At 44.5% G+C, this 137,049-nt stretch overlaps 1 protein-coding gene and 1 long non-coding RNA gene across 2 annotated transcripts; one reads left to right on the top strand and one right to left on the bottom strand.

Annotated features, from left to right (window-relative positions):
• Nucleotides 1-34,091: 34,091 nt before the first annotated feature.
• LOC135374324 (atlastin-2-like) lies at nt 34,092-112,634 on the top strand. Its single transcript, XM_064607306.1, has 14 exons — nt 34,092-34,209; nt 45,965-46,020; nt 52,043-52,233; nt 60,635-60,953; nt 64,096-64,387; nt 77,554-77,681; nt 77,936-77,992; nt 78,183-78,254; nt 94,581-94,724; nt 107,177-107,239; nt 107,310-107,378; nt 107,656-107,733; nt 107,819-107,933; nt 112,458-112,634. Coding segments are annotated over exons 2-14 (1,566 nt in total). The 5' UTR covers nt 34,092-34,209; nt 45,965-45,984; the 3' UTR covers nt 112,460-112,634.
• Nucleotides 42,728-44,161, bottom strand: LOC135374316 (uncharacterized). Its single transcript, XR_010416842.1, has 3 exons — nt 43,900-44,161; nt 43,601-43,684; nt 42,728-42,909 (listed from the first exon to the last, which is right to left on the bottom strand). It is a non-coding gene; the product is annotated as an uncharacterized LOC135374316 (long non-coding RNA).
• Nucleotides 112,635-137,049: the final 24,415 nt, after the last annotated feature.

Raw genomic sequence — 137,049 nt, 5'->3', positions numbered from 1 at the left:
TTCTCAACATATGGTTCTGATACAGTTCCTATTAATCGTTACATTCATTACCTCTCATACTCTATGTTATTGTGGAATACGTGGACTAACAACAAGTGATGCAAAACTAGTCGTATGTGATAGTCGTATAAGAATCCAACTATCGATAGTTGACTGCCAATAGTTTCCTCCCCCACTTTCCTATGCCGTCCTGGGCCGTGAGTAATAGCGAAGCGCGTTTGACCAGTATATGGAAGAGGCCTTAGCAGGTTTCGGGGCCCCGCAAGAAAAAGAATATGAAGAAGAAGAACAAGACTGGGGCTAAGTATGGCGAACTACCCGTGACGTTTTTGACGTTTTTAACTGCACGAGGTAATTGCAAGAACCCCTTTTCCTTTATTTATTTATTTCTTGTTCTTTCTTCTTTCTTGATTTAATTATTTTCTTTTTATTTCTTAATTTTATTTATTTCTTTATTTATTTCCGGAATGGCAAGCCCACGTCCCGTTTGGTTGAGCTTTCCCCCGTTTTTTTTTTCCTTTTCGTCTAATAAATATATCCCCCCCTTACTTGGACGCAACCAAATGGATTACAGTAACAGAACTCACCCACAACGTAACATCGGAAGGCTGCTTCCGCCCGCGTGAACGCACTGAGCTGTACCGTTTGCTTCCATGGTATACCAAAACACCAGTCTCGCGTATCGTGATATCGTTTCCAGTCATCGTATCGCGTACGGTACCGGGACGTAGCGAATTGGTTTGCTAAAAACACTTTTAATTTACCGTTCTGGCAAATTGCAGGTGATTGTGCTAGTCACTTGGTAGTTGTATCCTCTCTTCGAGAGGTTGGGTCTGTCTGACGTATACTTGTAGAGCTCTCATTGCTTTTTTATAATGAAAACACCTATGACCGATAAAAAAAAGCACGCTGAACCTACAGGGGTGTACCTTTATGTGCGTCCGATTTCTCAAGTAGCTGTGAGAACGGCGTCGATCCCGTTATTGCTGGTAAGTTATCCGACCACTCGGACTCCGGGCTACGCCGCAGAGGAATGAAAGGTTGTCTTTTCAGACGAGGGAGCAAGGAAACTGCATACCATATGTTTTCGCTTTCTGATCACCAAGCAACAATGCAAGTTAAACTGTATCCTCAGCACCACTTTCGTGGAGGCTGCTGTAAGAGTCTAGCTGAACGGTGTAGATTTCAGCATGTTTGCTGCTGACATTGTTTCACTTATTTCAAGTGCACACACTAGAAACACAGTTTGCGTTACGTCGCATACTGTACACGTTCGTTCGCAGGCTTCAGGAACGTGATGCACATAGTGATATTTTTTTCCTCCCAATAATGGGGGATGTGTATCTCAAAAACAACAGGGCAAAGGGCAGCCAATACTATTGTATGACGCAAAAGTACGATGCTGCACTTGATTTCGTTACCCCTATCGTTTCACCAAAAGTCACAATAGTATTCTGGCTAAGTACCACAATACGCAATGACATCATTGTGCCATTTTGTCTTTTCTCTCTTTTTTTCTTATCATATCTTGTCATTCCGCTCCGGTTATAACTGATATACTGCACAAATAATTGCCACTACACGTGACAAAAGACAATGGGCCTATGCTTCGAATACAACAATATTCGCACTTGGAAGTTACAAACATGATATCGCAGAAGAATGATCTGCTATGTCCAGACAATATGTTGTAACCACTCCATCTGATTCACGAACAATGTCTGCAATTTTCTGACAGTTCGCCAGTTGTTTGTTTCCTCTTTTTTTAATTTTCTGACATGTCGTTAACGGGACCATAAATGCAAACTTCTCAGATTGCGGTATGAAAGATCCCGTCGTCGTGATAATAATGGAAAAAGGAACAAGACTCGGCAGTTGCGCCGCTTGCAATTAACTCGCGAAGAAATGTGTCATGGTCTTTCATTGCTCAGAATGGGCTAAAAACATAGAGGGCGCGTCGAGATGCGGGAATCGTGGGGTTCCAACCCGTAAATTTTATAGTGGATTTCAGATATAGAAGCAACGCGGAATCCTCATCAGCCCGTGTAAAAACCCGGTACAACCCTCCTCCCACACAGACACAAATAGACACACACTCCCGAACTATTTTCAGGCTGCCGCCATTACAGCGAATATATTGCAGAGGACGTCCCCAATCCCGCCTTTATTTGTCCCTGACGTTATCGCTCACGTTGCAGATGTGTGCGGACAAAAAGCTAGAGCAGTGTTTGGACTGTTATAATGGCGCTGTTGCGTGGTTGGGAAGTCCATCTTTCCTGTATTGTATGTTCTGCAGGGCTGTTACTGACAAAAAATACGGTCTCAAATGGACGAAATGTTCTTATAACTGCATGCGATCTCTTCATTGGCGGATGACACATTTCGTCATTCTGACGTATCCATTCGTCATTTTGGCGCAAAACTTGTCATTCAAAATTGCGCAAAATACTTATCCTTACTTCTCCCTGCGTTGCAGTACGTGTGTTCCAACCAGGGTTGCGGAGTTGCCACTCCGGAGTTGGAATGATTCCAGAATCATTCCAGATGTTTTCTTTTTAGCAGAGCCGGAATTGTAATCGAATGGCGGAAACTGTCCTAGTAATGGGAATGGAATGGTCTGGGTGCCCCGGTGGCAGTGTTGGTTTCAGCGTGCTGGTTTCTGCCATCGCACCCTTTGCACCGCACCTGCACACGGTCAAGAGTGAAATAACCTTGTATTTGTTCTTTCTTCGTGCTTGGTAATGCCAATCTCCTCTAGCACTGCTGGACTTGCCAGTATGGTTACCGACCCTTTTCTTTTATTGAGGGAATTAACGGAATGGAATTGGGTTGCCAAGCCATACCAAGAGTTGGAACTGACCATGCCTTTTCATTCCAAGGAATTGAAAGGAATGGAGTTATAGGAAATCTCCTTTCCTCGGAATGGGATGGAAGATCCCATTCCGCAACCCTGAATCCAACTAATGAGCATTGAGGACATAAGATAGCATCGTCATACATAGAAATCCCAGGAATTCCGCTTTTTTTTTTTCTGGGATAGACGTGTTCCCAAGCAGCAAATTGTACTGAAAATCGAGTGCAATAGGGGTGGACGGGTAGGTGGAAGGCCTTGAACAAACTCGTGAAACTAAAGAACACTGATAAGACACATACCAGAGGAGGTACAGTAAGCGGGTTTCGCCGCCGCGACAATAGTGTCGCCGCTGGCATTTCCCGCCAAATTCCGGCTATTTACTCTCCATTGGCTCCGGTCCCCCACGTGACCTTTCTCAATCATGATTGGCTGAGGCTCATTTAACCGGTGGATTCGCCCGCGTTCGTTTCTCCGAGGCGCCGACCCGTCTGACCGTTGTGTAGCTGGCGTCTACGTATGTGAGCAGACGGTGATTTCGTTTCGTGGATTTCGAAGATGTTCGAGCCATGGACGAACGCCTGAATGAAAGGTAAGCAGACAAACGTATGATGCGTGTCAGTGATCAGACTTTTAATGCTGTCGCTTAACTGTGTGCATGGAGGTACGCCTTGTCCCGTATTACATCACTTTCTGCCGGTTATCAATCATGATCTGGTTGATGATTCTGCGTGGCGTTACTTGTTGCGTTTTGTTCCGCTATTTGAATGTGTCTGATGTTTAATACACTGGTGTGCATGAAAAGGAAAACAGCGTGCATCGCGTACGCAGGGCTCCTCGAATTTTCTCATTAGTCGACATTAGGCGCGTGACGATAGCATGTCTTACATAGCGTATTCAGCCAAGTAACGTTGCCTGTGCTCGGGTTTACCATATCGTTAACAGGTTCCTTTTTTTTTTCATTCAGACACCGACAGCTGTTCGTGGCCCTGCGATCCGCGAGCATGTGCCCCTGTCACCAGAAAATTCGACAGTTGTGCTGGGATGAAGCGGATGGCTTCTGCGACTCATCACGTGCTATATATGCGTATAATAATATCTACTTTCTCCAAACCGAATAGGTTCCCTCAAGGACACGCTTTGTGTTGCTCGGCACTATTTATTCTGCAGTATTCTGTAATAATCGTGTAGTTTTACTTGCATTCAAATGTTGCTTCTTGTTTATATGTTTACCGTGTCAATAAATTTGTACATGTGAATTCCTTCGTCTTCTGGATTTTCATTTTCTGCTTCCCGATAATATTAGCAGATGGCCTGGCGAAGCGCTCGGAACTGGGGGGGGGGGGGGAGATAATTCGAGTGAGAGGGTGTGGAGAGGGCACGCAGCGCACATTCGCAGTTCAATCAGCCAGCGCGCGCTTTTTGGCGCCGTTTTCCGGCTACTTTGTCGTGATTCGTTACTGATGATCACGTGGTCAAGGGGGCGGTGGTTTTCGTGGCGAAACTGTGGAAGCTACAGCTGCACTCCACTGCACATACCGTCCACCCCTGTTGCACCCGACTTTCAGTACATTGTGCTGCTTGGGAATTGTTACAGGTGAGCGAGATATCTGCTGCGCTTCAAGTGCCGTCGCCTCTGCTGCAGATATCGCGGTCATTATCGCCTTCCTTTCCTATGAATGCACGAGCACGTCTGATAATAGTGCGGTTCAACGCAGGACAAACAAGTCCTGAACATGTGGCTTTCTAATTCACGGAGAACTGAATTAGCGCAAATGCGGTCTCTGGGGGTTTAGTATTACCGTTCTCATGAAAAAGCTTCGCTGCAAGCAACAAAACTTCAACATGGGGAGTCAGGAAATTCGCAAAAAAAAGTGGCTTTGCGTATATGTATGGGTTCGCAACGGGCGCATATACTTTAGGCAAGCGGACGGGAAAACCGCTCAAACCATAAAGCACATAGAAGACTTCACATCGCAGGGATATTGAGGTGTCTAGTCTAAATCTTTTAGTCTTTTTTTCCCCTTCGCTACGTTATTTTTATTTCGCTCTGTTCTTCCTGTTATTCAGTAGCACTAGATAATTGTACTTATTCTACGACTGATTTGTGTGTGATTGATTTAGCTAATATTGTGACTGAAGCTAGTCTATCTGCTGTTCATTTGAATATTCGGAGCTTAAGCAAGCATTTTCATGACTTAAAATTTATTGTTTGCGCTGTTGAATCTCCTTTTCTCTCCTCTGAGCCTCTTGCTCTCCCTGAAACTTGGTTGTATAGTAAACTCTAAAACCAGAACTTCACCGCATAGCACGTAGTGCGCCAATCATTGCCACGAATGATAGGGTTATGGCTTTTGATTCGAGGAGCGAGGGAGGCGTACGCCTTTTTGTGGCAATTACCTTATACCTAAATTGCCACAAAAAGGCGTACGCCCCCTTCTCTCCTCGAATCGGGACCGATAACGCGTGTTTTCGCAAGCAACAAATTATTTAAATGTCCACTTTTGCACTGTTGTTGCGCACAACGGTCGGGACTACCAGACTAGATTGTTGCACGAAGCATGATCGTCAATGAAAAAATGGCTAGGAAGCAAGCGAGCTGGTGAAGATGGGGGGTTTTACATCATGCATCATGATCGTCAAATTTAATAGGAGCCTTTCTTCATCGCACCTGTGGAGAGCTGTCCTCCTTTTGCGAATCTGATTCTACGGCCGAACAGAAGATACCTAGAAGATGCAGTCTTTGAGAGACTTCTAATAGTAAAGTCGCCACGAAAACTTACAAATAAATGCCATCCTTCCTTACTGATTTGTTGCTGCCATTATTATTTCTGCAATTCCAGATGACATCTTGCTCGCAGTATTTATGGTAATATTTATGGTACTTAAGGCGGACTCACTTCTTAAGAAGTTTATGGGGAATTTTTGTTCTCGTAAACCCAGCTAGGTTTCTACACGAAACAGGTGGGTGATTCCACCGAAAATCAGACAAGCATGGAACCTCTACATCGCCGACCTCACCTTAAAAAAAAGATATGTGTTACCACATCGCAAATGATGAAAGCGGTTGATGACCGAACGCGGTTGATATCTGTAAAAGAATTTTAGAAGGCAACGTGAACAATTTCCCGTTGCGCCTCGTATTGGTGCCTGTATGAACAGGGCTCATGTACAAAGTAAATAGGCGGTGCCGTGCTAAAACCGCCTACGTATGAATTGCGCGGAACGGTAGCTTCACAAAGGCCGCAACTACTCAGGAAGCCGCACTCAAGCACAGTCAACCGCGTTCCTATGCGTCGCCATGACCACTGCTAATCTCACTTGTGTCTCCGAAAAAGCGTTTGGACACTTCCTCGGGTGGCCTTGCACTTCGACAGCAGTCGACGTTAAGGCTGTGGGAGCCTGCACACTTCCTTCAACGCACGCCTCTGAAGCCCTGTATCACGTACATGTTCACATGACTGAAATGATAATTTTGACTCAAAAAGTGTATGTGTACTTCCAATTAGTTCCCCCTTACCTGCACCGCTCGGACAACAGCACAACCTCGTCACCTACGCTCCGCGTCTTTAGGTTCAATCTGTGTGTAAGTGTTGTTTCCATCGCCTGTGATGTCGTGATTCGTCGTGCCTTCTTCTGAGAAGAATGAGTTCGATGCACAGTAGTAAACGTGTTTACTGTGCAGACTATTGCCGTCGACACAAGAAGAAAGTTCTACGTACAAAGGACTTCTGATATGTGTCTAGCATTGGTATGTAAGCCCTGAAATCTGCTCTTGGTGCCGAGAGGACAGCGAATGCACGCGAATGGGACATGATCTGCAGGAACTGTTTTGTTCACCTAACGACTTCGATGCAGTCAGAGGAAGTGACAACGGAAGCAACGGCGATTATGTGCCTTTCGCAGCGCCCGGCGAAACTATTGGAGAAATTAACAAACTCATACAAACACAGCGAGAAAGAGCTGACGTTACAGGAGATCATCAATATGTGCATGTGAAGCATGCCTCTCGGGAGACTGTGACCAGTGTCCCGGTTCGGAAGCTCTGACACCAGAAAGTTTAGGTATCCCCGACGATGAATGAGGAGATCCTGTTTGCTACATGGGAGAACGGAGGACGGCTAAGACGGACAGCATCGGTGAGCGAATTCCTCGCTGTTTTGCAGCGCTGGGTCGGTACTTTCGTGAATCACGGTTATGTGAGGAAGATGCAGCGGGAAGCCATACACCGGGAGAAGTGTGCTGTGAGGCATGGCCATGTCGTGCTTCATTTTGACTTTTCCGAGACTGGACGATCATTCTGCCGAATGACATTCGAAGTTACCACTGGCATAAAAACGAAATTTCACTCTTCACGTGCGTAGTGACTGCATCCTGTGGAGCTCGCTGCTACGCCTCATATCCGACGACACCAGACATGATAGCGCTGCAGCCCTCCTTTGTTTGTCGACCATTGAACAGCACATGGAACACCACGGCCCTCTGTATGGAAGCACAGTATAGGTCTCCGATGGGGCAACCGCTCATTTTAAAAACAGGTTCCAGTACTTTGAGATGAGTCGTAATGCCACCGCCAAGAGATGGATTTTTTCGGCTCCGGGTCACGGCAAAAATGCGTGCGATGGAGTTGGAGGCGTCGTCAAGCACGCAGCAACAATGTACAACTTGCACTCTTCAGCAACTCAGGCAATACAGAACGCAGCAGAGTTCACAGCAGCACTGTCAAAGAGGATCCATAATATGACACTCCTGCATCTTCCAGCTGAAGATGTGCACAGGTAGAGATAAATAAAACTAGAGGAGTGGAAAGGGTGTTCGGTCAGTTGTGGGACTTCGTTGCTATTACCTGTGAGAGAAGGAAACCGCATCCGCAACAGATGTCAAGCTAAAGAAAATACAGAAATTCATGTCACCAGTGTAAATATGTATGTAGTTATCGTTTATCTTGCTGTTGTTGTTGAATATTCAGGATTCTATCTGTGCTGCCCTACGAAGTTAATCAAGTAAAATGTCTGCACGTGTACGTGTATATGCAGTTACTTTTAAGTATCCTCCGCTTTCGGCGCGCGCACGACTTCGGCGCTGGGGGTTCCCGGCAGGCGACCCCGTAGGGTGCGTATCCTGCATTGATTTAAAAAATCGCTGCGTGAAGCAGGATCAAGAACGAATCACGATTTTTTGTGTGTGCGCGCGGAAAGGATTTCTGCGTCACATATAAAAAAATCGAGGGATGTTTTTGGTGGGTTGTTTGGGTCAGAAGCGTGCTAAATCTGCCAATTTTATGAAACCGCTTCTGTGCTCAGGGCAATATGGACGTGATGCGCTGATGAAATTATGATGATTTCGGTACCAACAGAAAGAGCTTTTAACGGCGAACACAACGGTTTGTGTTATATGTCTGTGCGATAAATGTGCAGCCCGGCAGAAGGCTTTGAATTGCAGCCAGTTTAACGCTGTCACCCAAGTTTGGCAATTTTTGGAATAGTGGTTCTTTGCGCCAAACCAGTAATAAGCCGTCAATCTATTGCCCGCCTGCCAGAGGATAAGCAGAAAAAAAATAACTGCCGTGCGGGCCACCGCTACCGCTTGGAAAGCGCTCAAAGTAGGCCGAAACGACCACGCGCCAATACCTCCTCTCCCTCGAAAACGGTTATAATATGGAAGTTCCTTTTATGGTCTTTTTTCATCATTTGCGATGTGGTAACACATTTTTTCTCTTTTTTTTTACGGTGAGACCGGCGATGTCGAGGTTCCATGCTTGGCTGATTTTCGATGGAATCACCCAGGTACAGGCGAGTTCGCGTCGCGTTTATCTAGGGAAGGACATATTTTTGAAGGCCTGACGCGATCCACTGATTTTTGGCAAATTACACTTTGTCAAATTTTCAATATATGGGAGTCTATGAGAGATGCAACAAAATCGCTTCTCTCGGCACGCACTCTCGCGATATTTGGGCCAAAACTGTGTCATTCCCTACGGTAGCAGTCGGGGAATTGACTGCAATCAACAAATTCGACAAGCTTACTGCAGTTTTACAGATTCCTGCGAATGAAAATAATGGCTTTGTCGTTCGCTATCATGTTCTGCACGCTGGCGCCGACTACATTACTTCCTTAAAGCTCGGGAGGAAAGCAAAGCGAATAAAACAATTTTGGGTCGGTGCAGCCAGCTCCCTCCGGAAGCGAACGTTAACTAGACCGCATGAGTCCGCCTTAAATACTGGATCTATATATACAGGGTGTCCCAGAAAACGTGTCATTGAATTATAATAAAAAAAACTACGCCACCTAGAATCATGCGGTCAACAGCATTTGTTCTTATTATGTTTTTGCCACCTCCTAATGTGAATGTCATGTACTCGAAGTTGAAATTATGTAAATATTTGCGAACTGAACTCGGAAATTTGCCAAGTAAAGGTCACGTTTTTAACCCACCAATATGAAGAGCGCGCCGAATTCACTCAAATTCATGATAATTCACAGTGATATTGACGAGCTATGCAATCGAAAAAAATAGCCGAATATCATGCTTTTCGGAGCACCGGACCATAGCGCGCGATGACTTTTTGAGCGCAATCACTCTCATTGCGACGAAAGGAGGTTCCAAAGCGAGCCCACCGAGTGATAGTAGAAAAAGTAACAGTTCCTAAGATTGGGAGAGGGAAATCATTATTCCAGCGAAAGTCGGACGTGATAAGCCGTGCCTGTTTTATCTTTTTTTTTTTGCGATGTCGAGGAGGCCTGGGTTTCCAACCTCCTTTCGTCGGACTGACAAAGATTGCGCTGAAAAATTCATTGTGAGCTGAAAAATTCATTGTGCGCTATTCTGTGCGACCTCTGTAGAGCATGATGTTCGGCTATTTTTTCCGATGGGATAGCTCCTGAATATCTCTCTCAATTATCATTAATTTGACTAAATTAGGCACGCTCTTCACATTGGTGGAGTAAAAAAGTGACCGTTACTGGGCAAATTTCCGACTTAAGCTCGCAAAAATTTACATAATTAAACTTACGTTACACGACATTCACATGAGGAAGTGGCAAAAACCCAGTCATAACAAATGCCATTGACCGCATGACTCTAGGTGGTGTAGTTTTTTTATTATAAAATAATGACACGTTTTCTGGGACACCCTGTATATTGTATTTAAATACTCATATTGAAAACTATTTATGCACAGTATTTAAGTACCTCTTTTAACAAATAATTTTGTATTGATATTTAAGTACTCAGAAACTGTATTTATGTCCACCAATCAGAGCCTCCTCACATTACTTATCGGCGTGCAAGGTACCTCCAAGAGCGGCTAGTCAATAAGGTACCAGCATAGGCTGTCACCCATTCAATGGACGGAGATGCCAAATTTGTTAGTCTGGTGCACAGCGCAAACAATGTACGAAGCACGAAGAGCAATTGCCAAGTAAAACTACAGGCGATTTTGACTGCAGCGCGCCGAACGTAGCATATCTATTAGAATAAAATTCCTGTAAAGCGCAATAGGTAGGCCACACCTTTAGGGTACACCTGAATAACCATAGATCTGATATTACAAAGAAACCAAGTCTCCCAGTTTCCTGTCATTTCAGTCAAGCTGGCCAATCACTCAAGGAGATTAGCGTGTTTCTCTTGCTATCCGGGTTTTCTTCAAATCACACTCAGATAACGGCGTGGATCATCCCTGATCCACAAATTCCAGTGTAGAATTAAAGAAGGTCCCGGTATATTGTCTACAGTCTGCAGTATTGGTTTTGCAGCCAATGGGTTCTTAACGACCCCCTTCCGTTCTTTCTGCCTTGTCTCTTCTTACCTTTAGAGGTTCATTGACGACCAGGCAGGACACTCCTTGAATGCTACAAACGCCCGACCATGTGTTCTCTCCCTTCCCCCAATTGTCTTTATAAGCCCCAGTCACCCATTGTTCATGTTTAGCGAAACGTTGACCCGCAATTTTAAATGAGAATTTTCCTGGCCCCAGAAAATTCCCTTACTATAATTAAATGCACTCAATTTTCTCGTTCTAACCCTTTTATACGGCTTCAGAGTCTGTTCAACATTTTGAGCATAATTTGATCGTTTCCATTCGTATCAACCACAATGTCAATTTCTCTCTCTCTCTGAGTGAATCAGACAGAGAGAGATTATATTGTATGTGGGTCAGCATATGGGTCAGACGAAAACATCCTTTATACTCCAACAAATAATACTGATTTTAGGTGTATTTGGGGTGTATCAGTTGCTCTACTCCCCTATTGCAACCCCAAGGATAAGAATACGCCATGTTTTGTTGTACAGAAGCCAATGAGCATTCCATTTTGTTTCTCTGTATACTAAAGCATTCCAGTTGAAAATTGTTCAAAGAGCGAAAATATTCCATACACGGCGGTTGCTATGACCAGCCGACGAGGCGCACTGCCCGTGACGTCATACACAGCGGATGTTACCGACTCGTGGACGGTCACTTGCGAGCAAATTGCAAAATTTCCGTGAAATACGTTTTAATTTGACCTATGGCTAAGATTGTATCTAACTGTTGACACAGGTTGGATTGGATTGGAAAAAGAAAGATAAATGTGGAGCGGTTAGTCTCGACCCAGTCAGCAATGGCTATTTCAAAACGAGTTTGTGGGTGAAAAAAAAAAACATAGAAGAAAGAGAAGAACAAAAAACAAACAAAAAAAACAGGAAATGGGTAGAGTGGGTGAAGTGGGATAAAGCATGGATGTAGTTCCGTATCGGGACCACTGCCTTTTTCAAAAGAAAACAAAATAAAAACGAAAATCAAACGTTTTTACGTGAACGAGGAGCTAATTAGTAACGAATTTGAACAGGTATGATGCTCGTATATTGCGTGAAACGTATAAAAATTAAATTTTATCGCCGGTTTCTTGATGGCGAAGCGCCATCTTGGCTCAGGACCTTCTGACCTACCCCAAGGCACAGTCTCGAAGCCCGCACCGCCTAGTGCGTGCCGGGGGGGGGGGGGGGGGGGGGGCTCCCCCAGATCCCCTCAATCGCCCCAATCTGTAGAACCTAACTTAACCTAACCTCACTAAAGTGAGGTTGTTTAGCCCATTTCAACGACCCTACCTTTCGCAAGCCGGCAAGTTTCGAATCCGTTAGGCTTAGCATTCCCGTGTTTCTCCTGCGCTAAAAATGAGTCAGATGGGGTTGTTTAAATGCATATAAAAAAAACTTCTAGTCCACAGAAATTTTATCATTCTTATATTTTTAGATTCAGTATATGAACCTCTTACACTTCTATGCAATATTTACCTTCCTAACCCTTTCACTAATTTTTAAAAGCCAGTGGTCCCGATACGGAACTATACACCCCAATTCGGTGGAGAAACCTTCCCAAGTTTAGAGAATCCTACCAGAAGTGTAATGTAGCCAAGCCGATTGCCACGTTCGTTACCAGGGCGCGTTTTCCTCTCTGAGCTTCTTCTTCGTCAGAAAATATCTGTGTCGGTGGCCATTTGGGAGATGCTGCGTATATGCAACGGTTTCTAGACGCGGTGTGCATCGCCTAATCACTTCCTCCATCGCTGACAATTTGAGTTTCGCAATATTTCTACGGATTTCGACCGCAGATATTCGACGTCGTCGTTGTCCAAACCCAAACCATGCCCCCACGAGGTCCCGCGGCGTGTGTGCTCCCGGTCGTGCACAATTGGCTGACAGGACAGGATGCTGATGACCTAAGCCCGGTTCGAAGAGGTCTATCAGGCTGGGAGGTACCCGGGTTCGAATCCCGGTGCCGGCTGTGCTGTCTGGGGTTTTTCCTGGGTTTTCCTCAGACGCTTTCAGACGTATGTCGGCACAGTTCCCTTAGAAGTCGGCCCAGGACGCACATTCCCCCAGGGCGTCAGTCGTGACGTTGCCCACCTACGTGAGGCCGACAACGGCAAGCCCTTTCACCACCCACCACCATCTATCAGGCAGTCACGCGCAGCTATTTTAGCGTGGTAACTGCTTCCCCGGTGCACTTAATGCGGTTAAAAGTCTGTGTGTGTATGATGGTCGGGGCTCACGGGAACCGTTTCCGTGAAACGACAGCATTATTTGCCGCTCACACTATTTCAGGTATTAGTTTTCTAGGTAAGCTGCCTTTTCCGGGGTCACGCACACGACGAGCACGCGCGTGCCTTGAATAGCGCCGCTTTTTCAAGCAGTCTGGCGTTTGTCTTTTCATGGTTTCGTGTTTACCGCACAAGCAGGGAGAACCCTAACGGAAGACCGTCAACGCCCCTGCATGTCTCCAATAGTTGATCAACAACGACCCTCCTGCATAGCTCGGCGCGATCATGATCGCGGCAGCCTTGCCAGTGCTTCGTGATCGCACTCATGATCGCGATCATCAGGCTTTGATAAGGCATTGCGATCATGATTGCGCCGAGCTATGCCCTCCTGGAGGATTACCAATCCAGCACCACGTGTACACCTGTCTTCCTTTCCTTGTATATACAGGGTGTCCCAGAAAACGTGTAATTGAATTATAATAAAAAAAGCTACGCCACCTAGAATCATGCGGTCAACAGCATTTGTTCTTATTCGGTTTTTGCCACATCCTAATGTGAATGTCATGTACACCAAGTTTAATTATGTAAATATTTGAGAACTGAATTCGGAAATTTGACAAGTAAAGGTCACTTTTTTACCCCACCAATATGAAGAGCGTGCCGAATGCACTCAAATTCATGATAATTCAGAGTGATATTCACGAGCTATCCCAGACGACCCGTCAGACGACTTTCGTGATCAACTGTGTGTCCGCGGTTTTACCTTACTATTAATTTTAGGAATACAGAACAAGGAACCAGCATTTCTTTGACTCGCCGACGTAAACAATGCCAGCCACTGCCAAAGTCCACAATACTACCGTACTAATTCGGCGTAGAAAAAGCATCCGCTCTGTGGGTGTTCTCTGGGAGAGAAAGCTTCTGCCTGGTGCGGCACACGTATCAACGAATGACTCGCAAAGATAAAAATATCAACCAAGTTGTACGTGAATGTCAAGAACAGTGCAGAAAAAAAAGAAAAGAAGAAGAACTTCAGTGTGCCAGAGCATGTATGCAGCGCTCAAATTTTCGCCGCTCAGCATATGTCATGTGAAACAATAGCACATGTACGGCGTTAAGTGAACACAAAACGTGAGATATACGTGTGTGCGCCAAGGGTTTTAAAAATATGTATCGTTCACGTGGGCCTCTGACATGCAGTCGCACAGTTCTGCAAACGTAACGCCATATGAGCACGTGTCGTCGTCACTGAACCAAACAAAGACGTGTTCTCTCTTGAGTTCCTACAAACGTCCAAGTGAACGTTAACTTGTGTATCACAAATTTTTATATTGCCTCACAGTTAAAAAAAAAAAGAACTTCCTAATTCGTAGAGACACTGCAGTTGCAACAGAGCTGTTGTTCCCTTGCAGCACTGATAATCGGAGCAGAAACTCAAAAATGGCATTGCCTTGCACACTAGTAATCCACATTCCATAAAACGTGCTAAGTCACTCTTCTTAAGCAACTAATCCCTGTTTTACCCTCTTAGATTCCAAAATGCACGATTCCTTCGCTCGACTCACCACGTTTGAAAACAAACTCCGACGACGGAAACTTTTTCCCGACTACTCTGAGTTGAACAGCACAGTATGAGATGACAAAAATACAGAATTAATTAAATTAATTAATAATTAAACGTGTAATAATTAAATAAATAATTAACACGTGAATTTCTGTATATTAAAAACTGAAACAGATTTACATATTACGGTCGACACCGCAGTCCCTACCCTCCCATTGCTCGGGAGACCTGCACTAGTCCGCAATCTTGGACTTTTGGGGCGCCAACTATAGTTCATTGGAGTCGCGAGTATTCGGCAGTTGGCCACGGAAGACGTGGGAGCAACACGCGCAAGTGGCCAATCAGGGATCAGCTTCGGTCCATCCGATCGAGCGACTTTTCGGAAGACACCATAGATGGCGGCACGTGAAATTGTTCATGTTGCTCGAGGCGATTGGATCGTGTTCGGCAGGAGGTCAGAAGGTGGTTGCGGATGGTAGGAACGCATTTCTTGTGTGAGCGTCCAGCATGCATAGCGCAAAGGGATGTACAGCAGTCCTGTTGAAGATGCCAACTGAAATACTGTGTTCGCTTCGTGTATTTGGACATCCTTGTGAATAGCGGGACGGCAACCATCACAATATGGTTCCGTGGGTACGCATTGCTGCAGTATCTTATGAAGCAGTACAAGGATTTAAAACACTTGTTATTTTTACTAGAGTTGAAAAAGAAAGTTCAATGGGGATGTGCTAGAAATGGATTTAGTTAGATCTAGGGGTCGATGTTTCGGACAGTCAGCGCTCCCTTCAACCGAATTAAACTTGGAAATAGGTGTCAGGGGCTTATATACTAGGAAAAGGGCGAATGGGAGAGGTGTACAACACACGTGCAGCGGCGTTGGTAATCTTCCAGGAGCGTTGTCGCTGGTCGTCCATTGAACACTTGTAGGGGCGTTGCTGTCTTCCAGGAGAGCTATCCGTGTTCGACTGATAAACCTGAATGATAAAGAGACTGAACAAAGAATGTAACGAGGCTCTGGAGTATTTGATCTATGAGCTAAGGCTGCGAACTGCAGATAATACGCCGGGGTATTCATTTATCGTGGAGTGGAATTTGTGTATTTGGAATGACTCCCGCTACTGTCTGCTGCGGTCTGAGAGAAAACCAGATTGTATTATGTGTGCGCTAACTTACGTGAATGAGGGGCCGGCTTTATTCGAACGACGCAACATAGGGACCTTTATTTTTCCGCTGTTATTGCATTATACGATCTGAATTGTATTGTATTGAACCTTTCTTTCACATAGTAACAAAATACAATGCGGGAGGCCCAGTACAGTCCTGAACGGGCCGTCTTTTCCGGGCACGATCCGGCCCGCTCGCATCGCAAAATTGCCCCTGCCTGAGTTTATGCGTAATGGTACAAATGGAGTAGAAATTAATATAATGGACAAACAAGGAACATCTGCGATCATTCAAACCGATTCGGGATGTTGTGGATTTGGCCAACATATGGTGCTTTGCATGAATCGTGCTTATTACGTTGTACGTTGTTGCAATCGGAAGGACTTTTGGTTTTTACTTGGAAATTGTTGTTCGTGCTTCACACAGTTTCTGCGGTGTGCGTTGCAGTGCACATTTAACATATTCATCCGTTGCGTTGGTGGCAGTCCATGGTTGTAGGTGGTGACTTATTGAGTTTTGCGCTGACTAAGTGGTTTTGTAGGTTCCTTGCACGACGATGCGAGATGTGAGGCAGTCCTGAGAACACTTCTCCAAGGCGCTCCAATTGTTTTAAGGTTGAGTGATGACGGTTCGGTATCTTTTTAAGGTTGGGGATCGCGCCGTTGAAGGTGGCTGTAAGATCAACCCGTTTGGAGCGCACGGGCTGTACCGAGTTTTGTAGACATTCTGCAAGATTAGTACGGCGGGCTCTATGTATCCCGCATTGCACAAGCTCTTGGGGATGTGTTCGATTGACCAGCGTGTTTTGAAGATCGTTCAGGATTGCGTACAGTCGTTCATCTTGGGCACAAATGCACCTCGCACAGCATATCATCGTATAAGGGGCCTACGACACCACTTAGCGCAAAACTCAATAAGCTACCAGCTACACCTGAAGGCTGTCACCCATGTAACGGACGAAGATGCCACATTTGTATTCTAGTGCAGACCGCAGACAATATAGCACGAACAGCACCTTCCATGTAAAAATCAAAAATGCTTACGACTGTAACTCATTCAACGCAATATATCTCTTGGAATGTAATTCATGCAAATATATTGGCCACACTACAACATTCTGAATTCGTTTTAATAATCAAAGATCTGATATTACACAAAAAATCCCTTCGTCGCGTCATTTTAGTCAAGCCGGCCACTCAATGAAGGACATTAGCGTGTACGTCTTACAGTCTGGTTTGTTCTCAGACCGTAGCACACTACAGCGTGAGACAATCCAAATCCAGAAATTCCTATCCACGATAAATGAAGACCACGGTGTATTGTCTACAGTTCGGAGCCTTAGCTCATAGAATAGATCCCCCGGCCCTCTCCTGTTCTGTCTGCCGTCTTTTTTTATTGTGTCAGGTTTATCGGACGACCACTGGGGGAACTCTCACGGAAGACAGCAAACGGCCCTGCAAGTGTTCAATGTACGGCCAGCGTCAACGCTCCTGAAAGAATACCAGCGCCTCCCCACGTGTACCACTGTACCTCTCTCTCCTCCCCCATTTCCCTGGTATATAAGGATGACAGGTATATACATCCACGGATGCCGAGCTGCTCGGACTGTTTGCCGCTCTGCGGCATATCTCTGAATCTGTGCCTGATGCGTGGGTCGTCCTCATAGATAGCAAGGTGTCTTTGGCACTCCTGTCAGCATACCACCCGAGCGTCGTGAGTGATCTGCGTACCATGGTACTTCAGGAGTACGCCCACCCCTCGTCGATCGGCCACCGTATCTGCCTCCAGTGGGTACCCGGGCGTACAGGCTACACGGAAACACCTGTGCCGACGCGGCTCTGATGCGGCCACGCCGGTGCCCCTACTGCCCCTCCTGGTGTCTGCGTGTCGCCTGCTAATATGAGTTTCCTGGGGCGACGGCACCCGCCAGTTTCTTGTAGACGCTATCCGACCTCATGCATTCCTGCAGTTCATCAGTGCAGCTACTCAAACAAGTTTTTTTTCTGCCAATAACTCCCCCCCGCCCCCGTCGGTATATAAGCCACTGACATCTCTTTTACAAATTACTACTCGGCTGACAAGTTACAAATGTCTTGGGGTGACTCTGTGCAGGGATTTTAGGTGGAACGACCACATGAAAAAAAAAATCGTTGTAAGAAAGGCTGCGGGAAAGCTATATTATTTAAAGCTCCGCCTTAAAGGTCAGCTATGCCGATATCCCAAACAGTCGAAACGGTTGTGGTATTCTGAAAGCCCACATCCAGCTCTCCCCAAAATGCACCTTCATTCCCTCAGTTCGTTACAGTACCATGTCAAAAAAATAGATAATTCATTCCGAAACACACATGGGCGCAGCCATTTTTATGACGTAGATGCACCCGAACGGGCATTATGACGTGTACGCGCCTTCGTACTTGTCAGTGGATTTCAGCTACGGCTTCTCGCGGCTTCACGTATCTGTGCTTGAAGATGGCGGACAGCCGGGTTCCACCGTTCTGCGCTAAGTAAACAGTGCAGCAGCTGCGAACCAACCTCTGTGCGATGTTGTGACTGGAATTCGTCGTTTGTGTTTTGTGAGCACGTACAATTTCTATCAAGTCGCGTCTGCGTTAGCCCCTTTACAGCACTTGCCCATTGCAGTGACTGACGTTTCGACAGCCGTGTTAGCAAGAAAATGCCGACAGCGTTTTATTCCTGCAGGAAAAAAAAATGTGCTATGTATTTCAGAAACCGCATACAGCTATGGGACAAGTTTTACGTACGATTTATCAATGTGCAACAGCGTCGACGATGGTATGTAACGACGAGAGACGTAAAACGAAATGCAAATCACATTTTAAACTTTTTGTGGGATTCTGTGCATTTTCCAGAAGCTTTCTTTGAATCACACACATGTCACGCTGCGTTGTGTGGCACGCTACAAACTACTGCATTTTAGGTCTAACATCTGGATATTGTTTGTAATGAGCACCGTCGCACAAAAACATGCACACGAAAGCTCCAGTAGCCATGTGGTTGCACACTATGCAGACGCAAACGAAGTACCCGAGCACATATTGCCACTTACAAATGGTGTTTTTAGAAATGTGGTGTCTGAAGAGTTAGGGCATAGCATAGATCCTAGAAATCAGGTGCACCTCATCCTTCTGTAGAGTGCTCTTTCAATTCACAACTCAGCCCATGGGGTGTAAGAGTGTTAGAGGCAATTATGTGACTCGTCGTCCTGGGTGACATCACTGGCCAGCCTCGGAATTAATTCCGTCCTCAGGAATTATTGTACAAATCACCTTGTATGTATGACATGATATGCAATATGTAAGTTGCAACCTTGTCTGCAGTATTCTCGATTGCCTCTTACCTTTAGAGTTAGAGACACGTTACCAAACCATCTGCAAAGGGCACTCTTACAGGGGCCGTGTAACTTGAGTTTTTAATTTATAAAATTTATAAAAATATAAGTATACAATATGTAATATGAGATTTATATAAAATAAAAAATAAATAAAAAGGCTTCATGGAAGCAATCTATTAGCATACCTATTGCACATGAAGCACAATTATATATGCTTGGACATCATCTAATGAATCTTCTGAACCATATGTGTGGCTGCATACGAAATTTTCTATGCGCATCCTCTACCTTCCTATTCCTACATGTGCACACGAATAACAGTGCATATATGTGAAGTGGCTTAAAGCAACGCTAGACTCTACCATCATTGTGTCCCTTTAACTTTTCCACATTTATGTGTGGTGAACAGGGAATATCTCACTAGAAAAAAAAGACATTTGTGCATTGTTTGGCAAGCAAATAAATATATTTATTTACATTTTCCATCAATCAACAATGTTGTGACCTGGTGCAAATATTAATGTCAACAAGAAAGTACTTACAAATTATTCCTATGTGCTCAAATGCAGATATGACAATTCTCTTTTTGTACCTCAGCACAGTACAGTTTCAAAATTAACAAACTGCGCAGCATCAGCAATCTTAAGGTATCTCAAGAGGGGAATCACATAAAGCTCCAATAATAGACTGTGCAAACAAAGCTCCAAAAAACAAGGTACTTCAAGAAAAATCTGAATAATCGGTTGCCGTTGTGATATGTACTACTATGCACAGTTCATGAATGGAACATGTTACCTAATTGCATTGCCTCCATGTGAGCACTAGAACAGGCAGCTTTTTAGGTCGCCCTTTTCGTGTTTTTCTATTGTCTTTTTTTTTGTTTTCTGTTTTTGCAATAGCAAGCATGGCCATAGTGAAACACGAGCAGCCAAGGACAGGATGAGACATCTACAATGCGACTGCTAGCTCTAAACTGATATATTTATTAGCAGACTTTGGAATATACACATATATGCTGCTAAGCAAATGATAATTTAACCAATAGAATAACAGACAAGAAAAAGGGTTATATATCTTCCCCTCTCCTCATTCTATTTCATAGGCAGCCCTAGTATCATTCTGAGTGTGTCCGTGCGTTCCCTTTCAGATAACGTGTCTCGGACAGAACCAAATCCAACAGCGGACTGCTTACACATGCAACTGTCTTGGATTTCTCTAACCACTTGTTATTTAACCGCTGCCTTGAGCTGTGTGTTCTGGAAATTTAGGCAGCATCCAGAGTCCCTGCAATGTGTTGCCATGTTTCTCGAGGGCATCAAAAGTCTGTCATTGGCTGCCTGTGTTTCACTATGGCTCTCAGATACAAACTACCCCATTTCAACACAGTAGAAAAGACAGATTTGTAAATAGCATCTGTTGATTGCACTGTACATACCCCCCATATAAAGGATCATAGTGGATACTACATCTTGTGCGATAATGTCAGGAACACAAAAAAGCTAGATTTGAAACCACTCTTACGTCGTAGTAGTAGTATTTGTGTGAAGCTACGCAATTCCTGTCCTGCAAATAATTTAAACCATATGTTTCATCTGCCAGCGTGATGATCCCCTGAAAAGCATTTCACACTTGGCCGGACCTGCCGGTTCTGAAACCTATCCTTGACATGTGCAGCCATCAGGGAGGAAACCCAAGGGCTGCGGTGGAAAAGACAAACACACACGGGCTATGTTCTCACAGTGTATCAGCTGCTCTGGCTACTAAGAAGAACATGTTCCAAATTAATATATCATGGCTTGACATGATACGCCGGCGAAAGCTTAGTTAAATGTACAATACGTAAACACTTGCTATAACATGACAGTTTCCTTCCTGCATTCATGCGCTACCATTCAACCCACATAAACAGTGTACTGATTTTTTTTAAATAGCATTACATGTCGTTTGACAGAACTTGAACAAGATTATATAGCACACGATTTAATGTAGAGTGAACATAATGTGCAGAAAAAATGGCTAGGAAGCAAGCGAGCTGGTGAAGATGATGCATATGTAAAACCCCGAGCCTAGGGAACACAAAGGGACGTGTTTGTGTCTGTCCCTTCGTGTTCCCTAGTTTTGAAGTTTTACATCATGCATAATGTGCAGCTTTCCATTCGTCGCTTAATGGCCGTAGCAGTAATGCATGAAGGCCACTGCTAAGTTGTTTTGAGAAACACCACTTTATGTTTCCCATGTCTAAATGAAACGTACCTGACCTGATCCAAATTAACCGTTCTGAGTCTGGAACACACAAAGAGAAAAACGCAATACACGACATAACATTAACAGATAGGCAAATGAGCTGTGGCGAGCTCCACCTTGGGAAAAAGTCAACAAGTAATTCACCAAAAGTCAATGAGCGCCTGAAATGTAACATCTCTGACTGGTAGCAGGACGGTCCACGTTCAATTCCTGGTGCTAGCACTGACTGGCTTTTTCATAAATTATTTCTTGAAGTTTCGATGTGCTTCAGAACCATTCGTCAACCATTGTATCCTCATGAGGTGATGAGGGTATGTCATCCCAAAGAGACTCCCTTTCTGGCATGTGTCCTTATGGATGCTCATCACTGCAGAAAAAAAAGAAAAAAGCATTTAATGACAAGAAATGGATAGTCTTATTTACTGTGTAATGATTGTGCACAACAGAAAAAAGACTTTCGCACAGAAGGCTGTACTTCTTGAGGTCTAACATCAAGTTACAAAATTCCAGAATATATGACATGTTGTAAGGTAGAGAACAAGTAGAGTTATTGAGTTGTCGAGTTGAGTTGAGTGGGGAGTTTGAGTGAGGGGGGGGGGGAGACCCCCTTTTTATTTTATTATAAATGATTGTATAATTATTTTTATGTCTGTACCAACCCTCGCTCTCTACATTACAACATGTTTTATATATTCTGGGATTTTGTAACTTCATGTTAGACATTAACAAGAGCAGCCTCGTGCACGAAAGTCTCGTCTCCTTAAAATTTAGATGCTCTCAACAGTCTTCTTTCTGTTGTGAATCTCTATCGCAGCATACCTGCACATTGCTGTTCTACGTACGGTGTCTTTGCAGTAAGAGTATGGACTTTGGGTAAAAACACTACACAGCACTGCTCAGGTAGTTTTGCCTATCGAACAGTATGCATGTATGCAGTATGCACACAGTATTTGTGCACCGGACCCACTAAAAATGTAATGAATGTGGCATTGCCCACGGTAATGCACCAAGTTCAACACAATTATTGTAGAATCCAGGTATTTTCCAGTGTGAATATTCCAGTGTATTTTCCAGAGGTATAGAATCCAGTGTGAAGTTGTGACAAATAAATAGTTTCCATTTTTCTTAGCTCTCAGAACACAGACAGTGAATTAATAAGAGTAGACAATGTTAACATGAATTCTGGGCTATTCTTCAAATAAAGATTCACAGATAGTAAAGGCACCTTCCTCAATGGACGTTGATGACACTGAAAATTCTAAAACGATATCAGAGGCGACATCAGCTTCTGTGTGTCAAAGGATTGTATGTCCAACAGTAATCCAGCTAACAGTAACAAAAATGTGCAAAAGACAAATTAACTGAACTAATGTAACATACCTTCTATATCAGACAGTGAAGCTTGTAACACCCCATCCACAGGAACCAGTGTCCAGACAGCAAAAGTGCTTGAGAGATAGCAGCTAATCGGAATAGCGACCTTTGTTTTCCACTCTGAAAGCACACGTTGTAACTTTGAGGGCAGATTGAAAAGTGGTGTCAAGATGTCTGCATGCGAGTGCACATGAAAAGTTGAACATTGGTGAATACTCAAATTATAACATCACATTGTCATACCTGTTGGTGGAGGTAGACTGCAACTAACGTGTCAGCAATTTCTTCATGCACCAGATGCAAGCCAGATCATGCTTCATTTCCGCCTTCAGCGTGCACCTGTGATAATTCAGAAGTTAGATTATCAATACTATTGTGTTGTTAATCGTCGTTATATCAGAGTAAGCGCAGTAGGACAGCTGCACAATCGATTCATTAAGCTTGCTATTTTTTATATCTGAACCTCGACTTACCTTTTTTGCTCTCGTTTTTTGCCTTGATCCTCCGTGGCACGTTCAAAATGTTGTGCGTCGGGCACCTCAGATTTTCATGAGACGATTTCGTGCCAAGATTCCAAATTGCCTCTGGAGTCGCGCTAACCTATGATAACATTCGTGGACGAAATCCTTGCAGTGGAAATTAGCAGGCACCACTGTCAGCCAAGAGCTTCGCACTGCTTGGTCTTTTGGTAGCTTATAATAGGTAACACTTGAATGCTCCGATGAATTGTTCTGACAGCGTAGCACCGTCGCATCTTCGACAACTTCGCCGTGGCATATCACGTATCATATCGCTCCAGCCCATAAAAGGCAAGGTCAGAACAAGGAAGTGCACTTTCCAAACGACGCCGTGCCAAAAGAAAAATATTCACATGCTTTGTTTCCGGCTTAGCAACAACATAACAGCTGTTCGCTTATGTACGATGCACAGAGGACGAAACGAAAGAAGCCAAGCGGCCAAGCCAAGAGTCCATGCCAAGCCAAAGACAGATAAACCGAGAGCAGCGACGTCGGTGCGCCCGTGCGCAGGGTTTGCCGACGGTCTGACGGCCGGGCGTGGGAACTAAAAAAACTGTTTTCTAAAAAACTACGAACAGTTGCAGCAAGATATTTCGCACACATATTCAGTGTTCGGTAATGAACACACAGCGCGAGTATCGCTCAGTTCTGCGGCACTTCAAAGTCGGCATATCTGACCTTTAAAGATGCGAATCCAGGCACTAAAGTAACGAAATTCGAATACGCAAATGTAGGTTGGGGCCCTCACACATTAACGAATATTGCAAAACTAGAAGCTACTCGGAGGAGCGCCCTTAGCGTCATTTACAATTCTTGCAAACGAACAGATTCAGTCACTAGACTGTATCAAAGCGCTGAGTTACTTCAAAATCGCCGAAAGAAAAATCGTGTTAAGGTGTTGTATCTTGCTGCTTACTAAAAATTAAAAGTAGAAACGTCGGCTTTCCTGCGACCTTTCAGGGCGAAGGACATACGATGGTCATGAGAGAGACTCTTTTTGTTCTCGTTTTTCTCGCATGTGCGTTTCTCCCCGTTGAAGCATCTGTGTTAACGATTCTTCAATCCGTTCTTGTAATAGGAGTTCGGATGATTATTGCTGATATGTTGAGGCAGGAGCTCGCAAAGGCTATCGGGCTGCTCAACAGAGCACGAATGATACTCCCCATGCATGTTAAATTGATTCTTTACTACTCATTGGTGTTCTCGCGGTTATCGTACTGTATTTTGGTTTGGGGTTCGACGTCCCCAACCAATTTTTCAGTTATTCAACGCTCCCAAAACAAGGCTGTTCGGGCCGTTGGTAATCTGCCGTTTCTTTCGCCTGTAAGTGACATCATGAAAAAACATCGCATTTTAAGTGTACAGGCTATGTATCAGCATAACTTGGTGTTAAAATTTTTCAAGGAATTTAAAAAGAACCCGGACATTTTTTGTAGTAAATATGGTATTAATACTCTCGTTGTTCCTTATCTCTTACGTACTGCTCCACTGGTTTGTATCCCTAGATGCAGGACGAAATATGGGGAAGAAAGATTGTCTTTCTTAGCTGCTAAGTATTTTAACAGCTTTTATGATTTAATGGTGAAATGCGACTCTGTTCGAACTATACCGCAGCATGATGTGTGTACATGAAGCAAGTCGATTTTCTGACGGTCACGATTTTCGATAACGTGGTGCAGGTGGTGGTTGTGGTGGTGCTGCAAAACACGTGTGGAACGCCACTTCTTAGACAGCTGAAATGAGTTCGGCGCCTAACATTATTCGGTTAACTGTTATCTTAAAGGACTAGAGTGTTTCCAGTTATAGTAAGTGGTTTTTGAAGTCCATGTTACGTTTATGACTATTTCATGTAAGCGGCCTCTGCGGGGATGTACTCAGGTCTGGCAAAGAGCACCTTATCGGCATGATTTATTTCGGCGTTACCATATTTACGAGATTAGCTTTCCCATTTAAACGCTAGAAACAGTATCAGTTCCGCGATATATACTGCTGCACGGACACGTGCACCCATTTGACAGTACCACAGATCACATCAATGACATCATAAAATGATTTACGGGTCTGACAAAATTCAGTTGAATGCTACTTAAAGGACGAGAAAGATTTCAGAATCCTATGTTTGGCAGCCTGTGACCATTTCATGTGGGAGGTCTCTGGAGATGACCCAGGTCTGGCGAAGAAGACCTTATCTGCATCACGTATTATGACGCTAGCACATTTTGGAGATTAGCTTTCTCATTGAAATGCAATACCGTATCTTTGGAATCTACTGTTGAACGGACATGCGTAGCCATTTGACAATATCAGCAAGTACATTATTTTGCGCTCATGACAATAAACTTCTATGTCCAGCACCCCAAGCAACAGGACACGACACGCTCTTCGTAGCCATGCTGGACTGCATAATACCACGCATGCACCCTCAGCTGCGTTAGGTGGTGCTCCTAAAATTTCTACTGTGCGACACATTCTGGGAAGAAGTACACAAGACTCTACTCCCTCACGCATGTATAGCAAGTACAACTCACCTGTAAAGATGACTTTACTGCTTCATGAGTAATGATGTGTTGCTCGATAAATGCAACGTCTGCAATACACTGAACTATATACTTCAGTTAGTATACGGTGATTTCACGCCGGATCATGCATGGTGGTGAATTTTTTTCTTTCAAACACATATTAAAACCTCGTCCTTAGGAGGCATATTGGCGCTGAAAGTAGCTGAAATTAATCGGTCGTTCTATTTTAATGAATTATCATTCTGATGTGGACATTTCGACCATTGCGTTTCCTACGCAGTTTGACGCCACGTATCTTCATAACTATTTCACACTTTTTTTTTTACATATTGTCTGGGGTGGGTAGCATTGCATCGTAAGTTGTGAACATCCTAAGGTTTGCCTTTGAGCCGATAAAAAATCGCAAATTTGCCTCATTTGTAAAATATGGTACCGTTTTGGGAACCTCACAACTCGGCTCCCAGTTGAGATACCCGGATCTGATACCCGATATCTAAAGGACATAATTAACATTAATGTCAATTGTGAATTTATTTCGTATGCGGACGATGCAAGCGTGTTTTCCAGTGGCTCTGATAAGGATGTAATAGCCACTACTGCTAACGAGATGGTTTGCACCTTGGAAAAATGGGTTAATTTAAAGTCTTAACGCATTAATAGTAGTAAAACTGAAGCAATGATATTTCGACCAAAAACAGGAGTGTTAGTCTAAATAAAGAGATAGTATATCTTAATAGTCCTGTTGATATTGTAAAATGCATCAAATGTTTGAGTGCCATCTTTAACGAACAGTTGCTATGGGATGAACGCATTGAGTACGTTCGTTACTAGATGGGCAGGTTGATACATGATCCTTCGATGCATCGAAACAGGAACGAGGACAAACGCGAGAGACACGCTACGTTCACATTGAATACGTTCAGAATAAACTGTGTAAAATATAAGCATGACCGCTAGGCATAGACACATGTTTCCTTTTCGAGTTAAGCTACTGCTATACCGTTCACTGTTCATGTCTCACCTAAACTATTGCTATTTACTCTGGGGTACGACAACTAAGAATAGCCATGATGAACGCTTGTGAGCAAAATGAACGACGTTACGAGTAGGAATATATGAGATGCGCGGTGCCGAATTTACGCAATTTGCGTAGATATCCCTGACAAAAAGCCTATTGGGAGCGTTGTCCCAATTCACAATACGATGTACCCGCTATGCGAAGAAAGGGCATTTCGAGACGACCACAATGATGTAGATTACTTTCGGGTATCACAACTGAGAGAGGAGTTATGAGGTTCCCAAAACGCATATTTTACAAATGAGGCAAATTTGCGATTTTTCGTCTCCTGGAAGGCAAATTTTAGGATCTTCACAAATTAGGATGCAATCCTACCCACCCCAAAAAATACGTGAAAAAAAAAGAAAGAAAAAGTAACAAGCTGAATATATATATAAATGGCTATGAAGATGCGTGGTGTCAAGCTGCGTAGGAAGCTCACATCTGAATGATAAAAAATAACAACCAATTATTTTCAGCGCCAATATGCCTGCTAGGGAAAAGGCTTTAACATATGTTTGAAAGAAAAAAAATTGAGGAGGTTGACCGGACCACCCTGCCTTATCCGGCGTGGAATCGCCCTATAGATAATTAGTTTATGACCTGTCTGCTATGGATTTCTTTTTGTATATCTCTGATATTCTGTGTACCTCGATGCCTCATCCTGTGATACAACGCTCATTAAATGTTTATCCATTATAAACGTAATTTAATCAAATTACTGGCTCATATAACTAGTCTACAATTTATATTTTGTTGTGTTGAAGTGTTGTGAAGATGCACAAATGTCATTTCATAATTCTCTAAAACATTGCAGGTGTTGTAATCTGTTGGTTTATGGCTAGTATGCTGTTCTCATTTTTAAATGTTTGGTCACGTGCGCCTTGTGCCACATCATTTTCAGGCCATAGGTGCAATATTCTATAAACACATGCATGTATCTATTATTCTGGGCTCTTTCCTGTAATAAAGTGGAATTATTTGGCGAATTTTTGTTCATTACGGTTTAGATGCGTGCTAGTAACGCTGTGGGAAATACTTCCATGTATTCAGATGTTCCGATTTAAATTAGATAGCGGCGTACGCGGGCTATAGTGAGACGATGAACGCGGTTCAAGTGATGCACTCGTGCTTCTTATTTTTCTTTTGACTGTCGCGGGAACTCTTGTATATTGCTTGCCTTGCGCAAGAACGTGTCTTTTATATCTGTTATTCACGTAATGGATGCGTTTGTCTGTGTCATACGATTTTGCAGTGCAGTGGGCCTGGCTATTGTGGCGTACTGTCAATTGCCAAGTCTTTTGGATGAGCAACAAGCTATGCCTATACCATGGATATCTTTTAAGCGATAGCATATAAAAGTGAACGGGCTTTCGTCCGTATACATGCTTCGTCCACCTATGTGGTACTGCTGACGAGTCTCGGATGATACGAACTGTTTTTTCCTGCCCTGTGAGATTCGTATAATCGAGCTGTTTCTTCCTATGAAACAATTTCGCATGGTATGCGGTCTTTGCACAGAGAATTGCACCGCCAGAATGCCGCACAGTACGCATCATATCTGGGAACTTTAGGCGCCGCGTGATGTCAGCGTCCCTTGGGCAGGCAATAGCTGCAATGCAAAATTGACAGGCAATCCGATTTTCCGTCTACTGCTCTGGAAACTTCTTTCTGATGTGGATGTGCTCGTATAACACGCAGCAAATGTGTGTGTGTTTTGTCTTTTTTCAGCTACCTCCTCCTTCTTTAAATAACTGGATGGTTTCTGGAGCTATGTAGTCTCCCTAGTGGGCACCTGCAGCTCCATTTCTTTGAAACTTCTGCGTAACTACGAAGATGTGACTTGAACGTGCGACGCTCTGACATGAGCGTCACGATTTCCTTCGGTCTCTCATGTGTGGTTTGTGCTCACTGTTTATATTCAAAGCAACGGGAGAGCACAAGAAGGGGTCACAAGCTAATTATGTTGCGTATTGCTCCAAATGTTATCTTTCGTCGCCATTTCTGCTTAGATACTTCGCCTTATGTGAAAACATGCTGTTTTGCGTATGCTTATCCAGTGGTACCTGAACCACTTGCTTTCTTTAAAAAAGAAACCTTTCTTCTACAACTATTACGCGTCGCATTTCCGAGCTCCATGATGGAACTGGTTTTCCTCAGATCCTAAGCGCGGGAGGGGAGTGGAGTAGAGAGCGCTGCAAACACTCGAGCTCATACACGGATCTGCTCGAGCTTGTCTGCTAACTCCATTACCCGCTGTGGAGTAGCTAGGAGACAGAAGTAGCCAGACAGAATACAACAATTTCAACGTTAATTCCAAATACGAAATAGTACCCGCATACGAAAGCATCTGAAAGTTATTCTAGAGCTCTGGAACAATCCACGATCCTAATGCTTTGCGGCAGACGCCCTGCAACCATTTCTGACAGACACAGGTTGGGTTTTTAAGCTTTGACTGCGTCTCGGCGTTGATTGTCACTCTCTTACCGTGACTACTCCAGTGTCCCAGTGACCACGTATTTCACAATGCACTGCCTGCAACCAGGGACGGCGAGCGAAATTGTGGGCCCCGGGATGGGTCATGCCCGGGCCCCCCTCCTCACGATACCGTCGTGAATACACAGTTCAATTCTTCTTTGTATGATTACGACACGCCTTGGTTCTACGGGTCCCATCCTGGCTGGCACTCGCAGGCCCTGCCTGCAGCCTCAGCTAACGAATGCGAAGCAGCAGGTCCTCGTAGCTCTCACCAGCCTGGCAACCTTTCCGCGTATTTTCCCTCTACATAGCCCCCACCCACCTACCCCTGCACACAAGAAAAAAATAAATGAAGGCACGACCTTGAGAGTCTTTAAGTGCGGTCTACAATTCATATGAGCTGCTAGACGCAGGGGGGTCGGATTCGCTCAGAAAAGCGTGACCATGCGGGAGCTGCCTTCCGTTGGTCATGGAAGGTGTTGCATTCCGTTGGCTGCTTCATTCCGCTAAACTTGACGTGCTCGTTTTCCTAAATTCATCACTTGCTATCTAAATTCGGCGTACTATGTGCGTATCTCATATGTATTCGTTAAACAAATAAGCAGTGAATATTTTCCCACTACAACACTTGCTTGTGTGCTGCTGTTCGTTCATCACTTTATTATTACGAAACTCGATAGACCAGAGCATGGAATGGCGGGTGGTTTCGTTTTTGCCATTTCCGGTTCCCGTTGGTTCGCAGAGCAGCATGAAAATGGCGGTTTACTGTGTGTATTCATCTTTGGAATTATGTTGCTTTCGGAAATACATGCCTACATTTTTTACAATGGGTAACGATTTATTAATTTCGCTCGACAAGCATACAAACGCATACAAACGGTCACACATACATGTGCAAAATTGCAACTGCTTCTTACATCGAAGCGTGTCTGGTGCCACTTGCTCGGACAATTGTTCGTCGGCCATTTCGATTAAGGAAGTGTTGTGTTCGTCACTGAGGATGATCTTGATTGAGCTTAGCAGTGCCAGCGAATTGGGAGTTTCGAGGATTGTGTGTTCGATGTTTGGAGGACTACATCGGTTGGGTTGTGTGTCCGTGCAACGTGTGCTCCGTATGTGTGTGTTGGGATTAGTGAACCGCGTATGCTTTCCATTCCGCAAACTATGATGTACTGGATACAATTTAAAGGTATGTACACGCCAATAAAATTCGTTGTTTCAAGTTCGATGTTCTTGGTGCATTTTCTTCCTTCCTCTTTCGTTTTCCGAAACCTCCAGGTCGTTTTTCTCTTAGGGAACTCGAAATGCACAATGTGTCACGCGTGCCTCTTGAAGTTATCTGGCACATTAAAAAAAAAAAAAGTGGGCAAGTTGATCACACGGCACCTGTCCGTCACTGGTTTTAGACTGTATATTATGGACGGCTTATACCGTGCCATTCTGTTGGGATCATAACGCAGACGACCGCAACAATCGGAAAGGGAGGCACCGTTGCCCTTCAAAACGAGCGAGACCCCTTGTATCGTGCTGCCACATACATGTTATGAATGGCTTGTGCTATGCCCTTCTACTGGGATTGTAACAGAGACTACAGCAAAATCCCGAGAACGCGGCAGCAGAACCCTTTCAATCGTGGTGTCAAAGATATTCGCGACGGCTTGTGTTATGTCCTCCTACTGGAATTGTAAAAGAGACGACCGCTAAATTTGAAAAGAAAAAAAAAAACGGCAGGAGAGCCCTTTAAAATCACGCAAACGACTTGTACCAAAGTGCCATTAAGATACTATCAACAGCGTATGATATGCCTTTATACGAGGACTGTAACAGAGGTGACCGCAATGTTCCGAGAAGGCTGTAGCAGATCGAACCCTTTTAATAATGTGCCAAGCCCCTTTGATCATGGTGCCAATCCGTACACGTTTGTCCTGTGCCTGGAGACGTCGCGTTTGACAAGACCGCTTCCAAAGCGACACTCGTCAGGCCAAAAAATATGTGAAATGTGATCTAATTTCGGGCTTAATATCGTGTGATATAAAAAATAATATCAAAAATGCCTTACGCTGGTTTTGCAAAACGCGTATGTGCCCTTTGCAACCTGCGAAACCCCTTTAATCATGGTGAAAAGGCGTACCTGTTGCGCATTGATAGGGAGTGTTTGACAAAATCGCCTCTGAGACATTAACTCTAATTAGTGGCGCCCCTCCCGCTAAGACGCCCCCCCCCCCTCCTCACACTCACAAAAAAACGCTAGGTTACACAGTAGTTTTCGTCTTCTCCCCTCCATAATTAGGCGCATTGATAATGAAACTGCCCCCCCCCCCCCAATAAAAAAAAAGATTCTGTGCCCGCTCTGACTATGAGGGTCAAATGGACAATTTTGTCAACTTGTAGAGTTTGGTATAAAAAGGATATAAAATGGGAAACGGTGTAAAGTTTATAGTAAGCACACAACGTGAAAAAGTTGTCTATTGTGTGAGCCCTTTGGAGACCAACAACTAATGCCCCTTCGTCGTTCGAATTCCTCCGGATCTGCGGTATACTCTCAGCGCATGCGTATTACGCTGGGTCGCATCTCTGAAGACATTGGATGCACCCGGGTTAACAATTACAAGTCGTGCTGGCGTTGGCGTGTGGCCTGGAGGATGTAGTCAGTCAAAAGAGATGATATTTCAAAAATTTGACTCTCTTTATCGAAAAATCATACCCTAAACATGGGCCCTGACGAGAAAATTGACGAAATCCCCATGGGCGCAATGCATCAAAATTGGCCATCTGTTGTGCCGTACGTGAAGCCAGGAATTTCAAGAAGACGAAGGAGTAGCACATGAGACAATTTATGTTCGATTTGGAAAAATATTTTTTGTATTTTTATGCCTAAAGGTTATTTAATTTTCTGTGTTGTTCTGCATGTCTTTTGGAGTATATCGAACTTTATTTTATCGAAGTTTATTTTGGTAGTGTACCTTCTGTTATTATCTGTCACTTTTCGGTATATATATGACAGATATTATATGTAGTTATGGGAGTGGCTTTTCGTACGAGTACCCCACTCTTTGTGTATTTTTTTTACGTTTTATGCAGTATTGTTCATGCGGATTAGCAGTAAATGCGCACTGGTGTTTCATGGTTCATATGCCATTGCTGAACTCTGTTTACGTTCCTTTTTTTCTCTACTGACTTTTTCGTTTTCCTTTTTGCTTTCTTACTGTGAGCACTGCAGTAATTGTATTACTTTCTTCTGTCATCACCAGTTTGCGGGCAGATCTGCGAACGAGATATACAGATGCTAGGGCGTATTTTGTTTCAGACGCCACTCAGCCACAACCTTGCACTTTGGATACACCAAAGACAGAGATCACTGTCAATCTTCTTTACACTTGGAATGGTTTTTATCGTAAATGGTAATATTTCTGCATAATTAGGTGTATAATATAGTAACCGCTTTCGCAACTTCCCCTACTCATTGCGGCCAACCATTTTTACCCTACCCCAGTTTGGTTGACCCTCCCATGAAAACCTCCCAGATTTCGTTGAAATTTGAAATTCTTATTTCTATGGTACTGCTGCATAGATAAACATTTATTTTAGTGAGAAACAAAAAAAATGAAAATATAGGGTTAACCCCCCTCTCTTACGACTAGCGGGCAAAGTAATGTCGGGGCCTTATTTTGTAGAATGTCCCGTTTACCCTAAATAAGCGTCCTGTTTCTGTGTCTTGGTGCCTCTTGGAGTCCGCCAGTTGTTTCGTATATTTTTGTTTCCCGGAACGCTGACGGCACTCATTTGAAACACGTCAACTGATGAGTTCCTTCATGGGCCGCTTGGGAGTTTGGGAGTTGCATTTCTGCCTTAATTACTCGTTCATTCTCTGCAGTCTACCTTCCTTTCGACAATTGCGGATACGTTGAGGTCCACATTCTGAGCACGCTTTATACTGAACCAGCATGAAGAACGGGACGTCAAAGTAAAGCGTTGAACACGCTTTGTGAGTTCAGTTTCGTTTTCGTCCTTAGCGACTCTCATTATACTGCGGCTAAGCGTTTGCTGAGAGCGAAAGCGATTCAATAAAACTCCTTATCACCTGTCACCCTTTAACGAGTACTTGAAATGGTACACAGCGGCGCTCACCGTGCTGTTGCATGCAACTGCGTGCTGCACAGTGTGATAACTACTCGTTGTACTGGGTTCGCCAAGATAAACTTCGATAAACAAGATAAAAGAAACTTGTTCGAAAGCTAAAGTAAGCGTTAGAGGACGTATTATACCCCAAAATTTTATGTCAATAATACCGCTTGGTCTGTTTCTCTGCGGATAAATCGTGAAAATTGAAAAACCGCCGCTGCCTCATCGGCTGTACCTATGTTTCAGTTCCTTTCCGTCAGATGGCGAAACGGTCGAGCGCGCCGTTGCATAGGACATCGAGACATCGAAACCAATTGAACATGTGGAACGGAATCCGGACTTGTATTCTGCAAAGCCGCATTCGACCGTGTCGCTATCTGACGGAAAGAAGCTCAAACACAGGTATAGCCGATTTGGCAGCGGCGTTTTTTTTTTTTTACTTTTCACGATTTATCCGCAGAGAAACAGACCAAGCGGCATTATCGACATAAAATTTGGGGGCATAATACGCCCTCTAACATGTACTTTAGCATCCCGACACTGTCCTTGTTTGTTTCATCTTTGTTACAAACCCCGAAGTTTATCTTGACGAACCCTGTACACTATATTGTAAAGGCTAGGGGCTACAACGTCTTCATTAAAACAAGCGGGCTGTGGTGCCATTGAAACAATGACCAACAGAGTGGCTCTTATTGTATTTCACCTGTCTGAGAGTGAGCCGTTACTTCCTAGTCGATTGCGTCAGTCGCATGAAATGCTCCTGCTATCCTTCCCCCAGTTGTCTCGGTGCTCTTTTAAGAGCTCGCTGTCACACGATAACGTGTCAGACTTTGTGGAGTTATGCCAACAAACCAGGGACAGTATCCAGCAGTCACTTGTGCAATCGTTGAGTTACGTAGTCGTGACAGGATTCCGGCCGTCAGGAGTCAGTGATTTTCAGGACACTGTAAGTCAATTATTCTGTTTCTCAGCTTGGAAGATAGCGAACGTCGGCGCTAACCGTGGTCTTTAAACATACACGTGTACCGTAGCTTCTGTTAAGTATTTAACTTATGTATCTGAAATACTTTTGCGAGTAACTTGGTGTCTTGCGATACTTAGTCAGTACTTAGTAGAGATGAGCCAACCGAATCCTCCAATCCTAGGCAGGGATTTGAGATTCGGGAAACCGAATCACAGTGCCAAAAATGGGCTAATCGAATCTTTCGAATCTTTTGAACATGAGCCCTGGACTCGTAATTCAGAAGATGTGGGTTTGAGTCCTACAGTTGGCTAACCTTTTCAGTGACTTCCATCTTTCAGGTTTCTTTGTTGTTGTTGTCGTTGTTTTGTTTTTATATTGGCGCCTCCGGAGACCGTCTTAAGCCTGAATGGCCTAAAAAGTTTCTGATCACACCCCCATCGACAGTTGTGTCAGAAGAACTCTTCAGCACATATGGTATCGCAGCTGATAAATAACGCTGTAGGAGCGGCTGAGAATTCTGGCGTTTCTGCACAAAAATTTGTAAACTTTCACCAGTGTTTTCTCGCTTGTTTATCTGCATTGCTCAACTGAGGTGTTCAGCGAGGAACTCATACATTACAAGTTTGAAAATAATATGGTTTTCCTTTTGATTGTTTCTCAGCTTTCGGGAAAGAATTCAGACTCGATAGTCTGTGTACTTCCTGTAGCCCATGACTGTCACGTTAAATAGATTACACTTAAGAAGTGTATGAGTTTGTTTCCTCCTGAAAGTGAACCCTTATTGAATTTGCATTTCATTAAACTAAGTTGTCATAAATTAAGTTGTTGTGAAATCCTGACCCAAAACGCTTTTCAGTAGGAGTTTTTTTTTTGCTGGCTCTTACAACTTTTTTTTAAAGGAAAGCATTCGTAAAACCCGTGGACTCGGAGGACCTGCTTGGGATTCGCATTCGGGTTCCGAAAATTCTGGATTCGTGTCATCTCTACTATGTAGTTATACTACTTAAATACTTTTCCGAGTCAGTTTGAAGATATATCTCTGTACGTGACAAAAGATTCTGTTTTGTCTTAGCAATTCACTTTGTGCTGTACATTGGCTTTAGCGTTTGAGATGTCCGGGACATCCATTTCGGGAAGGGCTAGCGTGCGGTACCTCGACTTCGGGAGCTTGGGTGAGGTCATGTGAATGGCATGCGGGAAGTCACTGAGGGAGCGTCTCTCAGGCAAAACAGAAGACTCGTGCCGAAGGCCGTAGCGAGAGAGGGCACGTATAATATTCACTCTTTAGGTTGAAGCACTCATATTGAGAACACCCAGAGTAAATTACGTCGTTTCTGTAGAATGCCCGTGCCTGTGTGTGCGATTGGATAGACATTTTGAAACGCATTTCCTACTGGCTAATAAATGTTTTTAGTATTGCCGTTATTAAGTTTACGCTATTCGTATTTCTTTAATAGAGCATTCCAACTGTTCGTCAAAGTGTCCGGCAACTAACGATTTATTTTGAGAAGTATTTAACACTCAATCTTAAAGTGCCACTACGGACTAAATCTCGTGTCTTCAGAATCCCACCTTAGTTATGTTGCTGAAATCCTGTCTCACTTTACATTCTTGCAAAATATATTTGCTCTACGTGACGCGAAAGCTATAGGAAAGTAATGTTTATTTTTGAGAACTGTGACGTCATGTTAGACTCCGACAGAGCGCCCGGCTGTCATCTGGCATCATTGTTGTCATTGGTGTCTTCCGGGGGGGGGGGGCTCACCTTTTGCACTCCGTAAGCGAAGCCCCACGTGACATATCCTCCGACCTTCGAGAAAACACAACGAGAGAGAATACATTTCGACAATTGTCGCTTCTTTCGATCAACGTCACGTAACTTCTCCACCACCTGACCCACCTCGGACGCCGGCGTCGTGGCTAGGAAAAGAGTGCCCTCTCCAGAACATGACATCACCACAATTTGTGGGCTTATGATTACGTAACACGCTCCTGGCGTCAGCGAAACTCGTGGAGGATCGGCAGACATTCAAAAATTGACAGAAATGCACAGCGTTCGCAAACAGGATTGAAATTTCGCGTGTATAATCCTTGAGGCACCTTCTTTTTCTGGACTAAATGAAATAAACGATGTTTTCCGAGTCTGGAGTGGCACTTAAAGTACTTTTCAAGACATTGTATTGTTACTCTACTCAGTTACCTTTTTGCTCGGTACTTAGTAATTTCGATTAAACACGTTTTGCGGGTACAGCTTGGACCAAAGTTCACGAAACTCGGCACCTGCGTATTTAGTCATCGGAGTGGCCCCCTGCTAGGTATCAGGAGGACACCAGGAGGTTGTCGCTCCAATGGCGAAATGCAACACCTCGGAGTTTCGTAAGCTTTTGTTCGAAGCTGTACCTTGTACAAGCTTGTAAAGTGCCCGTTTCTGATCACAAGCAATCAAAAATATTCTTGGATAAGTGCACGGTCGCCTTATGGCCACACAAGGAACTCTCTTGGAGCGTGCATATCATCTATAGAATCTTCACGAATGAGGAACAGGTGTTATGTGTAATGAAAACATGTGTTCCCTTTCGCGGGCGATGCCGTTGCTGCTCAGTGATAAAGGACTGAACCAGTGTATAGAGAATAGTCCCAGTTTGCAGATCCGTTTTGTCATTTTCACGATTTTTGCATGTTTCATCATGCCGCATTACGCGCTAACAATGGCAAGCAGGCCGTGGTCGCGACTTTTGCTGGAAACGCTTGAGGGCGTGTGAGATGCACAGGGTGCAGTACCGCGCCTTCGAATGACATGAAAATAACGCCTAGTAGGTGATGAGACTAGCAAAAGAAAAAAAAAAAGAAAAGAAGGAAAGATGTGGGTTACACTACGATATCGAAACGAATCTAGGTGCGGTTACTGTGACAGGTTTCGCAATTTGAAAATTTGCCGTTACCGGTAACGAGGAAGTTGAACCGGTATGCCTTTCGATTTTCGCGTAAAATGAGCTACAAAGTGCATGATGCATAAGCCGCATATATCAATAAATGCGGATACGTGCGCGGTGTATTTAGTTCTTGTTGGGTGATTTATGCAGCCCGCGACACTTCTCTTTACTGAGACAATGTCACGTATGTAACAGAATGCACCCTCACGATAACGCCTCGCGGTATGGACACGGAGTCAAAAGCTCGTTAAATGAGTAAGATAAGCACATAGTTAGGTATGTGTGCGTGCACGGGTTTGTCGATGTTTTGTTTTTGTTTGTTTGTTTGTGACGTTAAGTTCGGCTCTGTTGTAAAGCACGTTTCAGTATGGAGTGCGCTTAGAACATGCACTTCAACCTCAACCTATACCCATACCTAACGTGCAGACAAGGGTCCCAATAAAATATTTTCTCTTCTATTGAAAACAGTACATTTTTTTCCTTTTTTAATTTTTTATTATCGTGCGGCAGAAGTCTTGTTCTCTCGCATGACATGGACTGACACACACTGCGAATCGAAGAAGGAAATTACCATAATTTTGTTTTAGTTTTCAGAGATTGTTCGCTGCTCCGCCATAGGGTGCTCGCCACAGACCACACGATAAGCAAGCGCGAGATTGTTTGACCCGCGAATTGTAAGGAAAAGGCGCTAACAATGGCAAGCAGGCCGTGATCGCGACTTCTGCGAGCAACGTTTGAGGGCGTGCGAGATACACAGGCTGCAGTACTGCGCCTTCGAATGACATGAAAATAACGCCTAGTAGGTGATGAGATTAGCAGAAGAAATAGAAAAATAGGAAAGATGTGGGTTACACTAAAGGACCGAAACGAATCTAGGTTCGGTTACGGTTACGGGATTCGCCATTTGAAAATTTGCAGTTACCGGTAACCGAAAAGTTGGACCGGTATGTCATTCGATTTTCCCCAGGATGTATCTGCAGGCTGCCTGAATATCGCAAAATGAGCTACAAAGTACAGACGGGTAAAAATGAACATAATTCTCTGTTGCGCTCCGAAACGGAGATGCAGTGCCACCTGTCAGGTCGAATAAAGAACGACGCACTTATGGTGTTTCCGACATTGCCCGTAAAATATTTCTTGCGGTCTCTATTATCTCGTGCGCGTGTATTTGATTCGTGCTATAACAAGCTGCAAGCAGTCTGTGTTAAGCAGTTAAGCAAACAGATGTGGAGACAAATATCGTGCAGCGCTCGGTATCTTAGATGATCACAATACAGATCATAACTCAGAGGGGACGTACGCAGTAGATGTGATATGATATGTTCTCCGATCAGGTGTCCAAGCGCATACGATGGCATGTTCTGTACGCAACTTCTGAATGGAAAATACAAGACGAAGAGATTTGCTTTATTAGAAGTCCTATTACACTACTTAACACTGATCACACTTATAAAGCCAACTTATATATCAACAAATATTGCGGCCGAAGTTGTTCGTGTTCATGCTTTAACCAAATCATCTCAAGTGGTAGCCGAAATAACATTTTTTCGATTTAGGTTACGCTTTCGGTTAATTGCCGATGGTAAATTCCGGTTACGTTCAGGTTACGGTTCTTGAAAAAAAAAACGGTTCCAAGCGGTTTTCGGTTTACGGTTCCTTTCCGGTTTTTGTCCTACTATAATTCCTGCTGTCCTTTCTTCATCTGTCCACATGTGTTCGCCGCTCGTAGCCACAGTTGCTTCGCGGCGCGGAACTGAAAAAAAAACAACAAAAGTCTAGGGATGGGCCAACCGAATCTGCGAATCCTCGAATGCTGGACAAGGACTCGACATTCGGGAATCCGGATCCCAGTGTCCAAAAACGGCGAACCGAATCTTTCGAATCGACCAACCACGTTTCTTTGTGTCTTTCGAAAATTGGCGCCTCCGGAGTCCACCGAAAGCGTGGTTGGCCGGGGGGGCCCCGGGGCGCTCCAAAGCCACAGCATAAAGCTCCGACATTACAAGTTTGGAAGTAACGTGGATTATCTTTTGATTGTTCCTTAGTTTTATGGAAATAATTCAGACTCGAGAGTTTATGTATTACCTCTAGTCGATGAACAACATGTGAAATAAATTACGTTTAAGTTACACTTAATTTAATATGGTAATTAATTTACATTTAACTATATAGGCATGTTTTCTCATGAAAGTGGACTGTTATTTTAATTATATTAATTATTTTAATAATTTCATATTAATTCTGCTTCAAAACACTTTCCAGAGTCTTTCCCCCCGGCCTTTTCAAACTTTGTTTTTTTAAAGCAATGATTCTAATGAGTGGGCTCTGCGGAACCGCTATGTGGACTGTCAATAACCCGTTCCTTCTGCTCATGCAGCTCCTACGGATATCACCAATCTACCTGCGCTTAGTAACTGGCACGTGTCTAGAGCAACTTTTATGGAACTCAACTTGTTCCGCTATCACACTTGACTGTGAAATCAACGAATGCTCACGAGGACGCCATACGTCATCATCACAGCAATCAACAACAAATACGACCTCTGTACGTCTGTACGTCGTGAAGTAACAGAACCTTCAGATTGCATGCATTCACAGTCAGATCTGAACAAACTACAGTCATGGCGCGCCCACGTGGCATATGGAACTAAATCTCACTAAATTTAAACACTTCATACATGATTGGTAACACCGTACTAGAACAAGTTATACCCTAGTTACACTAGCTTTCTCAACCACGGTTGAGTCGACTGCAGTCGAATGGCTCAACCACGGTTGAGTGAACTGAGCAACGAAATCAGTTACACGGGCTTCTGTGAGCTCAGTTGAGAGTAGCGCTAGCAGCGTCGCCTGATGAGCAAACAGAGAAACCCCAAAAGACATAACCATTTTAAATATTACGTTGTCAGAAAAAGATAACGCTTTGGACGCTTTCCAGAGGTGTATAATGCCCCAAGAATGTGTGTTACTGTGTATTGGAAGGATTTCGTACGCAACTCGACATTTTTACTACTGTTTCGCATTTCCAAATTTACATTTCAGCCGAATCGCGAAATATGTTCACAACACTAATTCGCACGAACGCTTCTGCTGTACTTCTGCTCTTTCGTGCGTTGCCGTGCATTTTTCTTATCCGCGTTTTTTAGTCTTTTATTTTGTTGTACATGTCATTGTCCTCGTTGAGTTCTACATATTTCGTCTAAATATTTCTTGTGCTGCCGTGTCTGTACTGTGCGTGTACGTTCTGTTGGACAAGCGATGTGTTTGAGCAAACCGAAGAACGACGTGGTGCGAGAGAGGGTCAGGAATGTTTTTCTATACCTCCCCTACTTCCAGTCTCGACTGAGGAAAACAGAGTGTGAGCTGGATGCTGTGCGCGCGCGATAGATAAGCGACGAAAGCGGAAACCAGCACGGCAACAGGTGAAAATTCTGACAGCAACAGCCCTGTGATTGTGCACAAGGGAGAAGCAACTGCGCGGCTATCGACGGCCAGTGTGTTGGTCGGAAACCACACTGCCCAACCTCGCTGACGAGTTCTTTAAACCGAAACGGGACTATCGCGTCACCTGTGCAATGTTCAGCTACGTGGTGGGCGTTTGCCAAAGCATAGCTAGGCGAGACACGGACATGAGGCAGGCTGTGCCTTTGCAAAAGAGTGGCAGGTGCCCTTTATCGCCTATTAGCATCTGCAGAACAGCCTTTTTGGTGTCAGCAGGCATTTTGTGAATTATGTTTACTGGGAGCTTTTACTTAGTGATTGGACAAACTACAATCCCAGTTTGTGAAGCTCACAACACAAGCAGAGCCACCTACATCGGTTTGACGGAGTAACAGGACTCTCTCAAGATTCTGGACGGATGCCACATTGAGATGTGCTCTCAAAGAACCAAAGCTCAGACTATTACAGCTACAAGGGCTGGTACATAGAGGCAATGCAAGGGTTCATCGTGGGTCTAGTCATCCTATGTGACCAAGCGTTTCCTTTGCAGCCGTATATGATGAAGCTATACTCTGACGGCAGTTTAATGCTTGACTGTCAGATGCAAGACACGTGGTTGAAAATGCCTTTGGGAGAGTGAAAGCACAACTCTGCATCCTTCTAAAGGGGATTGAGTGCGACATCAATAACTGTGACATGATACTCATGATAATTAGAGGTTGCATTGTACATAACATGTGCAAAGGCATGAATGACAGTGCAAGACTGAATGTAGGACTACCGCCATCATGTTAGGGAAATGCCACAATATTCGACACCAGTTTCCACTGAAGGTGGGGCATGTGTGCAGGATGCCATCGCATTGCACATTTATGGAGCAACGCCTTCATGAAGTCGACATCTAGCGCGTCACCCCCACACCAAAAAGGGCCTCGAAAAGGCCAACACAATAGTCTCCACCGAAGGACATCTCAGCATTAAACAAACCCTGCTTAAACGCCAAGCGTTTGCTTGTAAAGTAAATTATTAAAATGCCCATAAACCAATTAGATTGATTAGCATAGCAAAACGGTGCAGTATTTAAAATTTTTGCTGTAGCAAATAATAATGATTTTAAATGTGAGGTGCTGAAAGCGCCCATCATGCTTCAATAACATCGACGATTCCCCTCCCTCGTCAGGAAAAGTCACCCTAGCTCTACGAGTTGGGAGATTGTTTACGTGAACTTGTTAAAGTTGCTGCCAAGGGCAACTGTGTGTCCTGTTGTATGAGGTTCGGTCATGTCTGTTGCACTTAGCTGAAACTTTAGCAGGCAAAAACTGTCCATCATAAGAAACAAATGTCCACATTATCAAATAAAAAAAAATGAAGAAAGCAACACAAATGACATTTTACAGTCTATGTTCATTTGAACTCTTATTTCATTTACTGGACACATCCATCAGGTGGACCCTGTTTGTTTTTTGTTTGTTTGTTTTGCATGGTTTTTCTTCTTTGCCTCTTCGTCATCTTGAGGTTGGTTTTTCTACTGTTTTCTATTCACGAGTTCTGCAGTAGCTGACCCGAACACCTCCATATTTTTTAAAATCTCAATCAATCAAACAACGTTTTACAACACTATGACATCATATTTATTGCAGGCAAGTACATTTCTCTAAAGTGGATAATTTTAGTGTCATGTTTCCTTATGAGTAGATTTTATAACTACGGTAATATGGGCTTATGTTTTCTTGTGTTTTTCGTTTTTTCTTTTTCACGCAATGACCCTTTTTCAGCTTAAGTAACAAAAGCCGAGAATCACTGACATAATACATTACACATATACATTTAATGAGGCTTTGCAAGGACAATGCACTGTTATAAAGCTAAAAAACAAACTACGTATGCAAGATTTCTCTGTTATGGAAAAAAGAAAATTATTGTGGTGGCGATGATTGAAAAATAAGTCTGCATCGAATGAAACATTTCTTTGAAGGAGAAAACATTTCCTTGAGTTTGAGGAACACACAATATGAACTGAAGGAAATGTCAGCTCTTTCCACAGTACACCATCACGCTTGCACCATTTTAATTTGCTTATCGAAGCGTTTCTTGTTGCATTCTATTAACTCCTTCCTGCAGCCTCAGTACCTTTCTTTGAAACCTTCGTTCCTTTTTTCAGCTTTTGTAGCTCTCATTTCCACAGCTTTTTAGAGCTCTAGGACCTGCATCATCACAGTCTGGTTCTTGGGCTACTTTCTCTGTGAGGTCTGTGCAGGTTCCGAACTTGTCTCTTGTTGCTCAGTTGTTTGTTCTTCAGGCTGGGATGCTGCAACAATGGTTCCCATCCTGCTGTTCGTGTACAATTGGAACCTTGAAGATACACAAGAATGTGTGAAGCATGCAGTGAAACGACATATTACTGAGGAAGATGCCTCGATGTTTCCTCTGCAGTTTTTTTTTATTTGTTTTGTCACTCCTTCGAAGTTTATCGGGACTACTTGCAACATAGCATGCTTATAGTGCATCACATACACATACACAGGGGATAAATAGCATGCATAACAAATGACATACAATACACACAAGCTACTGTTATTGTCTTTTCTTGTTGCACATAAATCTCCTGACTATGGATCCCCACCCGCTAGTTGCCTTGCTATGCTTAGTAGTAATATGTATATGATTACATGCAGCATTGCCAGCACTGGCACTGATTTCCAGCTTAGTAAATGCTCATCCATATTTATCATTTTAGTGACTTCAAAATTGTTGTGCTTTTATTTTTTACCACTTAATAATGCCTTTACAAACTACTACATGTTTTAAGCACATGCTTGGTTCACAAGAGTTCAGAACAAGCAGTGATATACTAACTGCAACACATATTCCAACGAAGAGGACGTACACACCCCATTTCCATATCCCCTCATCATCCTGAAGCAGCAGATCAGTCAGATGCAGAGTTCCACACATCATATCAGCACACAGATTCAGATTGCAGCTGTGGTTATGCTCACCAATCATGACATCACTGTTTCTGAAGTAGTCGTTTTGTAGCAGTGCGAAACCGTGCAGTGTGGCTGTAGTTTTCATAGGTGAAGCTGGAAATTCAAGTATGACATGTCATCAGTTGTACCAAATAGTATGAAACATCGAAAAGGACACCAAACAGCATGTACATTATACGCGCTCGCAGGAATGCGACGAAAACGCCACTGATCGCACGGAGTCATAGCTGGATAAAATAGGCGTAAGTAGCTATGACATACACAACAAAGCAAGCAGAAACAAGAAATGAACTAACTGAGTTTCCTACCTGTATTCCATCGTCAGGTTTTCTATTTTAACCCGCACTTGCTTCCCGACGAAAACCGCAGTAGCTGTCTCGACGCGGTCGTAATCGGCGGCGTTTCTTTTCTGGCCTCTTTGGTCCCCGATACGGCTACACTGTCTTCCCAGGGGTTTATCAAGTGCATCGTCATGGCATCTGACCAAACGAAGTGTGTTTTACTGCACGGCAGCTCACTTATTGCTTCCGACGACACTACAGTAGCTGAAGTGGAGTCCGCCATCTTGCTTTTCAGTCGACCCGACCGTGGTTGAGGAGCTCGGTCGAAACTCAACCGTGGTTGTGCAGTCAACCACGGTTGGCGCTGCAGTGTAACACTCTCAACCACGGTTTAGTTCAACCGTGGTCGACTCAACCGTGGTTGAGAGCGCTAGTGTAACTAGGGTATTACACTATATAAATATTTAGGCGTACACGTATCCTTTAATCTCTCATGGGGTCAGCACGTTGAATATATAACCAATAACGCCACACGCACTCTAGGGTACATTCGCCGCAACTTCAAACTCGCACCGCTCAACGTACTACCACTCAAACTAACACTCTACCGAACGCTAATTCTTCCTGATGTTGGAAAACGTCCCTGTCAAGAGAAGAAGAGGGCTCCTCACGCATCAGTTGCATGACGCATGCTTGCTGATTGATTCTTACACAAAACCTTGTTCCATCAACAGGGCATTAAACATCTTGTTCATCTTAGCCATCAGGGTTCGCATTATTCTACAAACGTTGGTGACCGAAGTTAAATATGTCGTCAACTCTAGGCCAATCACTTTCATAGACAACGATCCAGAGGAATCACAAGTCCTCAGCCCTTCGCACTTCCTTGTAGAGTATTATTTCCAGTATAGAGTATATCATATCCGTGTAGAGTATTAGAGTATGCCGCTTCGGTGTGGGGTGCAGGGCAACAATCACTCATTTGCCAACTGGAAATGGTTCAGAACCGTGCTGCACGGTTTATTCTAGGGAATTATAGTCCTACAGCCAGTGTTACTGCGATGAAATCAATCCTTAACCTATCTTCCTTGACTGTTCGCCGCCAGGTTGCTCGACTCTGTCTGTTCCACAAGATATCTTACTACAACGAAACGCTAAAACTCCATTTAATTGCACATCCATCATATGTCTCTTCAAGGCTTGATCACCGCCAGAAAGTTGGTATCCCATTCTGTACTACTAAAACGTGTTTTGATTCATTTTTACCTAAAACCTCACTGGAATGGAATCATCTCCCGGGTCACATTACCTTCATCACTGACGGAACACAGTTCAGGAAACTGCTTCCCGACCACTTGAATGCAGCGTAAGATTACTTAAGCTGTACATACTGATCTGATTGTCCACCAGTGATACTATCTATGCTCGTGTTTTTGGTTCGTTTGTTGTTGATTATTTTGTTTATTTTATTCCACATTGTTCCTGCTTTGTTTGAAGCCCCTCCCTCTCTAATGCTGTAGACCTGAGGGTAAATAAATAAATAAAATAAATAAAAAAAAATATAAAAAAATAAAATAAAATAAAAAATAAAATATGCGATATTCATAAGACTCGTGGATTCACATAACCTTTCTTGGATTCGAATTAAGATTCGGGAAATTCTGAATTCTTCACATCTATAGAAGAAAAAAAAATAATGATAGTGCGCAGGAAAAGCTCAGCGCAGCAATGAAGTCTCCGGTGAGAACTATATGAACGCTGAAGCACACACGGTAACGATTTCCATACAGCAGACGTGCTGACACAACGCCGAAGTGCAAATGAGAACTTGCCAGTTGCATCCAATGCAGAGAACTTGCAGTTGCATCCATGTGATACTGGGGAGCCAGGTCACCTGCTTGCCCTTGAAGCAGTTCAGATGACACCCCACTTTCAATAGCGCAACTAAGGGAGTGTCTAAGGAAGTGCCAAGGCCCCATTTGACTTGCTTCCCCGAAAGAGTGCAGATCCTTATGTTTCTGAATGACCTGTCCCTGTTCTTCAAATCAATGTCAGTGAGCCTTTTTCTAAATCCTATCATTTCCCCCTACAGTTCGCATCGCAGGAGAGAAAATGACCACACATTCAAGATTTACTGGCAACAGGGCGGTAAGTGCAATTGGGGGTACGCTTACGGGAGGTACATGCTATAAGTCGAAGTACATCGTAGCGGCATCGCTTCTTCGCGGAATAATGTCAGTGCGAAAACTCAGACACTGTCTTCAGTAAATATTGAAGCTTCCAGTAACGGCTACCGGTCTGTCCTTCTCCATACATTTGTTTCTTTTTACGTTGCTGCATAGGGTTGTGCAACGTTAGAAAATCGACCGGACTGGTAAGCGGACCTTAAATGCGTGCCTGTGCTAAGTGTTAAATGTAAAAAAAGAAGAAAAGAAAAGAAAACACGGCGGTTACAGGGCCACTAAATCAACGACAGCGACAGGGCGGTTTATTCGAGCTCGCTTTTCTCTACGTGTATCACTCCCCATGTTGCAGCGGGCGCTGAGAAGTCGGCCAGTCTCCACAGATGAAGCGGCAACCTCCTCTGCCGCTTTGTCTGACGTGACGCAACGTCACAGACAACATGACTCTCCGAAATGACCAATCTTCTTCTGACGCCTTTTTCTCGTTTCTTCTCTTGATCTCGCGCCAAGAGAGATTCGATCACCCAGGGAATTGTCCCGTAGGGCTGCCCAAATTAGCTCCTCATCGGATGTCACTGCTGAAAGTGTGCACGATACGCATTGAAACAAAGAAAAACGTCCAGTATGCATATGTGAAACGATGGAAGATGATAATCACCATTTGTACCAAGTGTGTTCATCTGCACGGGAGCTACACAGAGACGAAGTGAAACGAGCCTAAAGAATACAGCAGAAACCTTCCACGATTCCTAATCAGTAGGGAAGAACTCAACTTCGCATACGTAAACCAAGCCGTCTCCTGGAAACATGCACTTCAAAATGCCTTCTCAGACTCAGGCAGGGTTTCGCCAATGCTGGTTAACTTAAAACCGAAATCATGGATTGCTAAAACTTCATGTTAGCACTAAATTCGTTTTTTGCAAAGGTTAGTTGGCGACGTGATGAATGTTTCAGTGACAATAACTCCCTGTATGAGGTAGAGTTCGGAGTAAAATTCAAGTTAAGGGACCCTTGATCTCGATTTAAAGGGATAGGCGCATCCGGAAGCGTGTTCCTGAACTGTTATGCTCATGTTCCCTGTCGTTCATAATGTACGCCGGCAAATTTTCTCCGCACAAATCCACTTGGTTGACTCAGAAACGATTGTTAAATGTTCGCGCTTTCGGCGCGCACGGCAATCCCCGCAAGGCGCCGACACTGGTTGACGTCACCGGGATAAACCAACCATCAGGAGGCGCTCCTTCCCGCCGGAGTTGTGTGTGTGTCTGAGCGTGCGTCTGACCCTTTTTCTTGTTGTCTTGTCGCGTTTGCTTTGAAGTACTTTGAACCACAGCGTGTGCCCTAGGATTTCACGCCGTTGACGTGCGATTTCACAGCCAGGAAACCGGTGTTACGTGCCCGGGTGCACAAAGACATATACCTCGAATCCCGAGCTTACATTTCAATTTCACCGACCTCGCAATGGCGAGACGAAACGAGAGTGGGAGGCAGCGATCGCCAGCCACTACTGTGGTGTGGCCCAAGGATTGAATGTTTCATGCGTCTGTTCCTGTCATTTCGCTGACGACGCCTATTTTGATGAAGATGTATTGCACGTTCGGCTCGTGCTACGGCAGAAACGGAAACGGCTGAAGATTGACGCCGTGCCTACCATATTCGATCAGGAACAAGGGCAGGAACCAGTAACGGAGGTAAGTGACAATCCTGCGTGGTCACAGCTACGCTGCGATGAAAAATATCAGTTGTCACAGTAAACATCATCGCGAACACCTGGCCTTTCCGCCGATTGTAACGTCACAGTCACACCGCCTACTAATGTACACAAATTATTACAATGATTGCAGCATCCTGACGCAATAGTACGCGTACTCTCGAGAAAAAAGATTGGTGTGTTGTTGCTGTGCTAATTGTCGCCTGTATTATGCAGGAGTAACGTAACACTCCCACATGACAGCGTTATTCTAATCTTATTGCAGCTAGTGGATGTTTCTACAGTTCATAGTGTAAGCCTGATGGCAGCATTCAGGGATGTGGAAACATCGCAATCTGTGTTTGGCTACGTCCGAGACACTTCACGTTGCATTAGTATTCTACTGTAGCCTTGTTGCTAATTTCTGGCTCTATTTCAGGCGGCAGCAAGCACGTCAACGGAATCAACTGGATTTGGTATGTTTTGTCAAGCCACGAAAATATTGCAATTCGTTTTGCACGTCCCACAACATAATGGATATGTACGAGCCCTGAAAATTGTCGAATCCTGTCAAAGGAATCTTGTGTGATGCGGCTGCCAGCGTTTATAACGTAATGTCGGCAGGAAAATAACCGTGCCAGTGAAACAGGGACCGCAAAGGGGAAGATTTATTTGCATAGTCATTTTTATGTCTGTTATTGTACCCGCTAGGCCCTCAACGTATTCTTTTCAGTGTTAACACTCAAGGCCATATTTCAGATGCAGAGGTCATGGCTGAAGCAAGTGCTGGGGACCCACTTCACGGCGCCTCACAAGGGGGTTGTTATCCCCTGATTCCAGGAAGAGGAAAACAAAGGACACACACTTGCATAGCGTATTAGTACACCAGATATGGATCTGCCAACATGAACCCTCCTAACATCCCTGTGGCAGCATACCTGTAACCACCCAGACTTCACACCACATTAATTTAGAACCAAAGCACAACATAATAAAATAGCTTAGGTTTATTTGCCTGCCATACAAGGCAAATAAACCTAAGCTATTTTGTTATTCCCACTCCGTCATACTCCACTGTACAATAAATCGATACAATTATAGGGTCATTCTTTATTCCCGTCACTACACCGCATTGACAATCTGCACAGAGTTCGAAATATTCCCACCTCGGCACTGTATTAGTGCAGTACAGTCTGGATTTGATGCCAGAGCTAATACCGCCACGTGTAGTAGTTTTTGCTGTACAGACGGGTAGACAGTCTGTTGACTGCAACTGGAGATACAGAGTGACAAGACAAAACATCCCCCACACTGCAATGACGAAAAGACGAAAATTGCTGCAAGACGAAAATTTTGCTGACATAGGCACACTTCGTGCAAGTGAGCCTTGGTCATCCCCCTTGCCTCCCATCAGAGGTTTTCGAGAACACCACACACCTATAGTATTCTCGGAAACCTCTGATGGGAGGCAAGGGGGATGACCGAGGGCTCACTTGCACGAAGTGTGCCTATGTCAGCAAAATTTTCATCTTGCCACTACATGTCTCCAGTTCCAGCCATCAGTATGCACCAGCTTGTCTCTCTTGTCAAGACACCCTTGTTTCGATGGTCCTAATGCTGATAGCCTTGATAAGACGTAGACGGGAACTCTCTCCTGATTGCTTGGACAACGCATCCAGGCCATCTTGTGAATGACGAGTATGCCCTGAACCTCAGGCAGCTGGAAAAGACAACTCCACATGACATTTCTTTTTGTTTAGCATAATGTCTTGTGGGCATCTGCACACCTGCCAAATCTCCCGCAGTGTTGGGAAGACAATGGCAAGAACAGAAGAACAGACACTATCCCAACCTTGGAGTTCAAAGCCTGTGCATTCCTTCCTTAGTTCCAGGGTCTCCCGCATTTTGAATGTGGAAGGTTGGCAGATGTGCAACATAGTACAACAAAAAAATTTCCGCCTCTTTCAGGATGAGCCCGATTCCAACTGCTAACTCCCTCCCAAACCAGCTTCCCTCAAATTTCGGCAAAATCCAATTTCTCCCAAAATACGTTACTCTTACATTCTTCAGTAACATGCTTCCCCTCTTCATTGGCACCTCAAATGCTTCTGTTTTCAAACTTGTAAGACTTTCCTTCAGAGTTTAAAATTCCCACTGGATATCTACCAATCAATCAGGGTTTTGTGTTGCCAATCAGGCCATGGCTAAATGGCATAATTGCGAGCATGTCGAGACTTACTGAGGCGGCTGGAATTGTTGGACCAGGATTCTCTGGATTGTTCCACGGCTGTCGTCCACGCTTATGATTTATGGGGGACAAGCTTGTGTAGGCCAAAAAGCTGCTGAGAATAGTCGCCCTTTTGTATACAGCCCTTGTCCACTTTAGGTGCAACAATTTGCATAACCAATAACACCCGAGTTTACCCTTCCGAATCTTGATGGGGGTCATTTAAACCGAAAAATTCATTACGGTGGTAATCATATAGCAAACGGGAGAGCACTGCAGCAGGCTCACCTGTGGTCCTCGGGATTGAGTCGCCTAAAATGTTGATCATAGCGGCAGAATTGAGGCGCGTACTCCACTAGAAGCTCTCTACGGAGGCAGATGTGTTGTGTTATGCACTGCACGGCGGCACATTTCTACCACCCTGGCAACAGAATGGCAACACAGGCTCTCGTCGGGCTCCTGTGGGTCGCGGACTCCACACAGACACCTGCCGATTTCAACATTCTAAACTGTTTCGCACATCCGACGGCAACCATGCAAAGAGATACGTCACCTAAAAATGTCATCCCGCGGGTTAGCCGCAGCCACATCTCGTGGATGGTCGGCGGGTTCCAGAGGTATTGGGTTCGTAGAGTATGGGTCATCATCCAGCATTAACTCGTCGCCGCTACCGCTAACATGTTCGTCAGAATCTCCCCCAGACAGAGAAACGTTTTCCGACTCCATGTTTGCTCCCTTCGCTTCGCGATCGCCAAACAGGCGCGCGGCTCGCATTTGCCCAGGGCGCGCGCTGATTGGCCTTATCCGGGTGACGTTTCCTCCCACTTTTAGACAGCGAGGGCGCAAGGATTCCGGTTTCTTTTTCATCGGATTGCGCGAAAAGTACGCCGCGGATCGAAATGGTATTTTCGGGTCCACTTCAGTGGTCGGCAAGGAATTAGAATTCGCATTAGTTTCGAAATTGACCTCGGAGAATGCGACTGTCCCTTTAAATGTTAATCGGCGTTGGTGAAATCGGACCTCAGTTCGTACAGGTGCCACTCAACGCCTGGCGCTCTGGCTGAACTCTGCAGGACAGAGGTCGCACTTGTAAGCCCTCTTGTCCGTGTGTGTTTGCTTGTGATTCCGCAGCTTCGTGCTCTCGCTGAACTCTGCATGGTAGAGATCACACTTGTATGGCTTCTCGCCCGTATGTGTTCGCTTGTGATACAACAGGCTTGTGCGCTGCCTGAATTCTGCAGGACAGACAGTGCACTTGTATGGCCTCTTGCCCGTGTCACCGAGGAAGTTTCCACTACCGGTATGAATGAGCTAAGAGATCATCCCGTAAAGGCTATGCAGACACACTTCTCACCGTCCATCACTGTTGAGGTATACATGATGCTTGTTCGAAACGAAGAAAAACGCTGCAGTATGCACGTGTGAAAATATAAAAGTTGATAATCCCGATTTACACCAGGCGTGCACTACCGTATTGGCATTTGTATGAGAACTATACAGAACCGAATTGAAACGAGAAGCAAGCTCCTGACAGATGCACTTGGGTTTTTCAAGTTGAGTTGTTTTTGAATAACGGAACATATTTATGGGAATAACTGCGCTCCTATACGTATTTACCACGAAATATAGCAAATAACGTGGCATAACGGTTCATGACAACATAACAGTTCAATGGTACATCTATAAGTCGCAGTGTGCAGACAGCCTGCATGCAGAGTGGTCCAAATTTCTACAGGGGATAACGCTAGAGAATGTCCCCGATATATCGATTAAGGTTTGAGTAGACTTTGGACACAGGAAGGAACAAACCACAGATAGACGACCGGGAACACCAAAAATACGCTTGACATCTTTCGAAAGGTGGCATCTGCCATTGTAAAGGGATACATGTAAAATAAGCAGTGAATTATCCCGTAGCGCTACTCAAATAAGCTCCTCATTGGACGTCACTGCTGAAACTGCACATGATACGCATTGTAACAAAGAAAAACGTCCAGTATGCATATGTGAAACGATGCAAGATGATAATCACCATTCGTAATAATGAATATGACCTATGCTCATTTGCAGGACCTACGGGGCTCTACAGCATATCCGGTCGTCGTGCGTCCCCAGCACGATCTCAATTGCTTCGAACTTCGGAGTGATAAATTATCAAGTCTTCTCACCAACAGCGATATTGCTGACCTCCCTGTGGTAGTCTTGTCAGTCGCAGGGGGCTTCCGACTCGGAAAGTCGTTTCTTCTCGGATTCTGCATCAGGTGCGGACTCGTTTGTTTGTTATTTATTTTTATTTATGCTTGTTACGCTACATTGCGCTGTGGCATACCGTAGCGGAGCCACAAAACTAAGAATGAACATGTAAATAAAATTACTACAATCACTGCACTAAACCATCATGGAAACAATCATTGTCCATTAAAGACTATAATTAGTTACAGGAGAGAAGGTATATCATACGCCTCTAAGCTGGAAGACCTAACCAAAATTGGCGAATTTCACTGCCGATACAGTTTCTATAAACACAGTCAGTACTCATTACATTATTGACAATAACATCTATCTATCTTGCAAGAGTAATGGGGAGGAGAGAGATTAAGTCGATGAACTTTACTGCACACTGTAGTTCCAGTCGTATACAGTTTTGGGGAAAAAAATGAATGCCTAAAACCGTCAGTTCTCCAAGGATAGGACCTCAACTTCCTGTGGTGGTCTAACCTTGGTAAGATAAACGTGGGAGGGTTCAGACCTTTGAAATACCAGTCTTATAATTTGTGATACCGTCCAAAAACTTAAGTCGCAGCTCTCTTCTTTTCAACGATAAGGTATCCAACCGCAGTGGATGTGGTTAGGGCCATAGCGACCCTCGTGGAAGATGGGGACGAGCGGCAGGACTTCAGCATAGATAACTGATTGATTGTGGATCCTCCGAGTATGGTTTTCAGCTTGTAGCAATGAGCAGCGTAGTCTCCCATATTGTCACTTATTAGGACCATCTCTAAAACATACCACTGTCGAATGTAGCATGAGTGTTGGTCGTCTTAAATGGCGTGGAATAGGGTCGAATGCCACATGTGTCAAGTGACTTTCGCTCCATGTACCGCAGGGATGGGCCTAAATACATTTTTCCGTATTTAAATGTGAATACAAAACATTCAAAAGAGGTATTTAAATGCTGAGCATAAATACGTCAATATGAGTATTTAAATGGGAAACAAATACAGAATTTAAATACCACAACTACTGTCATAAATACTGTGAGCAATATGCCACCTGGAATTACAGAAATGATGATCACAACAATCAATCAGCAAGGCAAAATAACACTTATTTCTAGATTATCAGTGCGTTTTTAATAATAAAAGTTTCTCGAAAACTGTATCTAGTAGGTATTTTCTGCTCGGCCGTATAGAATCAGATTCGCAAAGGAGAACGCGGGTGCTGGCGGAGAAAGGCATGTACTGAATTTGACGAAGCGGCTTCGCGCAACTAGGTAGGCGGGTAGTGCCGTCTGCCGGCAACAACTGTCCGCAGTGAAAAACTGGCCATCTAAAATGGTTTGTTGCACGTGCGTGCTTTCGGAAACGACATAACTCTATGGCCCTCCAAACTGTGCTTCGCCTTTCTTGCCGAAAAGTCAAACGCAGGGTAACTTTGAGATATGAGCATCTCGCGTCTTTAGGACTATTTATAAAGCATTTACAAACAATGAGTACCCAAAAATTGGTATTCAAGTATAATTACCAATAAACTTTTCCAGTCTGTATTTGATGTACTGGTTTAATTACAGTGTATCCAAATACTGACCATCCCTGATGTACTGTTGTTCTCGCGTATGGATATAGTGTGTCGGCGACCGCGAACTGTAAGCGGCACATTAGCTGACCACTACACCCATTTGAAGTGAGGTGAATATTAGATCCGTGCCTATTTTCACATCCGCAGTATACCTTCCAATGACGATAATTCCTGGTCTGACGTCGCGAGACACGTACGCTCTGCAACCCCATCGCTCTGAGCATCTTTAAAGGGCCCATGAAACGGTATTTGACAAGCCTACGATAAGTTTCGATTTGTTCCTGTGTACTATCGCATTCACCGTGTGGAATATGACGTTGAAAACCGTCCAAATTACAAGAATATTCTGTATTAACCACGGCGTAAATGGCGGCTGCTACGACACGCCAGCGAGGTGAGCTGCCCGTGACATCATACGCAGAGGATGTTGCCGATACGCAGGCGGTCTCTTGCCAGTAGACTGCAAGATTTGCAAGGAAACGTGCAAACTCCGCCGTGCGATATGTTTTAACTTGACCTGGAGCTAAGATCGTGTCTACTCACTGACACGAAATCCTACCAGAAGTGTAATTGTTAGGCTTATTTGTCAGCATGATTACCGGAGCACGTTTTCGTCCCTGCGCTGCTTCTTCGTTAGAAAATGGCGTTGTCTGTGGCCTTTTGGGAGCTGGTGCGTACGGAACGATTCCTACAGACGCTGTGTGCGTCACATGATCTCTTTCTTCCTGCATCGCTGACAACTTGCGCTTCGCCATATTTCTACCGGTTTCGACGGCAGATATACGACGTCGTTGTTGTCCAAACCGAAACCATGCACCAACGTCGTCCCGCGGGGTGCGTGTTCCAGGTCGTCCACAATGAACTATTTCCATGTACGCGTCGCTCCTGCCGGCGAGAGACGACATGATGGGAAGACGACGAAGCAAACGATGACAAATTAGCACCACGTGGGTATAGCTGGCATTTTATGAGGATGTAACAGGATAACATTTGTTTTGAATGGCATAGCCTCCTCCAGTGGAAGCACACAACACGTGATACACCCGAACGAGCCACACGATAACTTGTTAAAGGGCGACTTCGGAACCAAATGGATTTCAAGCTTTCGGTATTTCCACAATCATTTACACGAACTGAATATAGTTGTGAAATATATCTCTGAAATATGAAATAGTTGTAAATATATGTGAAATATATAATATGTGAAATATATAATATGTGATATATTGTATTGAAAACAAATGTGGAATCATAAAAACGACTTTCGAAATTTGAAAAAGTCTGGCTCCCGCCGAACGTCTATGGAAGCACTTCTACCTTTCTCTGCTCGGCCGACGTCACCGATCATTAGTCATGTCATTCTTGCGCTGTTTTTTCACTCTCAGAGTAACAGATGACCGTTGTTTCTTTCCATCTGTGTCGGAGGATCTGAACCACAATCTTCGTTCATTGTTTTGTTCCGGGAACGTAACGCAGCGGCTACGACCGGCGTGGTATACTGACTCGCAGGCAAACTGGACTCTCGAATTTGTGGAAGATCACGAGACCAGCATTATATAGTATCTGTTTTCGCTTTGGAAATGTATGCCACTGCCTTTCTAAGTGATCTTCATGGTTCTAAGAGATTCTGTATGTACGTCTTTATTTTGGTTTTTTAAAACTTCGTGATCATTGTCCGTGGCGGAAATACAAGAAACAAACGAAAAGGAGCAACGAAACAGTGGCCTAACCCGAAACAAAATGGCGGGAAAATGCCTACGGGCCTAGTAAGAATCTGTCCACTTACGCGGCAACTCAATAAAGCAGTATGAATAATAATGAGAAAATGCAGGGCCTTGAGCACGTACGCAAGTAAGCCCGTGCAACGTCCGGGTATCGCCGCGTAACTTCCTGTGAGGACAAACGACGGATATTTGTGGGAAGTCCAAATCGTGGCCACTCGGAGATGTGGAGGACGTCCGTCGAAAAAATGTCTGTCTCCCAGGGAGATCTCAATTTCCGGGAAAGGATATCCCCAGGAACACCATGGGAAGTTTTCTTCCGTTTGGGTTGTCGGCTTCATGCAGGGTGACGTAACGCGTTGGCCTTAGAAAGGGAAAGTCTTTGAGACTCCTCTCCACATTCCTGTTTCGGTTTGATTGCTCGCTTATTTGAGACATGATTCGTCACACGAGAAAGAAACAGAGTTGATGGCAGGTGGGTGATTCCATCTCAACTCAGGCAAGGTGGTCCGGGCACCATCAGTTTTTTTATTGAAAAAATATATGGTGTAGCCTGGCTCAGATTGACAAGGGAACAGCCTGTGTTTTTTTCTCTACTTTCCGTTGTTCCTGAAAAAAAAAAAAATACGGAAGAATATGGCAGGTCCGGGGCACTTTGAAGCATAGCGATTTTGGCGTTCAATATCTGTCTAACGAACGCGGTCACGGCTTTGAATTTTTTTTCACGCACTGTCAGCTATGTTGGCTACTAGTGCTTGGGTTCAGTTTCGGCGGTGATTTTGTTATTATGTGACGACGACGAAAATCGGTCATATTCTCGCGGCTATTGCGGCACTTGTGCACATGTCAGTGAAACGAGAAAGGCATCTCCATGTAGCGGAGACTGAGCTCTATAATTTGGTATCCAATTTAGGGGTCTACGCCAGGTTGCTGTCACGCATGGAGGCGTCTACAACACGTGACATTTGAAAAAATGCGGTTTTTGAGCGCTCATATCTAAAAAACCCCACCTCGAAAATTCTTCAAACTTCGTAGGCACATGCTTCCGTATATATAACTTCAGTGTACAGAAACTCGAAGGTTTTTTCCTTGCACAATAAAAGTTGCAGCGCGCCAAAATTCAGTGTGAGACTGTGGCGCCTGTAATGACCATGACGCTGCGACAAGTTCACTGGTCGATATTAGAGTTTTTCTTGAGACAGCGGACCGTGGTACCTGTAGTCTACCAAAGGAGACGTCCTTCAGTTAGCATAGAAGCATAGACAACGATTTCTGTGTCTGTCGGCGAGTACTTTGCCGTGACAGGAGCCGCCGCCGCTGCTAATGAACAGCGAGGAGAGTAACAGGATTAGCGCCACCCGCACTGGAGCCGTATCCGGCTTCAGGTAGAAAACCCATGTTAGTTTGGAGTCACTGCGAGAGTGAGTGATTCCTCTAGCCAGCAGTGATTTCGTTTCTAACAGATGTGTTTTGACACTGTTTCGACTCGCCGTCGCTTTGCCGTCTGTATCTTCGCCGTGAACATGAAATTAAGCAAAGACCGTGTCTACTGCGCGAGCTACATGAACAGGCACAGACAGAAGATACATTTTCAAAGGAACTTCACCCGTGTATCTTCGCTGGGCGATGCATTGACGACAAACGTTCTGACGCCTGAACATTATTGTAACGTGCGCGAGTCTGATTATCTTTGCCACAACTGCTGATGTAATCAATCAAATGTAAATAAATAGTGACTCATCTTTACCGGCATGGTCTAGAGTGTTGGATGTAAACATCGAACTTGCATGCACGTACCGCGCGAACAGTGACAGATACACTCAATCTGCACTTCTCTATATAGTGTCCTTGTGCAGCCGTTGTGCTGCATTCGACGTCCTGGGGAAAATATTCGACCCTTTGGGTTCTCAAATAGCAGCACAAACAGCACGGGCGGCGGTCACAAGAAAAACGTGAATATCGACCAGTTAACTTCTCGCAGCGCTTGCATGGTCATTACACGCACCACAGTCGGACACTGAGACTTTGGTACGCTCTAACTTTTATTGTGCAAAGAAAACACCTTCGATTTTCTGTGCACTCAAATATCATGTACAGAAGCATGTGCCTACGAAGTTTGAAGAATTTTCGAGGTGGCTTTTTTTAGATATGAGCGCTCAAAAACCGCATTTTTTTCATATGTCACATGTTTAGACGCCTCCATGCGTGAGAGCAACATGGCCTAGGCTCTTGAATTTTATATCGAATTATGGAGCTCAGTCTCCGCTACACGGCGATACCTTTTTTGTTTAACTGGCATATACACAAGTGCCGCAATAGCCGCAAGAATATGAGCGATTTTCGTCATCGCCACCAAATTTGCGTATTTTTAGCTGCAAAATAACAAAATCCCAGCCGAAACTAAACCCAAGCACTAGAATACAACATAGCTGACAGTGCGAGGGAAAAAAATTCAAAGCCGTGAACGCGTTCGTTGGAAAGATATTGAACGCCAAAATCACTATGCCTGAAAGCGCGTTGAATCTGCCATATTCTTTCGGACTTTTGTTTCTCAAGAACTATGAAAACTAGAGAAAAAATACTTGCTGTTCCATTCTCAATGTGAGTCAGGCTACACATATAGTTTTTCAATAAAAATCACTGATGGTGTCCGGACCACCTTGCCTGAGTTGAGATGGAATCACCCAGGTATACTGTAGCTGTTGTGCACCAACCAGGATGTGCAGAAATTTTTTCGATCGTTCCGAAGTACACCTTTTAAGGCATATTCGTGGCATGCCATGTTTTCATGCCAAATATCATTCTGACGCTCGTACCGCTTCCGCTTGCCGTACTTCTTTTGGTGGTGCTTTTCCTGTGGGAAGCGGAAGAATCGTACACCGACATTGCCTTGAATGTTTCGGCAGTCCACGACGCAACACATTACAGGCATTGCGAAAAAAAGCTTCGCCAAGTTGCATCACAGCATAAACCATACCCAATTAGTCATGATGCTTTCATGCCAACGAACATGGCGTTGGCCGCCTGGGCATGCGCAGTCGCGCACCCAGAAATGGTCAATTGGCTGAAAGAGCTGGACGTTGATGCCGTAAGCCCACTTCGAAGGGATGTATCCGGCGGTCACGCCCCGGTATCTTTGTGCGGTAGCCGCGCTCCCTGTGCGTCGAATACGGCTAGAAGTCGATGTGTGTATGATAGTGAGTGATCGTCATGTTCCTGGCAGAGTAATCTGAATTCGCGAAAATCATTTCATGGTCGCTTTAACGGTATCCCGAAGTTTCACGGTGCTCCATGTATGTTGAACCAGGCTTTCTGAGAAACTGTTATCGTACGTGAATTCTCTTGGTAGCTGAGTGTGGACAGTCACATTGCGCGAGTCACATCGTATATTTGCCTAATTGATTAATTACCTTCAAGTACATATACATTTGCTAATTCAATTTAGGAAACAAATGTTAGTACGAAAATTGAAGAGGGCGCACAGCAAGCATCTCGTCAGCTGCTTCCAATGAAATGCTCGGAAGAGAAAGAAAGATAAACTTTGCACAAGAACGATCGTGCGTAACAACCGAGTAATCGCCGAGCCAGGCTGTAAGGGTGAACATCATTCACTCACACCGACACATAAACAACTTCATTTTGAGATGATGAACGGGGAGTTTCATCGCCATGGAGGATACTCTACCCCATTGCTGGCGGTGATGTGGGGAATTAAATAATGAGACCCTTCACAATCACGACCAAAGTCTTATGGTGTCCAAAAAGGTCAAGAGAGCTTTGAGGACAGACCCTTCGATTTGTCCATGGACCAAGCAAGTTTGAGAGAGAGAGAGAGATAGGACAGCTAACTAAGAGACCCGGAGAGTGCATTTCGGGAAGGTTGGTAGTGTAGGCAATGGAATGGAATGCACGTAAAGCACGACACAAAATTTCTTCAGAGGGAGAGAGTTTGCTTTCTAACCTAATTGAAATAAAGAAGTGTAGTTAGCAGGTGCATTTTACTCCAAACAGCTCTCGTGAAGGATCTTTCGCTCGAGATTGCTGTATTTTCAAAGCGATCCGTATTGTGCCGCCAATGCTTCCAGTGTGTGCAGATCCACATGGAGGAGAAAACTAGCGTGCCGCTGCGTGAGCTCGCATGACGTTCACTCTTGGGTAGTCGCGTGGGAACGAAGATGGCAAGCAACAGGAGGCCGCGAAGCCTTTGCCTGGCTTAGCGTGGCCGGGCGATGAGTGAGGAAGCCCTCGTACCATCACAGCGCTGTTTCATCAGACCGCGCGTGTTTCTGTGCCCGGGAATTTCAAATCGTGCGGATTCCAGTGAGTGCGCGATGCCGCTGCTACATTGTACTGTTCAAGCTCACGCAAGGTAACGCATGAACCTGGTAAAATAGGAAGCCCACTACCGTCCTTAGAAAAACATACAATGCGGTCCTCTTGAGGGCTCCCTTTCACGATTTCGACAGTGCGTCCTCTGAAATTGTCGGCATTATATTGTCACCAAGTAAATTACATTTGCTTCTGGACCGCGGGAGGAAATACTTTTTCATCTAATAATAATAATATAGCTAAATCTATAAATAATTATTACATATATATAGACAGTGCTCCAAATACACACGCACAATACACCGACAACACAAAAATTCCTTGACTCACGCTATCTGAATTGCGTTAGTGTGCAGCAGGTTTTATTGGGCACGATGTAGAACTCTTTCTTTCTCTTCTTTTTTCTGAAAGCATTGTTGAACCTGTTGGAGGCATCCCGTATATTTTCAAGCTGGTGGTTAATATCTAGCATTGGTCGTCCGCACTATTGTACGATAGTACAACCATGTATATCAGTTAAACGTGGAAATACGTAGTACAGAATCTGTAACTTCTTCATACTTGGCTTACACTTCTCCGTGCAGACGGAACGAACCTGTTTGCTAAGAGTCACAATTTTCCTCGGCCCAAGCTATCGGAGAGCTGCATGTTCAATCTCGAAAACAAAACAGTTAGAAAGGGTGAAGATTATCTTTGGAGATATCGTATGATACAATCTACTTACATCCTTCGCCTCTATCAAAACTTGTATGACAGAGTTGAGCTTACGTTTCTTACACCACTGTGTGCTTACTTCTTTGCTATGATGTGACAGGTATCTAGAGCACCTAGAGACGTCGTCAAACCAATCAGATTGGATGGACAAGGAGAATATACCCTTGACGGGCTTTTCTTGGAAGTACGGCAGCAAAAGAGAGACAACTGGTATTCAGCTGTGGGGAAAAGTGTTCAAGGTGAAGACGCCACAATACGGGATCGTGGCAGTCATTCTGATGGACACGGAAGGTGCATTCGACAACACGTCCACGCTGGAAGGAAATGTCACAATTTTCTCAATGAGCATGCTGTTGAGTTCTGTACAAGTGTACAACCTCAGCAAACAAATAACTCAATCCGATTTGGAGCACCTGAAGGTGGGTACGAGTGACGTATGTGGGTGATTTCAAGATTATTTTCTACCAACTTCGGTGTAATTACAGTTTTGCTTCTAACGCATGCGGATAGTGTCTATGCTGTCTTAAGAAAGCCTGCTGTGATGTGATTCTGTTTCTCGAAAGGTCTCATTTTGTTGAAGTGAAAACGTCTGCAATGTGTGTTTGGTAACCACGTCAAAATTTACGACGCAACGAAATTACGCCGAATTTGACGATGGAATAAGTCTGTGAGTAATGAACGGATACCAACCAACCGGTTCAATCCAGATAGCTGGTACATGTAAGATTCTAGCTAACAAAGTCACTGCGGCGGCTGACGCATTCTGTGGGTATAAGCGGGATTGTTAGAGAGCAGGAAATATAGGGGCACGCGTACTTTGCGGCCAGTCTGTCTCATGAACGCGCGAAGATACGACGCCGATCGATGTGTTGTTGGAACACGCTTGAGATGTTCTACCAGATTGGGTGCAACTACAGCAACCTTATTTTTTTTAAACGTGGAAAGTTGCAATGTCGGCATGTATGAAACAAAAACACGAAAATATGATCAGGATCGAATAAAACGACAACGAGAGGACAGGGCGTTTCAAAAAGTCAAAAAGTCCCCAAACTCCAGCTTCGAGCAATGGAGACAGCTACCGGAGTGCCGAAAAATAGCGGAGGCGGTAAATTCGACTGTTCCCCCCAGTGGGGCTGTCCCCCTCGACCCCCCACCAGTGGGGCAACTTCGACTTGTGTGATTGTGAAAGTGATCTGCAAAGACGACGCAGTGCATTCTGATGGGGGCTCAGCACAGTGGAGGGGCGAGAGTCCGCAAGAGAACACGCGTCGGCGATTGGAGGCGCCGGCTGCGCCGTGTCGTTCGAAGTGAACGCGTTTGGCCAAACGTACCGTTTCTTTCACTAACATCCCGCAAAGGAATCGGACATACTCCCCAAGAAGATTCAGACGGCCTTTCACATTGGTAGTACGCTGAGGACTTGCCAAACACATGCAAGCGTGATGACAAAGCTGCACCAGAAGCTCAATGGTAAGATTAAGTAACTACCAGAAGTGTAATCTTAAAGAAGCAATGAAGTAATACTTAAGGTGCCTCGAAGCCGCGTTTCATTTGTCGAGCTGTCCATCACGAGCCACGATGCAAAATATTTTCGCGGTGCGGTGTATTGTCACTGCCAAATGCAACTTACAGAGGCAGTTGGAGAAAGCAGCCGGCTTGCACACTCCTCGAGTGACGTCGGAACGGCTCCGTGTCTTTCTTCTTTGATTCATTCTTATCGAATCACGCACTTCTTTAACTCACGTGAGCTGCACAGGGCACGTCACGAGTCACGTGCGAGGAGAATCGGCTACGTTACAACGTCCCCTCCTCCTTCTCTTACTCCTGATACGCTCTTTCCGCCAGTGCAGGATTTTGTGTGTGTGTGTGTGCGTGTTTAAAAAGTCTGAGGAACTGATATGTTCGTCACCTGCCAGTCATTGTTTTGCAGAAGCTAGTTCTATTCCTTGCAGTCTCACACCGCAGACAATAATAAAAACAAATGGGGGTCACCTCAGTGCTCCTTCGAAGGTACAAAAACAGTAAAAAGGGTAGAAAAACTTTACTTCAAGGATACTTTCACAAAACACGTTCCCAAAACCCGGACGGTGGGTGGGGAGAGTGTGGATGTCCGTGGATATCGCTTGTGAAAGTTAACTAAGTATTTGGAACTTATTAGCAGCAGGTTGCTACTCGCAAGCAGTCTTGTTGTTCCTCGCAAAGCTCTGAGATCTACGCTGAACCATCGAACCAACTGAACGCATATTTGCTAGGCTGATGAGTCGGTTCACTTCGATGGTTCGTACACTGTTACGATTCGCTCCCCATTCGTCATCTCGGAACAAAGTGGTTACTGTTGTGGTTTTCACATCAGAGGGTCACTTCATTAATGTGGGCCGGAAAACTCCAACGCACGCTCCTAGACCGATGTATGTCCCCCCTCCCCCCGCACCCCGCCCTTCGTCTGCCGGTGCCGTATCTTCAGTCTTGAGCCCAGCGAGTAAGAACGCTACCGACTGGTCTTTCCCAAAACAGAAAAAAAGATACATATTCACATAATGGCAATCGATGTTCCGAGGTGGAACATACAGAAAGGACAAGTACATACAAAGCCTCAAGTGCGGTAATCCAGAAGATATGGGTTCGAGGCCTACAGCTGGATAACCAGTTCAGTGACTTCCTTCTTTGATCATTAATTTCTTAGGCACTTGAGGCTTTGTTTGTATTTGTCCTTTCTATGTGTTCCAGCGTCAGAACATCAATTGCCATCATGTTCAACAGATGGCGCTTGCGTCGATCCCGTCGTCTGAATATGTGCATGAGGGAGAAAACATGTAAGAGTGAAATGGGGATGAGTGAGAGAGTGGTTATTTGTCCCTTTAGATGACGCACCCTTCGAAGTCGCTTGAGAGCTGTGTTAGCGTAGCCCAGTTGGTAGAGCCCTGAACCGGTAATCCCGAAGATGTGGGTTCGAGTACAACAGCTGAATAACCTTTTCAGTGACTTCCTCCTTTCATCATATTCAGATCTGTTACATGAAGAACACCAGAACAAGGAACTGTGGTTGTAAAAGTGCGTCAACTGCTATATTGTTATCACACCTGGAGTATTCGTGGGACTGATTCGTAAACTTTCGGCAGCTCCTCAAACGGATGACCGGTATAGTGTGGCGTTGTGTTGTTTCCAGAAAGAAGCTCGAATATCTCCATCAGGTATGAACGCAACACCGATACGTCAGGATCGTGCACAAAAAAATAACAACAATAATTCATGTATTTGTGTAAGAGAAAGACCATGCCTGGGGCCAACGAGTATCTGGGGTAAATGATACGGATGTCTTGTGGAGTCATGACGAAAAGGAGCAAAGCAAGAAAAGAAAGTCATGGGGAATGTGTTTATCATTCAAAAAGGGAGTGAAAGGGGGGAATATATATTTATTGAAAGGAAAGGTCTGCCAGACCAGGAGTGAAAGGTTACGCTGCGCTACGACGGTTTAACAAAGTCATGGAATAAAGATAAAATAATAGCAAGGGTGTTTATTTGTTCCTAGTCAACAGTCTGTAATCGATTTCTTTTTTTCAGCTATTCGCGGAGTATGCTAGCATGGCTCAAAGCAAAGGGGGCCGGGGAAAAGAGGCGTTCCAGAAGCTCCTGTTTCTGATTCGTGACTGGCAATATCCCGGAGACCAGCCATTTGGTCTGGAAGGGGGAAAAGCGCTGCTTCATTCTGACCTTGGAGATGGCCCCTCACTCCCAGAAAAAGTCAGGCAGCTGCGTAAAAATATCAGAGCCAGCGTCGGCGAATTGGGATGTTTCCTCATGCCCAGACCTGGTGACGCGATAGAGAACAAGAGTTTCGACGGAAGGCTTCGTGGTAAGATTCTTGGAAATTCTACTTTCGTATATCCCTCACAGTAGAGTATGTAGGAGAAAGGAATGTCCCTGGTTAACGGGTGTAGGAAAAAACGGTCCTGGAAATAACGGTCCCGGAAAAAATGGTCCCGGAAGAAAGGATCCCGGAAAGAAGGGTCCCACTGGCAAAAGGCGGAAAAAAAAGGTCCCGCAGGCATGGAATGGTTTTGCCATCGCTTGTGCACAAAAGCACATCTTTGGTGTGACAGATGATGCTCCTCAGACAGAGACAGTTATTATGTTTTGTGAATACGGTGTTTTATTTGCTCTTTTTTTTCTTGCTTTGAATTGCCTAGTTGTAGGACCTGACTACCCCGCTTGACTAAAATTCCTACCCCAAAGTCGGCAATAACTCGATCGGTAGCTGGCTTCGGGTAGTAGCTTCGGTTGGCGCTTACACATGACGTCATTCTCTTTTCCGGCTTTGGCCGGAGTTCTTAGACCTAGGTCAGTGAACTTTTTGTCTGTATAACCTACTCTAGCCTAAGCATAGTACTGGTGAAAAGCTTTCTGTCCTTCGGTTAGCGCTTACACTTGACGTTATTCTATTTTCCGGCTTTGGGCGGAGTTCTTTTTGTCTGTGTAACCTACTCTATCCTAGGCGTGGTCAGACGGAGGCCTCGAATAAAAGTATGGGGGTTATACCAGTGGAGTGGGGGGTATATATTTACTGGAAAAAAAAAATACTAATAACTATAACTACAAGGAACGGTCAGCCAGGTGCGAAGCCGGTATGCAATAAAAAACTTGTTTCAGCACTAGTTCATAGACTGTTCATGCACGGTATGCACGAATGTACTAAGAGTATTCAGAAGAATGTGCGGGAGAAAGAAAATAACGGCTGGGTCCGGTACCATTTTTTCCTGTCTTACTATAGCAGTGTGACATGTAATTGCCCGCTGTTTTTGTTCTTGAATAAATCCAAGCGTATTTGTGCACTAATGTCATCTGTCCCGCACCGATCGAGTTACTGCCAACTTTGGGGTAGCAACTTTGGGGTAGGGCATTTTAATCAAGCGGGGTAGTCATATGCTACTACTGCGCAATTCACTACGCAATTTATAATTTGTAATGTATTGAATGTCTAAATAAAGCACTTATCTATCTAAAAATTCAAAGCAAAAAAAGAAAGAGGAAAATAAAACACCGTGTTCACAAAATATAATACATATATCACTGTCACACCAAAGATGTGTGTTTAAGCGATGGCAAAGCTATATCGCCTGCCTGCGGGACCATTTTTTCCGCCTTGTGCCAGCGGGACCCTTCTTTCCGGGACCCTTTTTTCCGGGACCATTTTTTCAGGGACCATTTTTTCAGGGACCGGTTTTTCCGGATCCCCTGGTTAACGCATCGATGAGTGATCGATGAGCTCTACTGCTCCACGGATACCCGTCGTTATTCAGCCTGTCCAGTTCCATGTAGCAAAACGTGGATATGTACATTTAGACGAGTGGTATGTCTACTCGACATCTCCTAATACCATTAGTGTCCAGTGGGCGTCCTGTAATATTCCTCTAGGAAAGCTAAGGTTTACGCCACTGGACATCTAACCCGAGACATCCAACATCTTACTCTAGCGCAACTTCAGACATTTCCTAGACGAGACAGAACGTGCTCCTAGGCCTGTGTTAGGCATACTTTCTAAATTTGTGCCACAGTTATACCTCAATTTTCCTTGTGGAGTCCCGGATCATACATCCTCTAGGCAGTACAGAGACAACACTTAGCAGCTTTCCTGTACCTGCGTACAATAGCAAAGATGTCTATTATACGTATGAAACTAACACGGCAATCACTCACGCAAGAAACATTTTACCGGAAATACGTTTAAAAGCTCTAGAACACTTCAAAAGTCAGAAGCGCAAGCATTTTACGTTTGTGCAGCAGTATAGCTAGACAATAATGGTAGAGAAAACTTATCAAGTGCTGGACATTGGATAGATAGTAATATCTAGATTATCACAGCACACATTGTTGAACCTGTGGAGATTACACTGAAATATTAACTCATGGTGCTTATCTTCCCTGATGATACATCTTCAATTCCCGTAGGCCTACTCTCGGGGTGCTCAAAAGCAAAAATTCAAAACAGGTTAGCAAACAAATTTGGCTAGCTACTGAGGTCGGCGGCCTATGCACTTGATACTCCCACTTTTTTGTGGCATACACATGGTATAGGGTAAAGTGGGGGCTACTTGAAGACGGGGGAAAGTTGAGGACAGTTTCGGTTTTTCGCGTGGCATTTTCTTAGCAATATTTGTTTCTCGTCTGTGACACCAAGGGGAACACTGCGTTGTCTGGGCTTTGAAGTAACATGTTGACGTTCTGCACGTGGCTTTTTAGAAAGACGTCAGACGCTGTTTTGCAGATGCGGTCGAGGTAAGAGGGGCCTTTTTTTGTTCCATCTGTAATTTTCGCCAGCATGGTCTTCCAATCTACTCACTTCTGCTTCCCGCATAATAAAATATGACCTCCTCGTTATGATGCTGTCTTACTGCCCTGTGTTTCCATGTGCACTACTCGTTATCTGACCTTTCGGCTGACCCAAACAAAAGACAAAATTTAAACCGGGCATTAATTTTTGATGTCCCCAGCTTACTCATAGGGTGGTGTAATTTGATGAAAATATGTAGCCTGTCATTTTTGGCTCGTTCGAAACAAATATCTGGTTTAGCACCACAGTAATTTGTGGATCATTGCTCAATGGTTTGGGCAATTAGTTAACAAATTATGGAACAATTTAGGCGATTATTCTGACTGCTATTAACAAATTATTTCAACTGCCTTCAACATAGACCACCTTACTCTAATATATTTCAAGTGACATATAAGAATCCATTGACTAGGTAGAAATGTTCTGATGTTCATAATGACACACAGTCGAATGTTTGTCAGTTGTACATTGTTGTGTCAGCCAACTAATATTTGGCTAATGTGCCTTAACCCTGTCGGAAAACGACACCAGGAAATCCTGATACAAACAACAAGCCGTTATTTGGGTCATTGATAACCTGATGTGATATGGGGAGATCAATGTACAATTTCGTCCATGTACACTCCGCCCCCTGCGCTTTCATCGGGTTGGCAGGGTCATACCCGGTGTGATACGGTAGAGAGCCAGATAGACAGATAAGTGCACGTCACAAAAATATGATTATTTCCTATATATAAATATATATATATATATACTCATGGAACGCTGCAACAGCACCAGAGGACACGTGTTTCGCCGTGTTTGCGGCTCGTCCGCTCTTGGTAGCTGCGCATCGTTCAGAATTGGCAAACCAGGGGTCGCTCAGTGAGCGATATGCACCTGTAATTTCAAACACGTCCAGTGTGATTTACTTATTTCTTTAATGGCTTTTTTTCCTCATTATATATATAGGAGAAAGTCATGTAATGTAAGTCTATATATATATATACTACAAGTAATGAAGAGACATGAGAGGCCGTATAAGGGTTAAAAACGGTTGCTACTTTTATTACATTAATAATTAAGGAAGTACCGTATTTTCACGCGTATTAGCCGCGGCTTATGCGCTACTTTTTTTTTTTTGCGGACGCTCTGCGACTTATCCACGGGTGCGGCTTATCTGATGGCTATTTTCCCCTGGTATTTTCCCCATACCCCGGATTAAACGAAAGGGCCGACAGTGCCTCACGTTTTTCAGAACAGGACCGCCCTGCCAGTGCACGAACAATACCGAACAGGGGCGGGTCCACATTCGAGTGGACTGACCTTCCGAATACATTCCCCCACGTATCTTTAACAAAAGGGGTGGCAGTGATTAATGTCTCCTGGAACACCAACTAACTCATCAATCCACAAAAAACACGCAACAAGGGCACAATCCGATCTTAGTAGAACACTAGAACTGACCTCCTTTGTCATACATCATGCCGACACCGGAATGTGGACCACAGGGTTTATGGCCTTCCCTACGGTCTCTTTTGTCGGCAGGAAGGGTTCAATACACCTGACATCGGGATAAAACGTGATCAGCTAAGCGTCAGTTCTCATTTGACCTGAGCAGCAGCATTCATGGACACGGGCACGGCAGTTAGAGGTAAGGCATGGCTCCAACGCGGAGGCACAGCTACGACAGCGGCCTCAAACTAGAAGTCGTCAACGTCGCGGACTAGTACGGGAACAGGGTAGCTGGCAGGGAGTACGGCGTCGACGAGCGTTGAAAGTCTCTATTGATTTTGTTTGTGCATCACTGGTTTAGCGCACAAAGCAGTCGCGTCGTATTACCCGCGGCTTATCTGCGAGTGCGGCTTATCTGCAAAAACATTTTCAAAATGTATCTAAAAACGAGTTCTGCGGCTTATCTGCGGTGCGGCTAATACGCGTGAAAATACGGTACTAGAAATAGATTTATAGTTAGGGCTCGACGTTTCGGCAGTCAGCGCTGCCTTCAACAGGACTCAACCTGGAAATAGGTGACAAGGGCTTATATACAAGGGAAAGGGGGAAATGATAGGGGAACAGTGCACGTGGAGCAGCGTTGGTGATGTTGCAGGAGCATTGTTGCTGGTCGTCCATTGAGTATTGCAGGGTGTTGGCTGTCTTCCAGGAGAGTTCTCCTTAGTCTTTTGATAAACCTGAAATGATAAAAAGAGAGACGGCAGAAAGAACGAAAGAGGGTCGGGGGACTTGGTCTACGAGCTAAGGCTGAGACCTGTAGACAATATGCCGGGGTCTTCGTTTATCGTGGACTGGAATTTGTGGATTAGGAATGATTCACGATGTTGCCTGCTACGGTCTGAGAGGAAACCAGATTGTAAGATGTACACGCGGATGCCCTTGAATGAGTGGTCGGTTTGATTGAAATGACGCGACACAGGGAGATTTGGTTTCTTTGTAATATCGAATCTGTGATTATTAAAACGAATTCGGAATGATGTTGTAGTTTGGCCAACATACTGTGCTTTGCATGGGCTGCATTCCAATAGATATATTACGTTAGATGAGTTGCAGTCAGAAGCACTTTTTATTTTTACTTGGAAGTTGCTGTCTGTGCTTCGTACCCTGTCTGCAGTCTGCATTACAGTACAAATTTAGCATCTTTGTCCGTTGCATGGGTGGCAGCCTTCGGTTGTAGGAGGTGACTTATTGACTTTTGCGCTGACTAAGTGGTCTTGAAGATTCCTTGCCCGACGATATGCTATGCGAGGCGGTTCTGGGAATATTTCTCCAAGGCGCTCCGACTATGTTAAAATTGGGTGATGAATTGGGTTTCAGTATTGGGTTTCAGTATGTTTTTAAGGTTAGGGATCGCGCCATTGAAGGTGACTGTAAGATTAACAAGCTTGGGGCGTTCAGGGCGTGTTGAGTTTTTAGAAGTTCACTGCGATTAGTACGGCGGGCTCTATATATCGCGTCCTTCACAAGGTCCTGTGGGAAGTGTCGGCTGACCAGCGTGTTTTGAAGATCGTTAAGGTTTGCGTTCAGCTCGTCATCTTGGGAACAAATGCGCCGGTAACAGAGGGCCTGACTGTAGTGGATGGCCAATTTAGTATGTTGGGGATGGCAGCTGTGAAATGATAGGTACTGTTGGGAGTTGGTTTTCGGTACAGATTTGTTACGAGGGTACCATTGGAGATGCTTATATGGACATCTAGAAAATCTATGCTCACTCTAGAACAGGTGTGCGTGAATTTTATAGTGGGGTGCACGTTACCGAAGTTTTCAATAAACGACAAAAGGGAGTCTTCGGAATGTGGCTACAGCATAAATATGTCGTCCAAAAACCGCTTAAAAATTAGAGGTTTAAGTTGACAGGTGCCAAGGAACCGTCCTTCTAGATCACCCATGAAGATATTTGCGTAATTTGGGGCCATCCTTGTGCCCATGTCCGTGCCGTTAACTTGAATATAATACCTGTTGTCAAATTCAAAATTATTACACGTGAGTTTTAGAGAAATTAGTGTTTCTACGACAGCAGAGTCGTACGGTTTTTCGGAAAATTTTTCATATGTTACGACAGTGGCATTGATGCCGTCATCGTGAGGAATATTGGTGTACAATGAGGTAACATCGAGGGTTACAAGTAAGGAACTGGTCGGAACTTCGATATCCGAAATTATTTGCAGGAAATGCTTCGTATCCTTTATATATGACGGGAATTTTGGGGGGATGTCCTTGAGGAGGTGGTCAACGAACGTCGATATCTTTTCGGTTGTTGTGCCATTGGAAGATACTATGGAGCGACCTGGATTTCCTAGCTTATGAATTTTAGGGAGCATGCAAAATCAGCCTGGCTTGGGGTCGTGAGGCAGGAGGTACTCGAATAGATTATTGTCTATTTTCTTACTGGCCTTTAATTTCTTTAAAGTTTTTGTGATCGTGGTGCTAATGTTATTGGTGGGGTCATTTTCTAGGGGCCTATACAATGTTTGGCACAGAGCTACCACATTCCTTCTGCGATATAGGTTTCTTTGTCCATGATTACTAGTGCACCACCTTTGTCTGCTTTTTTGATTACTATATCACTGCGCTGCTTCAAGGCTGAGATACTGTCTTGCTCCGCTCTATTGAGATTAGGTTTCACTGCACCGCGGTCACAATTTTGATAGGCCCGCAGAATATTCCTTGGAACAGCTTTTATGTACATATCTGAAGCTTTTTCCCGGTTCGAATCTGGAGTGAAATTTGACGGGGCTCCGAATTGATTTCGCGATGAGCTGGCTTTGTCATGAAAATATTCTCTGAGACGCAACTGTCTTGCAAATTTATCTAAATCCAAATGAAGCTGATATTCGTTGTTCAGGTCACTGTTTGGACAGAAGGACAGTCCCCGATTAAGAAGCGAGAGTTCGTGGTCAGTGAGGGTTGCGGATGATAAATTCACGACATTATTTTTTACGTGACTTGCAGCTGGAACAATGGTTGTCGGTTGGGAGTTGGACCCTGTATCTACGGGATTTGCGATGGGAGGCGCAGTCGTTGCGGTCTCATTCAGCGGGGGGATATATCGTTTAAGTGATTCCTTTTCTTTTGAATGAAATCGTCCAACTCCTTTTGGAGATGATCCAAAATTTGGGATGTAATAGTAGCTGCGGTGAGCTCCTCATTCAGATCATTTACTGTACTGCGACAATGGGATATTAGAATTTCGGTAAGGTTCAGACTGGCCTGTACAAGGACGTTCTCCCAAAGTACGTGCTCTTCTGCGCACAGTTGGAATGTGGGCCTGACCTTAATTCGTAGACCTTTGGGGAATTTTCTCTAATTGAAACTTACAATAAGAACAAGTTATTCCCTAAAGGTGTAGCATTTGTTCTTATTAGGTTTTTGCCACCTTGTAAAGTTAATGTCATGTACCCCAAGTTTAATTATGCAAATATTTGCGAACTGAACTCAGAAATTTTGCCAAGGGAAGGTCACTTTTTTACCCCACCAATATGAAGAGCGTGCAGAATTCACTCAAATTCATGATAATTGACAGTGATATTCATGAGCTATCCCATCGAAAAAAAAAGCATAAGGGAAAAAAATATCAGGAGATCTTTGGCTGCACGTATAGCATATGTTTGTAAGTCAAACGTCGCCATGCCAGTACTAGACAGCTGTTTAGGCCTTCTTGGGCCTCATCAGCAGTACGCAGGCAGGCAATGTTTGAACGGATGGCGTCGGAAGGTCACGTGGCACGTGATGCCTCCCGCCAGAGTGTCCTTAGACACCTCTGAAAGCCCAGTGCAAAGCCAGTCAAGTGCATATATAATATATATGTTTACAAGTCAACCGTGTATATAATAAAGTGTTTTGTGATTATTATTATAATTCACTCACACACCCCTCATTATAATTCACTGGCTTGCACTGTGGCATTGAGACGTGGTCAGTCACCCTCCCAGGTGGATATCGCTCGCTGAGCGACCCCTGGTTTGTCAATTCCAAACGATGCGCAGCTACCCAGAGCTGACGAGCCGCAAACACGGCGAAACACGTGTCCTCTGGTGCTGTCGGATCGTTCCATATATATCACTTTTTCCGAGATGAAATCGATTGTATTATAGCATATGATGAACGGCACTCCTTAGGAGGGCATTAGCAAACTCCTAAGGGAATATTTAATTAACTTTCAATAACTAATTTTTCAATTATAAAAGCAACGAAGTTGTCCCAATGAGAACATCTGGTCCCTTCGGTCAACTGATTCCGGAGCCGTTTCAAGAACAAAAATGCGTTCGATAGAATCGTCCCCCCAAAATTAGTGAAGGAACACCTTTTTTTTTTGTTTATTGCGCATCTTCGGAGATGCGTCTTTCCTTGATCTCCAATGTGAGAGGGTGAAAGTGCACACTATCGCCTCTTGTGTCCTGGAAAAGGTCAAAAGAAAACAGAAAATGCAATCCAAGATAAGGACAGTTCCGGCAGAGTCACCCGATACATTTGTTTTCTTTCGGCTAGTTAAAGCTGTTCTTCGACGCATGGGGCGGCACTGTGCTCCTTCATCCTCTCACATTGGGGGTGAAGGAAAGTCGCGTCTCCGAAGATGCGCAATGAAAAAAATAACGAAAAGAGCGGTGTGCCTTCACGAATTTTGTGTGGACGACCTACCGAACGGATTTGTGTTCTGAAATCAGCTACAATATGAGGAGACCGAAGGAAACAGATGTTGTCATTTGATAATTAAAAAGTTAATTATGGAAAGTTAATTAAGCCACTGGCTTAAGAGTTTCCTAATGCCCTCATAGGGAGTGCCCTTCAGCATATGCTATATTGCGATTGATTTCATCTGGGAAAAAGCGATTTACGAGGGTCGACGTTTCGCCAATCAGCGCCGCCTTCGACGGGACTCTTATAATATATTTAAAAAATATATGTTCGTATTTAGTTAGGACACCCTGCATATACATATTCTTTAAAAGGTGTCCACCGATGGCCCCAAAAGGTGTAGTACCCATTTTAATGCCGACGGCTCCCTGCTCTTTTTCACGAAACACATTTGAATTTTTATTTGAATAATGAGCCCCTCCTACTCATTCCCACGGTGCGCGGCTTGTAAGTGGTAACCGACAGATACTTGTAAAAAAGAAAGTTATTCGATTGGTGTACCCGCTCGTGAATTATTTAGCCTGGGGATCTACCTGAGACACCCTGTATAGTATAAGAGCTGCCTAGATGATGCTCTTTCAGTTGAGTTCTACGGCCAGGGAGACATCTTCTCTAAGAAAGTGTGCAACTACAAGATCACTAATTACTTGAAGTCATTAATAAACTTTTTAACCAGGGGTATTCGGGTAAAAGCGAGATGGCAAATTGAAGCACGCACGTGCGTTAAAATATCTATTTCCGAATTTTTATATGCAAATGAACCAAAACCGAAACCGCGGCGACCGGGAATGCGGAGCGCTTATTTCACATGCTATGGAGGAATGAAGCGATTACAGTAGGTGCCGTCTAGCTGCCCTGATATATTGCTTTTCGGCAAATATAAGCATCCGTCGGTGAGGATGATATATCCTCTCAGGGGCGCTTTTTCGGTTTCCGCTCATTTGCATGTAAAAATTCGTGAACGCATATTTTAACGCAGGGGCGAGTATTTCAACCTTGCATGTCGCTTTGCACCGAAATTTCTTAATTCATAAGCTAATTAATGGATTTTAAGTCATCTCGTTGTTACGTACTCTCTTCCAGAGGATGCAGTCTCGCATTTCGCAAACCGCATCTATTTTGCTCCCATAGCTTTTTAAGTAAAAATTATGTAAATGCTAAAAATAAATACCTCGTATATTGGATTCCTTCGATGAAATAAATACAGGGTGCATCATGTAAAGGTCTGTTCCGACATATAGCTATATTCCATATAGCGCTAGATAATAGCCCGATATTTTCCTCCTCACAGTGCTCCAAACCGCTAAGAATTAGCGCTTGCCGGAGTTAGCACTAAATATTAGCACTAAATTCGTTTGACCAATGCGGAGGCTCTTCAGTGATGACGTCGCGGAAGTCGTCGAGTTGTTTTTCTTCCAGATTTCACGGCACGGCGACCACATTAGAACTGGCGAGTCTGTCATACAAAATATCTGGTAATTTTTGGATTAGTCAGTCGATCGAAGTAGTTCGTTTGCATGCTGTCGAAGTCCGTAGGTGCCATGATGGGAGAGACGGAAACAACCTCCGAGCTTCCGCTGAATTATAGCGCCAGTGTGAATTCGCAAGTGTGAACCGTCCGACAACAGTGCGCGCTAATTTAACGCGCTGTATTGTAGCGCGATATTAGCGCGCTGCTATATGTCGGAACAGGCCTTACGGCTGTCCAGAATTTTATTAAATTCCCGATTTGGTTTTCTCACAGAAAAGTTGTCCAATATACCTAGTCACGATGGGCTATACTCAAAGGTGGAGGTGCACCATTAGGCGCAGCCGTTAATTAACTTTTGTAATTAATCTTCATAGTCAGTGAAAATCGGTTTACCGCACTATTGCAAAGTTGCACAGCACACTTCCAGGGAGTCTCCTCCGCTAAAATCGAAACCGCAGCGCTTTTTCGTGCACAAAAAAGCCGTGGTAAACAATGTGCGAAAATACAATATTTTCAAGCGATGCGCGATTGCGTCCTGGTCGGTACCGTTATTTTTGTTTGTTAAAACATCGTACAAGGTACACACCTATCGAGCAGCGAAGCGAGTCATTCTTGATCTCCGTGATTTTGGAAGTTATGGATTGGCAGTTCTACTGTGTGACATTTATCAGATGAAATCACGAACGGTGTCTGGGGGGGGGGAGGGGGGGTGATGTTGATGATTGTATTTTATTGGCCCAAAAGCAACTCATGCTATAATGCGCAAAAACCATGGCAAAATTGTGACTAGTTAAAAATCAAACGATATATCGTAGGAATTAAGCAGCACACAATCATAGTGTATTTAAAAGGCCATATCCCTAAAAAAGCTAACAATGAACCGCATAAGTGCCACAAAAAAGGCATATGCCATCGATTTTCAACAAATCAGAGCAGATGACGATATCATTTGAGATTATGGTGGTTAGGTAAGAGCGTGCTATGCGCTAAAGTTCATTTTTAAGAGTGTACAATTCACTGTCGTCTGAGATTGTTGTGAGATTGTTGCTTGAGATCGAGAGATGGTGTGATTACACATTTATCACAGGCTCTGTGTATCTAGTAGGCTTCAAGGATATCTCTTTCCAGTTGGCTTTGAAAGGTTTCTGCTACTGTGGTTTTTTTTAAATAGAGGTTCGCATCTGCAGTTTTTGCAGATAACTGCCAGATGACCAGACGCATGCTCTCTGAACCTTGTTTTTGTGCATCTGCCCGTTTGGCCTATATAGACTGTGTTGCATGATAAAAGGATACTGTAGACAGTCCCTTGTGCACATCTGCCAGTTCATTCTTGCGCTGTAACTGACAAGCTTCTTTTCTTTTTTGTTTATGGCAGGGCATACCTTGAGCTATTTGTTTGGGGCCGTGATGGCCACAGGAACTGCGCGTCTTGCTCCCATTTCTTTTTAATTGTGCGTGATGCAATGGATGTAAGGTAGCTTGACCGGTCTGCTGTTGTGTCTTATTCGAACCTTTTAATTTGTTTAGCATGGTTTCTGTAACTTGTAACAACAGGGTTTCTTGGTACCCGCTCCTTCTCATTCTATCTAACTGCATGCGGAATCTTTCATTGAGGGTATGCGTACATGATTTGTCCAAGGCTGCAGTAAGTGCGGACATGATGATAGCACTTTTCACAGTCCTTGAACGCCCTGAATCGTATGAGAGGTTACCTTTATTAGATTTTGGGTTATAGGCCCAGCACAGGTGACCAGCCTCCCGCATGATCATGATATCCGAAAATTGTCAGGTAACTCATCTGTAAATTTCATTCCCTGTACATACTAGTCGAAAAGATTCATTATGTATGCAATATCAAAGTCCGAATTGACATCTGAGGTGTCACAGTACAACAGAAAGTCATGTACATAGCGAAAGATCCCGTCTGGTTCTTTCTGTCGTTGTCTCTCCGCTGTGTACAACTTTAAGTGGACTGAGAAGTAGCATCAATATTCCATCTGACACTTACTGCTGGGACAAACGGGATGTTTCATGCGTTAAGAAACAGCCTGTTGTCAGTTGAGAAAGGGTGGCACCGATATGGGTCCAGGAGAAAGTGGCCGAAAAACCCGCGCAATGTTGAAATAGTTTGCATTTTCGCGCATTTTTTTACTAGAACACAGCAAGGGGCTGCGGTTTCGATTCTTGAGGGGTGTGCTTCTCATGGTCTACAGCTCTGTAATTACGCGGTCAACCTATTTTCACTAATTATTACGATTAGTTATGAAAGTTAATTAACGGCTTTGATAATTATAGTTACACAACCGCCTTGAGTAGGCCCCATCGGGAATAAATATATTCAAATACTTTTGCAAAAACTAAATAATTTGGGAATTTAATAAAATTCTGTGCACGCCTTACGTGACACACACTATATCGCAAAGGCATGCACACTGTAGTACCAATTTAATTATCTCAGCGTCTTCCCGGGCCCTGAACGTCATATTTGAGGACGACATACGCACTCTCCGGGTTCACCACATATAGTCTGAAATACTGACGTCTCTCGCATCACGTACGACTACCGCTCTTTTTGTCGTTTTTTTTTTCCAATTCGCTCCGCCAACCAATTGCGCGCCGATTAAAGTGTTATGAACCACGACGCCGTGACCTTTACAAAAGCACCGTCCTACAGATATCATAGTATAAAGGAGACATGCGAGGTCCTCCTTCTTTGATCAAAAGGGGAACATGTGCGTGGACTCACCATCTCGTTCACTAACATAGAGGGAAGCACAGTCCTATGAAATCTGGTAAGTCAGGAACTACACTCCCTGCCCGCTTAAATAGGAGTGTAGTCCTGTGAAGAAATCTTTTGACAGGGAGCACACGGATTTTTGTCGCCCTTGGGTTCTTGGGTAGCTTTTGGATACAGGGTTTACTATGCACTCTTCCTATCGCCCCCATTTTTCAGTCGCCACAATTCTGTTCAGCTGGAGGGATTCGAATACTAGAATACTGATTTGCTTGAACATTCTTCCTACGTGTACACTGTTTTCTAACTACACACTCACGTACATCGGTACCTCACAATACGAATCTTCATTCACAGATATATCTGGAGGATTTAAGCATCACATGAGGGACCTCGTGTCTTATCTTCTTTCACCCGAAAGGCTTGTTCCAAAAAAGGTCAATGGAAGGATTATTAAGTGCAAGGAGCTCTTGTCGATGTTTCAGGTGAGCTCTGTGTGTTGTATGTTGTAGACGCGTTGTATTATCACAGAATGAGGACATTGCCGAACTTTGTTTGTTTGCCCTTATTTCGCTTCTTTTGGTTGAAGCATTCAATATCTACTGACATAATTTATCAAGATTTATTTATTATTGTGTGTGAAGAACACTATAGCAACGTTACGATTTATTTATATTGATCCATGTGCGCGAGACCGCCAGCCGGGAAGTGACTATATAAATGTGTTTATATATTTCAGACTTATTTCACCGTCTTCGACCAAAAGGAGCTCCCTCAACCCATGTCTGTCTTCAACGTAGGTTTGACTACACATGACATTTGGTAGTGTAGTAGATTTAAGTACAAGTGACGTAATGTTCAAGAACCTACCTCTCACACATCAGTATTAATGAATACAGCGAATAATTGAAATTTTCCCATGTACTTTCTATATCTTACCTTGGTAACGATGCAAAAATTTTCTTCAGTATCATTTCTATTCACAGGCAACTGCATATATCCACAATAAGAGAATCAGGGAAGAAATCATCCAAAAATATGAAACTGAGATGGAAAAGGTAAGCCACCCATTGGCATATTTCGCTCAACCGAACTTCACTCAACCGAACACTCAACCGAACTGTCGGCCAGTTAGGATAATATCACCCAAAAGAAACTCTCAATACATAAGCGTCACAAACAGGCGTATGCCACTACATGGCGCCTTTCCAGCGGTCACTCTAAGTATCATCCTGGTCATCTGTGGGATACTCCAGCGAAGTACACATTGCAAAGCACAGCAGCGAACAATCGTGCAGCAGCTGTTCGGCTTGAGGGACATCGTGGCTAAACGCTGTGCCACTGTGACGTACATGTACTGCAGAATCTCCTTTCTTCAATTCACTAGTGAATTTAGCTACACATAGCGTCGCTCGGGCGCACATGGCTCTGTGAGCAGCGTAGCGAAAATAAATTAGGCCTTAATGGAGCCTGTGCACCAGATAATCACCCGGGACATTGTAGCTTATCGTTCTCACGAGCCTAAGGGAGATATCCTTTTTCGCACGTCCTATCAATTCGCTGATTTGTAAGTCAGCGAACGGAAAGCGGTGACGCGAGATTAACCCACCTTAAAGCTCATTCGCCTCATTCTTCAATCTGCACGTCACGAATCACCATGCAAAATATTATCGCTGTGCTTTGTACTATCACAGCGCAATATCAAATTTACAAAAGCAGTGGCAGACCGTAGCAGCCGCGGATGGTCGATCCTCCCGTGACGTCGAAAGAGCCCCGTGCATTTCTTCTCTTCTCAGATCACGCGCTGCTTACATATCCATGAAATGCCGAGATGACGTCGCGAGACACTTGCCAGGGGAATAGGCTACGTCACGACGTACCCTCCGCCTTCTTCTCTCACTCTTCAATTTCCTTTTTCAAAAATTGACCTATTTCCTAAAAGTATTAGGAATAGAGCCCCGCACGCCCCTGCAGATTTCCTGCGCCCGTCGTTGCCTCGGCACACGCCCCAGCAAAACACACACACACACACACACAGATATATGTATATGTACATGCGACAGCACCAGAGGACACGTGTTTCGCCGTGTTTGCGGCTCGTCAGCTCTGGGTAGCTGCGCATCGTTCGGAATTGGCAAACCAGGGGTCGCTCAGCGAGCGATATACACCTGCGATGGTGACTGAGCACTCCTCAATGCCACAGTGCAAGCGAGTGAATTATAATGAAGGGAAAAAGCCATTAAAGAAACAAGTAAATGACACTAGACGTATTTGAAATGAAAAATTACAGATTAAAATTGTTTCTATGGCTGCACGCAGAGAAACAGATACTCATGGAACGATGCGACAGAACCACTGGACACGTGTTTCGCCGTGTTTGCGGCTCGTCAGCTCTGGGTAGCTGCGCATCGTTCGGGATTGCCAAACTAGGGGTCGCTCAGCGAGCGGTATACACCTGCGAGGGTGACTGAGTGCTCAAATCTGACCATGAGCTCAGGCTGCGGACTGTGGACAATATGCCTTTCTTCGTTTATTGTGCATTGGAATTTATGAATTAAATAAGACTCACGTTGCTGTCTGCTGCGGTTAGATATGAACCTTGACTGTAAAATGAATACAGTTATGTCATTGAAGGAATGGCCAGGTTCGCGAAGGTGGCGGGAGACCGGGAGATTTAGTTTCTTTGTCATATCAGTATTATGATTATTGAATCGAATTCCGAAACTTGTTGTAGTTTGGCCAATGTACTGTGCTTTACAAAAATTGCACTGTAATAAATATACGACGTTAGAGGAGTTGCAGTCGTGATCGCCACTGATGTTTATAAGGAAATTACAATTTGTACTGTGTACTGTATCCGCGGTCTGCATCAGGTTACAAATTTGACATCAACGTCCCATGCAAGGGTGGCAGCCTTTGACTGTATGTTCCGGGTTGTTAATGTTAGAGTGTACCAAGTGATCCTGAATGTTCTGCGCGCGACGGTATGTTATACGGGGCGGTGTAGGGAATATTTCATTTAGACGTTCCGACTAGGATTGAAGGGGCTGGTGTCGTTGTAAGATATTTTTAAGGTGAGGTAATTACCTGACCTTAAAAATATAATATGATAATATAATATGACGGTAATATACATATTACCGTTAAATGTTAGAGTGAGGTTGACACATTCCTCATCTTTAGGTTGCTTTGGTTTGGTTAGATTGCTTCTCATCTTTAGGTTGCGTGCGGTTCGTATGGCGGTCTTTACTGAGTGCATTTTTCACTAGGTCTGGCGGGAATTGGCGATTAACTAAAGTTTCTTCAAGGCTGTCAAGATTACCATCTAATTCGTCATCGCGGGAGCAGATTCTTCTATAGCGTATGGCTAGACTGTAAGGGATGGCTAATTTAGTATGTCGCGGGTGACAACTATTGAATGACAGGTACTGCTGGGAGTCTGTTGGTTTACGGTACAAGTTTGTTTCTATTGAGTTGTTACAAATCTTAACATGAACGTCCAGAAAGCTTATGGCCTTTTTAGAATAAGTGTGGGTAAATTTCATAGTCGGGTGGACGTTATTAAAATTATCTATGAACGATAAAAGGCTTTCCTCAGAATGGGGCCACAACATGAATACGTCATCGAGGAAGCGTTTCTGGACAATGAGTTTGAGCAAACATGTCTCTAGGAAGCGTTCTTCAAGATAGCCCATGAACATATTACCATAGTTGGGGGCCATTTTTGTTCCCATAGCTGTACCACTAATTTGCAGATAATGCTTGTTATCGAATTCAAAATTGTTGCATGTAAACTTCTGAATTCCCTCTTTACCTTTTCTGTGCTTATATATACAAGACATATATACAAGACATCAATGTTCCAGAGATGTTGCTAACACCCTAAAAGAGACACAGTGTTTGTGCCGACCCAAGAGCGTGTCACATCCCTACGCTGTGCCGATGAGAGCCAAAAAGCTCGAAACGGCCGTCCACAGCTGTGATTGTGGCACGCTTGAATTGTAAACATATGCCTCACGTGCAGCCATGGAGCATTCGCTCATGTTTATATTTGTATCTGTACTTACTGGCTTTGCACTGCGGCCTCCAGTGGTGTTGCTACCACCCTGGAACATTAATGTCTTGCAGAGACACAGTGATTGTGCCGACCCAAGAGCGTACAGCCCTACGCTGTGCCGATGAGAGCCAAAAAGCTCGAAAAGGCAGTCCACAGCTGGGATTGTGACACGCTTGAATTGTAAACATATGCCTCACATGCAGTCATAGAGCATTCGCTCATTTTTATATTTGTATATATATATATATATATATATATATATATATATATATATAAAGAGGGGGGAAAGCCATTAAAAAAATAAGTAAATGATGCTAGACGTGTTTGAAATTCAAACTTACAGATTAAAATGGCTTCTATGGCTGCACGTACAGAAAAATATACTCATTGAACGATGCGACAGCACCAGAGGACACGTGTTTCGCCGTGTTTGCGGCTCGTCGGCTCTGGGTAGCTGCTCATCGTTCAGGATTGGGAAACCAGGGGTCACTCAGCGAGCGATATACACCTGGGAGGGTGACTGAGCACTCCTGAATGCCACAGTGCAAGCCAGTGAATTATAAAGAGGGGGAAAGCCATTTAAAAAATAAGTAAATGATGCTAGACGTGTTTGAAATTCAAACTTACAGATTAAAATGGCTTCTATGGCTGCACGTAGAGAAACAGATACTCATTGAACGATGCGACAGCACCAGAGGACACGTGTTTCGCCGTGTTTGCGGCTCGTCGGCCCTGGGTAGCTGCGCATCGTTCGGGATCGGGGAAAATAAGTAAATGATGCTAGACGTGTTTGAAATTCAAACTTACAGATTAAAATGGCTTCTATGGCTGCACGTAGAGAAACAGATACTCATTGAACCATGCGACAGCACCAGAGGACACGTGTTTCGCCGTGTTTGCGGCTCGTCGGCCCTGGGTAGCTGCGCATCGTTCGGGATTGGCACTCGCTGAGTGACCCCTGGTTTGCCAATCCCGAACGATGCGCAGCTACCCAGGGCCGACGAGCCGCAAACACGGCGAAACACGTGTCCTCTGGTGCTGTCGCATCGTTCAATGAGTATCTATATATATATATAAAGATATATAATATATATATATATAGAAGTTAAAAAAAAAAGACGCGGAAACAGATTTTAGGGAAGTTACAAACACTAGTTTATTACATAGGGAGACGTTAAAAAGGGCAAGGGGTCGACGTTTCGACAGTTGCACTGTCTTCGTCAGGACAAAAGATGCCTGGCTGGTTACACATTACTTAAATAGGTTTGGTACATGACGTCATAGTCGGTACGGGCACGCCACAGGCGTTTGTCAATGAGTCAGATTCGGGAATATTCCAGAAGGTCAAGTCCGGGTGGTGATGTCATTCGCCGTAGGTCACTGTCCGCTTTGGGGAAAATTCCAGGCAGGATGAGCGCTGCTTCAAACTATGCTGAAAAAAAAAGGAAAGGGAAAAGAGAAAGGAAACGAAAAGGAAGAAAGTGTAGCCCATCTAGGCGGCCAGATTTCTTACCGTTGAAAGTGCTCCCAGATCTTCGTTAATGGTTGATTGGAATTTGTAAATGAGATAAGATTCGCGTTGTTCCCTGCACCGATCTGAGCTAAAATTTGACTGGAGAATAAAAAGTGACACATTATTTAGTGAATGACCTGGTTGCTTGAAATGGCGAGACACCGGGAGGTTTGGCTTTTTTGTAACGTCACATCGGTGGTTGTTGAACCTGATCCGAAATGATGTTTTAGTCTGACCAACGTATTGTGCTTGGCACATGCCGCACTGAATGCCGTAAATGACGTTAGATGAATTACAGTCGAAGTCACCACTAATTTTGACGGAAAAATCTGAATTAGTACTTTTAAGTACTTGGGTGCTTTGCATTACTTTGCATATTTGACACCTGCGACCATCGCATGGGTGACAGCCGTTCCCTGGATGCGCTGCTTTGCTAACCTTAGAGCTAACTAGATTATCGTGCAGGTTGCGCGCGCGCCTGTAGGTTACCCGTGGTGGCTGAGGAAAAATTTAGCATTTAGCAGCAATATTCCAAGCGTTAACAATATACTAAACCGTCACCATAGTATCCTTCTCCAATCGGAGCGCATCGGACAAATTTTTCCTCAGCCACCGCGGGTAACCTACAGGCGCGCGCGCAACCTGCACGATAATCTAGTTAGCTCTAAGGTTAGCAAAGCAGCGCATCCAGGGAACGGCTGTCACCCATGCGATGGTCGCAGGTGTCAAATATGCAAATTAATGCAAAGCACCCAAGTACTTAAAAGTACTAATTCAGATTTTCCCGTCAAAATTAGTGGTGACTTCGACTGTAATTCATCTAACGTCATTTACGCCATTCAGTGCGGCATGTGCCAAGCACAATACGTTGGTCAGACTAAAACATCATTTTGGATCAGGTTCAACAACCACCGATCTGACGTTACAAAAAAGCCAAACCTCCCGGTGTCTCGCCATTTCAAGCAACCAGGTCATTCACTAAATAATGTGTCACTTTTTATTCTCCAGTCAAATTTTAGCTCAGATCGGTGCAGGGAACAACGCGAATCTTATCTCATTTACAAATTCCAATCAACCATTAACGAAGATCTGGGAGCACTTTCAACGGTAAGAAATCTGGCCGCCTAGATGGGCTACACTTTCTTCCTTTTCGTTTCCTTTCTCTTTTTCTTTTCCTTTTTTTTCAGCATAGTTTGAAGCAGCGCTCATCCTGCCTGGAATTTCCCCCAAAGCGGACAGTGACCTACGGCGAATGACATCACCACCCGGACTTGACCTTCTGGAATATTCCCGAATCTGACTCATTGACAAACGCCTGTGGCGTGCCCGTACCGACTATGACGTCATGTACCAAACCTATTTAAGGAATGTGTAACCAGCTACGCATCTTTTGTCCTGACGAAGACAGTGCCACTGTCGAAACGTCGACCCCTTGCCCTTTTTAACGTCTCCCTATGTAATAAACTAGTGTTTGTAACTTCCCTAAAATCTGTTTCCGCGTCTTTTTTTGAACTTCTGTAAAACTTCGTGGCCGTTTGATAATCCTTTTACCTCACCATATATATATATATATATATATATATATATTCTACTACACCCTCCCAACACTCCTCTCCCAACACCCTCGCAGGTGTATATCGCTCGCTGAGCGACCCCTAGGGGGGTTTGCCAATTCCGAACGATGCGCAGCTACCCAGAGCTGACGAGCCGCAAAGACGGTGAAACACGTGTCCTCTGGTGCTGTCGCATCGTTCCATGAGTATCTATATACTACTACTATATACTATTACTGTATTACTATAATCTGTACTTACTGGCTTTGCACTGCGGCCTCCAGAGGTGTTGATAACACCCTGCGACATTGATGTCTTGCAGAGACAGTGTTTGTGCCGACCCAAGAGGGTGTCACATCCCTACGCTGTGCCGATGAGAGCCAAAAAGCTCGAAACGGCCGTCCACAGCTGGTACTGTGGCACGCTTCAATTGTAAACACATGCCTCTCGTGCAGCCATGGAGCATTCGCTCATTTTTATATATATATATATATAGAGAGAGAGAGACGAATAAAAGTTCAGAAGGCCACGAAGTAAATATAAAGTAAAGTTATGAAGGAATGAAGGAAGTCCTGAAGAAGGCGGAGCTTCCGCTGCAACGTTGACCATACCCCTAGATATCTTTCTATTCGTTTAAATTGCAATAAATCGTCCCGTTTTTTACTTCCCCTACCTTCTTTGTTTGCCTTTCATTCCTTCATAACTGTATATATATATATATATATATATATATATATATATATATATACTGGTAAAAAACATAGCCGGAGCTCTTTGGCTGCACGTATAGCATATGTCTGTAACTAAAATATCGCCATGCCAGTACTGGACAGCTGTTTCGGCCTTCTTGGACCTCATCAGCAGTACGCAGGCAGGCAACGTTTGAGTGGATGGCGTCAGAAGGTCACGTAACACGTGATTCCTTCCGTCAGGGTGAGATAACTCACTCACTGAAAGCCCAGTGCAAAGCCAGTGAAGTATGCTGGTAAAAAAAATAGCCGGAGCTCTTTGGCTGCACGTATAGCATATGTCTGTAGCTCAAACATCGCCATGCCAGTACTGGACAGCTGTTTCGGCCTTCTTGGACCTCATCAGCAGTACGCAGGCAGGCAACGTTTGAGTGGATGGCGTCAGAAGGTCACGTAACACGTGATTCCTTCCGTCAGGGTGAGATAACTCACTCACTGAAAGCCCAGTGCAAAGCCAGTGAAGTATGCTGGTAAAAAAAATAGCCGGAGCTCTTTGGCTGCACGTATAGCATGTGTCTGTAACTCAAACATCGCCATGCCAGTACTGGACAGCTGTTTCGGCCTTCTTGGACCTCATCAGCAGTACGCAGGCAGGCAACGTTTGAGTGGATGGCGTCAGAAGGTCACGTAACACGTGATTCCTTCCGTCAGGGTGAGATAACTCACTCACTGAAAGCCCAGTGCAAAGCCAGTGAAGTATGCTGGTAAAAAAAATAGCCGGAGCTCTTTGGCTGCACGTATAGCATATGTCTGTAGCTCAAACATCGCCATGCCAGTACTGGACAGCTGTTTCGGCCTTCTTGGACCTCATCAGCAGTACGCAGGCAGGCAACGTTTGAGTGGATGGCGTCAGAAGGTCACGTAACACGTGATTCCTTCCGTCAGGGTGAGATAACTCACTCACTGAAAGCCCAGTGCAAAGCCAGTGAAGTATGCTGGTAAAAAAAATAGCCGGAGCTCTTTGGCTGCACGTATAGCATATGTCTGTAACTCAAACATCGCCATGCCAGTACTGGACAGCTGTTTCGGCCTTCTTGGACCTCATCAGCAGTACGCAGGCAGGCAACGTTTGAGTGGATGGCGTCAGAAGGTCACGTAACACATGATTCCTTCCGTCAGGGTGAGATAACTCACTCACTGAAAGCCCAGTGCAAAGCCAGTGAAGTATGCTGGTAAAAAAAATAGCCGGAGCTCTTTGGCTGCATGTATAGCATATGTCTGTAACTCAAACATCGCAGTGCCAGTACTGGACAGCTGTTTCGGCCTTCTTGGACCTCATCAGTAGTACGCAGGCAGGCAACGTTTGAGTGGATGGCGTCAGAAGGTCACGTAACACGTGATTCCTTCCGTCAGGGTGAGATAACTCACTCACTGAAAGCCCAGTGCAAAGCCAGTGAAGTATGCTGGTAAAAAAAATAGCCGGAGCTCTTTGGCTGCACGTATAGCATATGTCTGTAACTCAGACATCGCCATGCCAGTACTGGACAGCTGTTTCGGCCTTCTTGGACCTCATCAGCAGTACGCAGGCAGGCAACGTTTGAGTGGATGGCGTCAGAAGGTCACGTAACACGTGATTCCTTCCGTCAGGGTGAGATAACTCACTCACTGAAAGCCCAGTGCAAAGCCAGTGAAGTAAGCTGGTAAAAAAAATAGCCGGAGCTCTTTGGCTGCACGTATAGCATATGTCTGTAACTCAAACATCGCCATGCCAGTACTGGACAGCTGTTTCGGCCTTCTTGGACCTCATCAGCAGTACGCAGGCAGGCAACGTTTGAGTGGATGGCGTCAGAAGGTCACGTAACACGTGATTCCTTCCGTCAGGGTGAGATAACTCACTCACTGAAAGCCCAGTGCAAAGCCAGTGAAGTATGCTGGTAAAAAAAAATAGCCGGAGCTCTTTGGCTGCACGTATAGCATATGTCTGTAACTCAAACATCGCCATGCCAGTACTGGACAGCTGTTTCGGCCTTCTTGGACCTCATGAGCAGTACGCTGGCAGGCAACGTTTGAGTGGATGGCGTCAGAAGGTCACGTAACACGTGATTCCTTCCGTCAGGGTGAGATAACTCACTCACTGAAAGCCCAGTGCAAAGCCAGTGAAGTATGCTGGTAAAAAATAGCCGGAGCTCTGTCGCTGCACTATAGCATATGTCTGTAACTCAAACATCGCCATGCCAGTACTGGACAGCTGTTTCGGCCTTCTTGGACCTCATCAGCAGTACGCAGGCAGGCAACGTTTGAGTGGATGGCGTCAGAAGGTCACGTAACACGTGATTCCTTCCGTCAGGGTGAGATAACTCACTCACTGAAAGCCCAGTGCAAAGCCAGTGAAGTATGCTGGTAAAAAAAATAGCCGGAGCTCTTTGGCTGCACGTATAGCATATGTCTGTAACTCAAACATCGCCATGCCAGTACTGGACAGCTGTTTCGGCCTTCTTGGACCTCATCAGCAGTACGCAGGCAGGCAACGTTTGAGTGGATGGCGTCAGAAGGTCACGTAACACGTGATTCCTTCCGTCAGGGTGAGATAACTCACTCACTGAAAGCCCAGTGCAAAGCCAGTGAAGTATGCTGGTAAAAAAAAATAGCCGGAGCTCTTTGGCTGCACGTATAGCATATGTCTGTAACTCAAACATCGCCATGCCAGTACTGGACAGCTGTTTCGGCCTTCTTGGACCTCATCGTACGTTATACGTGCGTTATACGTCGCTATACGTGCAGCCAAAGAGCTCCGGCTATTTTTTTTACCAGCATACTTCACTGGCTTTGCACTGGGCTTTCAGTGAGTGAGTTATCTCACCCTGACGGAAGGAATCACGTGTTACGTGACCTTCTGACGCCATCCACTCAAACGTTGCCTGCCTGCGTACTGCTGATGAGGTCCAAGAAGGCCGAAACAGCTGTCCAGTACTGGCATGGCGATGTTTGAGTTACAGACATATGCTATACGTGCAGCCAAAGAGCTCCGGCTATTTTTTTTACCAGCATACTTCACTGGCTTTGCACTGGGCTTTCAGTGAGTGAGTTATCTCTCCCTGACGGAAGGAATCACGTGTTACGTGACCTTCTGACGCCATCCACTCAAACGTTGCCTGCCTGCGTACTGCTGATGAGGTCCAAGAAGGCCGAAACAGCTGTCCAGTACTGGCATGGCGATGTTTGAGTTACAGACATATGCTATACGTGCAGCCAAAGAGCTCCGGCTATTTTTTTTACCAGCATACTTCACTGGCTTTGCACTGGGCTTTCAGTGAGTGAGTTATCTCACCCTGACGGAAGGAATCACGTGTTACGTGACCTTCTGACGCCATCCACTCAAACGTTGCCTGCCTGCGTACTGCTGATGAGGTCCAAGAAGGCCGAAACAGCTGTCCAGTACTGGCATGGCGATGTTTGAGTTACCTACATATGCTATACGTGCAGCCAAAGAGCTCCGGCTATTTTTTTTTACCAGCATACTTCACTGGCTTTGCACTGGGCTTTCAGTGAGTGAGTTATCTCACCCTGACGGAAGGAATCACGTGTTACGTGACCTTCTGACGCCATCCACTCAAACGTTGCCTGCCTGCGTACTGCTGATGAGGTCCAAGAAGGCCGAAACAGCTGTCCAGTACTGGCATGGCGATGTTTGAGTTACAGACATATGCTATACGTGCAGCCAAAGAGCTCCGGCTATTTTTTTTACCAGCATACTTCACTGGCTTTGCACTGGGCTTTCAGTGAGTGAGTTATCTCACCCTGACGGAAGGAATCACGTGTTACGTGACCTTCTGACGCCATCCACTCAAACGTTGCCTGCCTGCGTACTGCTGATGAGGTCCAAGAAGGCCGAAACAGCTGTCCAGTACTGGCATGGCGATGTTTGAGTTACAGACATATGCTATACGTGCAGCCAAAGAGCTCCGGCTATTTTTTTTACCAGCATACTTCACTGGCTTTGCACTGGGCTTTCAGTGAGTGAGTTATCTCACCCTGACGGAAGGAATCACGTGTTACGTGACCTTCTGACGCCATCCACTCAAACGTTGCCTGCCTGCGTACTGCTGATGAGGTCCAAGAAGGCCGAAACAGCTGTCCAGTACTGGCATGGCGATGTTTGAGTTACAGACATATGCTATACGTGCAGCCAAAGAGCTCCGGCTATTTTTTTTACCAGCATACTTCACTGGCTTTGCACTGGGCTTTCAGTGAGTGAGTTATCTCACCCTGACGGAAGGAATCACGTGTTCCGTGACCTTCTGACGCCATCCACTCAAACGTTGCCTGCCTGCGTACTGCTGATGAGGTCCAAGAAGGCCGAAACAGCTGTCCAGTACTGGCATGGCGATGTTTGAGTTACCTACATATGCTATACGTGCAGCCAAAGAGCTCCGGCTATTTTTTTTTACCAGCATACTTCACTGGCTTTGCACTGGGCTTTCAGTGAGTGAGTTATCTCACCCTGACGGAAGGAATCACGTGTTACGTGACCTTCTGACGCCATCCACTCAAACGTTGCCTGCCTGCGTACTGCTGATGAGGTCCAAGAAGGCCGAAACAGCTGTCCAGTACTGGCATGGCGATGTTTGAGTTACATATATATATATATATATATATATATATGTGTGTGTGTGTGTGTGTGTGTGTGTTTATAATTTGATCGTGCACTCCCAGCCGCGTAGAGCTGCTTCGTCCTACTTGGGACTCGGCAGCCCGGAGTTGGGAAGTGAGACGATCTTGGGTTAAACGGCGAGACGTCAATGTTGCACGGTGACAGCGCCACCTGTAGAGGTGGCAGTACAAGCTAGCAAGTACATATACTAAGGAAAAACAGCTAATGCTCTATGGCTGCACGTCGAGCATATGTTTACAATTTGATCGTGCACTCCCAGCCGAGTAGAGCTGTTTCGTCCTACTTGGGACTCGGCAGCCCGGAGTTGGGAAGTGAGACGATCTTGGGTTGGCACTAACAGTGCGTCTCGGCGAGACGTCAATGTTGCACGGTGACAGCGCCACCTGTAGAGGCCGCAGTACAAGCTAGCAAGTACATATACTAAGGAAAAACAGCTAATGCTCTATGGCTGCACGTCGAGCATATGTTTACAATTTGATCGTGCACTCCCAGCCGAGTAGAGCTGTTTCGTCCTACTTGGGACTCGGCAGCCCGGAGTTGGGAAGTGAGACGATCTTGGGTTGGCACTAACAGTGCGTCTCGGCGAGACGTCAATGTTGCACGGTGACAGCGCCACCTGTAGAGGTGGCAGTACAAGCTAGCAAGTACATATAGTAAGGAAAAACAGCTAATGCTCTATGGCTGCACGTCGAGCATATGTTTACAATTTGATCGTGCACTCTCAGCCGAGTAGAGCTGTTTCGTCCTACTTGGGACTCGGCAGCCCGGAGTTGGGAAGTGAGACGATCTTGGGTTGGCACTAACAGTGCGTCTCGGCGAGACGTCAATGTTGCACGGTGACAGCGCCACCTGTAGAGGCCGCAGTACAAGCTAGCAAGTACATATACAAAGGAAAAACAGCTAATGCTCTATGGCTGCACGTCGAGCCATGTTTACAATTTCATCGTGCACTCCCAGCCGAGTAGAGCTGTTGCGTCCTACTTGGGACTAGTCAGCCCGGAGTAGGGAAGCTGTCAGTAGATCAAGTCCAGGTACGTCGTGTCAAGTCTGGGTGGTGTCATCATCCTTGGAGTGGGGGAGGGGGGTTATCAGGACCCCAGCTGAAAGAAAAAAGAAGCAGCACCTTATCTAAGTAGTTAACTTATTTTAGTTGACAGTACACCAAGGCCTTTGTTTTATGGCAGATAGGAATTTGTAGATAAGGTATGATTCCCGTTGTTATCGGTAAGAGTTTCCCTTGAGTAAGAAACAGGTGCTACATAATTAGCAGCACCTGTTTCTTACACAAGTAGCGTAAAGTTATTATCCGGTCGCCTGTCATCGCTGTGTTTGCGTAGCGCTCGTTAAAGCCTAATTTTGAACACTCTGTATATATATATATATATATATATATATATATATATATCTTGAGAAGTTGGAGTTGGATCGGACGGCTACGTAATTATAGTTGAAATAAATGGGAGACAGAAGACGAAAGTAGGGGAAGTAACAAAAAAGGGGTTTATTAAAACTTAAAAATCATAAAAGTTAGGGAGGATGTCTACGTTACGGCGGAAGCTCCGCCTTCTTCGGGACAAAAGAGCTAAATGTGGCCACGAGGCTGATAAGGGGCTTGAGAATGACGTGGTCGGTTGGGGGAAATTCCCGCCACCTGGCGGTTGTCAATTGGGGAAATTCCAGAGCGTTTTTGTGTCAGGTCCAGGAGTGGGGTCATCGTCCTTGTGGGTCAGTGGGGATTTTGATCTGCCTGAAACGAGAAAAGGCAACAGGGTCTTATCTAGGCTGTTAGACTTCTTATTGTTGACAGCATGCCAGGGTCCTCGTTAATGGCCGATCGGAATTTGTAAATTAAGTAAGATTCCCGTTGTTCCCGGGAGCGGTCGGAGGTAAAGTTCGACTGGAGAATAAAAACTGAGGCTTCAGGTGACTGAGCACTTCTCAATGGCATTGAGAAGTGCTCAGTCACCCTCCCAGGTGTATATCGCTCGCTGAGTGACCCCTGGTTTGCCAATCCCGAACGATGCGCAGCTACCCAGGGCCGACGAGCCGCAAACACGGCGAAACACGTGTCCTCTGGTGCTGTCGCATCGTTCCATGAGTATCTGTTTTTCTACGTGCAGCCATAGAAGCCATCTTAATCTGTAAGTTTGAATTTCAAACACATCTAGCGTCATTTTTCTTATTTTTTAATGGCTTTTTTCCTCTCTTTATAATTCACTGGCTTGCACTGTGGCATTGAGAAGTGCTCAGTCACCCTCCCAGGTGTATATCGCTCGCTGAGTGACCCCTGGTTTGCCAATCCCGAACGATGCGCAGCTACCCAGGGCCGACGAGCCGCAAACACGGCGAAACACGTGTCCTCTGGTGCTGTCGCATCGTTCCATGAGTATCTGTTTTTCTACGTGCAGCCATAGAAGCCATCTTAATCTGTAAGTTTGAATTTCAAACACATCTAGCGTCATTTTTCTTATTTTTTAATGGCTTTTTTCCTCTCTTTATAATTCACTGGCTTGCACTGTGGCATTGAGAAGTGCTCAGTCACCCTCCCAGGTGTATATCGCTCGCTGAGTGACCCCTGGTTTGCCAATCCCGAACGATGCGCAGCTACCCAGGGCCGACGAGCCGCAAACACGGCGAAACACGTGTCCTCTGGTGCTGTCGCATCGTTCCATGAGTATCTGTTTTTCTACGTGCAGCCATAGAAGCCATCTTAATCTGTAAGTTTGAATTTCAAACACATCTAGCGTCATTTTTCTTATTTTTTAATGGCTTTTTTCCTCTCTTTATAATTCACTGGCTTGCACTGTGGCATTGAGAAGTGCTCAGTCACCCTCCCAGGTGTATATCGCTCGCTGAGTGACCCCTGGTTTGCCAATCCCGAACGATGCGCAGCTACCCAGGGCCGACGAGCCGCAAACACGGCGAAACACGTGTCCTCTGGTGCTGTCGCATCGTTCCATGAGTATCTGTTTTTCTACGTGCAGCCATAGAAGCCATCTTAATCTGTAAGTTTGAATTTCAAACACATCTAGCGTCATTTTTCTTATTTTTTAATGGCTTTTTTCCTCTCTTTATATATATATATATATATATATATATATATATATATATCATATCTCAGGACATCAAGAAAAGACAGTCCCGACTAAGGCGTAGACAACTCTTTTAGCCAGGGATGTGGCAACCGAATCCGCGAATTCACGAATCCTCGAATCCTAGGCAGGGATTCGAGATTAGCGAATGCGAATCCCAGAGCCCCAAACGACGAATCGAATCTTTCGAATCCACCAAGCACCGTTTGTTTGTTACTTTTTCAAATTGGCGCCCTCGGAGTCCGCTGAAAGCCTCACTGGCCGACAGCTGTGTTCTTGTTTGTTTGTTTACATTGCTCTAGACTGAAAGAGTTCAGACAGGAACTGTTGCATTACAAGTTTAAAAGTAACATGGCTTTGCTTGTGATTGTTGCTTAGTTTTATGGAAATAATTCAGACTCGAGAATTTATGAATTTCTTGTAGTCGACGAACAACATGTTAAATAAATTGCGTTTTAGAATAGCTATATGGGTGTATTTTCTCCCGAAACTGAAGCATTATTTACGTCGTTTGTCATTAAAGAAATCTATCATATTCTGCTTCGGAACATTTTTCACTAGAAGTGTTTTTCCTCGGATTTTAAAACTCTTTTTAAAGAAAGCATTCGAAAGATTCGAGATTCGTAAGACTCGTGTATTCGTAGAGCCTTCCTTGGATTCGGAGTCGGATTCGAGAATTTTTGGATTCGTCCCATTTGGAATATCTTAAATGTAAATACGTCATCCCCCTTTTTTTCTTACTTCCCGTATACCTTCGTAGTCTGTGTTTCATTTTTCATTTCAGCTACATATGTTCGCGATCGTCCGAACCATTTCACCTGTCATATATAGTAGCATAGAGTAAAAGCAGGTAATTATTCGCAGCTTTCGTAGTGCAACAACCTTGGCCGTGAGCACGTATAGGGGCAGTTTTTTTTTTGTATACTACCAGAAAAAGAAACTGCTCCCCTCTACATGCGCACACGCCAAGGTTGTTGGACTACGAAAGCTGTGAAGAATGACCTGTGTTTACCACATGTTGAACGAAGTAACAGGAGAAGAATTAGTCCAGGCATGGCACAAATATGGATGACAAAAACACGTACGCCTCGAACGTCCAAAATTCGACTAAATCGAGTCAGAAAATGGGGCTGACACCAAGACCGATTTGGGTTCGATGATTCTCCGTCGGGCCAAAATCTCAGTCTAAAAGTCACACTGCCATCCTAGGATCGGCGCTATCTGTACAAGTATGGTTAAACAGAATCTTACGTACTATAACATTGCTTAAACGAGCAAAAGCGCCAGCATCATATATCGTGGAAAGCCTTACAGGAATGTGAATATACAACCTCAAGAGAACGGTCTTATTGCCTCTTTTCGCTGCCTATTTTTTTTTTTTTGTTTTGGGGGCTTCAGTTTCAACGTATTTTGGGCTTTTCATTGCCTAAACATCCGCGCCCTAGAAAAATGTTGCGGTTACACTGCTTACTGTTTTGGTGCGTTGGAGTACAGGACATGGGGCAACTAATATCATGAGCTATACACCACGGTGGATTGGATCAATTTTCGCTACGTGTGGCTTCTCTAACATGAGTCGAAATCTGTGCACGCGTTACACCGCTTAATATTCCTCAACGACGTGTCTGTGACGAGGACTTGGACGATAGGCCCTCGTGTGTCGTGCTTTCCTGTACCTTCCACTACCATGCTGGCGTCATTTTCGAGATTTTCAACCATCAGTATTGAAATCAGTGGAAAACAAACCTGTCAGTTGATTCATGCAGTGTAATAGGCTCGTTCGTTTCATTACATACTTGGTTTTACAGGCCACCGGCGTGACTAATATTTCTGCTTCTGATGCTGACATTGAAATGAACCATAATAAACTCAAGGAAGAGTGCTTGTCACAGTTCGACAAAGAGCCTAAGCTGGGAGACCACCACAGAGAACTTCGGGAGCAGCTGATACAGGTACCGAACAAGCTTCAATGTCAATAATATACAATACATGGTGAATAGTATGGAACCATTCAGGTTTTTTTTTTTGGTTCATGCTATATTTTTGCATAAAAACTGTAAGAGCAGCGTTGATGTCATTTCCGCAGGCTGGTTACGCGGCCAGGCGGACACTCCTTGGTGTAGCCTATGTAACTCTTGCAGAACTTGTTACCTAAATTTCCCTGAACTTAGTAATTATATGTTTTTTGGGGAGTGCCACATCGCAAGATTGAGCCGGTCTTTATCTAAATCCATGTTCTTTTATAAAAAAGTTAGAGTAGTTCGAGCTTTGAGGTATAAATTGCGAAATATTGCTTCGCAAAGGAGCCGAAACTGGAACAACGACTTGTCAAGAGCAAAAACAACGGCGCGCATTCACGTCGGGGGAAACGCAGTGTAGAGTGACTGGACTGATTGAGACAGACCTCAGTCTGCTAGCTATATTGATAACTTTTCGATAATCCGAAGGTTACCCGTATTTTGCTTTCTAGAAAAAAAAAAAACATACGGGAACCTTTATAGCTTTTTGCGCTCGAAAGATATCGTAACATTTCAATGCTCACAGTGGTGCGACTCATTAGCGGGTCTTTGTGCATCAGAAGGCGCTTAGGACAGCAATTCCGAAAACAAGATAAGCCAATCGTCCTGTTTTTTTTTTCTGTTTTTTTGCGCGAGTGACATCACATCACTGTCACTGTCCTTGGATTTGATAACTTCGTTTATCGTAATAGAGTTCTTCCGGTGACTACTTTCGACTTACTTGTCTGGAATCTCCATCCCGTGGCCACCTGTCCCTATCGGCGGTACGCGCGCGAAGGATTCATACGATTATCGCATCCAAAGGGAAATCATGATTCACACAACGCCACCAAACGGGAGAGCCTATCCGTGATACTCCATCGCCTTGTGCGTCGTCTGCTAGCATTCTCTTTCTCTCATGCAAGCAGACGACGCCCAATTATCCCAGATGAGCTCTCCGTTTTCATGTCGGTATGTGAAACACGATTTCCCCTCGGTGGCGATAATGGTACGGCCCTCCGCACACGAATCGTGAATTTTATTGTCACATCGAATTAAAGTACACATGGACATAATGTACAGGGCGAGGAGCCAGGGGGAAACAACTCCCTGATAAAGGGTCCTCCATTGTGCATACATAAAATCACAAACAGTAGACCCGTACACTAATAAATCTATATTATATGCATAAACATTAAATCAGAACTGGATTATGAAGTACGATGAATTATACACATATTATTTTTATAAAGTGACGTATGTAGTGGTTGCTTGGTATCCAACAGAAAGGTTTTAGTTCGAGCTTTAAAGGTCCTACAGTTTACAATGCTTCTTATTTCAGGCAAGAAGAGATTCCATTCGCTCACGTTGCGGAAAATAAATTAATATTTACCATAGTTTGTTCTTATTGTTGGAAGATTGAATAGACCGACCGCTCGTGCCCTGGTATGACGTTTTACTTTAAGCTGATTGTAATTCAGCATTTCTGACACTACAGAGCCTGTAATGTATGAGCGAACAATGGTTAGTACATTATGTGAGATTACTTGGTGAACATTTAGTATTCTAAGACTATTCAACACGGAAGTTACAGGAAACAGATATGGTAGTCTAAATTATAGTTTTTATGGCACGGTTTTGCAAAACCAGTAAGGCACGAATATGCGTAAAGCAAGTAAGGCCCCAGACAGGAGCACAATACATGAAGTGTGAATGAACAAAAGAAAAATACAAATTGAGAAGTACTGGTAGGAGAAATATTGTTGTGTTCTATCAAGTACGCTAATACCATAAGATTATTTTTTTTTAAATGAGCCTTACATGTGGCTGACAGCCCAGGTGCTTATCAAGCACAACACCAATGAATTTGGCCTCGTTACTATAGCTAAGTAGGGTATTAAACAGGGGAGGTTGCGTTAAAGGAGCTACGTTACGGTGAGGAGAATGAAATGACATCCAAACAGTTTTGTCGAAATTTAGTTTTAAGAAATTATTAAGACACCATTTACTTAGGATGTCCAGATCGACCTGCAGCTTTCCAATTAACTCTTGGGTATTTTCTCCTGTGATAAACAGGGCAGTATCGTCCGCGTATAAGGAAACATTGGAATAAAGTATATGGTTTGGCAGGTCATTTATATATGTTAAGAAAAGAAGCGGGCCCAGAATGGAACACTGTGGTACACCAACATTAAGGACGGAAGAAAATGTGAACGCACCATTCAATTTAACGACACTGCTGATTGGGGGCCGCTCCGCCATGAGCTGGAGATTCCAGATAAGTAAGTCGCCAGCAGTACTAAAACCAGCTATTATTACATTTCACAACATCCCCCCTGTCGGTGAAATTCAACGTCATCGTCATTACAGCAAGTTCTTGTTGTTGTCGCCTCGTTACGTCCCATCTGTAAGCGAAATTTTGCAATTTATACCTCAGTGAGCGTTCTTGTTTCATGATTTTTGTGAAAGAGGGTGGACTTAAATAATGGCATGGTCCAATTATATCCTTGGCATCCAGTTATGGCATTTTTATGTCATTGCAAAGCAGAGTAGTGTAACACCTGCATGAGGGAACGTACCGCTATACAAAGGATGTTGTGAAAATGAACACCTACGGGCCTATTGGGACTCTAGGTAGTAAATAACAAGTGAGCGATAGTGACGTTTACTTTTTAGTGACCTTTATTGTGACGACATACAGGGTGCGCCACGTAACACTGACATGAAGTAGATGAAATTCGTGATTTTCTTTTCTTGTGCAAAAGTCGTTTAATATATCTATTCCCAATGGGGACTACTCGATGATTGTTGTGTATCGGTAAGTAGCTCAGCCAACCCGTTAAATAATTTGCACTATTAACCTTCATGAGTAGTAAAAATGGGTTGACCATGTAATTGCAAAGGTCTATAGCACAACCCTAAGGAATATTAGTGGCAAGAATTGAAACCCCAGTGCGTTTCTGTGCTGTAATATATATATATATATACAGGGTGTCCCAGAAAACGTGTCATTGAATTATAATAAAAAAACTACGCCACATAGAATCATGCGGTCAAGGGCATTTGTTCTTATTAGGTTTTTGCCACCTCCTAATTTGAATGTCATGTACTCCAAGTTTAATTATGTAAATATTTGCGAACTGAACTCGAAAATTTGCCAAGTAAAGGTCACTTTTTTACCCCACCAATATGAAGAGCGTGCCGAATTCACTCAAATTCATAATAATTCACAGTGATATTCACGAGCTATCCCATCGGAAAAAATAGCCGAATATCATGCTTTTCGGAGCATCGGACCATAGCGCGCGATGACTTTTTGAGCGCAATCGCTTTCAGTGCGACGAAAGGAGGTTCCGAAGCCGGCCCACAGAGTGATAGTCGAAAAAGTAACAGTCCCTAAAATTGGGAGAGGGAAAGCATTATCCCAGCGAAAGTCGGACGTGATAAGCAGTGCCTGTTTTGTCTCTTTCTGCGATGTCGGGGAGGGCTGGGTTTCCAACCTCCTTTCGTCGGACTGACAAAGATTGCGCTGAAAAATTCATCGTGCGCTATTCTGTGGGACCTCCGTAGAGCATGATGTTCGGCTATTTTTTCCGATGGGATAGCTCCTGAATATCCCTGTCAATTATCATTAATTTGACTAAATTAAACACGCTCTTCACATTGCTGGGGTAAAAAAGTGACCTTTACTAGGCAAATTTCTGAGTTCAGTTCGCAAATATTTGCATAATTAAACTTGGGGTACATGACATTATCTTTACAAGGTGGCAAAAACCTAATAAGAACAAATGCCGTTGACCGCATGATTCTAGGTGGCGTAGTTTTTTTATTATAATTCAATGACACGTTTTCTGGGACACCCTGTATACAATGAGGGAAAAATGCCATTAAAGAAACAAGTAAATGACACTAGACGTGTTTGAAATTCAAAATTACAGATAAAATTTACGAGCCGCAAACACGGCGAAAGACGTGTTTTCACAACTTTCACTACCACTTTATGAATACGCGAACAAAAGAAAACTGGTGCTTCTTGAGTAAGAAACAGGTGCTACATAATTTGCAGCACCTGTTTCTTACACAAGTAGCGTAAAGTTATCATCCGGTTTCCTGTCATCGCTGTGTTTGCGTGGCACTCGTGAAAGCTTAATTTTGTACACCCTGTATATATACAGGGTGGTCCACCAACCATGATAGAAATTCATAGTAAAAAACGTAGGCCCCGGAGAGACATGCGGTCAAGGGAATTTTTTCCGCCAATAACTTTTGCAACATATTGCTAACATTTTTATTTCATTTCAGTTGACGGAAAGTTAATTTCTTGAATTGAACTCCGAAATTTCACGGAAGAACTCTATTACGATAAACGAAGTTATCAAATTCAAGGCTACAGTGATGTGATGTCACTCACGTCAAAAAAAGACAGGACAATTGGCTTATCTTGTTCTCGGTCACTCTTAAGTGAAACACACTGTATATACATGGTGCTTCCTTTTATCTGCAACAAATTTTCATAAAAAGGGGAGTTGCCTTAGGGCGGTTTTACCTTTGCCTTTGGATTACTCGACGGGGTTGCTGCTAGGAAACGTTTTGCTCAATAGGGGACTAATTAACAGATATATTATACTGAACTTTTCAATTATTGACTTTAGGGAGCACATTGCAATTGTAATATTAAATGGTGATCACCACACGGTCCGCTCGAACCATTGATGAAGGGCTAAAGTAATCTCAGCGCGTGCTATAGACCTAACCATTTCAGCTCGGCCGTGCGCTGGAAACAGAAAAGATTACCAAAAGAGCGATGGTGACGTCGATATCTCCGCCCTCACTTAACGTCACAGAAGAACGTCATACGCGATTGTGGCATACCCTTACCGCCGTATGTTTCACGATCTTTGTTTTTTTTTTCCTTCCTTTCGTTCCTTCATGTGTTCGCAGTCGCTGCCGCATCAGTCCTTTCATCCTGCTGGACTCAGCTCTGATATGTGGTGGCGATGCGCGAAGCTCTTTGCAAGCAAAAAAGAAAAACAAAAACAAACAAAGATCGTTTTTCTGTGACGTTAAGTGAGGGCGGAGATATCGACGTCACTGTCGCTTTTTTTGCGGTCACCTTGTGTGTCCATTGGACGGCCAAGCTGAAATACTTAGGTCTCTAGCACACTGTGGGATTACGTTAGTCCTTCATCAGTGGTTCGAGTGAATCATGTGGTGATCAGGCTTTAATATTATAATTGGAATGTGCTCCCTAAAGTAATAACTATAAAGTCAATTGAAATATACAGGGTGTTTCAAAAAACGTGTCATTCGGACTTTATAAAAAAACGGGGCGACGGAAAAATACGGGGTAAACGGCACTTGTGTGGCAACTCAATTTGCCATCTTGCAAATGATTGCATTTGATTTTAATTAAAATAAATTGAATTTCTTTAATTGAACTTCAAAATTTCCCAAGTGAACCTCACTTTTTTTTACAGAATTAGAGAGCCCGTAGCGAACTTAGTCAGATCCACCAAGAAATCCGCCCGATATTGCAAAGGAAACTGCCCAAAAAAAGTCCCGAAATTGAGGCTTCAAAGTTACGGGTATTCAACGGCGCACCAAATCAGACGCAAAGATTAGTGGAGAGGAGGACATGCTCCCGCCCCCATTAAGGATAGAAGGTCGAAAAAAAACAGGGCGGGACAAAAGAGGCGGAATCATTTTTGTTTGCCGCTTGTCAACGTATGGTGGAATGTCAACCTCTTTGTTATCGGCGCGTCTTGTGCTGCACGCCGGTCCGGCGATAAACTGTTCTAGCTTCATGGGGGCAGGAGCATGTCCTGCCCTCCGCGCATCTTTGCGGCTGATTTGGTGCGCTGTTGAATACCCGAAACTCTGAAGCGTCAACTTCGGGACTTTTTTTGGGCAGTACCCTTTGCAATATCGAGCGGATTTCTTGGTGGATCTGACTAAGTTCGCTACAGGCTCTCTAATTCTGTAAAAAAAAAAAAACGCGAGGTTGACTTCGGAAATTTTGAAGTTCAATTAAAGAAATTCAAATTCTTTTAATTAAAATCAAATGAAAACGTTTTTGCAAGATGGCAAATTCAGTTGCCACACAAGTGCCGTTTACCCCGTATTTTTCCGTCGCCCCGTTTTTTTATGAAGTCCGAATGACACGTTTTTTGAAACACCCTGTATGAGAATTACTCCCCTAACTTACCAAAAATTTGGTTTCCTAGTAGCAACCCCATCGAGTAATCCAATGACAAAAGTAAAACCGCTCTAAGGCAACTCCCCTTTTTATGAAAATTTGTTGCAAATAAAAGGAAACACCCTGTATGCGTGTGTGTGTGAAGGTACAAAATATTCGGGGTTTGTGGCCACTTTCTCGTCTCTCCATTTGGGTGTTAACCCCCTTTCGCAACTGACATCAGGCTGTTCTTCAAAGCATGATTAAGACAAAAAAAAAGTATTTGCCGCTCATACGCCGTAACATTTTTGAACACAAACTTGACAACGAATGTCTCCATTCGGCGTCTAATGCTACGTTCACACTACGTCATCGAAAGCCGCGAACGCGGGAAACTAATTCAGTGCTTTTACGGCATTTGCGGCCCTCTCGTTCACACTGTGTTCGGAACGCCGGGAATGCCGGCACTACTGGCACCACCGTACTCCACTACAGAAACTGATCCGTTTCATTCTTCGAATTGTACTCAAGCTCCACACGTGCAATACGTAAAATGTCGTTGTGATACATTTATTGCGTTTTATACAGCAATCTGTAAAGCGACGCCCGCTTCGAGCAGCAGACGACACATGTCTACACAGAGTCGACACACTTACTTCCTCGTCTTTCAGCAGCTGCTATGATGAGGTCTTTATATCTACGTTTCCGCTCCTCTTGCGTTTGCTGTCGTACACCATTTAGCTCTACCTTAGAGTCTTGATTAGAATTTCGTAGACCAGGTTATGCATCCTCCATGTTTGTTCTCTACGCTGCTGTTCTCCCGTCCCAGCATTCTCGCTCGCGGAGCGCGCTGATTGGTCCAGACTCGCGTCTTTCCCGGCACTGCCGTCAAAAGTAGAAGCAATCTCGAATCCCGGTGCGGGCTGTGCTGTCTGGGGTTTTTCCTGGGTTTTCCTCAGACGCTTTCAGACATATGTCGGCACAGTTCCCTTAGAAGTCGGCCCAGGACGCACATTCCCCCAGGGCGTGAGTCGTGACGTTGCCCACATACGTGAGGCCGACAACGGCAAGCCCTATCACCACCACCACCACCACCACCACCACCACCACCACCAGAAGCAATCTCTACTCTCGCGCTGCGGCTTCTGGCACCTTCGCGGCGTCCGCGAAATTCACGGATTGCTGTGTGAACGTGACAAGTTCACCGGCATCTCCGTCGTTCGCGACATTCGCGGCGTTCCCTGACGTAGTGTGAACGTAGCATAAGCAGCCTCAGTCAACATGTTTGTGCAATGCTCCGACAGCCATCGCTCCTGTTGCAACACCTGTCATGCATGTCACCTGACGCCCCGCCGAAACACGTTCTCGCCCCACGCGCTTGGCGCTCTTGCGCCAGGCAGAGCATGGGTCTCAGTGCACCAGCATTGAGCATTCCAGTGCGTTATGCGGCTCTCTCCCTGAATGACACTGCTGAAGGAGTTTTTGCCGCATGCGTCAGATGCACACTGGTGATATGTTGTGCATACGTGTGACGCACCAAAAATTATCACGGTTGTCGCTAGTAAGTACAAAAAAGAAGGCCGTAAGGCATACGGAAGGCTAAGTGAAAAAATGCGAAGTAGTTCCAGCCCGCGGTAACCTAACTACTGTAGTTAAGTACTTGTGGTTTAACCACTAGTTGTAACTATCATTTTGGAAAGTAGTTTCTAACTACTATTTAACTAAGAGTAGCTTAACTAGTAGTTTAACCACGACTAGTTAACTACTGCACATCCCTGCAATTTAGGAACACTAACGGACGAGGCACAAAAGGAACCACACAGACAACTGAAGTGTATTTTAGATAAAGTACAAACAGACGTAGGCACACAGACCGGTAACAGGCGACAGGTGGCGACATTCAAGAGCGCCACACGCATGTGGGAAACAAACCATCTCACTCCGTAGATAACAACAGCATGGTTAACTGTTTAAAAAGGCGACCTCGTTATCAGACAATGTAATAGATGGTTTACTGACACACTTACCTTCTCAATTTAAAAGAGTGTAATGGGCTTCCATGACGTGAGCGATCTGGTGCCCCGCTCTCCCTAGGGCAGTGAGCAGGTCGCGTGGGTCAGCAGCTCACGCAATAGAACTGCATATCGATAACCTCAAAAAACCACGTAGATAACAAAGTTGAAATCACAGATTCCGTTACTCGACAAGTGTGTAAGTTCTACTGGGTTTAGCGAAGTAGGTGGTGCCCCGTGCTTTGAGAAACAGCCTGATGTCAGTTGAGGAAGAATGACATCCAGAGAATGATTCAGTTCTCTTTTTTTTATTCTTTTTTATTTTTTTGCGCATTGACAACTACGGTCATAATGCACCCGGAGAATGATATGAAAAAGCGGCCGCAGGACTCGCGCAACGCTAAAAAATAGTTCCCTTCACATATCTTTTCCGAGGGCACAGAAATGCGATGCTGTTTCGATTCTAGTGGACTAAACACCTCATGGTTGCGCTCTGAAACTTCGCAGTTGCGCGGTCGAAGTTCTTTTTACAAATTTCAGAAGATAAATTATGAAGTGGATTAACGGCTTTATAACTACTGGTACACTACGCCCTGATACAGGAGGACCTTAGAGTAGGCCTCCTCGGGAATACATATATTCAACGACTTTTTTTTTTTTCAAATTTAAAAATTTCAAATTTCAAAGTTATTGTCAGCCTTAAGTGACGCACACTGTATAATAAAGGCAAGCACAACCGCCGTATAAAATGATACAGGGTGTCCCAGAAATTGTGTCATTGAATTATAATAAAACAACTGCGCCACCTAGGCTAGAACCATGCGGTCAACGGCATTTGTTCTTACTAGGTTTTTCCCACCTCCTATTGTGAATGGCATGTATCGTAAGTTTAATTATGCAAATAGTTGCGAACTGAACTCGGAAATTAAAGTAAAGTACAGGTCAACTTTTTACTCCACCAGTATGAGGAGCGTGTCGAATTCACTCAAATTCATGATAATTAACTGGGATATTCACGAGCAGACCTGTGAAGTAATTACAAGTAATTGAATTACTGTAATTAATTAGTTTCGTAGTAATTAATTACTTCCGGAATTACATTAGGTTTTATGTATTTGTAACCGTAATTGAATTACTTTTACAAGTAATGCGTAACGCATTTCGAATTACTTTCGGAATGACTTTGAACGCTATCTGGGAAGGCCCAATGTTTAAAGTTTTTTGTCAGTTCCACATCGTTTTTTTCGTTTTTTTTCGCAGTGATTACCCAAAGACTCGATTCAGATCGGCACATTTTTCGGTATAGATTTTTTACATTCGAATGTAGAAGGAGAAAAACTCTTGCGCCATGGGAAAAGGAGCAGGAGTTGTGGGTATCGGCCCGCACTTCAGAGTCGTTAGAGTGCTTGAAAGGTCTTCCTGCTCGAGGTGTTCAAGGTGTTCAAGAAGTACAACGTTGGGCTGCCCAGCAGTGCACCAGTGGAACGTCTGTCTTCGGTTAGTGGTCTTGTTATGACAAGGAGACGTGGCAGCCTCACAGACAAGAAGTTTGAGAATACCATACTCTTGAAAGCCAATGGAAGTTACAAGCTGCACTCATGATCTGCACTTTGTTCACATACCTGAAGAAAGAAAGCCTTTCGAGTGTGATGTTCGGTGTTTCTTTAACATAGCAAGAGACTTGCCCTTGTGTAAGAATTCTCTAACTTGTTTTTCTACCAGAAGCACCATCGTTCAGAACATGTGCAATAAATGTGTACATCAAATCTTGCAGTTTGCCCGTTGCAGTCAACTTTGTGAATGTAATTCAGTGTAATGCAATTACTTTTTTCAGTAATTGTAATCGAATTACAATAGAAAATGAGTAATTGTAACTGTAATTTAATTTCTTTTATGAACATGTAATTATAATCGTAATTCAATTACTTTGGAAAAGTATTTTTTACAGGTCTGTTCACGGGCTGTCCCATCGGAAAAAATAGCCGAACATCGTTCATTCGGAGCATCGGACCATAACGCGCTACGACTTTTTGAGCGGAATCGCTCTCAGTCCGATGAAAGGCGGTTCCAAACCCAGCCCACAGAGTGACAGTAAAAAAAGTGGCAGTTCCTGAAATTGGGAGAGGGCAAGCAGATCCCAGCGAAACCGGGACGCGATAAGCCTTGCCTGTGTTATCTCTTTCTGCTATGCCGGTGTGGGCTGGGTTTCCAACCTCCTTTCGTCGGACTGACAACGATTGCGCTGAAAAATTATTCGCGTGCTATCCTGTGGGAGCCCCGTAGAGAATGATGTTCGGTTATTTTTTTCCGATGGGATAACTCCTGAATATCCCTGCGAATTATCATTACTTGGAGTAAGTTAGGCACGCTCTTCACATTGGTGGGGTAAAAAAGCGACCTTTACTTGGCAAATTTCCAACTTCAGTTCGCAAAAATTTACATAATTAAACTTACGTTACACGACGTTCAGGAGGAGGAGGAGGTGGCAAAAACTTAGTAAAAACAAATGTCGTTGGCCGCATGATTCTAGGTGGTGTATTTTTGTTATTATAATTCAATGACACATGTTCTGGGGCACCCCGTATAGCTGTTATTTCACATGCCTTGCAAACGACAGAATATGCACGGTGGAGTTGCGAATCGCTCAGATGAACACAGGCGAAACAGTAAGCTGCAACACAAACTTGATCCAGAACGTTAATGTCTTTCAAAGTGTGCTGGCCATCATCATCATCACACACTTCCGAAACCCACAAAGCGTAAAATCACTCATATTCAACGACCTTTCCGAAAGAAAAACGAACCGCGAATTTGATAAGACTCTGCCTAGTCTTACACCATAAAGCGCAATGTATAGAGGTTCAAAACTGGAGACTATTCTCGAAGAATGCTCGTGATTATGGGACCGAAGAGAGGCTTCAACGTTAACACTGTGCGATCCAGGACCCACAATCCACGGGTGCTTCGTGTTCCGACGCGCCGTAATCCCGAAGGACACGCACATCGATATATTCTCCTGAGGATGAAGCTGACGATTGTCCACTGGCGGCCGCCATCACGCCCGCGCATAAGGGGGGCCGTCGATCGTCTGATCAGACGTGGCATCTGGAAAGGGCAAAAAATAAGAAGTTACAAAAAAGAACAAGAAAAACATCACATTTGATGTCAACGAGGGCAAAGTTTGCAGCGAGGAGACTCCGCTAACCCGCCATGGGCTGTCCCATCCCGAGCGGTTTGCAACTGTGTCGACAGTGTGGAAGAAAGGTTGGGATGGCGACGAACATGTTCTGGAGTGCTCTTGCCCTTCGTCCTGCTGAATAGATGCGTTCTATGTACTCGTTTGTGGCAAGGAACAGATATTGCAATGTTCAATTCTAACGTAACAGATGTACGTTGCGCACTCAACCGGTAAGGCCCGTCCAATCGGTCCATTTCACATACTGGACAGCAGCGAGCAAACCGCAAAACATCCTGTCTCATGCGAGGCCACAACGGGATACGATATAACTTACAATGAGTCTTGCTGCAGCTACCGTGACCTGCAGAAAAAGCCGAGTCATGGAAATTTCTGATTAATAACTTGGGTAGCTTTTGTGGTGCTGTAATACGGAAAATGCTTTTACGGAGAGCACACTAAAATTGACACAATATCGGACCAATGTGGACAGTCAGGTTGGCCAGTTCTTCCAACACTGGTCCAACGTGAAAACTGCAGCCAGGCTCCACATTTACCCAATATGGGCTTCCTATATTGGCGAGCCAATATTGCCTATATTGCGCCAATTTTTCGGTAGTAACGTCAACGATGAGTCCGCTTAATCATATAGCATTATCCTGTATAATATCCACCACTGTTAGTGGTGGATATCTCTCATACAAACATTTATACGACAGGATCGACACGAGCGACTACTGGAAGCAAATCTGAGCAAATGTAAGAGTGAAAGGGGGATGAGTGAGAGAGTGGTTGGTTTGTCCCTTCAGATGACGCACCTTTCGAAATCGATGGGGAGGTGTGTTAGCTTAGCTCAAGTGGTAGACCCTGGTAATCCAGAAGATGTGGGTTCGAGTCGAGTCCTACAGCTGACTAACCCTTTCAGTGACTTCCATATTTCATCATTAATTTCTTAGGCACTTGGGGCCTTGTATGTATTTGTCACTGCTATGTGTTCCAGCCTCAGAACATCAATTGTCTCATCGGCTTTGCATATTCGTTACAGGATATCGATGGTCGCTACGAAACATGGAAACGTAGCCGTAAATTGTTGAAGGATTACACCAACGTAAGCCCAACTGTTATGTGCCTCTACTGAGGTTTTGTGTTGTCCTATAAGTCTGACTGTTTGTGTGCAGGAGATGGAGCACCGGGTCGGGAAAGAACGAGACGAGGCTCGCCGTGTGTATGAAAAGAAAATGAAAGAGGTTACCCTTATTATGTGACTTTATACGAGTTCTGAAGCCGGCACCTAAACTGTAGTAACATCCAACCACGGTTACTTATCGAAAATAATAATATTTCCGACTCTCTTTCTGATACCTAACGGACTGAACTATTTGTTTCTGTTGTACACAGAATATCAGCACAAAAATGTGTCACACAACGCAGCCATCAGGAAACGAAATGTAGATCGAGACAAGTGCATGAGCTAGCAGAAGCATCGGCTTGTTTCCTCTCTAATAAACGCGTTTTCTGTTTTAGATGATTGAAGAAGAGCACACTAAACGCAACGTAGCGCTTGCTGCTATGGAAGAAAAATACGGCCTAGATATGGAAAAGGTAAACTGAAAGCTGCCTCATTTTTTGACATGCATCAGGGCTCTGGTACAACACACATCGTTATGACATGTTTTACCTTCCACAGATGAGAAAGTCTATGGAAACTGCAGCAAGGCATGCTAGGATCGCTGCTGTACTACAGGGTATCCCAGTGTTCGGCCCACTTGTAGGAGGAATATATGCACTGTCGACTTCTCCATGTAAGTATCTGCATGAGAACGACGTACTGAAATGTTTTCATGCTCATCAATGCGGATATCGTCTGTTATGTTAGTAGCTAGTAGCAACGTCTACGACGAGAGGCAAATGCTTTAAACACAAGCAGCACTTTGGCGAGAGGGCAATTCCTTGTCTCTTGGAATGAAGAACTGCTCTTATACTCTTTATGTAGCCAGCTTAAAATTACCCCACAAGGACGCCTTCTAATATGAGGCCCCTTGTGGAACCAACAAAATCTACTAAATGAAAATTGACTGAACCCGAAGATGCAGACGATCACAAACACTTTCTCGATTATCCCCAGTTGCATTTTGACAATTATTCAACCTCTACTACGTTGCGCGCTGCGTTGCGCTATGTTAGCCGTTGTACGGATCATGTATCGGTATTTCGTATCACCGGGGCGATCATTTCATACGGACCATGTGTTGGGACCATCGGGAGTGTTGTACAAATGTGTGCACATTAGAAAAACGCGAACGTCTTGATAAGCGATGACAGGTAACATAGATGAAGGAAAGATAAAGTAAATACGAAAGTGCAAAAAATGCAAACATAAGAAACGCCTAGAAAGTATTTATGTTGCAGCTTAAATAACGTGCCAGTGATTTAGTACTTTTCCGCTCCGGCAATCAGTCCACACAATCTCTTCCAATTTAACTTACACACATTTATGATTTTTGCATTATCTGTGAACATTTTAATAGGTATGTCAGACAGATTGTCGGCCCCATGTAAAATCAAGCAGGAAGGTCACGTCAATCGCGGATTTTGCACATTGGTCAATTGTTGTCGCTGATGAGTTTTTGTGCGAAATAAATTACGATGATCGGGGCGCGAAATCAAAGTTTGTCGTTTCTAGTTTTTCGCGCGTTTGCGTATAGGATAAGCGTTTCTTTTCGACATTGTCTAACCATTATTTTATATATGCTTGCAATGAACTTCATTATAAAATTATGCACAGGAGGCATTGATGAAACAGGAAACATAAATTCTGAACATGGGTATCGCAAAATTATATACCCAGTCGGAAGAGTCACTCCTATGGCTGTGTTTGGTCCGTATTGGTGAGATTAGCGTCACATCAATTGCCCATCCCTGCTGCTCCATTTGAAGTCGTCGTTGCGGTTGGGTTGAAGTTTTACATCAGGAAACTACTCAGAGTTTTCCAGAAAATCTGAGATTCCCCCAAAGTGGCTTAGTTGGATTTCATTGATCTGTCATTGTGAGGTAGATGAGTTGCATTAAGGGGACGGTAGCATTCGAAAGCCCTTTAGTACGATTTCTTCCACTGCTTCACCAGTTGACGTATCGGTTCGGTGTGCCGTTCGAATTCGAAATGAATTCCATGGACACGCCTTGCAACGAAAGTGCTCAACAACGGTCAGGTTCATTTACATACAGGCGTACGTGTTAATTGCAAAGACACATGTTCGTCACCGTTACAGACGAGTTTTATCGCACTAAGCTTAGCGAATATACTCCAACGAACTGCATTTCAGTATATGATCAATCTGGTACGCCAATTTAGGCTACCGAGAGTGCTCAGGCTCATTACAGGCATCGTCTGAAGATGGCAGCATCGTAACGCCGCTCATTTCACGAGCACGGACGGCGTTACGATGTTGCGATCTTCACCTCTTCCCTTACATATGTCCAACTGTTTTGTTTTCATTTTATTTGAATTGTTCTCTTTTTTTTTGCTCACTCACAGTGTTGCTAGGACGATGAGGGTTGCCAGTGACGCGCTGCGCTCCAGTTTAGGTTCTGTGTGGAACCACGGCTGGAACTGTGCCGTCGCTAGGGTGGTTGTTGCCATACAAGCAAAAACGTCTGACCGCATGGCTCGGCATGCTGCCGCGGGAGCTTACACCCTTTCGAAAGGGTGTAAGAGTGTTTATGTACGAAGCAACGACATACGGCTTACGACATGCTGATCCAGAATTCGGCTGGCTGAAGGAAATATTCAGGCCGATCAAGGCCTTCTCGTGGCGAATTCCTCCGCACGACATCTTTCCAAAATTACCTACACAAGCTTATAAAGGCTAAAAGTAACTATTACCCAGCAGTTTGTCCCAATAGAGGCGCTCGAGAAAATGACGAAACCAAACTCTTAACTGGCTAATTGAACTATGTTGGTCACATGCATGCTGAACACGTCAGAGGCTACCCTCAAGGTGATTTTAATCTGATAATCTTGTCTGCATTCTTGAACACGTCGTGGTGTCGTCAGTGCTTCCGACTTAGGGTTACCCAAATGAAAAACACACAAGCAAAAAAAGCGGGGCGAACGGGTCGCTATCACCTCTACTCATACCCGGCAAGGGGGCTACATGTCTCCGACTCATTACACAATACAATGGTGCACTCAATGAACATGGCCTGAGACGGTTGCTGGCTTCGGGTTTAGACATATGTACAGCTCTTGCCTCCCCCTCCTCAAACTCGTTGTGGTGCACTATTGTATTACAAAGACTAAATAACTAAGGGTTGTGGGACCTTAAGCTGTAGGAGTCTCATTAGAAAAGAAAGAAAACACCGAAGCTCGTTTCCCAGTCACTCAAAAGGAGAATGTTCACAAATGTAGGCGGAATCCTTTCCGGAAGGCTAAAAAGAAAAAAGAAAAAAAAACTCTGCGTATGTCAGCTACACATGGGTGTCAGGTGTAACAAGAACAGCTCACAGCCATGGTCGGCAATGATATAAGGAAGAAACTGATCACACAAAAGAAAAATCTACCTAATGCAAAGGTGTGCGATAGTAGCTCTAGGGTTCGAATTAATCCGAACATAAAAGTGTTTGGCGACCTATCCTTACTCGAACCGCAACTGCGACAAAGCGAGTGCGTTATCATGTGCGTGTGTGTTACCTCTGCAGTGAAAAATATTTACATTACACCTCAGCAGTGCCAGTGCCGAGCGTCAAGTTTACATCCCTGTGGTGTCGTGCAAGCTAGATAGGCAAGAGGGTTGTAATCGGATACCACGGTAATATTTCCACCAAATATCCAACGACCAAACTTCTTTTTAAGAGCCCAGCGAACCGCAAACGGCCCGGGTTCGAACGCCCCTCAACGAATCTGTGTTTCCGAGAATCTGTGCCTCGGGAAAAGCGATAGAGACTTCTTTGCCTTTATCACCTATTCCGGTGGAGCAGGCGCCAACCACGTAGGATGATGCCTTCGTGTAAACCGGATATGATCACTCGGGGTTTGGCGTGGCAAGACTGACCTTTAAGGGCCAGTTCTCACTTGACGACGAGCGACGCGACGTCGTGAACGGACGACGGAAATAGATGTGCATTTCCGGCGTTGAGACAGGATAGACGTCGAACCAAAGAACTTGCCATGCCGAACTTCTTTCACGACGTCGGCGAGAACTCACGAGAACGATGTACCGGCGACCAATCAGGTGACACAGAAAGACCACTCCTCCTTATTTTTCGTCTGCTTTTGACGACGGAATGCCAGTGTGGTGGGAACATGAAAATCGTGCGCGCTGACCGGTCGGCGGAAATGCACATCTATTTCCGCCCTCCGTTCACGACGCCGCGTCGGGCGTCGCCAAGTGAGAACTCGCCCTAACTAGTCTTGAAAGGATGCTTCCGCATCGTCGTTCCTTCGTGTCACGATGATGCGAAATCTTCCTTTCAGTTTTGTTCGGGATCCTTTTCCACATCAGCCCAGATCAGCCCACATCAGTTAAACCTGGTAGGCGTGGCCCTCCATAATCTCGACCGTAGTAGTCTCGATGTAGTGATAAGGAAACTACAGCCATATCAAAACAACACGCATGCTGGCAACCCTGTAAATCAATAATACATATAGCGACAGTTCAACTTTATGCACGCTACTCCGGAATATGACCGGGTACATAACGTGACGTAGTGCTCTACATTTGTGACCGGAAACACCGGAGAACTAGAAATCATCGCGATAGCGACGCTATTAACGGCAGCAAAGATTGTGTGCGCAAAACCGATTGAGCGACGGCATACTGAGAGAGCGGGTCACAGCAAGGGAAAGGCGAAAAACCATCCGCATCTGGCACGGGACTCCGCTGGACACATGCATATCTTGCGTTTTTGCTCCTGTCATACTGCAGCACGCTGCGGTTTCTGGTTTCCGGATTTCAGACCTCAGAACCATAATTATTCATTTAAACAACCGACATATCTTATTAATGAACGTATCTAATTACGAAACTTGATATGGAGTCGAGGCTGCTGTCGAAACAACATCATGTCGAACCGAACATTTAGGAACATTAGGGCTCACTCGTTGAGAAGCACCCTTATTAACTGCCCCTGTATTTGCATCAACTGCAATACGAATACCTAAAACTAGCTATACCTAGATGAATAAAAAGTTAAAATGAATATCAACTATAACAATAATAGTCAATTGTTTGTCTTTTTGGCATTACTGTGCAGCCCTTGTCTCATTGCGAAGTTTCTTCGCAACACGTGGTTTGTCTGGATTTCAATGTTCTTTGTTCTTCTTTCAGGACGTCACTGAGGAAAGCTGCGCCGCTTATTGACGATTCGGGGTTCCCAGGCCATGCTTTGTGCAGAAAATTGTATGAAGAAATACCCAAGCAGAAATAGTATTTTGGTTAAAGCTTGGACGCATATTCTGTAACTGGGACAGATACTGCTAATGAATAATACTAATGATGCTAATACATGTTTGTGTCGTCCCTAAGTGTGGTCTGCCTCGGCCAAATCTCGTTGTTTAAGATACTGCTAACTCCAGTTGTTCAACTGAAACCTCGGTCGAATGGGTTCAATATTGACATGCTCACATTGAAGAATGGCATTGCCAGGGTGCTTGCCATACGGCAAATTTTTACCAGAATTTCATTAACTTTTACTCTCAGTATCCTGAGTCACTTGGACACCAATGAGCGCAGAGCGTCGAGAACCCACTCGCCAAGCATTGTCTTTAATTTACATTATAGCACACGTGCATGGAATTCGTTACATCCAGAAATAAAACTCAAGACCAATTTTTCTTTGTTTAAAACCTATTGAAACTACGTTTTACTTTCTTCAGATGAGCATGTTTAAGTTACTTGATATTGTATGCTATAAGTTACTAGATATCTGCATTTAGTTCGCTTCCAATAGATTGCTATTGTGGAATGTTCAAGAGACGGTTCTCACACGGCTCCTTTGGTCATCGTCCCTCTCATCGCCACCTACCAGGTGTCCGCCAACACCTTGCTCGATGAGCATCCTATAGTTTAGTATTCACCCACCAATTGGACGTATTGTGTAAGTCAGAAATTTTAGCGTAATCACTCAAATTGTGGGAAATTGTGGGGCTGTGAGATTCGAGTGAACCATGGCTGTGTATCGGTGATTAGGCCTATCCGAATGTTAGAAATGCGATACGTGGCGACGCATAGTCGCTAAAGCATTGTACACCGAGAGGGTTGGCCATTTTATTGAAGAGGCAGCAGTGCGCATTCACACGGGGTAGTTTGGTGTACTTTTGTCAGTGTTCGGTCGCCTATTGTAGTTGGGTTAAAATAGGGACGCATTTCCACGGATCGTCATCTGGTGCGGGACTTGTGTCATGAACTGCAAGGATCAATATAGCCTCTCTATGGTTGAGGAAGTTCAACAAAGTGTACTATACGTTGATGAGCCTAACGCCATGCTCGCAATGACTCTCGTGCAAGCACGTCGTCACGGTAGGCGGAACGTACAGCACGCGAAACAAGGTAATTGATCGCAAAAGGCCCGTATTCCCTTGCATGCTGGTGACCATCTCGCCGAAATAACATTACGCACTTCTATACAGGGAATGTGTGCCAACGGGGGCTTACGGCGCTCCAACTGGGGATATTGCAGGTCGCGTAATGATACGTTCCTCACATACATGGGACGATTGACGGTGGTGAATATGTTGTTTCTAGGTTACCGTATACCATTTCCCATTGATGTGACGGAAGGGAGCTGGAAACTTTGGAAACGTAAATACGTGCTGTAGTACATTTTGCACCCACCCGCTTCATCCTTCCACCCAGTGTTGGTTGTGAGAGGTGTTAAGGTCTCCTCTCCAATGCGATTGTAGTGCTGTACCACACATTACTACATTTCTACCTGCATACCTCTACACTACATCCTTGTACATATCATAATGCACTGAATTGGTTACTCAGTTCAGCTAACGAAAATTCATTATTACATTATGATTGCCTCTTGTTACCATGAGACTTATTCGCAAAATATGAAACTCGCTGCACCCTAATGTATATACTTGTGATCAGCCATCAGACTTGATGCAATTGCTGTATGAGATCTCGACACTGCGGAAATAATGCTACACACTAATGCCATTGAATTAGAATTCAGAATAAATCCGTCCAAAGTAAATTATTTATTCAGAGGAGACAAACAAAATACAAACTGAGGTATTCTTAAAGGCTTCAAACATATCGTATTGCGAAGATGCCCTATGACGTTTCGTTAGTTGCATTGTGCTTATTTGTTTCAAGTGATTTATCACTGAAGAGCACCTTGGCCAGATGCAAATACGATTTATTTGCCCATTCTTTACAGCTCCTCTCTTTACTTCATACATGCATTGTGACTATTTGACTGTCAATGTTTTCACACCATTAAGTGTCAAACCATCATAATCATTATCACTCTGCCAGTGTCCCGCAAGGGTCAATTCTCGGGCCTTTTTTGTTTTTGGTTTATACGAATGATCTGATTTCCTACCTAAACGTACCAACAATTTTATATGCTGATGGCGCCTCCATATGTCTACAAAGCTCCAACATCAGGGATCTGTACGCTAAGGCAAATGACACAGTTTCTAAGATCCATACAGGGTTGAAGTTCAACGATTTAACTGTCAGCTGGTCAGCTGGTCAGCGGTATGTTGTGTTTAAATCACCTCAAATGTTCACGGGAGGATTCAGTGCCAATTTAGTACTCGGCCCCGACACTATTAGTAAACGCTCATCTGTCAACTATTTAGGTATAATTCTTGACGAACACTTATCGTGGCATGAACACACATCGCATGTTCGCAAAAAGGTCTATTCGGGTATCTATGTAATAACTAAATTTAGATTATTTTCCTGTTGTCGATTCACAGAGCGGTTTATATGCCCTTCATTCAAAGTCATATTACGTATGGTATTGAATGCTCTGCCCTAACCTACGACTCAACAACTAACTCCATCAATCTTGCGCAAAAGAAAGCGCTGTGCGCTATATTATCACTGCAAAGACAGGAAAGTGTTACTTTTGCCTTTCAATTGCTGAATGTCCCTCAGGTAAAAGTGTTGCTAATGCGCAGGTTGTGTTCTATCCTCTAAAAAGGAAGAAATGATATGTGTTTCATACCACTTGTTAATCTAAATGAAAGCAACAGTGTTATTCCTCTGTTCGTCGTACCATGGATACCATGGATGGAAGTCGTACCATGGATCGCACTCATTAAGTCTTCCCAAAATTAGGACAAACTAAGGTTATTGTTCATTTCAGTATACAGCAGCAAAAATATGGAATACGTAACCACTTCATATACAAGGGAGTAGATCAATATATGGTTTTAAAAGGCCATTAAAAATCACTTTGCGCCCATAGCTCCTTGTGATACTGACGATATGTGATCAACCATGACCAGTACGTATGTTATACTGTTTATTCAATTGCTGTCGTTCTTTTTCTCGTTTCGGTACTGTTTTGTTCTATTTTGGCCAGTGATCTGCAAAGAGTTGTGTCGGTTACCTGCCATTCTGGTATATGCCCAACGAATGCAACAACAAACTCGTTGTTTGTGTCGTCCCTAATTGTGGCCTGCCTCGGCCAAATTTCGTTGTTTATGTTACATGCCGTATGTTAGATTCCCTTCTCATATTCAGCCGGATCAATTACACGCGAATAGCGTTTGATCCCTTTATCTTAGAGCCCTGCGTTAATTATTCTATTTCCTTTATTTCTAAGTATTTTCGGCACTGTATCAATTTGTTATGGAAATATGATGTACTCTACTCTGACCAACTGGAATAGCTCTGCCCGTAATACGCTCGCGTCCAACAGCACGTTATGCACTGCGCTGCGTGAATTCACTCCTCCTTCAGGCTTTTATTGGGGCTTCCTGTTCAGGAAGAATTCAACGAAATAATTTGCACTGTGGCGCAGTTTGTATTATCCCTCCATTCCTCCAGAGATCAATCCAGTGTGGCCGTGCCATGACAAAACTGTATCGAGCATCCTCTGAAAGACTGCCCTCTGCTCCTTCGCTGGCAAGAGTGGCGTGGAAAAGAGAATTGCCAGTGTACAACCGCGAAACGTATTGTACTGAGTTGAGCAGCTCCTTGTCAGCTTCCTTATTTTCTTCAGCTTTCGAGTGGAGTCGTGTTAAGAGTTCCTCGGTATTCCCGGCTTTCCATGCTTTCCTGTGCTACAGGCTGCCTGAAATACAAAAAAGGAACAAAATGTGCACGCGCCCTATTAATTTCTCTCCCACCGGCACGTGCCGCTGGGAGAGAAATTCATTGCTGCACAGTTTTGTTGAGACGGGGACATTCCTAGAAACACAGTACACTATCAAAGCAGAGAATACGTAGATGTGGGTAGCATGGGTTCCCGTGCCACACAGCACTGATTTGTGATGCTCTTGCAACAGTGGTATACAGGGTGCTTCACGAAGGTCCTCCGACTGAATACTTTGCAAACAGGTGGCGCCATCGAAGAACTTTCTTTTTGTTAAAGATCCTTGGGACATCGGCTATAAACTGACTAGTGTGCGGCCCATTTGCGTACGCTCACTAAGTAAATAAACAGCCTTACTTTTAAATTTTACTTCGCACTAATACCGAACCTCTGTTTTACGTATCGGGACCTTCAGCGAAAAATATTACTAAAAAAACTGCATTGACACACAATATTTTTTCGAGGAATTAATCGGTTTCGGTTTACGGATTTGTTGCGCGGAGCAGTGCCTCAATGCGCTCTTTGGATCATCTATCCGGCTGTGAATTTCGTGTTCATCCGCCTGGTTTACGCAAGGGGGCGACGGGAGATTACGAACAATGACGACGTGAAGACCCAAGACAGTGAAAAAATGACAGACAACAATTTCTCAGACACAGCTCAAAATGTTAATGCCACCCAAGGCTTAAATTCACAAAGATCTCCGGAGAGGAGGATTGGGCAGAGAGGCAATTGCCACATGTAGCTATCTGCAAAGATTCTCTAAGTAATCTACGCCATAAGCCCTCAGTAGTATAGTTTCATACTGTATAAGAACCCTACTGTACAACGACCACTTTTTTCTAAGCCAAGATGGCCGATTCTAATCCAATTCTAAGCCAAAATCCAGTTCTAAGTCAACAGAATCCAGTCTAAGCCAACACAATCCACTTGTAATCCAACACAAGCCAATTCCAAAGCCATCTGATTGGCCGCCATTAGCCCCGCCCACTTCACGTTGATTGGTCCACGCCAAGCCCCACTGATCATTGATTGGTCAATCGTAGCTTTGCTCCTTTATGCTAATTAGTTGCTCCACCCACTCCACGGTGATTGGCGCACATCGAGCCTACTGATCGTTGATTGGTTGATCGTAGCTCCACCCCTTTATGCTAATTACTTGGCACCGCCCGCTTCACGTTGATTGGCCCGTGGCAGCCGATTGGTCGCCTGTAGCTCCGCCCCTTTTATGTTAATTACTTGACTCTTTGCGCTGATTGGTGCACTCCGACCCATTATGCTAATTAACTGGCTCCGCCGATTGGTCGTACTCTCCTAGTGCTCCGATTGGCCCGCCTCCACCTGCGCGACGGCAGCCCCGCTGTGGCTTTATCTCAGATGCCCAAACTCACCTCTTTACCGGTTCCACCCACTTCATGCTGATTGGTCCACGCTAAGCCTACTGATTGGGCCTTCACACCGATTGGTTCATTCTAAGCCAACCGATGGCTGGCCCCTGATTGGTCCACGCTACTTACCTTGCGGCACAACTCTTTACTGGCTCCACCCACTTCATGCTGATTGGTCCTACTGATTGGCTCTTCACACCGAAGCCTACCGATGGCTTGCCCTGATTGGTCCACGCTAAGCCTACTGAACAGTGATTGGCTAGCCTGTCGCTCCTCAACCACAATGCAGCGGCTTCAGACAAGACGCACAACAATTGTTGATTTCAACCTTTATTTGGTACAACAGCCTGCTGGTCCAGCTGTGGGTTGGTTCCGCTGTATCAGAGAGATCGTTAGTCCTGGTCATCTCTTGCGCTCATCGGTCAGTCAGCTCCCTCGGTAGACACCAACTGCTATCGGTTCATCTAACTACAAGTGGTTGTGCTCATTGGCCCATCTGACTACAGGCCTCTCATTGGTCACTTATGTCTAGAGCTCCCTAACAGGCTCGAACTGCACTTCCACTCATCGCTAGACCGGACTGCTACTCCCTCAAATCTCTAGATGATATAATATAAGTTTAACTGTGGGATATTGGAACTTTTACCATACGATAGGTGTAGCCAGGGGCTGGTAGGCTTCAACTGCTATCGGACCATGCCTCCATCCGCGGCTGCTCACTGGCTCACAATGAAACTTTTTCACATGCTCTGATGGCGGCCCTACACATACAATAGATGGCGCCGGTTGTATACCCTCTTTGCAAAGATGGACAGCCGCGATGCGAGTGTTGATAATGTTCATTCTAACCGCATTGGTCACTCCTTTCTATCCAACTGCTTATTGGTTCATACTTCTAGCAAGAGAGCCAGCATTAGAAGCCAAATCTGCTGCTGAACATTACGAAACATGAGTAAAACAGCTTACATCAAGATGTTCGGTGCCGCCATCTGAAGTCAGCCTCCTTCATGCTATCCACGCCCCTCATAGCCACGGTTGCCTCGCGGTGCTAACGGCAAATTTAAAAAAATATTTCAGGGTACGATGAACACATCTTAAAACACACTCTACCCATCTCTCCATAGAACACGAGTAAAGTGGGCTCAACCACGTTGTATGCATGCATAGGGGGAAGCCCACCTCTGGGAACAAGCTTTCGTTTTTGTGACAGTGTGCCTTTGCACTTCAACATCAAAATTTAGTTCAGTGTTTATCCAGTAGAATGGAGAGGAAAAACATAAATAATGCTATAGAGTGTAGCGCGTTCATTCTTAAAAGCTGAAGAATGGATTTTGTCGCAGATAGTGTGCGTCAACAACAACAGCAAAACAAAACAAAACAAAGTTCTGAAAAATGTTTCTTATCTCTGAAAAGCAACGACTCTTTCCTGAAGCGTTCAGAGGGAACTTCGATGAATATGATGAATATGAAGATGATAAGGAACTGCATGATATTGTGGATGGCTTTAGGGGGTTCGCCTTTTCGCGGCTGCAGATCTTGTCTTCTTGGAGATATTAGTGTATGCAATTGGTTCCCCGTTTGTTCCAATAGTCTGGGTCTAATTTCCGCCGAAGCATGAAAACGTTAAAGGCGGTGGAACACAGATACCTCTTTTGTCAAGTTTTGATCAGCTTCAAAGTGTATGAAGGTGGCTATGCTCCCCGAATGTCTACACTCTAAGAGAAAAAAAGGAGTACTTTTACACTTTTTGGGGACTAAATGCCTTGCCACAAAAAATATTCCCTTTCAGGAGTAAATGCACGGGAGTAAATGAATGTCACATAGGGGAGACTGCATTTCCCGCGCAGTCCTACGAGTCCCAAGTACATAATTCGAGTGCATGCATGAAAATACTCTGAAGCAAACCGTCAACCTTGATATATCGCGTGGTATAAAATCTTGCGCCATACATAGGACACAATTTGTGGAGAAAGATGCGGTAACTGTTTCTTACTCTGTGTGGTTGGAATATTGCTACGTTGTTTGAGTTATACAGCCTTATGCCGCTCAAATTGACCAAGGGCACATATTTACGTAGACTGTTGCGTTCAAGAGACCATACGCGAAGTTTAGTGACGATTTACAGTCCTGGGGAGTAAATGCCGGGACTAAATGTTGAGCTAGGGAACTAAAATGGGGAGTAATTGCAGACTAGGGGAGTAGAAGCTGCAATTACTCCCCGTTTTACTCCTCTTTTTCTTATAGTGTAGATAAAACAATGGTTAATGAAAAACTTGATAAGGACGTTTTTACATAGCCATGCTCCACGTCCTACAAGTATTTTGTGCTTTCGGCAACCGTACGATGCAACCTACTTCTAGTTTCTACTGAAAACCTCATCAAAGTCATCGGATTTTCTCGGGGAGGCTTTCCCAACGGCAGATTTCTCGGCGAATAGGGTGTTCCTTGCCCACTGTGAACCGAATCATCCGCGGGCATACGGAGGAGGGCCAGATAAAAGATGCCAGTCGGGGACCGTCACCACTGGCCGTAACCGTCGCTACTTTTTAAACGAGAGTTCGTCTTCACCTTGCGCGGTTACATTGCTGAAAGCCAGTCTGCCTTGGACGATACGTACAGATGAAAATTGTGGGGCCAGGACCGTCAGAGTGAAAGTTCAAGGGGAGGGGGGGTACCCCCACCTTCTGACGCCCCTGAGTAATACAGCTTTAAAACTAGTATAATACATATATGCAATAACTCAATTCTCTGTACCTCATGTGCATGAGTATTATAACACGTAATACAAATACGCAAAAGTATTACATTAAAAGTATCATAAACAAAGTAGTTACTATTACCGCCCACCCCGGCTTGTCCCTCCTGTGTCACAGTGTGGATAAAATTACGTTTTAATTATCGAACACCAGCGGGAATGGCCGAATGGGCTAAGGCGTCCTGCTCGTTGGTGGTAGCCAAGGTCGTACTGAAGACTGGGATGTGACACGGGTTCGAATCCTGTCACCAGCTGTGCTGTCTGAGGTTTTCCCAAGACATTCCAGACGAATGTCGGCACAGTTACCCCTGAAGTCGGCCCAGGACGCATACTAACACTCCCCTGTCCCCCACTCCTTCCTGCTGTGTTCTCTCCATCTGTCCACATCTGTACGACGCTCATAGCCACAGTTGCTTCGCGGCGCTAACACGCAATCAAAAAATATCAAACGTTACCTACGCATACCTTCGTGCACACAGGAAAACGTCACGGTTCCACGCCCGTACAGTGTGAAATTGCGCAAATTGCACGATATGACTATGAATATGTAATTGTCCCTTCTATGTTGTTCCAGCCTCAGAACATCAGTTCTTTCACGTTGCACGATATGACTGTTTGCGGCATCATTTTTGGGTCTTGGACTTGGATTTAAAGGTTGTTTAATCCGGCACTTCTTCCACTCCGAGCAAGCTTGTGTTGCAATTTCTCAACATATGGTTCTGATACAGTTCCTATTAATCGTTACATTCATTACCTCTCATACTCTATGTTATTGTGGAATACGTGGACTAACAACAAGTGATGCAAAACTAGTCGTATGTGATAGTCGTATAAGAATCCAACTATCGATAGTTGACTGCCAATAGTTTCCTCCCCCACTTTCATATGCCGTCCTCGGCCGTGAGTAATAGCGAAGCGCGTTTGACCAGTATATGGAAGAGGCCTTAGCAGGTTTCGGGGCCCCGCAAGAAAAAGAATATGAAGAAGAAGAACAAGACTGGGGCTAAGTATGGCGAACTACCCGTGACGTTTTTGACGTTTTTAACTGCACGAGGTAATTGCAAGAACCCCTTTTTCTTTATTTATTTATTTCTTGTTCTTTCTTCTTTCTTGATTTAATTATTTTCTTTTTATTTCTTAATTTTATTTATTTCTTTATTTATATCCGGAATAACAAGCCCACGTCCCGTTTGGTTGAGCTTTCCCCCGTTTTTTTTTTTCCTTTTCGTCTAATAAATATATCCCCCCCCTTACTTGGACGCAACCAAATGGATTACAGTAACAGAACTCACCCACAACGTAACATCGGAAGGCTGCTTCCGCCCGCGTGAACGCAGTGAGCTTTACCGTTTGCTTCCATGGTATACCAAAACACCAGTCTCGCGTATCGTGATATCGTTTCCAGTCATCGTATCGCGTACGGTACCGGGACGTAGCGAATTGGTTTGCTAAAAACACACTTTTAATTTACCGTTCTGGCAAATTGCAGGTGATTGTGCTAGTCACTTGGTAGTTGTATCCTCTCTTCGAGAGGTTGGGTCTGGCTGACGTATACTTGTAGAGCTCTCATTGCTTTTTTATAATGAAAACACCTATGACCGATAAAAAAAAAGCACGCTGAACCTACAGGGGTGTACCTTTATGTGCGTCCGATTTCTCAAGTAGCTGTGAGAACGGCGTCGATCCCGTTATTGCTGGTAAGTTATCCGACCACTCGGACTCCGGGCTACGCCGCAGAGGAATGAAAGGTTGTCTTTTCAGACGAGGGAGCAAGGAAACTGCATACCATATGTTTTCGCTTTCTGATCACCAAGCAACAATGCAAGTTAAACTGTATCCTCAGCACCACTTTCGTGGAGGCTGCTCTAAGAGTCTAGCTGAACGGTGTAGATTTCAGCACGTTTGCTGCTGACATTGTTTCACTTATTTCAAGTGCACACACTAGAAACACAGTTTGCGTTACGTCGCATACTGTACACGTTCGTTCGCAGGCTTCAGGAACGTGATGCACATAGTGATATTTTTTTCCTGCCAATAATGGGGGATGTGTATCTCAAAAACAACAGGGCAAAGGGCAGCCAATACTATTGTATGACGCAAAAGTACGATGCTGCACTTGATTTCGTTACCCCTATCGTTTCATCAAAAGTCACAATAGTATTCTGGCTAAGTACCACAATACGCAATGACATCATTGTGCCATTTTGTCTTTTCTCTCTTTTTTTCTTACCATATCTTGTCATTCCGCTCCGGTTATAACTGATATACTGCACAAATAATTGCCACTACACGTGACAAAAGACAATGGGCCTATGCTTCGAATACAACAATATTCGCACTTGGAAGTTACAAACATGATATCGCAGAAGAATGATCTGCTATGTCCAGACAATATGTTGTAACCACTCCATCTGATTCACGAACAATGTCTGCAATTTTCTGACAGTTCGCCAGTTGTTTGTTTCCTCTTTTTTTAATTTTCTGACATGTCGTTAACGGGACCATAAATGCAAACTTCTCAGATTGCGGTATGAAAGATCCCGTCGTCGTGATAATAACGGAAAAAGGAACAAGACTCGGCAGTTGCGCCGCTTGTAATTAACTCGCGAAGAAATGTGTCATGGTCTTTCATTGCTCAGAATGGGCTAAAAACATAGAGGGCGCGTCGAGATGCGGGAATCGTGAGGTTCCAACCCGTAAATTTTATAGTTGATTTCAGATATAGAAGCAATGCGGAATCCTCATCAGCCCGTGTAAAAACCCGGTACAACCCCCCTCCCACACAGACACAAATAGACACACACTCCCAAACTATTTTCAGGCTGCCGCCATTACAGCGAATATATTGCAGAGGACGTCCCCAATCCCGCCTTTATTTGTCCCTGACGTTATCGCTCACATTGCAGATGTGTGCGGACAAAAAGCTAGAGGAGTGTTTGGACTGTTATAATGGCGCTGTTGCGTGGTTGGGAAGTCCATCTTTCCTATATTGTATGTTCTGCAGGGCTGTTACTGACAAAAAATACGGTCTCAAATGGACGAAATGTTCTTATAACTGCATGCGATCTCTTCATTGGCGGATGACATATTTCGTCATTCTGACGTATCCATTCGTCATTTTGGCGCTAAACTTGTCATTCAAAATTGCGCAAAATACTTATCCTTACTTCTCCCTGCGTTGTAGTACGAGTGTATTCCAACCAGGGTTGCGGAGTTGCCACTCCGGAGTTGGAATGATTCCAGAATCATTCCAGATGTTTTCTTTTTAGCAGAGCCGGAATTGTAATGGAATGGCAGAAACTGTCCTAGTAATGGGAATGGAATGGTCTGGGTGCCCCGGTGGCAGTGTTGGTTTCAGCGTGCTGGTTTCTGCCATCGCACCCTTTGCACCGCACCTGCACACGGTCAAGAGTGAAATAACCTTGTATTTGTTCTTTCTTCGTGCTTGGTAATGCCAATCTCCTCTAGCACTGCTGGACTTGCCAGTATGGTTACCGATCCTTTTCTTTTATTGAAGGAATTAACGGAATGGAATTGGGTTGCCAAGCCATACCAAGAGTTGGAACTGACCATGCCTTTTCATTCCAAGGAATTGAAAGGAATGGAGTTATAGGAAATCTCCTTTCCTCGGAATGGGATGGAAGATCCCATTCCGCAACCCTGAATCCAACTAATGAGCATTGAGGACATAAGATAGCATCGTCATACATAGAAATCCCAGGAATTCCGCTTTTTTTTTCTGGGATAGACGTGTTCCCAAGCAGCAAATTGTACTGAAAATCGAGTGCAATAGGGGTGGACGGGTAGGTGGAAGGCCTTGAACAAACTCGTGAAACTAAAGAACACTGATAAGACACATACCAGAGGAGGTACAGTAAGCGGGTTTCGCCGCCGCGACAATAGTGTCGCCGCTGGCATTTCCCGCCAAATTCCGGCTATTTACTTTCCATTGGCTCCGGTCCCCCACGTGACCTTTCTCAATCATGATTGGCTGAGGCTCATTTAACCGGTGGATTCGCCCGCGTTCGTTTCTCCGAGGCGCCGACCCGTCTGACCGTTGTGTAGCTGGCGTCTACGTATGTGAGCAGACGGTGATTTCGTTTCGTGGATTTCGAAGATGTTCGAGCCATGGACGAGCGCCTGAATGAAAGGTAAGCAGACAAACGTATGATGCATGTCAGTGATCAGACTTTTAATACTGTCGCTTAACTGTGTGCATGGAGGTACGCCTTGTCCCGTATTACATCACTTTCTGCCGGTTATCAGTCATGATCTGGTTGATGATTCTGCGTGGCGTTACTTGTTGCGTTTTGTTCCGCTATTTGAATGTGTCTGATGTTTAATACACTGGTGTGCATGAAAAGGAAAACAGCGTGCATCGCGTACGCAGGGCTCCTCGAATTTTCTCATTAGTCGACATTAGGCGCGTGACGATAGCATGTCTTACATAGCGTATTCAGCCAAGTAACGTTGCCTGTGCTCGGGTTTACCATATCGTTAACAGGTTCCTTTTTTTTTCTTTTTTTTTCTTTTTCATTTTTTTTCATTTTTCATTTTTTCATTCAGACACCGACAGCTGTTCGTGGCCCTGCGATCCGCGAGCATGTGCCCCAGTCACCAGAAAATTCGACAGTTGTGCTGGGATGAAGCGGGTGGCTTCTGCGACTCATCACGTGCTATATATGTGTATAATAATATCTACTTTCTCCAAACCGAATAGGTTCCCTAAGGACACGCTTTCTGTTGCTCGGCACTATTTATTCTGCAGCATTCTGTAATAATCGTGTAGTTTTACTTGCATTCAAATGTTGCTTCTTGTTTATGTGTTTACCGTGTCAATAAATTTGTACATGTGAATTCCTTCGTCTTCTGGATTTTCATTTTCTGCTTCCCGATCATATTAGCAGATGGCCTGGCGAAGCGCTCGGAACGGGGGGGGGAGAGATAATTCGAGTGAGAGGGTGTGGAGATAGCACGCTGCGCACATTCGCAGTTCAATCAGCCAGCGCGCGCTTTTTGGCGCCGTTTTCCGGCTACTTTGTCGTGATTCGTTACTGATGATCACGTGGTCAAGGGGGCGGTGGTTTTCGTGGCGAAACTGTGGAAGCTACAGCTGCACTCCACTGCACATACCGTCCACCCCTATTGCACCCGACTTTCAGTACATTGTGCTGCTTGGGAATTGTTACAGGTGAGCGAGATATCTGCTGCGCTTCAAGTGCCGTCGCCTCTGCTGCAGATATCGCGGTCATTATCGCCTTCCTTTCCTATGAATGCACGAGCACGTCTGATAATAGTGCGGTTCAACGCAGGACAAACAAGTCCTGAACATGTGGCTTTCTAATTCACGGAGAACTGAATTAGCGCAAATGCGGTCTCTGGGGGTTTAGTATTACCGTTCTCATGAAAAAGCTTCGCTGCAAGCAACAAAACTTCAACATGGGGAGTCAGGAAATTCGCAAAAAAAAGTGGCTTTGCGTATATGTATGGGTTCGCAACGGGCGCATATACTTTAGGCAAGCGGACGGGAAAACCGCTCAAACCATAAAGCACATAGAAGACTTCACATCGCAGGGATATTGAGGTGTCTAGTCTAAATCTTTTAGTCTTTTTTTCCCCTTCGCTACTTTATTTTTATTTCGCTCTGTTCTTCCTGTTATTCAGTAGCACTAGATAATTGTACTTATTCTACGACTGATTTGTGTGTGATTGATTTAGCTAATATTGTGACTGAAGCTAGTCTATCTGCTGTTCATTTGAATATTCGGAGCTTAAGCAAGCATTTTCATGACTTAAAATTTATTGTTTGCGCTGTTGAATCTCCTTTTCTCTCCTCTGAGCCTCTTGCTCTCCCTGAAACTTGGTTGTATAGTAAACTCTAAAACCAGAACTTCACCGCATAGCACGTAGTGCGCCAATCATTGCCACGAATGATAGGGTTATGGCTTTTGATTCGAGGAGCGAGGGAGGCGTACGCCTTTTTGTGGCAATTACCTTATACCTAAATTGCCACAAAAAGGCGTACGCCCCCTTCTCTCCTCGAATCGGGACCGATAACGCGTGTTTTCGCAAGCAACAAATTATTTAAATGTCCACTTTTGCACTGTTGTTGCGCACAACGGTCGGGACTACCCGACTAGATTGTTGCACGAAGCATGATCGTCAATGAAAAAATGGCTAGGAAGCAAGCGAGCTGGTGAAGATGGGGGGTTTTACATCATGCATCATGATCGTCAAATTTAATAGGAGCCTTTCTTCATCGCACCTGTGGAGAGCTGTCCTCCTTTTGCGAATCTGATTCTACGGCCGAACAGAAGATACCTAGAAGATGCAGTCTTTGAGAGACTTCTAATAGTAAAGTCGCCACGAAAACTTACAAATAAATGCCATCCTTCCTTACTGATTTGTTGCTGCCATTATTATTTCTGCAATTCCAGATGACATCTTGCTCGCAGTATTTATGGTACTTAAGGCGGACTCACTTCTTAAGAAGTTTATGGGGAATTTTTGTTCTCGTAAACCCAGCTAGGTTTCTACACGAAACAGGTGGGTGATTCCACCGAAAATCAGACAAGCATGGAACCTCTACATCGCCGACCTCACCTTAAAAAAAAAAGATATGTGTTACCACATCGCAAATGATGAAAGCGGTTGATGACCGAACGCGGTTGATATCTGTAAAAGAATTTTAGAAGGCAACGTGAACAATTTCCCGTTGCGCCTCGTATTGTGGCCTGTATGAACAGGGCTCATGTACAAAGTAAATAGGCGGTGCCGTGCTAAAACCGCCTACGTATGAATTGCGCGAAACGGTAGCTTCACAAAGGCAGCAACTACTCAGGAAGCCGCACTCAAGCACAGTCAACCGCGTTCCTATGCGTCGCCATGACCACTGCTAATCTCACTTGTGTCTCCGAAAAAGCGTTTGGACACTTCCTCGGGTGGCCTTGCACTTCGACAGCAGTCGACGTTAAGGCTGTGGGAGCCTGCACACTTCCTTCAACGCACGCCTCTGAAGCCCTGTATCACGTACATGTTCACATGACTGAAATGATAATTTTGACTCAAAAAGTGTATGTGTACTTCCAATTAGTTCCCCCTTACCTGCACCGCTCGGACAACAGCACAACCTCGTCGCCTACGCTCCGCGTCTTTAGGTTGAATCTGTGTGTAAGTGTTGTTTCCATCGCCTGTGATGTCGTGATTCGTCGTGCCTTCTTCTGAGAAGAATGAGTTCGATGCACAGTAGTAAACGTGTTTACTGTGCAGACTATTGCCGTCGACACAAGAAGAAAGTTCTACGTACAAAGGACTTCTGATATGTGTCTAGCATTGGTATGTAAGCCCTGAAATCTGCTCTTGGTGCCGAGAGGACAGCGAATGCACGCGAATGGGACATGATCTGCAGGAACTGTTTTGTTCACCTAACGACTTCGATGCAGTCAGAGGAAGTGACAACGGAAGCAACGGCGATTATGTGCCTTTCGCAGCGCCCGGCGAAACTATTGGAGAAATTAACAAACTCATACAAACACAGCGAGAAAGAGCTGACGTTACAGGAGATCATCAATATGTGCATGTGAAGCATGCCTCTCGGGAGACTGTGACCAGTGTCCCGGTTCGGAAGCTCTGACACCAGAAAGTTTAGGTATCCCCGACAATGAATGAGGAGATCCTGTTTGCTACATGGCAGAACGGAGGACGGCTAAGACGGACAGCATCGGTGAGCGAATTCCTCGCTGTTTTGCAGCGCTGGGTCGGTACTTTCGTGAATCACGGTTATGTGAGGAAGATGCAGCGGGAAGCCATACACCGGGAGAAGTGTGCTGTGAGGCATGGCCATGTCGTGCTTCATTTTGACTTTTCCGAGACTGGACGATCATTCTGCCGAATGAGATTCGAAGTTACCATTGGCATAAAAACGAAATTTCACTCTTCACGTGCGTAGTGACTGCATCCTGTGGAGCTCGCTGCTACGCCTCATATCCGACGACACCAGACATGATAGCGCTGCAGCCCTCCTTTGTTTGTCGACCATTGAACTGCACATGGAACACCACGGCCCTCTGTATGGGAGCACAGTATAGGTCTCCGATGGGGCAACCGCTCATTTTAAAAACAGGTTCCAGTACTTTGAGATGAGTCGTAATGCCACCGCCAAGAGATGGATTTTTTCGGCTCCGGGTCACGGCAAAAATGCGTGCGATGGAGTTGGAGGCGTCGTCAAGCACGCAGCAACAATGTACAACTTGCACTCTTCAGCAACTCAGGCAATACAGAACGCAGCAGAGTTCACAGCAGCACTGTCAAAGAGGATCCATAATATAACACTCCTGCATCTTCCAGCTGAAGATGTGCACAGGTAGAGATAAATAAAACTAGAGGAGTGGAAAGGTGTTCGATCAGTTGTGGGACTTCGTTGCTATTACCTGTGAGAGAAGGAAACCGCATCCGCAACAGATGTCAAGCTAAAGCAAATACAGAAATTCATGTCACCAGTGTAAATATGTATGTAGTTATCGTTTATCTTGCTGTTGTTGTTGAATATTCAGGATTCTATCTGTGCTGCCCTACGAAGTTAATCAAGTAAAATGTCTGCACGTGTACGTGTATATGCAGTTACTTTTAAGTATCCTCCGCTTTCGGCGCGCGCACGACTTCGGCGCTGGGGGTTCCCAGCAGGCGACCCCGTAGAGTGCGTATCCTGCATTGATTTAAAAAATCGCTGCGTGAAGCAGGATCAAGAACGAATCACGATTTTTTGTGTGTGCGCGCGGAAAGGATTTCTGCGTCACATATAAAAAAATCGAGGGATGTTTTTGGTGGGTTGTTTGGGTCAGAAGCGTGCTAAATCTGCCAATTTTATGAAACCGCTTCTGTGCTCAGGGCAATATGGATGTGATGCGCTGATGAAATTATGATGATTTCGGTACCAACAGAAAGAGCTTTTAACGGCGAACACAACGGTTTGTGTTATATGTCTGTGCGATAAATGTGCAGCCCGGCAGAAGGCTTTGAATTGCAGCCAGTTTAACGCTGTCACCCAAGTTTGGCAATTTTTGGAATAGTGGTTCTTTGCGCCAAACCAGTAATAAGCCGTCAATCTATTGCCCGCCTGCCAGAGGATAAGCAGAAAAAAAATAACTGCCGTGCGGGCCACCGCTACCGCTTGGAAAGCGCTCAAAGTAGGCCGAAACGACCACGCGCCAATACCTCCTCTCCCTCGAAAACGGTTATAATATGGAAGTTCCTTTTATGGTCTTTTTTCATCATTTGCGATGTGGTAACACATTTTTTCTCTTTTTTTTTACGGTGAGACCGGAGATGTCGAGGTTCCATGCTTGGCTGATTTTCGATGGAATCACCCAGGTACAGGCGAGTTCGCGTCGCGTTTATCTAGGGAAGGACATATTTTTGAAGGCCTGACGCGATCCACTGATTTTTGGCAAATTACACTTTGTCAAATTTTCAATATATGGGAGTCTATGAGAGATGCAACAAAATCGCTTCTCTCGGCACGCACTCTCGCGATATTTGGGCCAAAACTGTGTCATTCCCTACGGTAGCAGTCGGGGAATTGACTGCAATCAACAAATTCGACAAGCTTACTGCAGTTTTACAGATTCCTGCGAATGAAAATAATGGCTTTGTCGTTCGCTATCATGTTCTGCACGCTGGCGCCGACTACATTACTTCCTTAAAGCTCGGGAGGAAAGCAAAGCGAATAAAACAATTTTGGGTCGGTGCAGCCAGCTCCCTCCGGAAGCGAACGTTAACTAGACCGCATGAGTCCGCCTTAAATACTGGATCTATATATACAGGGTGTCCCAGAAAACGTGTCATTGAATTATAATAAAAAAAACTACGCCACCTAGAATCATGCGGTCAACAGCATTTGTTCTTATTATGTTTTTGCCACCTCCTAATGTGAATGTCATGTACTCGAAGTTGAAATTATGTAAATATTTGCGAACTGAACTCGGAAATTTGCCAAGTAAAGGTCACGTTTTTAACCCACCAATATGAAGAGCGCGCCGAATTCACTCAAATTCATGATAATTCACAGTGATATTGACGAGCTATGCAATCGAAAAAAATAGCCGAATATCATGCTTTTCGGAGCACCGGACCATAGCGCGCGATGACTTTTTGAGCGCAATCGCTCTCATTGCGACGAAAGGAGGTTCCAAAGCGAGCCCACCGAGTGATAGTAGAAAAAGTAACAGTTCCTAAGATTGGGAGAGGGAAATCATTATTCCAGCGAAAGTCGGACGTGATAAGCCGTGCCTGTTTTATCTTTTTTTTTTTTTGCGATGTCGAGGAGGCCTGGGTTTCCAACCTCCTTTCGTCGGACTGACAGAGATTGCGCTGAAAAATTCATTGTGAGCTGAAAAATTCATTGTGCGCTATTCTGTGCGACCTCTGTAGAGCATGATGTTCGGCTATTTTTTCCGATGGGATAGCTCCTGAATATCTCTCTCAATTATCATTAATTTGACTAAATTAGGCACGCTCTTCACATTGGTGGAGTAAAAAAGTGACCGTTACTGGGCAAATTTCCGACTTAAGCTCGCAAAAATTTACATAATTAAACTTACGTTACACGACATTCACATGAGGAAGTGGCAAAAAACCAGTAATAACAAATGCCATTGACCGCATGACTCTAGGTGGTGTAGTTTTTTTATTATAAAATAATGACACGTTTTCTGGGACACCCTGTATATTGTATTTAAATACTCATATTGAAAACTATTTATGCACAGTATTTAAATACCTCTTTCAACAAATAATTTTGTATTGATATTTAAGTACTCAGAAACTGTATTTATGTCCACCAATCAGAGCCTCCTCACATTACTTATCGGCGTGCAAGGTACCTCCAAGACCGGCTAGTCAATAAGGTACCAGCATAGGCTGTCACCCATTCAATGGACGGAGATGCCAAATTTGTTAGTCTGGTGCACAGCGCAAACAATGTACGAAGCACGAAGAGCAATTGCCAAGTAAAACTACAGGCGATTTTGACTGCAGCGCGCCGAACGTAGCATATCTATTAGAATAAAATTCCTGTAAAGCGCAATAGGTAGGCCACACCTTTAGGGTACACCTGAATAACCATAGATCTGATATTACAAAGAAACCAAGTCTCCCAGTTTCCTGTCATTTCAGTCAAGCTGGCCAATCACTCAAGGAGATTAGCGTGTTTCTCTTGCTATCCGGGTTTTCTTCAAATCACACTCAGATAACGGCGTGGATCATCCCTGATCCACAAATTCGAGTGTAGAATTAAAGAAGGCCCCGGTATATTGTCTACAGTCTGCAGTATTGGTTTTGCAGCCAATGGGTTCTTAACGACCCCCTTCCGTTCTTTCTGCCTTGTCTCTTCTTACCTTTAGAGGTTCATTGACGACCAGGCAGGACACTCCTTGAATGCTACAAACGCCCGACCATGTGTTCTCTCCCTTCCCACAATTGTCTTTATAAGCCCCAGTCACCCGTTGTTCATGTTTAGCGAAACGTTGACCTGCAATTTTAAATGAGAATTTTCCTAGCCCCAGAAAATTCCCTTACTATAATTAAATGCACTCAATTTTCTCGTTCTAACCATTTTATACGGCTTCAGAGTCTGTTCAACATTTTGAGCATAATTTGATCGTTTCCATTCGTATCAACCACAATCTCAATTTCTCTATCTCTCTGAGTGAATCAGACAGAGACAGATTATATTGTATGTGGGTCAGCATATGGGTCAGACGAAAACATCCTTTATACTCGAACAAATAATACTGATTTTAGGTGTATTTGGGGTGTATCAGTTGCTCTACTCCCCTATTGCAACCCCAAGGATAAGAATACGCCATGTTTTGTTGTACAGAAGCCAATGAGCATTCCATTTTGTTTGTCTGTACTAAAGCATTCCAGTTGAAAATTGTTCAAAGAGCGAAAATATTCCATACACGGCGGTTGCTATGACCAGCCGACGAGGCGCACTGCCCGTGACGTCATACACAGCGGATGTTACCGACTCGTGGACGGTCACTTGCGAGCAAATTGCAAAATTTCCGTGAAATACGTTTTAATTTGACCTATGGCTAAGATTGTATCTAACTGTTGACACAGGTTGGATTGGATTGGAAAAAGAAAGATAAATGTGGAGCGGTTAGTCTCGACCCAGTCAGCAATGGCTATTTCAAAACGAGTTTGTGGGTGAAAAAAAAAAAACATAGAAGAAAGAGAAGAACAAAAAAAAACAAAAAAAAAACAGGAAATGGGTAGAGTGGGTGAAGTGGGATAAAGCATGGATGTAGTTCCGTATCGGGACCACTGCCTTTTTCAAAAGAAAACAAAATAAAAACGAAAATCAAACGTTTTTACGTGAAAGAGGAGCTAATTAGTAACGAATTTGAACAGGTATGATGCTCGTATATTGCGTGAAACGTATAAAAATTAAATTTTATCGCCGGTTTCTTGATGGCGAAGCGCCATCTTGGCTGAGGACCTTCTGACCTACCCCAAGGCACAGTCTCGAAGCCCGCACCGCCTAGTGCGTGCCGGGGGGGGGGGGGGGGGGGGCTCCCCCAGATCCCCCCAATCTGTAGAACCTAACTTAACCTAACCTCACTAAAGTGAGGTTGTTTAGCCCATTTCAACGACCCTACCTTTCGCAAGCCGGCAAGTTTAGAATCCGTTAGGCTTAGCATTCCCGTGTTTCTCCTGCGCTAAAAATGAGTCAGATGGGGAATGAATCAATTGATTGATTAATTGATTGAATAATGAATCACTTCCTCCATCGCTGACAATTTGAGTTTCGCAATATTTCTACGGATTTCGACCGCAGATATTCGACGTCGTCGTTGTCCAAACCCAAACCATGCCCCCACGAGGTCCCGCGGCGTGTGTGCTCCCGGTCGTCCACAATTGGCTGACAGGACAGGATGCTGATGACCTAAGCCCGCTTCGAAGAGGTCTATCAGGCAGTCACGCGCAGCTATTTTAGCGTGGTAACTGCTTCCCCGGTGCACTTAATGCGGTTAAAAGTCTGTGTGTGTATGATGGTCGGGGCTCACGGGAACCGTTTCCGTGAAACGACAGCATTATTTGCCGCTCACACTATTTCAGGTATTAGTTTTCTAGGTAAGCTGCCTTTTCCGGGGTCACGCACACGACGAGCACGCGCGTGCCTTGAATAGCGCCGCTTTTTCAAGCAGTCTGGCGTTTGTCTTTTCATGGTTTCGTGTTTACCGCACAACCAGGGAGAACCCTAACGGAAGACCGTCAACGCCCCTGCATGTCTCCAATAGTTGATCAACAACGACCCTCCTGCATAGCTCGGCGCGACCACGATCGCGGCAGCCTTGCCAGTGCTTCGTGATCGCACTCATGATCGCGATCATCAGGCTTTGATAAGGCATTGCGATCATGATTGCGCCGAGCTATGCCCTCCTGGAGGATTACCAATCCAGCACCACGTGTACACCTGTCTTCCTTTCCTTGTATATACAGGGTGTCCCAGAAAACGTGTAATTGAATTATAATAAAAAAAGCTACGCCACCTAGAATCATGCGGTCAACAGCATTTGTTCTTATTCGGTTTTTGCCACATCCTAATGTGAATGTCATGTACACCAAGTTTAATTATGTAAATATTTGAGAACTGAATTCGGAAATTTGACAAGTAAAGGTCACTTTTTTACCCCACCAATATGAAGAGCGTGCCGAATTCACTCAAATTCATGATAATTCAGAGTGATATTCACGAGCTATCCCAGACGACCCGTCAGACGACTTTCGTGATCAAGTGTGTGTCCGCGGTTTTACCTTACTATTAATTTTAGGAATACAGAACAAGGAACCAGCATTTCTTTGACTCGCCGACGTAAACAATGCCAGCCACTGCCAAAGTCCACAATACTACCGTACTAATTAGGCGTAGAAAAAGCATCCGCTCTGTGGGTGTTCTCTGGGGAGAGAAAGCTTCTGCCTGGTGCGGCACACGTATCAACGAATGACTCGCAGAGATAAAAATATCAACCAAGTTGTACGTGAATGTCAAGAACAGTGCAGAAAAAAAAGAAAAGAAGAAGAACTTCAGTGTGCCAGAGCATGTATGCAGCGCTCAAATTTTCGCCGCTCAGCATATGTCATGTGAAACGATAGCACATGTACGGCGTTAAGTGAACACAAAACGTGAGATATACGTGTGTGCGCCAAGGGTTTTAAAAATATGTATCGTTCACGTGGGCCTCTGACATGCAGTCGCACAGTTCTGCAAACGTAACGCCATATGAGCACGTGTCGTCGTCACTGAACCAAACAAAGACGTGTTCTCTCTTGAGTTCCTACAAACGTCCAAGTGAACGTTAACTTGTGTATCACAAATTTTTATATTGCCTCACAGTTAAAAAAAAAAGAACTTCCTAATTCGTAGAGACACTGCAGTTGCAACAGAGCTGTTGTTCCCTTGCAGCACTGATAATCGGAGCAGAAACTCAAAAATGGCATTGCCTTGCACACTACTAATCCACATTCCATAAAACGTGCTAAGTCACTCTTCTTAAGCAACTAATCCCTGTTTTACCCTCTTAGATTCCAAAATGCACGATTCCTTCGCTCGACTCACCACGTTTGAAAACAAACTCCGACGACGGAAACTTTTTCCCGACTACTCTGAGTTGAACAGCACAGTATGAGATGACAAAAATACAGAATTAATTAAATTAATTAATAATTAAACGTGTAATAATTAAATAAATAATTAACACGTGAATTTCTGTATATTAAAAACTGAAACAGATTTACATATTACGGTCGACACCGCAGTCCCTACCCTCCCATTGCTCGGGAGACCTGCACTAGTCCGCCATCTTGGACTTTTGGGGCGCCAACTATAGTTCATTGGAGTCGCGAGTATTCGGCAGTTGGCCACGGAAGACGTGGGAGCAACACGCGCAAGTGGCCAATCAGGGATCAGCTTCGGTCCATCCGATCGAGCGACTTTTCGGAACACACCATAGATGGCGGCACGTGAAATTGTTCATGTTGCTCGAGGCGATTGGATCGTGTTCGGCAGGAGGTCAGAAGGTGGTTGCGGATGGTAGGAACGCATTTCTTGTGTGAGCGTCCAGCATGCATAGCGCAAAGGGATGTACAGCAGTCCTGTTGAAGATGCCAACTGAAATACTGTGTTCGCTTCGTGTATTTGGACATCCTTGTGAATAGCGGGACGGCAACCATCACAATATGGTTCCGTGGGTACGCATTGCTGCAGTATCTTATGAAGCAGTACAAGGATTTAAAACACTTGTTATTTTTACTAGAGTTGAAAAAGAAAGTTGAATGGGGATGTGCTAGAAATGGATTTAGTTAGATCTAGGGGTCGATGTTTCGGACAGTCAGCGCTCCCTTCTACCGAATTAAACTTGGAAATAGGTGTCAGGGGCTTATATACTAGGAAAAGGGCGAATGGGAGAGGTGTACAACACACGTGCAGCGGCGTTGGTAATCTTCCAGGAGCGTTGTCGCTGGTCGTCCATTGAACACTTGTAGGGGCGTTGCTGTCTTCCAGGAGAGCTATCCGTGTTCGACTGATAAACCTGAATGATAAAGAGACTGAACAAAGAATGTAACGAGGCTCTGGAGTATTTGATCTATGAGCTAAGGCTGCGAACTGCAGATAATACGCCGGGGTATTCATTTATCGTGGAGTGGAATTTGTGTATTTGGAATGACTCCCGCTACTGTCTGCTGCGGTCTGAGAGAAAACCAGATTGTATTATGTGTGCGCTAACTTACGTGAATGAGGGGCTGGCTTTATTCGAACGACGCAACATAGGGACCTTTATTTTTCCGCTGTTATTGCATTATACGATCTGAATTGTATTGTATTGAACCTTTCTTTCACATAGTAACAAAATACAATGCGGGAGGCCCAGTACAGTCCTGAACGGGCCGACTTTTCCGGGCACGATCCGGCCCGCTCGCATCGCAAAATTGCCCCTGCCTGAGTTTATGCGTAATGGTACAAATGGAGTAGAAATTAATATAATGGACAAACAAGGAACATCTGCGATCATTCAAACCGATTCGGGATGTTGTGGATTTGGCCAACATATGGTGCTTTGCATGAATCGTGCTTATTACGTTGTACGTTGTTGCAATCGGAAGGACTTTTGGTTTTTACTTGGAAATTGTTGTTCGTGCTTCGCACAGTTTCTGCGGTGTGCGTTGCAGTGCACATTTAACATATTCATCCGTTGCGTTGGTGGCAGTCCATGGTTGTAGGTGGTGACTTATTGAGTTTTGCGCTAACTAAGTGGTTTTGTAGGTACCTTGCACGACGATGCGAGATGTGAGGCAGTCCTGAGAACACTTCTCCAAGGCTCTCCAATTGTTTTAAAGGGACTCTGACCAGAAACTGTGGGAGCTCTTTCGTACCTGTAGTCGATAAAGCACCCAACAAGGACTCTCCATGCGAAAATTCACGCATTAAAA

Source organism: Ornithodoros turicata, chromosome 1 (genome assembly GCF_037126465.1).
Source record: "Ornithodoros turicata isolate Travis chromosome 1, ASM3712646v1, whole genome shotgun sequence".
NCBI classification, from domain to species: Eukaryota; Metazoa; Arthropoda; class Arachnida; order Ixodida; family Argasidae; genus Ornithodoros; species Ornithodoros turicata.
Note: the sequence above shows the minus strand (reverse complement) of the source record. Positions and strands in the feature narration are given on the sequence as shown.

Excerpts from the sequence above, each read along its gene's own strand:
- LOC135374324 (XM_064607306.1), top strand. The coding sequence starts at position 45,985 with ATGACCACACATTCAAGATTTACTGGCAACAGGGCG. Across the intron at positions 64,388-77,553 it reads TTTCGACGGAAGGCTTCGTG|ATATATCTGGAGGATTTAAG; the intron begins GTAAGATTCTTG and ends CTTCATTCACAG. Across the intron at positions 77,993-78,182 it reads AACCCATGTCTGTCTTCAAC|GCAACTGCATATATCCACAA; the intron begins GTAGGTTTGACT and ends TTCTATTCACAG.